Source organism: Adiantum capillus-veneris, chromosome 13 (genome assembly GCF_014529385.1).
Source record: "Adiantum capillus-veneris isolate H3 chromosome 13, ASM1452938v2, whole genome shotgun sequence".
NCBI classification, from domain to species: Eukaryota; Viridiplantae; Streptophyta; class Polypodiopsida; order Polypodiales; family Pteridaceae; genus Adiantum; species Adiantum capillus-veneris.
Genome location: NC_140943.1, coordinates 85,045,371 through 85,189,549, shown reverse-complemented (window position 1 = coordinate 85,189,549; position 144,179 = coordinate 85,045,371). Strand labels below are relative to the sequence as shown.

Below are 144,179 nucleotides of genomic sequence, written 5' to 3'. Positions count from 1 at the left end.
AATATCCACCTACTTTAGGTTCCGGGCCCTCGGCGGGGACCCAAGGTAGTACAAACCAAGACCCGCCGAACATAGCGGCTAGTGACTCTTCCTCTGACTACGATGTCATGGAGGGTTTCCCAATGCCTAATCTCGATAGCTCAAGCCAAGACATGCATGCCATGGGCCCGCGGTCCGGGCCGAGCGTGCTTAGCCGCCTGAAGGAAACCTTTAATAGAGCCACTCGCTCCGAACATGGAGCTAATGATGTAAATGAGGGGGGTGGGAAAGTAAATTCTCCATTCGTGACCAACGTAGACCGTATACCGTTAGAGAATGTGCACGTGAATACTTCATTCACTGCACCTCCTGACTCTTCAATGTTCTTTCCCTCCGAAGTCATATTACCCGATGGTAGAAGCCTTGCCAAAGTGCAAGAGGTTGAGCGATATATCCTTGCAACGAGGGAAAAGGAAGTCAATAGCTTACGTAAGGCGGATCAACGAAGAGAGTTAAAATCGAAAGGGCCTATGTCAATATCCTTGCTAAGAGAGCAATCAAGTGCTCCTGACTTAGCAACTGCTAAAGGGCAACCTCTAGAAAGCAACATTGCATCTAGCTCAAAGGACACCCCTAGCACCTCAATCCTAGATGGAGTGTTCTTAAATGAGAACTGGGAGTACGAACTACAAACGGAAACTCTGACCGACCTATACACAGGTCACACATATCACGTGGGTTGGTTAGATGTCCTACAATCCACAATGGGCGCTACTAGTGTGGAGGATCAACAACAAAGAGTTTGTGAGGTCATCCATAGGGTGATTGAGTTAGAGAGAGAGAACAAGGGGATCAACATGCCGTCAACGGGTCTCATGAGATTCTTGGATACAGGAAAGGCTAAACAAATGACCTTATCGCAAATGGAGACTCCCTCGCTAAGTCCGATGGATCCTCCATATGTTGTTTCTCCAGGGGTCTCAGTGCAATCAGCCCACAAGTGATAGCTTCACCTTTCCAAGTCTAGCTCATCTTTCCCTTGATGACACCACGGCTACATGTCTACCCCAATGATGGGCATGCTGAGAAACACTCCATGGACCTCATTTGTTAGTAAAGCACCGCTACATGGTAGCTCAATGCCTGCAAAAGTACCTACAAGTGTGTACCAATCGTATACACCCATGGGTCCTCGTACTCATGTAGTCCCTACCCCTCCCATTGTTTCAACTACCTATGCTCCACAACCACAACACCCAAGTTCTTATCTCCATGGGACTATAACGGCTAGTATTAGCATGTCACATCCGACGTCTGCTATGCCTAGGGCCACACATATGAACTATGGACCACCACATGGCACAACATCGTACCCAACGTGGAACCCAAGGGCTTCCTATGCGCCAAGCCCGATGCCAATCCCTACTCCACATGTAGTCTCTAGAGCACCTCCACCCACGATGCCTGCTCATTTAGGTGACTTGGCAACATTTGCTCAAGCTATCGATCGATCTATCGTTGAGAATATGCGTAACACGCCTGATAGAGAACCTAGAAGTAAGGCAGTACAAATAGCCAAGCTCACACAAAAATTTAGTGGAGACGGGGATGTGAGAAAGCATATCGAAGTGTTTGAACAAATATGCGATTCTCTAGGAGAACACAATGACCTGCATAAGAGCAATGCTTTAAGCCTAACCTTAAGTGGAAAGGCTGGAGATTGGTATAGAACCCTAAGGGTGGAAGAAAAAACTATTTACCCTACTCTTAGGAGACTATTCTTAAAAGAATACATACGAGAGGGAGTGCTTTGGGGTGTAGCCTCTCAGCTCAGCTCCAGAAAGCCCAACGAGAGGAAGGAGAGTCGGTGAGAGACTTTATAAGTCGCTTGAAGCATTTGAATTCTCGTTGTAATCCAAATGAGCGCTTCAACAATAACCAATTGCTTGATAGATTCATTAGGGGATTACGACATGAGGATATCTACAATGGCCTAGTCATTAGAGGTATCACCACTTGGGAAGCAGTTACCACCAATGCGATCCAATTGGAGGATAATTTAATGATTCAAGGAGAAAGAGTGTCTGTTGAGTCTAAATCTATTAGCTCACAAGCATCAGGGCATCAGCCAATGACCTTAAAGCCTATTGCTAAGGAGCCAAAGATATCTGAGATGACTTAGCAGATCTCACCAAGGCTATTCAAGAGAGTTTTAGAGACAATCGTGCTCCGCAAAACAATCATATGTATCCAAGAAGGGAGCAACAATGGTGCTCAGTATGCTATGGACCGCATAGTATCAGTGAATGTCCTACTTTTAGAGTAAAATTCAATGGGAATTGCAATGCCTGTGGGAGGTATGGTCATCAAGCTAAGGATTGCATAGTATTTAAGCGCGCGATGGCCAAGAGACCAACCTTAGCATGGACAGACACACCTCGAGTGCCTGCATTGATGCCGGCCCCAACTCTTGAACAACAACAATCCCTAGGGCCCAAAATGTTATTCAAACAACACCATTACCACCTCCGGTGCCAGGACCGCAACCACCACATCCGAGAATCACTTCTGTGAATCAAGTGGGTTGTGAGTCATCTATTTCTTGTTTGGAAGGCTGTGAGGAAGATATTGATCCTAATATTGCCTATGGGATGGATGTGCTTGAAGAAAGTCCACAATACTACATGGAGGACTATTGGGGACAAGTCAAACCTATATATCAAGTAGTTGCTGTTGCGACAAGAGGCCAAAATATCAATTACACTCCTAAGAGACCACCTCTTCAATGCTATGAGTGTGCAGGCCCACATCGTGTAGCCGAGTGTCCTATTAGGCTACAAAAGAACGCCACACTAATGCAAACCAATCAAGCGAGCACGTCTACAATGCCGATACTTATGTGTAATTGATGTGGCATAGATCATTTGATTGCCCAATGTCCAAATAATCCAAATGCACAGAAGATCATGCCATTAAACTTGATTGAAGTTACCGAGGAGCCATCACAAAGTACACCTGTGGTACCAATAAACGTACTCACACGATTGATGCTCCAAAAACAAAATTATATTCTTGAGGAAAGAGACACGGCATCAATTGCCCGATCTCAGAAAAAGAAGAAAACACGAAGAAAGAGATCGCAAAAACCAGCGAAGTCAGACCCCAGTTCAAAGACCAACATAGGGACTGGTGACGACCCCGTATATATGAATGACGCTGAAGAGGATTCTGATTCAGGTGAAACCATGGAAACCAAAACGACCACTAACATAGAAACCAACAAGGAAGATCTTCATGAGCCACAATTGCCAAGATCCAAAAAGAAGATAAGAACTTACCCAAACCCTACAGAGGATATTGAGCGAGTCAAGCAATTAAGGATTTTGGTAGAAGATACCCAAAGGGATCTAGAACCAGGACCTAGGAAGATCCAGATTACAGACACCGTGTTCCCTATGCAACAACATTTTCACCAAGACCATAGACCCTTAGCCATACCTAGTGTCATCCAAGAAGAAAGTGACTTAAAGTCATGGGAAAGTGGGCGTACTCACTTCTTGATGGAAATAATGTTTACAGAGGGACTACTTGATCCTATTGAAGAAATGGAGATCCCATCTTCCCCACGTCAAGGGACTCGAGGCCAAAAGGTGCCGTTAAACATTGCCAAATTGATGGATTTCATGTCTTCAGAAGTTAGAACCACCATCATGTCCAAACTATATAAAGACCCTGAGCTAGTCTCAGCTCTTCGAGCCTTCCTCAATGGAGAACTAAAGTTTGGGCTACCACAATTTGCACAGATGGATGGAGCTGGGGAGATGCCAATAGAGGAGGAACACTTAGATCCACAACCCAACCTAGATGAGAACCTTGTTTTAGAAATACATGTTAACAAGTTGGGACAATACTTTGAGGGTGATGAATCCAATGCAACCATACCAATCACTACTAAGGGATTAACTGTAAAGGGAATCCTTGATGGTGGCGCTGGGGTTAGCATTGTGACTAAAAATTGTTGGGAAGCTATGGGAAGACCTCACCTTGCAACCACAACCATAGTAGTGAAGATGTCCAATGGGTCTATTGTTAAACCTATTGGGATGCTAGAAGACCTCAAGATCAAGGTCTTTGGACATAAAATAAGAGCTACCTTCATTGTTATGGATTTCTCCAAACACACCTTGGCATCAGAGATGATCTTAGGACGTCCTTTCATGAGGTAAGCAAAAATGGTACATGACTGGTCTAAAGACCATGTCTACTTGCAGTTCCAAGATTCTATCATTCGAGTGGATCTTGTGACGGGTCGAGCACATCCTCTAGGAAACAGGTTTATAATTGATCACAGATTTGACACCACAATTCACTCGGCCCCATTGCAGTATTGTTACACGTGTAAAGCGGACACTGGTGTTGGGGAAGATTCTCCTTATATGGATGTACTACCTGGGATGACTGAGTCGGACAATGTGGATTGGGTCCACCTAGCAGCAACCATAGACACTTGGGGAAATAGGGGGAAGACTTGGGTAACACCTAAGGGGGATGAAATACCACCACTCGTACCCTTAAATATGCTAGAAGCAATGCATATAGCTTCTGACAAGACTCATCCTCATATAAGAAAGAAAACATACAAGTGGGTCCCTAAAGCTTCTTTAGCGACCATGGCTAGTACTAAAAAACAAAAGCCTTGTAAGAAACGTACCACTAGCTCCAAGAAAAGTAAGAAAGCGTGGCGGTGGATTCCTAAACGACTATTTGAAGCCCAAGGCTACTATAAAGGAAATGATCAAATATGGGTGCCAAAACTTAGATTGTGTTCTCACCTGTCACCTGACCCATGTGAGCTCAATCCTGTAGCTCCAAAACAAATCAAGGATCGCGGAAAGAAAAAAATCACAGAATGCTACACACCCACTCCAGAGCTAATTTGGGTACCGAAGAAAGAACGATTTGTTCCACCTAGCTCAGGAAGGGGGGAGTCCCATAAAGCTTCTAGCTCCTCATGTAATGCATCCATAGAGGTAAAAGCTTCTCCACAGCCTCCACCTACAATAGTGGACCTCCATAAAGCTATAAAGAAATCCACACCTCCCAGTGTTCAAGAATCACCTGATGAACCACTTCAAGTTCGATCCTGGGAGAGTACCTTACCACCCTTGCAACTCGATGAGGCACCTAAGGTAATGGAAAACTACTGGCAAAAATCCCCACCTATTACCAATTGGAACAATTGGTTTCAAAGGGTGCCGAGCACATTTCAAAAGGTATGATCTACCCAAGGAAGGGGGGAGTGTTTGTTGACATCCATCATTCACTTGCTTCCCTCACAACCTTTCTCCCTGACCTCTCAATCTCCCAATCTTAGGGAATGTATATATAAAGCCTTATACTCACAAAAAACAAAAAAAATAAAGAGCAAGAGAAATTAGCAAACGAGTATGCATAAAAAAAGTCAAAACATTGACTCAGACCTACACATTCGCATCTGGTACACTGAAACAGAAACCTATGTGTTGAGCCAGCAGACGATCACACCCACATTTTTGCTCACACTCATCATTTTTGTAACCATTGATTGTAATAAATATCTTTCCGACATTGATTTTGATTGGAGCTATTCATTAAGTAACGGGACTCAATTGAGTTTCCAGCTTGTAATTCCGAAGTAATTTCACTTGCTGATGTAATTAGTTAGAGATGTTCTCACCTCCAAGGCTGAGGTATATAAGCCAAAGTTTTGTAACCTAAGGGTAGAGTTTTATTTAATCAAAGTGAGTTTTTGGAGCGTCGTGACTGTGTCTGAGAGAGAGAGAGAGAGAGAGAGAGAGAGAGAGTCTCATCTACTTGCTACGCGTGCTATGGAGCCGCCATTGGAGAAGCGACACCGCCATTGTGTTAGCAACGGCGAGAGCTACGCACAGATACCAAGAGTGCGCGCTATCGGCTTCTATGTGTGGTAAATTCCTACGAGCTTCGGTGTGAGTTTTCTTCCAACTCGTGTGTCGGAATGGAGTGTGCAGCATATCTATAGAACCACAACAAGTAGAGCTACACATTGGTACCATCGGGGTCAAGTTTCGATCACCTGTATTTTTTGGCCTGTCTTCATACGCGTTTGCCGCACGGAGTGGTCATAGGTTGATTTTGCAGTTCAAGTCTTTAGGGTGTTGTTCTTACCTAGTGTATAGACTTCCCCTTGAGTTTGAGATCGATTCAATGATTCTAGATCCTGTTTCGTATAGCATTCGTTCGTAGTAAGGATTTCAATCACTTGCGTATTTTAGAACTTAGATTTGATTTCCTTGGTAGTGATTGTCATTAGAAGGTCGAGTAGGTGATTTGACACCCACCTAGTTGTTTCCATGCGCCTGCGGGTCAAGCTCCGTCCTCGTCTGACAAATTCTGTTGTTGGTTGAGTTCTCGCTATTTAGCTTCCGCTAGCGGCGTAACCGCCTTAACATTTGGCGCCGCTGCCGAGGACGAGAGCCCTAAGTAGGTGACCTTAGACTAATCCTACGAGGTGAGTCGTATAAACTACTTTGTATACTTTAGTTAGAAAAGATCTAGGAGTGGTGGACTCCAAAGATCTCGAGAGATACTAGGAAGTGGGGTATTCCTGGGTCTTCCGTGTTGACAGTATTTTTAGATTAGCTTAGATTTGTTTGTTGTTTTGTTGGTGTTGAGTAGTTGTTGATAGAAGAAGAATTTGCTAGTCCGTGAGTGGCAGTGGATCTCTTTAAAATCACAATTACCAAACCCATTTTATGATTAGGAATAGCTTAGGTAGGACTTCATTTGATCCTGATCTAGAGCTAGCAATCGTTGGAGTATTTGCTTGATATGGTTGATTGCATGTTAGATCACTAAACCGTCGAGTTAGTAGTAAAACTTGCAATAAACAAAATTCAGAGAAATTTTCTGTGTATCTGGGAGTTGCTGAGCACTAGAGGAAGCTTTAGGAAGGATTCTGTGCCAAAAAACTGGAAATCTGCAACTTTAGACATCATACGCGTATGATGTCTAAAGGACCAAACAGAGACCAAAACAGAAATTTTGACTTTACCAGAGTGTTCAAAAGGGGGGTTATACCCTAATTTCAACTTAAAACAAGAGCATTAACACTCAAAGAAACCCAAAAAGACAAGTCGGAGCCCAAGAAACGCAAAGAACAGAAAATTTTGGATTCAGATCTTGTTTTTATATTCAAACCTGACAAAAACACTTGAAACTCAATTATAAACATTGGAGAAGGCTTAAAACCAAGAATAGTCAAAACCTGGGACAAAAGACATCATACGCGTATAATGTCTTTTAGCACATCCACTGCTTATTTTTTATATCTGACCTGACAAGATTGTTACAAACACTGTAGGAAGCAAAAATATCAAGTCTTGACCCAAATTGATGAAAAAGACATCATACGCGTATGATGTCTTTTACCTAATTTTGGACATATTTTGATACTTTGCCAACACAGATCCATTGTAATAGCTGTCTAGAGGTTATATTTCAAGTTTCATCCCATTTGGATCATAATTGACCCAAAACAAGTCAAAAGCGGAAAATTGCCAAGAAAAGCCTAAATTAGCCATAACTTGCTCAAACAGAGTTCAAACTGAATTTTATGAGTGGAAAGAGCATAAGGGGGCTACTGAGAGTGAGCATAACCAAAATAGTCTAAATCTGTGAAAAAGGACATCATACGCGTATAATGTCTTTTTCAGCATAACTGCAACAAAATTCTCACTTGATGAAACAGAAGTTGTCCAACTGACAAGATTAAACAATTGACCAAGTATCAATCAGTTTGGATCAATTCTGACCACAAAAACTTGGGAAAACAAATTGCCGAGACGGAGAAGTTAAAGTCCTTTAGGGGAATTGATGAATTTGAGATCGGGCAGGAATCTCCAGAATAACCAACCAAAACAAGGGGAACAAGCAAGTGTCATATCAACCGAGGGAAGTGTAAACCAAAGTTGAGTGCAACCATTAGAGCCGATCTTTGAAGGAAGTGTTTCTGATACTTCTTCGGAGAGATCTTACGAGATTTTCACCGAACACTTGGAACACTTGAACCTGAACAACAGAGAAAATATGGCAGCAGGATCATCAAACCCTTCCGCCACAATGAAGCTATTGTTCATAAAATACCAGTACGACAATGAGCAAGGTGCCAAGATCTACAAAGATGGAATGGACCGCTATTGTGTAAAGATAGAGGAGAGACCTAGTGAGTTCAAGGACTTAGTGCCTGTGAGCTATAGCGGAGATAGATATCTAGATGACGAGGGTACCATGTACTTGGTAGTCCTAAACCCTAACATTGTGGACAAGTGGGGATTGATGGGCACCAAAGCCAAAGTAGATGAAGAACTCGAGGAGAAAGCACCAATAATGAACTTCCCTGATGCGAGGTTAAGAAGAGAGAATGAAACTACAAGGATCAACACTGATAACATCTATGTGGGGCTATACAAATATAATAATGGGGAGCAAGATCTCTATTATAGATGTGAAGAACCCTACACCGGAGAGTTGACAGACCAAAAAAGACTTTATGTCTTTACCTACACAGAGGGATCGGAAGTGAAAATTGCCGCTTACGACAAGTATGGGAGGCAATACTCAACAATGGGCAAGAAAGAATTAGAAGGATATACATACTTTGGGGGACCACTACATCAGTATTATGTTACTTCTAGCTCACAAAGACCAGCAACAACAAATGGAGTGCAAAACCCAATGACGACAGGAGGACAAAGAACTCAAGCTGCTGACTCTTTCAGTCAACCTCAGTACTCGAAGCCCGGACCAATGGGATCATTACATTCCAGAGAGTCAATGATACGAATCGAGGTAGTGCAGTTCCAATCCCGAAATATACCACTCCAGGTCCAAGGTTCGAAGCGGAACCATCACATTTACCTCCTAGTAGTAGATTCAGGGCAGGGGAACCGACAAGGATAACCCATGAAGTCCATGATGCTAGAGAAAGCTTTAGCCGGGACACAAGAGCAATGAGATTGGTAGCAGACCATAGACATATGAGACCATCTCAAGTAGCAAAGTGTATGCCAAAGAAGTATGGTGGTTCAGGAGATCCGTATGCCCATGTGTCACTCTTTAAGCAAGTCTTAAGAGCTGAGCAGATAACAGATTTCCATACACAATACGAGGGATTTGGTCTTACTCTAGAAGGTACGGCATTGACATGGTTTCAACCACTGAACATAGGGGGATTCCAAGACATTGACCATTTGCTAAGAGAGTTTGTTGAGGAATTCTCAAAACGAGGGATTAAGCACAATACGGTCTCACAAATATATGCTTTTAAACAGAGAGAACACGAAAAAGTGAAGGAAGCTTCACTTCGCTTCAAACAATACATTGAGAGATGTCCAGTACGTGAACGACCACAAGATGACAGACTATCTGTTCTTTTTATTGAGGGACTGAGAAACGACACTCTCAAGAAGGACTTGCACTTGAAAGCTTGTACAAGCTTCGAGCAAGTAACAAGAGAGGCATTGTACTTAGTGGATAACTGTACGGTTTATGGAGAGGTGTCAGCAGATACAGATTTTGCATCCAGTAGCTCCTCCTCCGTAGCGAGCGAGACTACCACTAAAAAGAATGTTCAAAGAACAACCATGCCAAATGTAGAGCAAATGATAGAAGATGCCCTAAAAAGGATGGCACCATACCAAAAACCATTGCCAAAAACACTGAAATGGTGTGCTATTGAACAAAAATGGACAAACCATCCAATAGAGGAGTGCTATTACAACAAAGGGTATGTAAGGGAGCGTCAGTATGCACCTCCTGCTCAATTAGCACCACCTCAAGGACATCCAGTACCTCGATACCCAACGGGAAATGTACCAGGACCTATGGGGATAGAAAGGCCGCAACCGGTATTGGGACAACAACCACCTTTACCAGGAGCAAGACCAGTGGGCATTAGATATGCACCAACCTTAGAGAATCAGGAAGAAAAAGCCTTAGTGCCTGTTCAAGCCTATTATGAAGAATCTGGTGCACACATGTCTCCAACTGTGTATTACCCACCAGAAGAACCCAAACAACCAGAACCATGGGGAGATTAGGAATGTTGGAATACCAACAGTTACAAGTGCTTCTGATGAAGAGAGATACAATTTGGACGCAAGAACATTGATGTTCATAGCTCATGGAGGGTTAATAGGACAAAGACCATCCTATCCACAAAGGACGAATCAAATGGGACCAAGACCAGCACTAGGACCCTGTTACAAGTGTGGAGGTGACCATGCGATGAATGTTTGTCCACATACGGAAATCATTAGAATTAACGCTTATTGCACTGAGTGTGGGGTTACTCACTTCATTGAGGATTGTTCAAAGAATCCAAACAAAGTGCAAAAGACGACATTGAATATGCTAGAAACTATTCCTACCAGCAGTGGGTCTGAAAATGAAACTCTGATACCAACGCAAGTTGTTACTAGAGCTCAAGCTAAGAAAACCACTAGAGAACCTGAGAATGGAAAGTTAGCAACTGAAGTGGTTAGTCAAGGACCGCGGAGTCAGAGAAACACATGGAAAGCTAGAAAAGCACGCATGAAGTTGAGAAAAGAACGTGAAGACGCTATTCTAGCTGAGGAACTAAAGCAAACAAAAGAAAGATTAGAAAAACTTGAGAGAAAACGGGAAACGAGAGATGAGCCCGGAAAGAACGAAACAAAAGAGTATCAAAGAAACAACGAGCTTAAGCTCAGGGGGATCAGTGCTAGTCGACAAAGTACACGAACCATTGGACGCACTGATGAGAGCTTACGAAGCTAGGTTAAAGAACAACCAAACACAAGAACAGAGGTGGATGACATACCCAAACGCGGAATTGGAAAAGCAGAGACTTGAAATGTGCCAGAGAATGATCGAGACTGCACAAGCCTTATTAGAACCACCAAGAGAAACAATGAATTGTGGAACGGAAAACCCAATTCAGCAAGAGACTATCGTTTCACGGGTAGCTGAAAAGACTCCCAGTGCACAAAAGCCTGAAAATACACACAAGGATGACCGCATAGTATGAACACAACCGATCAGGAGATAGAGAGTTTTCATCCAGTCATACAGAGGTCTTACGGAAGAGATGAGGATTACAATGAATTTTGGAAACAAGTGAGAGAGGCAAACTTTGCAAACGAGCTAAGTTGCCAAGCTAATCAGACAAATTGGGAAAAGGACATCAGGAATCCTCCCATAGTGGAATTTGAGGCAGGATCTCAAGTGGACTTGGATCTGCAATCTTACTGGGAAGATGGGGGCTCTGTTAGAACAATGGAGAGCAAACCTCACTCACTGAATACCTTACCTTCATACTTAGGAGAGTATGAAGCAAAATCCGAGACTAGAGCACTTCCCTCACGAAGAATCTCATCAGAAAAAGTCATGGACTCGCAAGGATTGATAGAGATCTTGTCAACACCAGTGACATGCACTATCACTCTAGCTGAGCTTTTGAGGCTAAGACCACATATGTGGACCACTGTAGGAAAATGCTTGGAGAAATTTGGGATAAAAGACCCAACATCGAGACTGCAAGAGGGTATACAAGAGCTGAGTAAACCACAAAAGAACGCTAAGCCTGTACCCTTAAACAAGGTCGGAGAGTATTGCGAAGGTGAAGAGGGGAATACAACCTTACCAGTTGAATTCCAAGGAGTAAACACGATGGCAATACTAGACAGCGGAGCTGGGGTAGCCATTGCTACAAAAGAAATCTGGAAAAAATGGGGGAAACCAGCAATAAGGAAGACTAGGTTGAAACTCCAATTAGCAGATGGACACATGGAGAAACCTATGGGGTTATTAGAGAAAGTCGTAGTGACTTCTTGCGGCATTGAATACGAACATACTTTTGCTATTGTCGATTTTGGCAAGGAGAATAACTATGATATCATATTGGGAAGACCATTCATGAGACAGTTGAAAATGGTCCAAGATTGGGGCTACGATCACATATACCTGAGAAATATGGAAACCACTACACGTGTGAACCTGAGAGACCATAGCTACAAAGATGTGAACCGAACACCGGTAGAGGAGTTTGATTCAGCTACTTTGGCGGGATCCGAATTTCCAGCTTGGTTAGGTAAGCCCAAGGAGTTATGGATGTGTGGAGCCTCGAAATGTGGAAGTCTGAGGCGAGAAGAATATGTTTTAGAAAGGGCCATCGAAGACGAAACTTATATAGGAGAACCCTTTCCAGCAGACACACTTGAACCATTAGAATGGACACACATTCTAGCAACCCTAGATGTTTGTGCAATTCCGGATGGTCCCACAACGAAATTTTGCGACAAGTACGGGTACGACGTGGTTCCGTACTTCATGTTGAGAACTGTACTCAAAAAAGAAACTGAAAAGAACGATACACTGGAAAAGGAAGATGAAGAGGAAGTGTTTCACGACATTCCCGATCATCCTGAGTGGGAAAATGAAGCAGACAACGAGTCAACGGACAATTCAAGCGGAAACGAAGAAACTATAACGGATGTCCGATTTTATGATTTTCCGAACCAAACTAAACAACGCCAGAAACGCTATAGAGCAAAGAGAAAAACAAAGGGGGTTAGAACCAATCCGATGCCTAGAATAAGGGGAAAAAATCAATTCCTAATGCTAGTAAAGGCGGAAGATTGTGTTAAGGACAAGATTTCTGGAAGAATGAGAGGCAATGATCAAAAGAGCTTACGAAAAGACAAAAGAGGCTCAAGAAATCAAGTTCAAAGGAATGGAACGAAAACAGAAACAGAAAAATCAGAAAAGAACAAGCGCAACAGAGAACACACGGAGTCCAAGTTAGAACGTAGAAACAAGTACAGAGAGCTCAAGAAAACTCTGAAAGAAGTTTGGACGACAGAATTTGAGAGTGGAGAGGACGAAAACGCCAAAATCAAGGAAAACATGGATGTTCCCTCTCACTATAGGAAATTCACAATAGAGGATAGGAAGGTGGTATTAACCCAACCTATTCGAGAGAGAAGGGAGAACGAATCTTATGACGGACCGGAGGATGCAAAAAAAGTTGATTTAGCAGCTCCAGGTGAGACACCTAGACCGGTGTACATAGCCACAGATTTGTCTCCAGGCGAGGAAGAGAGACTTTTGAGTCTTCTCAGAGAGTATAGGGATGTGTTTGCATGGTCTTATAAGGACTTAAAGGGAGTTGACCCATCGATATGCCAACACACAATCCCACTGAAACAAGACGCAAAGCCTAGCAGACAGAGACCATACACATATAATGATACATTTGCTAAGCGAATCAAAGAAGAGATAGATAAGCTAATGGAAGCTGAATTCATATACGAGATTGAACACACCGATTGGGTATCTCCGATTGTGGTAGTACCCAAGAAGAACGGAAAACTCCGAGTGTGTGTCAACTTAAAGAAAGTGAATGCTGCAACAATCAGGGACAATTATCCCCTGCCGATAACTGATCATGTTCTAGAGCGTGTATCAGGGAAAACAGCATACTCTTTTCTTGATGGTTTTTCAGGATATAACCAGCTAGCCATAGCACTGGAAGATCAACATAAAACAGCTTTTGCAACGGAGTGGGGAATTTATGCTTATCGGGTTATGCCTTTTGGTCTAACCAATGCTCCCGCAACCTTCCAGAGGCTGATGACGCATGCTTTCAAAGAATACTTAAGGTTGTTTCTAGAAATATACATGGATGACTTATGTGTACATTCTCTTCTGAGAGATGAGCATCTAGAACACCTAAGAAAAGTATTTGAGAAATGTAGGACATATCGCATTTGTCTCAATCCTGAGAAATGTGTGTTTATGGTCCGACAGGGCAGAATTCTGGGACATATTGTCTCACAAAACGGAATATCCACGGATTTAGAGAAGATAAAAGTTATAGTGGATATGCCTAGACCAACCAATGCGAAACAAGTACAGAGCTTTATGGGACATTGCGGATATTATAGACGATTCATTTACATGTACGCTATAATAGGCCAACCACTTTACAGGCTAATAGTGAACTTTGAATGGACAGAGGAGTGTGAGGAATCGTTCAAGAAATTGAAAGAGGCACTCATTACTGCTCCAGTCTTGAAATCACCAGATTGGGAGAAGATATTCCATGTGCATATAGATGCTTCGGCATATGCAATAGGATGCATTCTGGCTCAGCCAGAAGAAGGAAACATGGATTTTCCTATCTGTTACGCCAGTCGACAGCTCAACAATGCAGAGAAGAATTACACCACAACAGAGCGAGAAGGATTAGGAATGATATATGCTGTGAAGAAATTTCGGCATTATCTTCTAGCCAACAAGTTTGTGTTTTTTACGGATCACCAAGCCTTGCTCTACCTAGTGAATAAACCATGCAATACCGGGAGAATAGTGAGATGGTTCATTATCTTACTGGAATTCGACTTCACGGTAGTAGTAAAGAAAGGAAAAACACATCTTAGAGCTGATCATCTTTCGCGATTGACGAATGGAGAAGACCCTATAGGAGTAGATGACGACATGCCAGACGCGTACTTGTTCAACATAGAAATGATACCGAAGTGGTCTCAAAATGTCGTTAACCTATTAACCTATGGAGGAGAGTTCGATAGAAGAGAATACAACCAGAAACATATTGCTATTCAGCAATCCAAGAATCTTCAATTGGTTGCAGGAAGGTTGTATCAATTGGGAAATGATCATGTTTTACGACTATGCATCAATCCTGAGGAATATAATATATATCTGCGCGAAGCACATGTTCAGGAATGTGCATTTCATTGTTCAAGAAGGAACACATATAGGAATTTGTTACAATTGGGAGTCTATTGGCCAGGAATGAAAGAAAGCGTACATGAATATGTCACTGTATGTATTGTATGTTCATCAAAACCGCCAGCAGAGTATTCGACATTATATCAGATAATGATCGCTCCAGAATGGAGTCAGTATATTGTTGAATATCTCACAAATAGAACTTTCCCAGAAGGAACGTCAAAAGCTCGTCAGAAATCTGTAGAGACAGAAGCTAGAGATTACGCTTTAATAGGAGATCAACTCTATAAGAGAGGTAAAGACAACCAGCTTAGGATTTGCGCATCAGAGTCTGAGTATGTGATAATACTAGAGCAAGCTCATGGAGGAGTAGGTGGAGGCCATTTCTCAGGTGATAAGACAGAAAAACTTGTCTTAGCCGCAGGAATATGGTGGCCAACATTACATATGGACGCTGAGGAATACGTTAAACGGTGTGATGACTGTCAGCGGACCAAAGTACCACTTAAAAGAGATGATATGCCGCTTAGACCAATGATGGGGGCAAGAGCTTTTGCAAAATGGGGGATTGATTATGTCGGACCCATTTCACCTCCTGCATATAAGACTCATGCACAATACATCATTGTGGCTACAGACTATCTAACAAAGTGGGTCGAAGCAAAGGCAACTCAAAAAGCAGATGCCAGGACCACGGCACAATTTCTATATGAATACGTCTTTGTACGATATGGATTGCCAATAGAAATTGTGAGTGATCGAGGCACACATTTTATAAATGAAGTGATAGAGATCCTTCTAGATGAATTCATGGTAATCCATAGGAAATCAGCCCCGTATCATCCACAAGCAAACGGACAAGCTGAAGCAACAAACAAAACCATATGCACGGTCCTCACGAAGATTGTATCTGAGTCGAGAACTGACTGGGACCAGAAGTTGCATTCAACATTATGGGCATATAGGGTAGCATATAAAACATCAATAGGAACGACCCCATATAACATGGTTTTTGGGCTAAATGCTATCTTACCAATAGAATTCTTGATTTCAACCTTAAGGGTGGCTAAGGATCTAGAGTGGACAGGGCACGAGCTTTCTGATAGAATAGATGACCTGGAAAAGCTAGACGAGCTTCGCCTAAAAGCAGTAGCTTTATCTACGCTCAAAAAAGGCGACAAAAGGAATTTTTTGATAAGCATGTGCGGACTAAAGAGTTTAAGGTTGGGGACTATGTCCTAGTTTACACTCTGAAACAGCATGCTAAGAAGCTTAAAAAGCGAGGGATGGGACCTCTGGTGATTAAAGATCTATCACCAAGTGGAGCCGTCAAGCTTGCTACATTAGACGGAGAAGAAATGCCCAATTGGATTAGTGGATGCAGAGTGAAAAAGTATCTTTTGCCGCTAACCCAAGACATGCTTCTCAAAATACATCAAGAAAAGCTGCGTGTCCAGAAAAAGAAAAAGATTGTGGAGGAAGCGCAAGCCGAGGCGAAGGAAAGAATGGAGAAAAGAAGACTACTGCGTCAGAAACAGCGCAATGAAGGAGCAATACGAATAAACGCAGTCAGTATAACAGAAATGGATAATGACAAAGAAGAACCCATCATTGAATGCAAAGTAGGAACCAACCAAATCAAAGCCAGAGAACTATTGGATTCAGGAGCTCAAGCTAACCTACTTTCACTCAGTTTGTATAGACAATTGACAAATGACACTAAACTACAAACTGCCAAGCAAGAGTTAAAGAGTAACTCTGAGAATTCAATCAAAACTGTCGGATGCACAGTTTTACATATACAGATTAACCATTATGTGTATCCTCATATGTTTTACGTGGTTGAAGACCAAGCTACACAACATCCATTATTGCTAGGACAACCATGGCAGAAGCAATACAATGCAATGATTGACTGGAGTTCTAAATCAGTGCTTATCAAATACGAAGGTGAAAGTCAATCAGTTAAGTTCACCAAAGGAGAAGAGCCAACTCCAAAGGACAAATCCAAAGACAAAGGCAAACAACAACCAGAGAAAAAGAAGAAGCAATGGCAACCAAAAGTTTCTATACAACTGGATTGCTCTTCGACGAGGAACTCTCAACAGTGGATAAGGAAGACAAGCAATAATATAACAGCTCAACCTTGCGAAAAAACGGAGTCAAAGTTGGTATGGAGACCAAAAAAGGTTGTGCCAGAGAACACAAAGGTGGAAAACAGAGTCTTCAATACCAAACAACAGAGTGATTCCATACAATCAAGGACAGTGAAACAGATCTGGATTCCAAAGAAGTTCATGACGGCACAAAGCTATAGCAAGCAAATTTGGATCCCAAAGAATTGTAAACAGGAACTCCCTTCAGTACAATCCACGGAAACTCCTAGGTATTTCAAGTCGAGGAAATCAACACAAAGAACAAAGCAGGTTTGGGTCGCAAAGAGTTTGGGCAAGCACAAGCGAAGCGGAAGCAGATTTGGATTCTGAAAAAGAACAACAAGGTAAAGAAGAATCCATCTACTGATTCTACTACCGAAGTGCCAAAACCAACCCAAAACCCGACCACCAATCCTTCAATCAAACAAAGAGCAGCTTTATTGGAAAGACTGTTGTATCATCGCTCTACAATTGCATTGGGAACTTATGACCAAAACAACTACAATGCTTCGCCCACAGACACTTCATAGTAGTCCGGGAGGACTCAGACTAGGAGGGGGGGAGGTATACAGGTATACAGGAGCTACAAAGCAGCTACAAACGACAAAAACAAAGAAAAACAAAAATTATATTACAAGGGCAGTGTCTTACATGATTTTGCAATTTTTATGTTTGATTGCGGATATTGATAATATTTATGCCCTTACATACCTTGTTTTGCAACAAGAAGATATCAAATGATGAATTTGGGTCTCTAGACGTGTAAATATCACTAAATAAGAGTGTTTTTGGAGCTAAAAAGTGGAAAAAAGTGGTAATCCAAGTCCAGAAATCACAAATAAGTGTATATTCATATACACAGGGTTACCAGCTATTTATTGTGTATGTTTGGAATTTTTTGGCTTCAATTTGCTATTTTTCTTTATTTTTTATGATTTTCTTAATAAAAGTAAAAGAAGAAAAAAAGCAGGTGAAACGAGATCAGAAAAAAGAAAAGAATAGATGGTGATGATCCTAATGACAAGGGCAACCCATGGTAAAAATTGAGTACAATTCGGGAAAAGTTGCAGGAAGCCCGAAATGACAGAATTTTGGCAAAGTGGACAGATTTCTCAGAAACATGTCAAACGGAGTCCAAATTGAGAAATTTCAAATCCTAAAGTGCATTTCACGACAAGATAGGAGCACATGTCAAATTTGGTAACAAGTGATCCAGGAAGTCAGAAGTTAAGTATTTTTCACTTCACTTTCAAGCTCATTTCCACTATTACCTTCTTGGAGAGAGCAAAGAGCACACAGGAGCATCCAACCTTCTACAGCCTTCTACGACTGCTACGAGAGCTCAGAGGACACCAGACATGAGAGGTAGACTCGTTGCCATAAGCTTTTGATGCTTATCATTAACTTTTGTCGCGAAAACTGACCAAAACCAAGAAACAAGAGCAGACGGGGAATGCGATAGAATGCTAGGTAGTGGCACAACCGCCTAACCAAACCTTGCAAGAACTTATAGGTGGGTTACCCTAGTATAGAAGATGGGTTTCTAACACTCAAAGCTCGAGAAAGAACGACTGGAAAAACCCTAGGTCAATAGAGCCTGCAAGAGGCAAACAGGAAAAAGTTGTCGAAACGACACAAAACTTCTCAGGAAGCTTAACAACATCGAGGGCAATGCAACCATGGAGTGTCTCCCGGTTTGGACCACCAAAAGTGGGTCAAAACAACCGATTCGACGACAGACACACAAAGCGTCATTTTGGCATAACGGCTGAAATTGACGACCGAATGAAATGAAACTTCACAAGCAGCTTCAAATATACATGGATGACTTATGTTTGCAAGCAAAACCCAAAAGAAAGCTGATTCACTTACCGATGGTGAAAAAGACGCTTTCGGGCAACCAAATGGAGAAAGATGGAGAACGGGGAGCCAAAGTCAAGTCCAACCAAATAGATGGCTTCACAACATATCCAATGAGCTGGAAATGCAACTCTCGAGAAGAAAAGTTGAAGAAATTCAACCCCACGGCAAAGAGACGACTTCGGAGACTGAAATGCCTATAAGGGGGCTTTTTAGCTAAACTGATGACTTTTTAAGTTGAAAACTAGTTAGCAGGGCTTAGGGCACTAGCACAAAGCATTCTTTGCACAAAAAGACCAACATTTCAAGAAAAGACATCATACGCGTATGATGTCTCACAGCATGAATTTCACATCCATTTCAACATTTGAGTGCATAGACTCATTCCACATGTTAATCACATCCTATGAACCAAGTATCATGAGAATTGGAGTTAGAAACCCAAGGAAAACCAAAAAGACGCAAAGTAGGCCATAAATTTGATTTTTGGTCCTAATTTTGTCAAAATAACTCCAAACTCATTGAAACTTTGTAGGATTGTTGATTAACACATCTACAAGCTATCTGGAACCAAAAAGCACCATTTTGACACAAAAGACATCATACACGTATGATGTCTATTTGCACTTACAGAGCCAAAACTGCTCATTTGTCATCATACATCCATTATATATATCTAATACATGCTACATATGAAATTTGGAACCATTTGGTCAAGTGGATCACCCCATTAGCCCAATTGAGGGAAAATCCTTCACCTAAAGCCTATTTTTGGCCCAAATCCAACATACTCAAGTCCAAACCAAGATTTGAGTAGATATAGTCCTTCACTAGTACATGGGGAGTCCACAGAACCAATCCCATGAAAAATTGATGAAAAAGACATCATACGCGTATGATGTCTCCAGAGCCATTTTTAGCCCAAAATCTATCCAAACTTCATAAATCCACTGAATAAGCATATCTAAAGCCAAATCCAAGCTTATAGAGAAATTTGGTCCAAAAATACACTAAAAGACATCATACGCGTATGATGTCTCACTATGTGATTTTGGCACCTCAAGGCTTCAACCACCAAACAGAAGTGATCTACATGCCATTTGAAAGTGAACCACCAAGTTTTATCCAATTTGGATCATAAAATCCAAATCCCTCTTAAAATTTTGCCAAGAGCCGGAACTGGACTAAACTGGCCAAAACTTGACCAAATGGGATCCAAACTCAAATCCAAGCATATGATACTCATGTATACACTATCAGCTACAAGCACAACCAATATGAAGTCATTTTGACACAAAAGACATCATACGCGTATGATGTCTCCAGCATGATTTTGAGCCCATTTTGCATATTTTTTCACCTACCTTGCATCCTTAGGCCCTGAATAGCTCATGTTTCAATTTTCAAGTCATTTGGATAGTTAAAAGTTTCATTTCGGCTTTCAGTACTAAAAAGACGCTAACTTCTGAAATTGGAGTTACAGGATCCATGGATTCCGCCAAGTTATCGGCAACGAAGAGAAAAAGACCGACAATCAAAGATGCTCTTGCAGAAGCGGAACCCTTTGACATTCCAGCAGAAACCCTCAAGCCAACCAAAACTTGGGTGGAGGAAGCAGTATTGGAGAAAGAGGGAATAAAGATCTACCAGGGGACTTTCAGAGATCCTCAAGGGCAAGCGGTGGATGTACCGATGATCCCACAGGAATTGGTAGACTATAGCAGGTCAGAAGACATCAGCAGGTACCTGGAAAGGGCAGACTTGCACAGTTTCTTCACCTCGAGACCATCAGGTGTGGATACAAGAAGAGTGTACGAGTTGGCAACATCCATTCAGAAGGATGGGAAAGCCACATTGACAGCCATGCATGGAGAGAAAGTAGAAGTACAGATCACTCCACAGCTCATTGCAGACGCATTGAAGCTGCACAACAAAGGGAGCTCTGTCAGGGAAAGAAGGGAGGCCATAGAGGTCTATGGATCCAAGAAACAGAATGCAACCTATGGAGATATGGCGGACCAAAGAGCGGCAACCCTTTGCCGACTGTACAACCAGTTTCTCCATGTTTGCAGTAAAAGACCGCAAAAGTATACGACACCGCCCCATGCCATTGCGACCACCATCACATGGGCATTAAAGAGCAATATGCCAAAAGAGGTGAATTACGCTCAAAACATCCACGAGCAAGTAATTGCCATGCACAACGAGAAGCCAAAGTACATAGGAGGAGCGAAAATTCTGACAAGAATAGCTTATGAAGCTATTGGAGCTAGAGATCAGTGGCCAAAGGTTCCCTCCCAGAATGAGTGGCTTAGAGAAGCCGACGAGGAAGAAGAAAAGCCCGAAGTATCCAAGAGGGCGTCCACAAGAGCACGCCGGAAACTAGAAATAGTTTCAGAACCTGAAGAGGAGGTGGACGAGCCGCTTATGAAGAAAGTAAAGAAGAAGGTTGCTCCCAAGCAAACCAAAAGTCAGAAAGTGGCAAGAATGGAAAGACTAGTGGAGCAGTTTAGAGCAGAAAGAGCTCTAAGGGGTGACTTTGAAGAAAAGTGGGTGCCAGACCCCACCAAAGTCGGAACTAGCTCAGCCAGGCCACATGTTGATCAATACGATCAATATATTAAAGCTTATGAGGAGTCAGAGGCTATACTGGAGCAGCAACCTGTCGAGCCATACACTGAAGAGGAGGTACAGCTTTTAAAAGCTGAGCTGAAAAAGGACGACAAGGGGAAAGGGAAAGTAGATGAGTCTATTAAATCTCAGGAGAAAGATGGGCAAGCCGACAAGGGGAAAGCCAAGGAAGCTGAGGACAAATACCCCTCTATGACTGATGTACCAAGCCCGAGGAAGACGAAAAATATTGTGGAAGAGACCACAATAGAGATGGACACAGATGATTTGGAGAGGCCGAAGGCCGAGACCAAAGAAAAGGAGATAGATCCAGTTCAGCAAAAGAGAAGTGATTATGAGGATCTGGTAGCGATAGGATACACTGAAGCAGAGGCCCTTGAGGCAGTTTATGGGATCACCCTACAAAAACAAGATGATCGGAGAGGGACAGAGGAAAAAACAAAGAGTACAAAAGAAAGTGAAGAGAAACTGGACGAACAGAACATACTAGAAGAGCCGAAGCCAGTGGAGGTGGTGGCAGAAAGAGCTTTAGAGTTGACAGATGAAGATGAAAAAGACATGCACATGGTGCATGAACTGCTAGGCAAGATCAAAGAAAGATCCAGGGCAAAGGAAGTAGAGATTGAGATAGCCAAACAAAGGGAAGCAGAGTTGTAGAGGAAATTAGAGAATGCTATGACTGAATCTGAAAGTCATAAAGCATCACTCTATGACGCGGAAAACGAGAGAGACGGCTTGATACTCCAGCTAGCCGAGGCTTCAAGAGAGGTAACAAGTGCACAGGGAGCAAAGGAGCGGAGAGAAGATGAGTTGGAGGCAGCCAAGGATGAGCTCATTGAGCTAAGGGAAAGAGTCGAGCTCCAAGAAAGAACAATCACTCGACTTAGGAATACCCCTAGAGCTAGCAGAGCAGGAACCGAACAAGAAGGAACTCTCGTACCAGCTTTAGAAGACCAGATCCGAAGCTTACAAAGAGAGCTGAGATTAGAGCAAGTGCAAAGGTTGCACATTGCGGAGGGATCATTGGCCGCAGAGGAGAGGCTCACATTAGAAAATCAAACACTAAGGACAGAGAATGAGGCCCTCCGCAAACAGCTCCAAGATCTACAAGAGCAACAAAGAAGAGAGACAGAGACACCACACGAAGAATCAGGTGGAGCAGTCATAGAGCTACCAGAAACTGGAGAGGCAACCACAATCGAAGATCCAGCCCCAGCTCAAGAGGTGGCCTCGACTTCAAGAATCTCTGAAGAAGAAGAACAAAGGCTCCATGACCAAATAGAAAAGTCAGCAGAGGAGAGTGCCTAGGCGGAAATGGAATGGGAGAGGAGACTCCTAATCTCCATTAGACTTCAGGGACTTGACACAAAAGTGCTCCATGAGCAGTGGATGCAACCCAGCCTGCCTTTCCCTTTGATGAAATTTGAAGTGCTAAAGACGAAAAAGAGAATAGAGGAGGAGCAGTATGTCGCTCTTTACGAAGGCGACATCACAAAGGAGGAACAGTCAAAGAAGATAGTAGATTCACAACCTAGATGCAGGAAAGGTTGGCTGAACAAATACCCAGCCTACCTCATCTACTTGGTGGAGGCACCAAAGGAGATTAGGGAGAATGCAACCTTCTGCCCGGTGCCAAGAGTCAGAAACTGGAAAGAGCATGGCAAGATTGCAGAAAAGAAGCCAAATTGGCTTAATTATCCTAGGATGCCAAGACCAAAGGCAGGGGAGAGAATAGGTAAAGCCTACATGGCGAAAACCCTAACGGGCACCATCAAGCTCTTTACTGGCTCTCCTGACCTTTCGTGTCAGATGCTCAAGAAAATCTGCAGGACTCTCTTAGCTTGCATTGAAGTGTTCGCGCCAGATAAAGCCACGACCTCGAGTCTACTATCGACGGCCGACACAGTGACTGATATGATATATGATCTTTCATTGCAGCCTTCTCCAAAAGTGTTGCACCGCTTATACCAAAGGATTATGTTTTTGCCTAGCTTCCACATGCAAACATTCGAAGAAGCTTTCTACACCGGCTTTTTCACCCACAAAAGCAAAATATTCGGCCCAACCTTGACCATCGGCAACCTACGATACGAATCACATTTGCAGATGCTCAAGACGACAGGACTTTATTGACCAAGCATAAAAGTCATGTCAGGGACGACATGAACGCGGAGGGGGGGAGTGTTGAGCCAGCAGAGGATCACACCCACATTTTTGCTCACACTCATCATTTTTGTAACCATTGATTGTAATAAATGTCTTTCCGACATTGATTTTGATTGGAGCCATTCATTAAGTAACGGGACTCAATTGAGTTTCCAACTTGTAATTCCGAAGTAATTTCACTTGCTGATGTAATTAGTTAGAGATGTTCTCACCTCCAAGGCTGAGGTATATAAGCCAAAGTTTTGTAACCTAAGGGTAGAGTTTTATTTAATCAAAGTGAGTTTTTGGAGCGCCGTGACTGTGTCTGAGAGAGAGAGAGAGAGAGAGAGAGAGAGAGAGAGAGAGAGAGAGAGAGTCTTATCTACTTGCTACGCGAGCTACGGAGCCGCCATTGGAGAAGCGACACCGCCATTGTGTTAGCAACGGCGAGAGCTACGCACAGATACCAAGAGTGCGCGCTATCGGCTTCTATGTGTGGTAAGTTCCTACGAGCTTCGGTGTGAGTTTTCTTCCAACTCGTGTGTCGGAATGGAGTGTGCAGCATATCTATAGAACCACAAGGAGTAGAGCTACACATTGGTACCATCGGGGTCAAGTTTCGATCACTTGTATTTTTTGGCATGTCTTCATACGCGTTTGCCGCACGGAGTGGTTATAGGTTGATTTTGCAGTTCAAGTCTTTAGGGTGTTGTTCTTACCTAGTGTATAGACTTCCCCTTGAGTTTGAGATCGATTCAATGATTCTGATCCTGTTTCGTATAGCATTCGTTCGTAGTAAGGATTTCAGTCACTTGCATATTTTAGAACTTATATTTGATTTCCTTAGTAGTGATTGTCATTAGAAGGTCGAGTAGGTGATTTGACACCCACCTAGTTGTTTCCATGCGCCTGCGGGTCAAGCTCCGTCCTCGTCTGACAAATTCTGTTGTTGGTTGAGTTCTCGCTATTTAGCTTCCGCTAGCGGCGTAACCGCCTTAACACTATGCCATAAAACACCTTTGATCCTCATCACTCGAGTGATGGTGGGTAGGTAGGAATAGTACAATAGGAGTGTTTTTGTTTTAGAGTTGAGTGATTAGCAAAGTTCCTTTTTCCCACTGATGTGCCTCCTAGAGGTATTCTTGTGTTTCCTAGTGTGTACAGGAACGTGTTGTTCTTGTTAGGATTTGGACCTTCATGGAATCTTTCTCTCGTTCACACTTCAACTCAAGCGCGATCATCAACACAAACAAGTGTTCCTTGTCCATTAGCATTGCCCCTTATCTTTTTGCATCCATGTTTGTTGCTTTAATGGTGATTGGTAGCATAATATTCAACAGATTTGTTTAGTATCAAACATTAAATTCAATGTAATTTTTTGTCATAATCACTTGTCTAGGTTTAAAAATCAAGCAGTCCGACTAAGCTAGTTTGACCAAGCTAGGTGTTAGAGATCTTCTCTTAATACCATGGGGAATGCCTTCCTAATTATCAATGGTTACTTAGGTTCTTAATCCGATTTAGGCAGCATTGTGTGAAATGTACTAGGGCTTTCTAGTGGGCTTAGTCCCTATTGACCTTTAGCTTAAGTATTATAAAGGGGTTTTACTAGTGTGATGAGCCTGGGGAGGGTAACAGTGTTATATGACCCCCCAAAAGTTACAAAATTAAAATGTTAAAAACGAACAAACAAAAAATCAAAGTGCCACAATGTAAAATCTTAAGCTAGAAAAGAAATCTCAGCTTAATTTGGTACTTCACTCACATGTATCGCCTATGGTACTAGAGCCCTAGAGGTTCCCAGTGTGGGCGCTTTTCCTTGAAAAGCAAAAAACCCAAGGCATATAAAATAAGCACACACATCAAAATTGAAACAATGTGAAAAGACTTTGGGGGGTCAAAGAAAAGGTAATCATTCAGGCGATGATTTCATGAGAAATTCCTTTTATCGTAGCTTAACTATAAGGTCTTCTAGGTATAGTCTCTAGTCAGCCCTCGAACATGAAATACTTGGCTCTCGCGATTAAACAACTTAATTAACCAGAGAAAATTGAGAAGCTTACCCGTGGTATTAATAGTCGATCTTTAGTGGCTTTCGACCGTTAAATTAGCGACCCCGGACTTGTTTAAATTTTTACCTTTACAGTTGTTTATGCATTTGATTGCAATTTAATGTTTATTGCTGACAAATGGTTTATAATTATGCTACCAATCAATTTGTCTGCCTAAAACTGCATATGCTTTTTAATTGCTTATGAGAATGCAATTACTGTGCCAATGTCGTTTGATTTTGCAGTGAGGACTGAAGGAGGCTAAGGACATTCATCTCAGATGCTCCTCCACCTCGACGAACGAGCTTCAACTCAATAGCTTCCGAGGACGGAATCTACATCAAGAAGGGGGGCATGTTAACCCTCACGGCTCACGGACACCATATCACCTACGACGGACGTTGTATTATTTATTTGGTAGAGTCAGGTACCGGGCTTGTCGGTCCAATAGGAAAAGGGTAAGAGTGATCACCGATGAGAGGCGCACTCTAACTAGAACATTCAAGGGGTTAGTTGGCTAAGCATGGGCGCCCAAGTGTGAATGGGGCGAGCTCATATAAAAGTCAACTAAACCTAAAATTCACTCATTCTCTCATTTGTGCAATAGAAGAGTGCTCTTGCTCATCTCCATCTTCTTCTTCATCATCTCCTTGTGTGTGTGTGTGTGTGTGTGTGTGTGTGTGTGTGTGCATGAGAGAGAGAGAGAGAGAGTGTGTGCGATCGAGCATTGCGACGACGACACGGCGGTGGCGAGGCGGTTGAGCGCGGTGAAGCGGCAGCTCTTTCTTCTTCGCGGTGAGGAATCCTCCACGAAAGCAAGCGTAGAGCGGTGAGTGACACACCATCGCCTTCTTTGAGCTTACTAGTTTAGGCTTGTTGTGTGCTTGGAGCCATTTGTGGCTCGCACACGGTGTATCGGCAAGTTCCTTGCATTGACACGTGCGACATACGCGCACATGTTTCCATATAACCAAAAGAATAGACAATGGACGAGCACCTAGCCAAATCGGCCACAGGCCATTGGCCTAAAACCTAACAATTTTAGTATCCTGGAAGCATATCAAACTTCTAGAAACTAAAAGTTTATATTTCTTACCTAGGTTCATCCTTTGACTGATGACTGTGGTATTTCATACCCCAGGTTTTCCCTTTAACAATTTGTTCAGTGGTAATTTGATACTGAGGTTTTACCTTTGACTGTTAGTCTATGTGGTATTTGATACCTGAGGTTCACCCTTTGATCCACCAATGCATCGTTTAGAGCAATACTTGACCGAGGTTTTGCCTTTTGAACAGTGTAAAAGGTGATTGATTTCACTATTTCCATGCTCTTCTTGACTTTGTTAAAGAGCCCACTAACAAAAATCTCTTTCAGTTTCCTAGATATTTGGATATGTGAATTGCACTTACCTTTTTTATCTCCTCTCTTTAGGATATAATGATGAGCAGTGGAAAGTCTCCTCTAAGTACTCTACTTGATCCAACATATATTGTGTGGATATCTACCTTGTTTCTACACAAATTTTGAAGATTCTTAGAAACTAAGGGCAGTTGCTTCCCTATTGGGGAGGACTATTATCACTATTACTACTTTTGGATATTTTATCAATGTTACTTATGTTTAATTTTCAAAAACCATTCAAAAGAAGCAATGTAAATAGAACTCTCCTTTACCTACTATTCTTAGAGTTTAAGTGAAAAGCAACCATTTCTTTTTGTGTGCCTGCATGAAGAGAGAAAGAGAATCCAAAATTTCGTCTTTGCGAGTACGACACTTTTTTAATAGGAATCGGTTTCTTGAATCTTCACGAGGAAGACAAAGTGCTTCAAGAGCATCCCGAGTAGGCCAACTGGTGTTTTATCCCCCTTTTGAAGCCAACGGAGCCATCAGAATCAATATCAGAGCAAAGCTACACAAGATACACTTTTGTCCTCTTTTATGCTAATTTTCTCTCTTAATCATGGCCCTCTCTTGATTGTGTAGCTCATGCTCTTTTATCTTTCGTATATTTTTACTATTGTAATTCATGATCTATGAGATGAATAAAGAGGCAAAAGGCAAATACTTAGATGGTTGGTACCCAATATGGTGTTTTGTGTTTTGATTCTTGCTTATGTTAACCTCTTTATATGTTGTGATTATTCAATCAATTGTTTTGCTGAATTTATCATGATTTAATGAATCAAAGTTGCGTTGAAAGTGTTGGAAAGATATCATAAAGCCAACACATAAGCATGTTGGTAGCATTGATCGTTGTAATGCTAGACTTGTGGAAAAAGGCTTTGCTCAAGAGAAGGCCTTGGTTTTGACATGATTTTTGTCTCCACTTGTTGTATGACTACCATTCACAAAATCTATGCACTGTGAGCTCATAATGGTTGGAATGTACATCAATTGGTTTACAAAGGGAGTATGTTTTTGAATGGCGATTTGCAAGATCAAATGCTTGTAGCACAACCTCATGGGTTTGCCAAAAAAGGCCATGAAAACAAGGTGTGCAAGCTACCAAGGGCTTTGTTTGGTTTAAAGAAATCTCCACATGCTTGGTATGAAAAGATACATGCTTATTTGGCTACACATGGCTTTTGTAATAATTCAACTAAGAGCACTTTGTATCTCGAGCATGTGGATAACGTATATTTTTATCGTTGGTGCTCTAGGTCGTTAACATGTTACTCATTGGACTAAATGAGGGACATATCGCTAATTTCAAGGCAAATTTGAATGCTATAGAGAGAGAGAGAGAGAGAGAGAGAGAGAGAGAGAGAGAGAGAGAGAGAGAGAGAGAGAGAGAGAGAGAGAGGTGTTTGGACCTTAAATACCTTAGAAGGATTCTATAGATGGATGAAAATGAGGATCTTTTATTGATATTTATAAGGTTATACTTTTATTTTTTGATTTAATTTACATGTCACAAACCTCGTCCAATTGAATTCTGCCTTGAAGGTTATGGCAGCATTATTAATGTGAATAAAACCTTGAAATAAATTGTGCTCAATAATATTTTTCATTGTTCTAGCATATATAGCTATATATCCTTAAGAATTGAACATCTCTTATTGTGTTACCCCCATCCCACCCTTTCTTTCACCATCCACTATGTGGCCTTTTTCCATAATGACCAACTAGCCACCCAAAGGATGTAAGAGGGTCATTGGCATAGAGAAATGCGCACTAGGAAATGTAGACTAGATCCAAAATATGACCATAAATTGATTGGGAGGAGAGAGAGAGAGAGAGAGAGAGAGAGAGAGAGAGAGAGAGAGAGAGTCATAAACTCAAAAAAGTGGTAGAAACCAAACACATCTCATTGAATTACAAGCTTTACTAGGTTTTCATATTATAGATGTTACTATTTGGCATAGTTGTCAAACGTTGTTATGGGCCCTTTGCTAGGTATTGATAGGGCTCATAGTCCAATGTGATGCTTTCATATGCGAGTACAATATCACCCCTTGCGCTTAGCTAAAAGTATTACATAAATTTTTCAAGCATTGTTGTAGAACCCTTGATAAATCTTAGTAGTGCTTATAAGCATGTGCAATTCTTTGATGAGGAGGGAGGGTGTATGCTTAGCTAGAAATTGTTTCATATACATAGCAAGCGGAGATGTTCTTGCCTAGGCATGTTGCTCACTAGGTGAAAGGTGAATAAAGCCAAAGCTAATATGAGAAGGAGAGAGAGTGCTAGGTGATTAAATACAAAGTTGCCCCACCTCATACGAGAGAGAGAGAGAGAGAGTAATCAAAGCAACTGTAAACACACACCTACCTCGTCTCCTCCCTACAAAAGTGCCGCTTGGAAAGGTCTCATTTGCAGTGAGGGCAATATGAATGGGCCCTAAGTACCACAAAGAGATTTCCTTAGCCTTGCTCCTACTCCTTTCCACATATGAATCCATTTAAACTGCAAACCCATAATTCATTTAAACTGCAAACCCATATGAATCCATTTAAACTGCAAACCCATAATTCTCGTGTGGTGAGGGAGTCACACTCAACCACTAAAGCATAAGAGAGTAAGCTACAGATACATAGAAAGCATGGCAAGAAGCTAGGGAAAACGGACAGAGTTTCTCCTATAATTTTGAGTAAAACCTTAAAAAATATCACCAAAATCGCATAGACCATAAGCAAACACTCAGTGTCTTAGTAGCAAATACATATATGGTATACATAAAGTAGCAAATCCACAAAATCTATTTCAAATCTGATGAACGAGCGGCTCTATGGACAACTCTACTTGTCCAAAATCCGTGTAAACATGTGAATACCTACGAGCTATAACTAGCTCACTTTGTATCCACATATGCATACATAGCAAAATGGCACAAAATAGTGTCAAAAACCTCAATGGAAATCCTCACGGTCTCAACACACACAAAACCACATCCAAATGTGTATTAATCCAAAAGACACATCCCAAATCAACACTTGCATATACAAATGCAAGGTAAATCATCTCTCAAATAGCACCACAATGTGACATACACATTGAGAGATGCATACTACATAATGCTTTGTAGTGAGGAAGTACAAATATCAAAGCTGCTATGTGTAGAAATTGATGCAGGTTGTTGCAAAAAATTTAGCATTCAAAATTTTAGAATTTTGATATCACCACCGTGTTTGGAACTTTGAGAAACCTCGCGGTAGACTCTTAGATCATATAGATTCAAGTTCAAGTGTGAGAGGTACACCAAAAACAACATTTTTTGACGCAAAAGTGCAAAACAAACGTGGTGACTGCTGCACCTATTGTAATTCTAATTCTAATTTTAAAAAATCAAAATTTCCATTGCGTCTAGAACATGTCAAAATCCCAACCTAGATTCTGGATTGTATCTATCTGACTCCTATGTCGGAAGATATGCAAAATACAATGTTTCGGGGCCAAAAAACAATAAAAACGACCTGTAGAAATTCTTGGCCTTGCTTTTGCTTTGCTCTCCATGATGCAATGTCAAGGTTTCCGTTTTTCCACTCCCCCTATACTATGATACCGGTTGAAGAGCACATCTGGGGAAGCTCTACAGATTGATGGGTGCGTGTGCGGTGAATGTAGAGGGATAGACTGTGTGTGGTTGGAGTACTCACTACTGAATGAGTGAGACCCCTTATTATTTTATGTAGAAAGAATAAGGTTAGTGGTCAATGAAGTTAGTGGGTAGCCGAACATCAGACACCCGGCCTTGTAAGAGACTAGGGATGAGCACATGCAAATCTCCACCTAGCCATGCCATATATAGGGCCTTGGCCTACTAAATATAGCCCCCTGAGGTAGGACCAGACAGACCAAGGGCAAGGATGCACATCTGGTATAGGCCTTACATTAGTCCCCCCTTGGAGAAATGTTTTTGTCCTCGAAAACAAAAGTCGTGATATATTCGTAAGAACACTAATGTTTTCCACAATGGGCCCCTCCTGGGTCCAACTCTCCATTTGGAAAATATACGATTCAGTAGGAGGTTCAATGAAACAAAAAAGAACATCTTAATTTTCTACATTGTTGTCTCTTTACAACTATTTGTGTGACCACCTCATCTCTAGCATAGCATGTATACTCTATTTATAACTCACTTGAATATTTTTAATACCACAACTAAGAGGTGTCTAAATGAATGACCCGGTTTCAGACTACCTGAAGGTGTTGGAACATGTAACAAGACATCTTCTCCATTTTCCATGAAAGTGAGAGGCTTACATAAGTATCATTCTAGATTAAGTCCTTGATTTGTTGTTATGTCTCATCACTAGGTAACCCTACCATAACTTGATCGAGGTTGAAAACCTAAACTAAACATGAAGGGAATAAACCTAGGCATGACATGCTTTGCATCATGGTAAGCAAATTCCAAACTAGAGAGATACCCTTTTCAATTGGATTGCTTTTTGCGAATGTATGGTCTTAACATATCCTCTAGCACGAGATTAAGACTTGTGAACTGCCTATTTGTCTTTGAATGATTGGCAATACCAATATTGAGTTGTTTCTCCCCAATCGCATACAGACAGTCCTCTGAAAATGACTGGTAAACGTGGGTCGCAAAGACTGCCAAGATTTCTGAGTAATCTATATAATCAATACAATTGTAAACAACTGACTTGATGAATTGGAGAGATTGAAGAGTGAACTGAGTAAACTTTACAAAGTTTAGTCAACTTATCTACAAGCACCCATACCAAGCCATGACCCCTTATAGTGATTGGTAGATCCACAATAAATCTCATAGAGATATTGCACTTGTGGTGCAAAAAGCTTCATAAGCTATCATGTTCATGAATTTTCATGCCATTCCAAACATACCTTTGATAAACACTAGGGCCCATAACACCTAGTGTGCATGCACTTAGCATTCGAACCTACATTCTCATGAATAGAGTTGCTAATGCTTATGGATGTTATGCTCATAGCACACATAGAAGAGGAGGATAAATAGCCTCACGAAAAGAACTAAATACTCCCCACTTCAATTACTTGAAAGCTTTGCTAACACATTTGAACCATAATAGAATGTGAAAAGTAATCACATCTAGGTACCAATAATGAAATAATTTCATTAACAGTACATAGCCTTGCTATAATAAAACATTTTCATTGAAAGTACATAGCCTTGCTATATGCAGAAACAACCATCCTTTAATGTGTCTTAATAGTACTTGTAACCGTGAGAAGTCTTACTTGTATTCGACAATTTTGACAATTTCTGGACACTGAAATTGTTCTTGATACGATGTGCTCAAAATGGTCAAATAAATGGATTTGACCAACATTGATGGTACTTTGTTGCGACACGTAATTAAGGAAAGAGCGCAAATTTGCCACATGTGGAATATTTCTCATATAATGATTCCAAGAATTAGGACATCCATCAAGTACGAGATGTACTTGTGTGTGGAGGTAACTATGCGACATGAGTGAGAGGGACCCTCACGAACCTTGCTTCATAGTGGCTAAACCAAAGTCCATGAGTTCCTAGACCATGTTGCACACCTTGTGATTAACAACATGTGCCAAGCGAAACCCTACCATGTAGGTCTATAACAACAGGGTGCAAAAATATATCTAGTACACTATTGTTCCAAATTCTTTGCTCCTACATGACCTTTGTCGTATATATGAAGAGCAAAATGGATGAAAGCATTCTAGCATATGCATCCCACTTGGAAAACTCAAGCAAAGCATACTTAGAAATGAAGCTAAACCAAGTCATATGCTTACTAGGAAGTGGAAAATATATTACACTTACCTAAAGGTAAATCAGTACACAAGGTGATAACCAATGGTATGCCTTGACTACACCTACCCTTGGTACTTCCTTCCATTAGGCCAAGTTTTGGGACACTATTGGTGTGCCCTCATATGACATAGGTTGAAGAGGGGCCTCATACTGCCTATGCTTAATTGATAGATGCTCATAGACTCATATAGCATGGGAAGAAAAGATGTTTCGACCTAATCATGTTGCCCACTAGGTGGAAAAGTGAATGCAAGCTTTTTAATAAGGTTATGACTCTGACAAGTTAATGCTCATACGAGAGAGAGAGAGAGAGAGAGAGAGAGAGAGAGAGAGAGAGAGAGAGAGAGAGAGAGAGAGAGAGACATCCAAGCAAGTAAAAATATAGAGTTGCCCTTCCTCATCCCCTACAATAGTTATGCATGGAAAGGAGCACGTAGTATGAATGAGCCCTAAGGCATGGTTCGGGCTGCCCATCCTTAGCCTAGAGTTTGTGATTTGGACCAATGAATGGGCAATGCCCTCAGTGCAACATTCCCATTGCATCTTTTTTGAGTGCCCAACATCCGAGTTGGCACGCTACTCAGGTCCTACTTTGCACTCAATTGTTTTGGGATGGTAAGGCCACCCATGAGTTGAACACTCAAGTCCGACTAATCAATGAGGAAAGGTGTCTGACAATATGTCATAAAATTTAATATCTAATATCTAACCAACCCAAATGATTTTCTCATATTAAATTGATCACTTAATGTGGGAGAATAAACGGGAACAAGTGTTAAGATATAGACATGTGCTTATAGATCTATCTCAACACGGGGCCAATGGTAAAGGGGCCCAAATGAGAGATGGTCTATCAAAGAGCAAGGCTAAAAAATGGATCATAAGACCTTAGGGTTAGCTTCATTGAAGACCTCCAATAATGTGTGTAAAAGGCCTTTGACCTTAGGTAAGCTAGGGCTGAGCTTGAGGCGCGGGAACCCGACCCAGCTCGAGGTGCTTGTCCTGCTTGTCATGCTTGATGACTAAGGTGCTTGAGGTGCTTAATTATTGAGATGCTTGAGGTGCTTGACATGCTTGAGATGCTAGGGTTGCACTTGAGGTGAGAACCCAGCCCAAGCTTAAAGTGCTTATGAGCCAAGCTTGTGGTGGGAACTGGGCCTATGCATGAGGGGCTTGAGGTGTCAAAAAGTCAAAGATTCAATCCCTACAAGGAGGGGGCGAGCCCTACATGAGGGGGAATGAGAGAGAACACCCACACACTCACACAAGGCATGCATGCTACAAAGAAAGCAAAAGGGACACTTGTCAAGTTCCTCCTCATGTTGCCCTCATGGTGTGCCTGAAGCCTATTGGTTGGCCACCCAAGGGGTCCAATAATAATTTAGGAGATTTAATTAATTTATTTAGCATTTATCTAGCCCTCTCTCTCAAAGGGGAAAGGGGGACACTTGTCTCAAGGCTACCCTTGCTACTTGTGATGCCTCCTGCTTATGATTGGCTAGGCTTGGAGGGGTCCAATGAGCTTCAAACATGAGCTACAAGGGGGGGTCGACCCAAGCAAGCTAGGGGGTTTCTTAGGGGGTATACTCACCCACACAAACTCACAAAAACACTCTCATTGTGTGCTATGCAAAGTGCAAGAGCTCCCTCTCCTTCTCCAAGCACGTAGAGGATGAGAGCCTACACCAACACTCTTGGATATGGAGTGCAAATCCAACCAAGAGCCATGCTTCAATGCTTAAGCTTGCCATCTCCTTCTTCTTCATTACTATGCTATTATGTATGCTAGCAACAAGAGCTATGATAAGTGAGGAACTAATTCTTTCTCCTACGAAATGTTTCTTCTTCCTCTTCCCTACCCTCATTCCCTGCTAGCTCTCTCCACCTTCGAAGGTGTTTGAGGTCTTGGGACTCAGGCTTGGGATAGTTAAAGCTTTCTTCAAGTTTATGTTATGTTTGTGATGCATGAAGCTTTCCATATTCATTGCATCACCTAGGTCACAAGGAACACAAAGATTGTATTGTAACCAAGTCTCTCTTAATGGGAGAAATCATAATACAAATGCCTATTGGAGGGGGGACCGGCTCCACATAAATCCGGTCCTCAACTGTTGTCATGTTCTCTAAATTCTCTCTCTTGCAAAAGTATTGTTCATGCCAAGTTAACTAATTGCTATGATTATGTTGCTATCTTCAATTATGTTCACCCACTATGCTCACAAAGTCATTTCTCAAAAGTACTCTCATTAATTTCCGCTACTCTCAAATTAAATAGGCCAATTTCATTACACAATATGCAGCAAAAAGTGCAGCCGCCTGATGCAGGCAAACCATGCACAATGTAAAATCGTAACCGTCAACAGCTGCTCGGCTGTGTTTTTACTTGGTGAGCCAAAGGAGATCTTATGGTTACTTGAACGTGGAACTGTCCACTTGGCATGATTTGAGCCATTGCCCACCTCTCGAATCGCACGGCCAGGAGCCCCATTGGAAACAAGTTAAAAAACAAGAACAACGCTTTTATTAGGCTACTTGTCAACCTTCGAAAAAGAAACGACCCTCGGCTGGAGCGCGATGAAAGAAGAGGAGACAAACAACGTGAGTCGGGGCAAGAGCAACAGTGCGCCTTCCCCACGTAGAGATCATAGTAGCTTTGTGTGCAACAAGACCCAGTGGTCAGCTGAACAATATGTCCATCTTCAACTACCTTACTAAGCTCGTTTCTACAGGTACAACTAGTTATGGCCAGCATTATGCCGCTCCAAGTATAGCTCATGCAGATTCAACAACCCTGTGCCCTCGACCATCCTTCAATGTTCATGGAAATGATATGCAGTAGGTCCCATGCCTAATTCTCAAGATTCACACCAATTCTTTTCCGTGCTCTTTGCCCTTGCAGCAACAAGCCAGGCAAAACTGGAAAGGAGTATCGGAGACCTTTTAAACCCTAGTTATATTTCGCACATCATCGAGATGGAGGGTACTTTGAATGCTTGCCGACGTGATGAGCACTCTCAAAGATCATATATTTCGTACGATCAACCCCTATCAGAGGTCTGTTCTAGTGCTACTAAAATATAAGATATCAGATTTCAATCGATTGTCAGTTGGCCTAATCTAGAGTTGAATCACCAGAACTCATTGCCTTCAGAGGCATGTTCATTACATTTTTCTGCTGATGCTATCAGACGCACTGTTGGCCATGCAGATGGTAGAGGGCGAAGAAATGGAAAGAGTAAACGTCGAAGTGGACATGAGGGCAGAAAAGCTTAGCAGGATCGATCACACCGAAGCTTATGATGGTTATCCTCAAGTAATTAAGCTAGCAGCTTCAATGCTAGCTGCTTGCGCTTTTAGAATAGAGTGTGAGGGGATCAGTGGCACACAACTCAATGTCAAGGGAAAGGCATTGGGGAATATTGCCACTAGTGCAAGTCATGGTTTGATGGGCCATTGGCTTCAGTCGCACTCCTTGTCCAGCTCTGTTGATAGCCTATCTAAAAATTTGATGAGGCAAGAATTTGGGAACGATGTGCAGACAAACAGAAACACCTCACATGACCAATTCAACGCAGAATATGGTGGCCGCGGGAGTTGGTTAGTATCTAGCTCCGAGGAGATGCAGCAGCATTGCAGCGGAAGTCAAATAGCTACTCAATCATGCAGGTGCCTGCGCTGCCGACCAGGATCAAAAGAATAGTCAAAGAGTAGAATCAGAAGCTAATTCTTTTTTCCACACAAAGAGATTTGATGATGGAGAAGCCTATGAACACGGATTGCGGAGTAATGATATTTATGGAGACATGCATACCAATATATCAACACCTATTAGCGTCCAACATCAGTTCATTACTGGCCATTCAACAATTGGGTGGGATAGCAGAAACTTTACATACAATATGGCCAATATTGCGGTCTGTAAAGAGCTTCTCTTGCTAAACCGCATGCAAGCGACAGCCAATGCGGGTGCAGTTGAGATTAGCAACAACAATATACTAGTTACAACGTTGCTCTTCAATAGCTGCATATGAAGCAGGGAATGCTGGTGGTGTGGATTTGAATGCCCAACAATTATTGCTTCGAAGATCCCTGCCTGCTTCGGCTGATCAGAGGACATAGAACATAAAGTCACATCTGTTTGTTTTGTGTATAGTAGGGAGGATATATATTCACAACATTGCACGTTCCAATTGCACAAGTGTGACTCCAGTTCAACAACATTTCAAGGTCCGTTATCTGTATCCAATTTTCCATGCGCATGTGTTTGCTTGGCGCAACACATAAATGCTACGGGGCAGGGCATGACTTTCGTTTCTTATAATTTTTTGGAGAGACCACAGTGCCATCTCTCCACCATACTTTTGTATGGCACCTCCGTATGACGTGCATTGTATACTTTGCACTTTCCGCTTGTGACATTTCATTACAAGATGATATGTTTAACTTTTCACATTGCTTTTTTGTAGCTTGACTCAAATATCGGCCTGTAGATTGGACAATCGAAAAGCATCAGTACAACATTGCAGGTCATCATTTACTGCTGCAATTCATTCATGCTCTATCTATTTGCTCGTTTTATAACTTTTTGCCTTACTTCCTTTGGATATGTCTTGTTGTATTCTATAGATGTTATATAGCAAGGCCCACCAAGCAAGACTAGTTTTTTGTGTGTGGAAAAGGTGGGTGGAGCCAGTCTGAACGACCCTGGTCCCTAAGTAACACAAAGAGCTTTGCTACTTGCACCATGTGCCCAAAATTATTGTGTGTGAGAGAGCGTCTGTTGTGTCCACAGCGGTTGAAAATTTTTAAGCATAAAAACATGCTCTGGTTGAAATGGTACGTTCGTTTTACACCTGTCGTCGCCAATCCATATCGACTCACTGCAGCAAGCTGCTGCATCACCCTCCTTCTGAAGCTAAGAACAGCACCGGCTGTACACTCTCTGACACCATCCCCGCCCCTTTTTACTTTCTTTTGCTGAATGCACGTCGATTTGTCCCTCTTCTTCGGGCCACTGCTTGTTTCTGTTGCTTTTCGAAACCCTCGTTTTCCTGCGATTCGCTCCCATTCATCAGTATTCTACTTGGTAGACCGAAGTAGGCAGATCTCCTTAGTTGCAAGGCCGATCAGAGGCTAATTTCTCATTTGAGGTGTGTTTATTTCCCGCTCTCTGTGAAAAGAAAGAGCGTGTGTGTGTGTGAGTGTGTGTGTGTGTGTGTGTGTGTGAGAGAGAGAGAGAGAGAGAGAGAGAGAGAGAGAGAGAGAGAGAGGAAAATTCAAGAACATGCCTCTCTCTCTTCCAGATGTTACATGTTTTTCCTTTTATGTGCTTAGCATTTAATTGATAAGGATTGAATTTGCGAGTGCAACATGCAATCCGAGGATCCTCATGAAGAAGGGAGTTCAGATGGGCAAGAACAAAGCCCTAGTGCAGCTAATGCTCTTGCCGTGGAAGGAGTGCCTGCGTGGTGGGATCATCAACAGCCAGCATTCCACACGGGGTGCTCTACCCCTGGAGCTACTATGTACTATGAACACCCAAGTGCTGCTACTGCCGGAATTAGACCCTTAGCATTTTCTCATCCTCCTGCTTTGTACCAGGGCCAACCTGTGCCCTCGAGTGTGGTGGAAGGTTAGTTCGCCTTTGCATCCTGTTAATCTTATTTTCTATGTGCATAATTGTGTAAATGGGTGGAAGTTTTACAAGAGACAGTTGCGTTTCAAGTTTCTTCACATGAAGTGGTTGCTAACAGACGGCTTGGGGATTCTAAATTCTGGTGTTGAACAAGGTCACTTTATGCCTAAAGTGTTTTCCTCTCAACAGTCATATTTTCTGGTAGAAATCATATTACATGATCATGACATTGAGTATATTTTGGGCTTGCTGAACATGTGTAGCTGCTTGTTGTGGTTCTCAAAGCATTACTACTTTAAGACGAGGGTTTTACTATGGTTTTGGGAGTTTTATATACGTCTCTCGTTAGCTTGAAGAGCTTTTTAAGGCATTCTTTCGAGGTTAAGGAAAAAAGTCGATTTCAATAGAGTTCTTAGAGTTTGTGAGAAGGATATTGATGCTTTTGTGTAGCCAAGGAACAATATTTGCATCGTGAGGAGGACAAACGGCCTGTTGATTCTGTTTTTTGTGGTCTTTCTTTGTGCTATTCGTGGGAGTTGGTAAGAAAGATTGTTAGCGAAGGTTAGAAAGATATTGTCGAATGCAATTTTCCTGTCAACCAATTTCAGAAAGAGCCTTCAGGTTCAGTTTATGGTAATTACGTATGCACTCAATTTCCTCACAAGGAGGCGACAAGTGTTTTCCTTTTTTGGCTCCTCATTTTTTGAATTTGTCCTCCATTGGCTGGGATGGTAGCTTTCTCGAAAGTTTCCCACAGTTGGCCTCTGGCACACTAGATTGCCTATTTTGTGCTCGTCGTTAAGGTCTCCTTGGGTAGTTTTTGGTCACCTCCTAGCCATAGAGCCAATACGGGCTCACCCTTGAGCCTGCAGCTAACGGGCTAGCCTCTACCACAAGGGTTAGTCACTAAGAAGCTAGAGCAATATCAACGTTTGTAAACACAAACCAGCTGATTGCCCTATGGTAGCTATAAAATACAAAGTCCAAAATAGCCCGCCTTCATCTGTACTATTTCAAGCAACCCCCCAAAGATTGGCCATTTTTGTCCTAAGCTGTGACACTGTGACGTACAAAGGTTAGTCTACATGGCAAATTCAAACAATGTTGATACACATGTTGCGAAAGGAAATGCTACTTACGACATTGATGTTTGGATGTTGTTGAGGATGGCTTGATGATACCCAAATAAGCAAGAATGCAATGGACAGATCGGCGATAGGTAGTTGTTGGTTTGCTTCAAAAGGTTGCTATTGAGGGTCGATTGTTGATGGGAGATGAGTAAGGAGAGAGTACAATTGTGAGAGGTTGGAAGGAGAGTGCGGTTACAAAGTGTAGGTCCCTCTTTTTTGAGGTTGTGGGCTACCTACCTCTTTAGCCGGTAGCGAGAATGGCAAGCTTCTTATATGTGGCCTACATTGATGCGGGGCAGATGTTGGCCGATTTGGATACACTTATTGCCTATCAATCAGTGTGACATGAAATGTTTTGTGGTTTTGTTCCTTTCCAGGTTTCGAGCTTTTGAAACGTTCGTTTCAAGGCAAGAAAAAAGTTAAACGGGTTTCGTAATAATATGTATATAACTATTTATTCATATGCATACATATATACATATATGTATATGTGTATGTGTAATCACTTTCGGCGAGTGATAATATGGAAAGGCAAACAGAGTGGCAATCTACACACTTTAATACTTCAAACGCTTATTATTTGAGAGAGAAGACAACATGGCGTGGCGGAGTTCCGAGCCAAGACGCGTTTGCCCTAAAGACTGGCGTCCCTTTATTATTGACTCGCGAAGGTACAACTCCGGTTGGGTCCAAATTTTTCGGCTCTGCATCGAGATGCCTGAAAGAGTGGTCCTAGGTACTCTTATAAAGAGTACAAGGGATGCCCAAAAGCATAAGTTCAAAAAGCATCTTATCCCAAAAGAATCTGCTCCCTAAAAGCTTGTGTTAAAAGTTGCGAATTTCAGCCAGCAGTATAAGCGAAAATTCCGTACAGCAATGCCACGTCATCCTGTTAGTGCAAACCTCGAAAAATCCGTATAGTGTGCCACATCAGCAGCAGCACAAAAAGCGGAAAATTTGTACTATTGTGTCGCGTCAGCAACCAGCACGAATTGCGGGATTGCCGTATGACCGCCACGTCATCAGCTCGTCACATACCCCTCTCTTAAAGAAGAGTAATCATCCTGAATAACACCTGCAAAATAGCTTATCTATTCTCTTTTCTGCAAAACATAGTCAAGTTAGGTCACGACTTGAAGGTCACTCGGATGTCTTAGTGCCACGCAGATGATCACGAATACAAATATCATAGAGAGAATTGTTCATGACAAAGAGATTAGCATGGACCACCTTTCTAGGGAGAGTGAATCTATGACCGGCCAAACGAACTCATGGATCAAATGTGTATGACCTCGACGCAAAAACCCTAACCCTAGAACCTGTCACATACTGCCTTCAAAAATCAAAGCAGTCGCCCTCGATTGCAGGTTACAAATGCTCATACCTTTAACATTTATGCTCCTTAAAGTCTCACAATTGATCATTCTATCATAAATTCTTGTGTCATGATGACGGTGCTAGCTGCAGACACCTCGGGTGCGTCTGAAAATCTGTCTTAGATCGGTATCTTGCTTGGATGTTGATCAGAGACCCAAGATCGGTCATTGGATCCTGCTTGGATGTTGATCAGAGACCCAAGATCTTAGCCAATGTCTATAAAAGAACACTAGATGTTACTTTAATGTTATTCACATCCAAGATCTTAATCTTAATCTTTATTAACCATAAATCCACACAACAAAATTCCTAGTTCATTCTAATCTACATTCGTAGTTCTTTAGTTTAATGTGCCGTCGCTCTTTGAGTAGCTTGATTTCAGAAGTTCAACACCAATTCCTTGTTCTTGTGCGTCAATTGGATAGTTCGTTCTTTGGCATCAAATCGGGCATCTAAGTTTCTGATGAGGTGGAAGCATCGACACGAGTCGAGGGCTACTTGAGAATCAATAAGATCATTGAAGAGTCGTTTCCAAGCTTTTATAACAGTTCGTATTGCTGGGAACAGCAATTGGAAATAATAAAGGGGGAAGTGTTACTTTCCCAAACGTAAAGATGGGCGCCCGAGCTACGTTCAGCCAAGTAAGATCATTGAAGAGTCGTTTCCTCGGGTTTATAACCGACAATATTGTTGGGAACAACAATTTGAGGGGGAAGTGTTACTTCCCCAAACATAAAGATGGGCGCTTAAGCTATGTCAGCCAAGTGTGAACATGGCCCTATGGTTAAGGCGGTTAACGAGTCCTATAAATAGGACCCTAGACTCATTTGTGAGCTATCTGGATTGATCACCACACATGGACTCTAGGCCCTTGGCAGCTCTACTCGCACACTCATCTGGTGTGGACTTGGTGGTATCTTGTTGTGTGCGCAAGTGAGATGAAAAAATAGCATTGGCGCATGTGTATCTCTGGCATTCACCTGTTTGTAGAGGTAGATAGCTTAGATCGTTCATCCATCTCTGGCATCCTACAGATAGTTAAAAGGCCATAGCGCAGATCACATTGATAAGCCTCGAGGTTGCATCGTTGTTTTGACACACGATGACACTACGGACGTTTGGCTTTTGCTGCATCTCTCTTGAAAAGTTTGCAAGAATGCACAAATATTGCTCTTGAAAAACCTTCTCTATTCAATGAGAACACTCGATCTGCTGGAAGATGCCTTTTTTAACCGATTTATTATAGGGACACGGAATTAAACTTCCTTGTTACTTCTTTCCAAGGAAGATAAAATATTTTCTATTGATAAAGAAATGAAAAATGAGCTTTTTTATAATGTGCACATTATGGCCAGCTTGAAGCCTAGTGTTGTAAGTATTGAAAAGGTGGGCACATAAAGACCCAAATTCAATTCTTAGAGGCATAATTTAAAAAAACTCGTTCAATGGGTTTTTTAAAAACCTTGAAGCCTATATCAATGGCATATACTTAAAATTGACAGCTTGATCAAAGCCAGCTTTTATAGCGGTCTTTTAGTGACCTCTTTTCAATTTTGTAACGTTCATATTATGGCCAATATGAAGCCTAGTGTTGTAAGTGTTGAAAAGTTGGGTGCATAAAGACCCAAATTCAATTCTTAGAGGCATAATAATAAGAAAAAACTCGTTCAATGGGTTTCTCAAAAACCTTGAGGTCTTCATCAATGGCATATATATATATTTTTGGCAAGAACAAGATCCTTCCATTAGTTAAGAAAATTGCCCAATGCGCTACAATCTACCCCTGCTAGAGAGGGCTACATCAACATGTGGGGCTCCCCAAGAAAAGACAAGATATGTACAATGATGGCTAAATCAGGAGATGGGAAATCACATTGGTGGATGACATTTCCACCTATGCATGCCATGAACCATGGTGAAGAACGGCCTTGGTCGCCAAAGTCGCAAGAAAGCCGCGCGGCGCTTCCGCATGCGGTCGGTCTAGTCTGTCATACTTATTTATTATGTTTATGAACTGAACTTGAAAAGATAGAGAGGGTGGAGATTGTGTGTTTGATTGATTGAATGAATGACACTGGGTACAATAGGCTCCTTATATAGGAGACGAAGAGTCACAAATAAAAAGACATGTCTCATGGTGAAGAGACACGACTCTAGATGTAAAGACACATCCTTTGGACGAATAGCTGCAATCATTGAGCGAAGGGTGTGACTAGCTGTCGAAGGAGTGTGGCTTTTAGCGAAGAGGCATGTCTTTAGGGCGAAGAGTCGTGACCATCCAAGTGTAGGGGTTCTCCTTGGCATGTCACTTCGCGTATCTGCAACCTGGATTGGATGTAATAATGTAACATAGTCACAATCATTTCATTATCTCCTATTTAAAATGAGAGCCTCAGTTGAAGAAATGACTTTGATGTTGATAGAACCTTGGAAAAGAATTGAAATCTCCGAAATCTCCACTCTGTTATTTGGAACCTTTGTCTTGAACTTTTGCTTCTTGCGAGACCTTTTTGCTTTGATTGCCCATTTCATTGCATCATTAAAAGACTTTTTAAAGGAATGTGGCTAATCAGTTTGATTGCAACAAGAGAGTGATCTTTGTAGTGCGCAAAGAGAGTGCAAGTGTTAGCATTGCAGGTTCTTGTACGGCAGAGAAGGTTTGAGCGTGAGAGAGAACGCAGAGAGATAGCGTGTACTTTCTTACGATAGTACACTAAGAATGACAAATGTATTTTTATATGTTAGGGTACATTAAGGGTGTGTTCACACAGTATAAGTTTATACAAGGGAGAATAGTGCGCAGAGAGAGTGTGTAGGTTCTTGTAGGCAGAGAAGGTTCGAGCGTGAGAGAGAACGCGAAGAGATAGCGTGTACTTTTTTATGGTAGTACACAAAGAATAACAAATGTATTTTTATGTGTTAGGGCACACGAAGGGTGTGTTCACACCAATATAAGTTTATACAAGGGAGAAAACTGCCTTTACACCCAACAACCTCCCACTTAAAGGCCCGAAGTGGTACCTTTAAGCTAACCAACTCCCGCCAATCGTATGCAATGCTCATGCTGAGCCTTTGCTCTCTCTCTCTCTCTCTCTCTCTTGCTTAATAAAATAAATCAAAAGGCTTTCTCTCTCTCCCATCCTTTGCGTAGGAAAACAGCAAAAAGCAATGCCAAAATCTGCCAGCTTTGGGTGGAATAAAGCATCGCCCAAAAGCTGCCAGCGTTGCCACGTCACCTCCGTAATCTGCGCCGCGATTCGCGGGCTGCCACGTTAGCAGGCGTACTGAATTTGCCACGTCATCAGTCAGCCAGTTCGGTCCGCAGCCAGCAAGAGGAAGTATGTTCTGTGTGTTGTGGGACGCCATGTCACGAGTTTGTGACATACCCCCCTCTTGAAAGTATTGTAATCGCCCTCGATTACGCCTGCAAAACAGACAGAAGCCATAAACTGTCTTAGTAGACACTGACTGTTAGTACCTATGCACTAGGAACACACATCTAGCACATGTACCAATCGACAGTCACATCACACGACATCACAGGACATCACATGACATTCAACATTCATTCGGATCTTAGACCATGATTTATCGGCAATGTAGCTAGCAATCGCATCTAGATCCAGTCGGGACCTCATAGATGCCCGATTGATTAACCCCTATTGCAACCATGTCTATTCGAGATCATTTAGACCAAAATGCTGCAGTCATTTCGTCTATCAGTTCCTGCACTTAAAAACAAGTCAAGAACAAATCAGTTTCGTATTCAGGAATTCCATTTCATAAAGTCATACAGCAGAATACTGTCAGCTCTCAATATCCTTGAAGCTCAGAGAGATATCAATGACTCTAGTATTCTAAAAATCAAGGCATTTGTTGACATCCCATTGCACCAGATCTGTGGCCAAGCTGAATTCTGGGTTCCATTTGGAATAGACTATGCTAAACCAAAAGCTTCAAGGCAAAGGTTCACAATCTGAGGAGTATCCGCTAGGTCCTCCTTCTCCATCCACTTTGCATCCAATGCAGGATAGCTCTTGAATTTAACCAAGAATTGCCTTCGTACTTTACCCTTATTCTTTGTGTCCTTATGTGCTAAAATCTGTTCAGGAACAAGGATCTCGTCGTTTTCTTCCACTTCTGGTCGCTCATCGGGCTCCCCATCTTTAGGCACATCACCTTTGAAAGGTTTCAAGAGACTCACATGAAATGCATTGTGAATCCTCCAAGTGTCAGGTAGTTTCAGTGTCACATGAGGGGCACCCCGTGCCAATAGAAAAGAACAGACTGAACAAACTTTTAGCACTTCAATAACAACTGAATTGAAAGAGAGAGATAGACGACACGTGACATGGAGTGGCGGAATTCCACGCCAGAGAGTATTGACCCCAAACCTTGGTGCCCCTTTCGGTATTTCTTTATATTGCATCAACACAGTACAAGCCGGTACTCCAGACTTTACACTTTTGCAGGAAGCATGCTAGAGAATGAGCCCTAACCTCATATTTAAAGGCCCTAGGCTCCAAAAGCAGTTTACAATAAAAAGCCTTTAAAACTCAAAAGCTTTTGGTCCAAAAGCAATGCTCAAAAGCTGCCAGCGTAAATCACGGAAATCCGTACAGCCTGCCACGTTGTCAGCCAGTGCAAAACGCGGAAATCCGTACAGCATGCCACGTCATCATGCCATCACAATTTTCAAAAATCTGCCACGTCATCATTTTTTGCGTGTGTGCGGGTCCTGCTTTATTTTAATCCTTTATGTCACTTAGGGCCCCATCGGATGGAGTCTCCATAAGTTAGGTGGACTTCTTCTTAGGGTTTAGGCCCCTCGGCCGTCATCTGTAAGTTGGCTCCATTCTTTAGGCTTTGACACGTCAACAATTTGTTACATCTCCCCTTCTTGAAAGAGTGATCGTCCGCGATTACAGCATATCCGCAAAACAACTCAAGTTAGCTCAAAAATTTCCGAGGGACAATCAGTTTGCTCTTTTTATCAAGGAGTTAGCTTCTCCTTTCTGCCCTTTTGATCAAGGAGTTAGCTTCTGCTTTCGGCTGTTTTGATCAAGGAATTAGTTTCTCCTTTCTGCTCTTTTGATCAAGGAGCTAGCTTCTCCTTTCGGCTGTTTTGATCAAGGAGTTAGCTTCTCCTTTCTGCTCTTTGATGAAGGAGTTAGCTTCTCTTTTCGGCTATTTTGATCAAGGAGTTAGCTTCTCCTTTCTGCCAGATCGGAACTCTTGATATTCCGGCGTAGTAGAAATAGCCATCACACCCAAGACCGTACTGATCTTCCATGGGTGTCTTGATGCACTGAAAAATTACATACCCAGGCAATCTCATCCAATTAGGAATATTCAATAATTGGCACATCACAATGCAACACAAATGTTTACATATGCATGTTACAAGACACAACAAACAGCGCCGCTGAGCACTCCCTTGAGACAAACGGTCTACGGTATGAAGCTACTCAACAACTACCTTCCCCCCGCAAATAACCTAAAAAGGTCCGGGCCATGAGCTCAGAAGATTGTACAACCAAACGCTTCCCAGACCGCAGTCTGCGTCGCTTGGAGGTTCAAGCATACAACCATACGCTCCCCAGGCATCGGTTTTCTAGCATACAACGAAATGCTCCCCAGGCATCGGCCTGCGTCGTTTCGAGGTTCAAACAATACCAAAACAGTATTTCTCACTTCTTCCCTCGGGAGTAAAATCACCAAGCATTGAAACCAGTATCAAACCCAGAGTCAAACAATTCAAATCGGCACCAAAACAGGTCCAAAACAGATACCATCCATTTGAAACAAATTTCAAACAAGATCACCAAACAAGTTCTCAAACAGAAGTCAAACTTAAAAAGCAATCTTGACATCAGTCGAGCTCGAAAAGTCGACTGACTTTCCATCCTGGAACCTGCACCAAACATTAGGGTTAGGTTCATTTCATAAGGTCGTAGCCGAGCACAACATGGTCCATTAGCTCTTCGACAGACATGTTGGGTGCAACGGAATGAATGTTTGCGCTTTGCTCAAGATGAGTGCTCCAAACTGTGCTCAAGGTTCCTTTTGTTCTTATGGAAGGTAGAGCCTTCCGTTCTTAATGAGAGAATGTTATGATCACAAACAAAGTGAATGGACACTGTGCGTGAAGGTGCATGAGACTGAGAGAGAGAGAGAAGAGATACGACTGTAGAGACGACGTAAAACCCTCCTCTGAAGGCCCCACTCTCATCGGCGAGAGTGGTCTACTTATAATTGCACAATCTGGTACAAATGGTATGCATGAGACTGATGCAAGTCTAGGCTATGTCGACGGTGATGACGAAGTCGACCTAAGGGCTGAAATCTGCAATCTTTCTACTGCTGTCCACAAACGCTATGGGCTGAAATCTGCGACTAGCCCAAAAGCGTTGATTTGGGGGCTGTTTTTTGTGGGTCTTTGACGCTGAAAATCTGCTGGTCTAGGGCTGAAAACAGAGGTTCCTAAAACCTGAAACTGATGGTCTTTCCGGCTCAAGTCTGCTACTTCTTTATGGGCTGAATCTGCTACTCTTCTATCGCTAGGCTGATGGTAACCAAAAGCGCTAGCTTGCTGTCTTGTCAAAATGCTAGGGGCTGGGCTTTGCTGGCAAGGTTGCTGATGCAAAACGCTAGGCACTGGGGGGTATGGCGATGATGTGCTGGTGCAAAAACGCCAGGCAATGCTGATGAAGAAACGCTAGGATGGGGGGGATCTGCTGCTTGGAGGGAATCCACCAAGGCTTGGTCTTGCTGATAAGTTGCCTGCTGAGCTTGGCTCCTGTTGCCTCTTCTGCCAATTAGTGCTAGTCTAGGTTTGCTTATATACAAACTTACTCAATTTTCCCTACCTACTTTCCAACAAAAGTCACTTAAAAATAATAATGGAAAAATGTCAAAAATAGGGAAAATATGCTAAATGCATTGGAAAATTCCCCTGAAGGATGCTGATGGATTCTAATGGGAATGCTTATGATCATGCTGTGTGGAACCAGAGGATATGCATCTACACTAAGTGACTGGTCATGCACGGCCTACGAATAGACTCACAAAAGTGCCAGATCACTTCTAATCTAGACTGACTGGACTGGCTGAACCCTTGTGGTGCTGTAGCTTGTCCACGGACACATAGGGTTGGATGTGTCACGTGACCGAACTGTATGGCGTCGAGGGAGATCGCCAATAGCATTCGGAATCTTGGAAGGGACTCTTCGCCGGCCCACTCTGATGTGTGGGTCGTGCGGTACTTGAACTTCATAAAGGTCTGCAATGCTTGCTTCTTTCTTTGGGCCTCGCCGAAAGCAACAGTCTTTTGTCGCTCCTTCAATGCTTCAACTTTGTCGAGTGTCATGCTTCTTTTGTAACAAACTGTTGCGTGTCAGCCTAAAGAATGGAGCCAACTTACAGATGACGTGGTTGCCCGAGAGCAAAAACCCTAACCCTAATTTTTGCCAAAAACCCTAATTTTGGGAACCCTAACCCTAAAACCTGCAAACCCTAATTCTAGAAACCCTAAGAAGAATAAGTAACAGAAGAAGAAGTCCTACCAACTTATGGGGACCCCGTCTGATGGGGCCCCAAGTGACATAAAGGCATTAAAAATAAAGCAGAACATGCTCAAAAGACTTTGCACATCAAAAAATGATGATGTGGCACTTGTACGGACATTCCGGAATTCGCGGCGGATTTTTAGGGAAATCTCGAAATTTTAGGGAAGTGAATTTTTTGGGTCATCTTTTCATATTTTGATGCTTTTAGGCTTTGGGCCTTTAAATATGAGCCTTGGGGGCCCTTTCTGGCACTTTTTAGCGCGCAGATTGCAGAGCAGGTGCTCCCTGGCGGTTGTACTTTGCGAATCAGTAGTAATATAAAGAAATACCGAGAGGGGCGCCAAGGTTTGGGGCCAATACTCTCTGGGGTAGAATTCCGCCACTCTGTGTGGCATGTCGTCTCTCTCTCTCTCTCTCTCTCTCTCTCAGTTCAGTTGTTATTGAAGTGCTAAAAGTCTATTCAGTCTGTTCTTTTCTATTGGTACGTGGTGCCCACCTTGTGACAGTGGTATCAGAGCATCAGGCGTGTGCTTTTTTGAAAGCATACCGGTCCTACAAAAGAGCAGATAGAGCGATTGATGGAGCTTTATTTGAGGTATCTTCGCCCTCCAACCCGGACTTATTACTAATTAGCCACTCTCACCCTTACTTCATCGCGCATCGGGCGCGCTCCCGTCTTCACCGCTCATGTCTTACAGGGCATAAGCCATTAAGATCACTTGCAAAAGAAGGATCCCAGATTTGTTTCGAGTCACTGTTTTTCTCAAAAGCAGTGCCATGCAGATGTTGATGTCTATAGCTACCAAGCAGCATACTCCAAGTACTTGGCAAGCTTTCAAGAAAAAAAAATAAAAAATTTGCCCGAAGTTATATGGTTTTTGACATCTTCCTTCGGAGTGCAACTTCTGGCAGAGTGGGTTATCGTGAAATGCTTGCCATGGAAACCCTAGCAGATTATATCTTGAAATTTCTCGACATCTCTCAGTAGACGTCTCTTCTCGAGTTGATAACCTTGGAGGTTCGGTGTGATTGCTATCTCTTGGGACTACCATCGTCGCCAAAGAAACACTGTTTGTCCAAGAGCTGATGGACCATCTTATGCTTGGCTATGACCTTATGGAATGAACCTAACCCAAATTTATGGTGCAGGTTTCAAGATGGAAAGTCAGTCGACTTTTCGAGCTCGACTGATGTCGAGATTGCTTTTTAAGTTTAAATCTGTTTGATCTTGTTTGGTGATCCTGTTTGGAATTTGTTTGAAATGGATGGTATCTGTTTTGAACCTCTTTTGGTGCCGATTTGAATTGTTTGACTCTGGTTTGATACTGGTTTCAATGATTGGTGATTTTACTCCCGGGTGGAGAAGTGAGAAATATTGTTTTGGTATTGTTTGAACCTCGGAACGACGCAGGCCGATGCCTGGGGAGCGTTTGGTTGTATGTTTGAAAACCTCTGAACGACGCAGGCCGATGCATGGGGAGCGTTTGGTTGTATGCTTGTAAAATAATTGTTGTTGCGACTCCCGGCCCGGACCTGGATGGTTATGCGGGAGGAGTATTAAGAAGTCTGAGCAGTGGTTACTCTCAGCACCTCCAAGCGACGCAGGCTGCGGTCTGGGGGGCGTTTGGTTGTAAAAGGCCTCTATATCTCCCGGCTCGGGCCTTTTTAGGTTATGCCGGAGGAGTGATGAGGGAGTCGTTGAATATCTCCCGGCCCGGACCTTGTTAGGTTATGTAGGAGGAGTGTTCATCAGCGGCTTTATGTTTCTATGTCTTGTAACATACATATGTAAGCATTTGTGTTGCATTGTGATGTGCCAACCACTGAATATTCCTAATTGGATGAGATTGCCTGGGTATGTAATTTTAGTGCATCAAGACACCCGTGGAAGATCAGTACGGTCTGTGTGTGATGGCTAATTTTACTACGCCGGAATATCAAGAGTTTCGATCTAGACGAAAGGAGAAGCTAACTCCTTGATCAAAATAGCCGAAAGGAGAAGCTAACTGCTTGATCAAAACAGCCGAAAGGAGAAGCTAACTCCTTGATCAAAAGAGAAGAAAGGAGAAGCTAACTCCTTAATAAAAAGAGCAAACTGATTGTCCCTCGGAAATTTTTGAGCTAACTTGAGTTGTTTTACAGATATGCTGTAATCGCGGACGATTACTCTCTTTCAAGAAGGGGAGATGTAACAAACTGCTGACGTGTCAAAGCCTAAAGAATGGAGCCAACTTACAGATGACGTGGTTGCCCGAGAGGAGAAACCCTAACCCTAATTTTTGCCAGAAACCCTAATTGTGGGAACCCTAACCCTAAAACCTGTAAACCCTAATTCTGAAAACCCTAACCCTAAAACCTGCAAACCCTAATTCTAGAAACCCTAAGAAGAACAAGTAACAGAAGAAGAAGTCCTACCAACTTATGGGGACTCCGTCCAATGGGGCCCCAAGTGACATAAAGGCATAAAAAATAAAGCAGAACACACTCAAAAGACTTTGCACATCAAAATATGATGATGTGGCACCTATACGGACGTTCCGGAACTCGCGGCGGATTTTTAGGGAAATCCTAAAATTTTAGAAAAGTGATTTTTTGGGGTCAGCTTTTCATATTTGATGCTTTCAGGCTTTGGGCCTTTAAATATGAGCCTTGGGGGCCCTCTCTGACACTTTTTAGCAGGCAGATTGCAGAGCAGGTGCTCCCCGGCCGTTGTACTTTGAAATCAACAGTAATATAAAGAAATATCGAAAGGGACACCAAGGTTTGGGGCCAATACTCTCTGGGGTGGAATTCCGCTACTCCATGTCGCGTGTCGTCTCTCTCTCTCTCTCTCTCTCTCTCTCTCTCTCTCTCAGTTCAGTTGTTATTGAAGTGCTAAAAGTTTGTTCAAACTGTTCTTTTCTATTGGCACGTGGTGCCCGCCTTGTGACATCTTTCTTCTTCAAGAATCTCCATGGCTGAAAATTCTTGAAACCATTTCCAACACAAAACCATGAACATACCTATTCCACGTAAAGTGAGTGGAAAAAATCTCGTCTTCCTGAAAGACTGTGCATGCAATGTAGATGAACAAAGAGACGGAGTGCCAAACCGTTCACCACACACACGCAAACAATGAGATCGAATCTTTCTCTTCTGATCCAAAGCAATCAACTGTGGCAATTCACAACGAAAATGCCCATGCTTGGTGCTCATACTTTCATGTGCTCGTTCTACGAATGTGTCGTGCCAAGAAAGAGACATGGAATGTGACTTCCTTGAATGCATACTTTTGAGCTTTTCATGAAAAATCCGCATAGATTCATGCTCATTCATGAGTGAAACGTGCTCAACGTACAATATGTCATGCCTAGGAAAAGGAATCACATAAAGACGCTGACTAAAATACAGGAAACGATCACGAATGAAACACTCGAACAATGCGTGTGTATCAATCATGCGAACACATATACTTCCTGTGAGGGTTCTTTGGAGCTAGGCTCGAGAGCCAAGATCGGTTCTTCTTGAGGGGGTTCTTTGGACCTAGGCTCGAGAGCCAAGATCGATCCTTCGTGATTAAGCGAATCTGCAACGAGGTTAGCTTCGCTAAGAAAATCATCCACTAACAGATCATCCTTCTTGTGAACAATCACATCCTTTTCATGCAAATCATCATGCTCATCATTATCATTCAAATCATCATGCAAATCATTGGCATTTAAATCATCATGCTTCTCATAATCATGCAAATCTTGTGTGTCATGCTTGGGAGAAGAAGAGGCTGAGAGAGTCTCCTTTCCCCAAATCTCTTGCATCTGTGCCTGAACTTGAGAATAGAGTCGCAAGAACTCTTTGTTTTGTCGGCCGCTCTGTTCTTGTATTGCTTTGGCTTCCTTCCTTGGTGCTTCTCTTTCTGCTCTTCTTTTTGCGTGTCTGCGTTCCATTTCTGCCATTCTTTCTGTATTTCTGCTTTTCTTTATGCATTTCTTGCTTCGCGTTCTAACTTCCTTTCCGTAAACATCTGGTTCAAAGCCTCCATAGGAGTTAGTGCAATCCTTGGCGTAGATGGGGAAGGGGGAGGGTTCGAAAAACCTCATGGTGGGGAAAATTCTTCTTCGCCTCTCTCATGCTCATCAGCTCCAAGCGAAGTATCCATTCTGCTTCGAGTGATGACCATCCACTGAAGTCTTGGGTTCTTTTGGGTTCTTGTGGTCTTGGGTTCTTAAGTTCACGAGGAACTTGGGTTCTTGCGGGTCTTAGTTCTTGGGTTCTTGAGGTTCTTGAGGTTTTCTTTCGCTTGCAAACCGCGTTTGAGAAGGATCTTCTCTTCACCCGAGTTCTACTCCTTTATGTGGGTGCACTCCTTGGCGGCCTTGCGCTCACACCAAGGTTGCTTTTTCCCACCTCATGTCGATTGGCCGGCCGCTAAATGCACGGTCCGCTCTCAATGAGTGAAAAGAGACACAAGGGGAGGCTGGACAAGTCCTTTCCTGGGATTCCTGTCACTCTTCAAAAACACGATTAGGAATCGACACGCCCAAGCGAACTTGGGTTCGTGCGACCGCAACAAGCAAAAAAATTCTTGTGATTCTTGTGGTTCTTTCCTTGAGTGATACAGAACACTGCCAAAGCTCTGATACCAATGTAAGGTGCAGCGGAATGAATGTTTGCGCTTTGCTTAAGATGAGTGCTCCGAATTGTGCTCAAGGTTCCTTTTGTTCTTATGGAAGGTAGAGCCTTCCGTTCTTAATGAGAGAATGTTATGATCACAAACAAAGTGAATGGACATTGTGCGTGAAGGTGCATGAGACTGAGAGAGTGTCACAAAGTGATGACGTGGCGGACATCAGAAACTCTAATTTCTGCCAGAAACCATCTTCGGATGACCAAGAAAGACACAAGCAATGCTTATTGTGAAAGATTCTGGAGCTCTTTTCTACCTGCCTCTTCATTCAAGAAGATCTCCTTCAGAGAACAGATTGAGCGGTTTACCTTGGGTCTACCTACAGAGATCCGAGATCACTGCTTAGAACAAAAGTCAGCTTCTATTCAGGAGTTGATGAGTCATGCGAAGCGGGGCTTTGCAATTCACTCTGGCAGTCTGACCTACCCCACAGATGAGGTCACGACACAACGAACCAGACAGACTTCTGGGAATGGAAGTAGAAAGAGAGAGAGCAACCCAGAGCGAAAGGATGCACGACCCAAGCTTACTCCTGAAGAGAGAGCTCGCTTCATCAGGGAGGGGAAGTGCTTTTGATGCGGGGAACATGGACATATCTCCGCGAAGTGCCCTAAAAAGGCACAGAAAGAACAGAATGATAAAGACGACGACAGGCTTGAGAGTTCGAGAGCAGCTGAGGAATGTGGCAGAAAAGGCAGATAGTAAAGCAGAACTGGTACACATGGCGTGGGACTTGCACCGAATCAAATGAATGAAAGTACAAACTTTGTCGCTTTTTGGGGCAAAGTGAAGGATCAAGAAGCTCTTTTGAAGGGGCCAAGGTCAACTTCTTTTCACTTGGAATTGGCGGCTCGATTTGGAATTACGCCCGACAGACTGACACCACAGGCGGAGGTAGTTTGATTGGCACCCGGATGGGATGTTGCCATTACACCGAGCATTGGCAAACTTCGTTTGCAATGACAGGGGTGTTCAGGGCACGCGAGTGATGTTCTACTCAGGATCCCTTGGTACCACAAGAACTACGCCGTGGTTGACTATCGGGCCGAGAAAGCGACTTTGATAAATGAAGGGCTTAGAGATTGTACTTGATGAACTTTAGTTTCTTACTCATTCTTTTGGGAAAGAACTGAATGATGGATAAAGGTTGAATATGTTTTGACCTGATCAAAAGAACGCCAAGATTTTTCTCTACACTCATGCCGATTGCTTTTCAGAGGGCCTGAAGATCAAACCATTGATCTGATACCTAGAAGCACGCCACCGAATCGGCCACCTTACCGTGTGAGCCGAGTTCAGAATGAAAAGATTATAAACCCATTGAAAGACCTCTTGGAAAAGGGTCTTGTCCAGTCTAGTACTTCATCGTATTGCTCTCCAGTGTTGTTGGTTTTGAAGAAAGACGGATCTTGGAGAATGTGCATCGATTATAGCACTCTCAACGAAATCACCATCAAGAACAAATTTTCGATTCCAAGGATCGATGATATACTCGACAGGTTACAGGGATCCTTGTGCTTCGGCAGGATTGACTTGAAGAGTGGATATCATCAGATCAGGATAGCGCCAAGAGATGTCTACAAGACAGCTTTTCGGACGACTTTTGGGTTATTTGAGTTTTTGGTGATGCCTTTTGTCTTAACCAATGCTCCTGCGACATTTAACCGGATGATGGACATGATTTTTCGAGAGTACAAGCTATTTGTTGGCACTTTCTTTGACGACATCATTGTTTTCTCTAAGAATGAAGCAGAACACAGAGATCATCTGCTTCAAGTCTTTCAGGCATTACGAGATCACATGTTAGTGATTAATGCAAAGAAAAGTGAATTTTTCCTACCACAGATACACTTTTTGGGACACATTGTGTCAGCAGCAGCAGGAGTGCAAATGGACCCGGCCAAGATAGAGACTATCCGTGGTTGGCCCGATTTGAGGAATGTCCATGAAGTTAGAAGCTGCTTGGGACTGTGTTCGTACTACAGGCGATTCATACGAAAGTTTGCAGAGGTTGCTTCCCCTTTGCATACCTTGACACAGAAAGGAGTACCTTTTTCGTGGGGACCCACAGAGGTGATTGCGTTTCGGACATTGAAAGAGAAATTGACTACGGGACCTATTTTGACTTTGCCGGACTTGCAGAAGTCATTTGAAGTATATTGTGATGCTTGTGGTCGTAGTCTGGGTACGGTCTTGATGCAAGAAGGCCATGCTATAGCTTACGAGAGCCGTTTGTTCTCTAGGCCGGAGATGACAACACAGATTTATGAGAAAGAGCTATTGGCGGTTATCCATGCTCTTACTCAGTGGCGGCATTACCTACTTGGAGCGGATTTTAGTGTCTTTACAGACCATCAGAGTTTGCGCTACTTCTTGTCACAGAAGCAGCTTTCGGAAAAGTAGATGCGGTGGGCGAACATCTTGTCACAATTCCACTTCCAGATTATCCATGTGCAGAGACAGAAGAATGTGGTGACAGATGCTTTGTCTCGGAAACCGTTGGTTCTGGCTATTTCCGCGATACATCATAGTAGCTTCACGGATATGGTCGATCAATATGCCATAGATACAGATTTTGCAGATATTTTCACACGGATACGGGATGGGGAGAGAGTAGCTGGATATTCCCTTCGGGAAGGCTACTTGATGAAAAAGACTATGTTGTGCGTTACACAGCCGTTGAGGGATAAGGTTGTGACTGAATGCCACTGTCCACCTTTTACGGGTCACCGCGGCATTGCTACCACCATGAAAGGGGTAGAGAGATACTTCTTTTGGCCGTGACTCAAAAAGGACGTGGAAGAGTTGTGCGCAGTATGCCAAAAGGTCAAGTTTGACAGGCATAAGACAAAGGGATTGTTACACCCTTTTACCCATACCCACCCGCCCTTGGGAAAGTATTGAAATGGATTTCATTTTTGATCTCCCGATTACACAGAATGATCACGATGATTTTCCGAATACATGGCACGTCTGAGACGATTGTCTCCGACAGAGACCCCAGATTTATGAGTTTGTTTTGGAAGGCAATTTGAAGAACATTGGCACGCGGTTGCAATTCTCGTCATCGTTCCACTTGCAGACTGACGGGCAATCTGAGATTGCGAATTCAGTGGTTTTAGATTTATTGAAGTCTTGTATCTCGGATTAGAAGACTCAATGAGAAAAGAACTTACCTTTGGTGGAATTTGCCTACAATAACACGATACACTCTTCGACGGGGAAGACGTCATGTGAGATTGTTGAAAGTGCTGCGAAGGTTCCATCCTTCCTGAGCCCGAAAGATTAGATATTTGAAGCGGATGAATATTCGCGAGATTTGGATACGGCTTTTGCCAAGGTTCGCGAGACTTTACAGGAGTCTCAAGAACGACAGAAAAAGGCAACGGATCGCCATTGTCGCGACTTGAAATTGAAGGAGGATGATTGGGTGCTCTTACTTTTGAGAAGGCACGCCTACGAAAGAAAAAGGGAAAGGAGAGGCTTTTTCCAAAGCTTAGTATGCGATACTACGGACCTTTCCAGATCACTGACAAGATAAATGATGTCTCCTTTCGATTGAAACTGCTAGATACTTGGAGGATTCATCATGCATTGCATGTGAGTCTCTTGAAGCCTGTTAAGGGTGATGTGCCTGCTGATGGGGAGCCTGATGAGCAACCCGAAGTGGAAGAAAACGAGGAGATCCTTGTTCCTGAACAGATTTTGGTACATAACGATACGAAGAAAGGTAAAGTCCGAAGGCGGTTCTTGGTTTAGTTCAAGAACTTTCCTGCATTTGATGCGCAGTGGATGGAGGAGGAGGACCTAGCAGATACTCCTCGGATTGTGAAACTTTACCTCGATGTTTTGGTTTAGCATAGTCTACTCCAAACGGAACCTAGAAACTCAGCTTGGCCGAAGATCTGGTGGAGTGGGATGCACAAGAGGGGAGTTACTCCGCTCCTTTGTCAACAGATGCCTCGATTTTGATACTAAAGTCACTGATGTCTCTTTGAGCTTCAGGGATACTGAGAGGTGACAATATTCTGCTGGATGACTTTATGAAATGGAATTCCTGATAATGATACTGATTTGTTCTTGACTTCTTGTGAGTGCAGGAACTGATAGACGAAATGACTGCAGCATTTTGGTCTGATTGATCTCGAATAGACATGGTTGCAATAGGGGTTAGTCAATCGAACATCGTTGAGGTCCCGATTGGACCTAGATGTGATTGCTAGCTACATTGCCGATAAATCATGGTCTAAGATCCAAATGAATGTTGAATGTCATGTGATGTCCTGTGATGTGACTGTCGATTTTGTACATGTGCTAGATGTGTGTTTCTAGTACGAAGGTACTAACAGTCAGTGTCTGCTAAGACGGTTTATGGCTTTTGTCGGTTTTGCAGGCGTAATTGCGGTCGATTACAATGCTTTCAAGAGGGGGGTATGTCACAAAGTGATGACGTGGTGGACAGCAGGAACCCTAATTTCTGCCAGAAACCCTAAAATTCCTGCAAACCCTAATTTTTGCCAAAAACCCTAATTTCCGAAATCACGGAGGCTATTATAAAAATTTATTTATTTATTTTTTGAAAATGATGAGCGACGCAAATTTTGCTTTTTCTCTACAATATGAGAAAGAGAGAGAGAATGCTCTTGCTTTCAAGTTTTGACTCTCTGTGAGAGAGAGAGCAATTGCTTTTGATTTGAAGCTTTTGGGGCTCTGCTTTTGGGCATTCCTTGTAACCTTTAAATAAGTGGTGAGGGTCTCACTTCTCAGAGTATCTGGACGCAGAGTCTGAGAGTGAAACCCTAACCGCTCTCTTGTACTCAAATTTGATGATTGATTAATACAAAAAGAAATACTGAAAGGGGCGCCAGTCTTTGGGGCCAATATCTCTAGGCACGGAACTCCGCCGAGCCAGTGCAAATCTATTGTGATCTGTGAATTGTTTGAAGTGGTTATTTGGTGCTGTCGTGACTGATTCTTGACCAAGTCTGTTACAGAGAGAGAGAGAGAGAGAGAGAGAGAGAGAAGAGAGATACGACTTCAGAGACGTTGTAAAACCCTCCTCCGAAGGTTCCACTCTCGTCGGCGAGAGTGGTCTACTTATGATTGCACAATCTGGTACAAATGGTATGCACGAGACTGATGCAAGTCTAGGCTATGTCGACGATGACGATGGTGATGACGAAGTCGATGAAATCTGCAATCTTTCTACTGCTGTCCAAAAACGCTATGGGCTGAAATCTGGGACTAGTCCAAAACCGCTGATTTGGGGGCTGTTTTCTGTGGGTCTTTGACGCTGAAAATCTGCTGGTTTAGGGCTGAAAACAGAGGTTCCTAAAGGCTGAAACTGATGGTCTTTCCGGCTTGAGTCTGCTACTTCTTTATGGGTTGAATCTGCTTCTCTTCTATTGCTGAAAATCGCTGCATTGTTGCATAATGCTGGGATCCAAAAACGCTAGGGAAAGCTTCTGTCAAAACGCTAGGCTGATGGTAGCCAAAAGCGCTAGCTTGCTGTCTTGTCAAAACGCTAGGGGCTAGGCTTTGTTGGCAAGGTTGCTGATGCAAAACGCTAGGCACTGGGGGGTATGGCGATGATGTGCTGGTGCAAAAACGCCAGGCAATGCTGATGAAGAAACGCTAGGATGGGGGGGATCTGCTGCTTGGAGGGAATCCACCAAGGCTTGGTCTTGCTGAGAAGTTGCCTGCTGAGCTTGGCTCCCGTTGCCTCTTCTGCCAATTAGTGCTAGTCTAGGTTTGCTTATATACAAACTTACTCAATTTGCCCTACCTACTTTCGAACAAAAGTCACTTAAAAATAATAAGTGAAAAATGTCAAAAATAGGGAAAATATGCTAAATGCACTGGAAAATTCCCTTGAAGGATTCTGATGGATTCTAATGGGAATGCTTATGATCATGCTGTGTGGAACCAAAGGATATGCATCTACACTAAGTGACTGGTCATGCACGGTCTACGAATAGACTCACAAAAGTGCCAGATCACTTCTAATCTAGACTGACTGGACTGGCTGAACCCTTGTCGTGCTGTAGCTTGTTCACGGACACATAGGGTTGGATGTGTCACGTGACAAGACAATGTTTCTTTGGCGGCGATGGTAGTCCCAAGATAGCAATCGCACCGAACTTCCAAGGTAAATTTCAAGATATAATCTGCTAGGGTTTCCATGGAAAGCATTTCAGAATACCCTACTCTGCCAGAAGTTGCACTCCGAAGGAAGATGTTAGAAACCATATAACTTCGGGCAAAAATTTTCTTGAAAGCTTGCCAAGTCCTTGGAGTATGCTGCTTGGTAGCTGTAGATATCAACATCTGCATGGCATTGCTTCTGAGAAAAACGGTGACTTGAAACAAATCTGGATCCTTCTCTTGCAAGTGATCTTAATTGGCTTATGCCCTGTATGAGCGGTGAAGACGGGAGTGTAAGGTGCAGCGGAAGTGAATGTTGAACTTTGCTCAAGATGAGTGCTTCGAACTGTGCTCAAGGTTCCTTTTACTTACAAAAGGGAGAGCCTTCCGTTCCTTTAGTGAGAGAGTGCAATGGACACAAACAAAGTGGATGAACACTGTGAATGAAGGTGCATGAGAGTGAGAGATAGAGAGAGAAGAGAATACGACACCAGGAAGCTGTCAAACCCTCCTCCGAAGGCCCCACTCTCTATGGCGCGAGCGGTCTACTATTGATTGCACAAATCTCTACAATGCTTGGACTTGCCGACGATGAGGAGGACGACGACGAGATGGACTGAAATCTGAAAATGCTAATGGCTGAAATCTGCAAATCTTTATCTGCTGAATTCTAATGCTATGTCGATGACGACGATGATGACGACGTGCTGAAAACGCAGATGCTGAAATCTGAGTTTTCCGGGCTGAAACTAGGAACTTTGCGGGATCTGACCGTACGGCGAAGGTTTGTTGCGGGAAGGTGAGATCTGCGAGGTTCGGGGGTTCTACTGCAGAGTCTGACTGCTGAAAACTGAAAACACTGATGCTTCTTAGGTCTTGTCGCGATGAATTTGCAAAACGCTGAGATTGCTGCCTGATCCAAAAACGCTAGGGGCTGAATTGTCTTCTGTTGCAAAAACGTTAGGGGTTCTGCTGTCTTGCTGTTGTTGGGGCTGATCTGCTGAACGCCAGGTTGCTTGTCTTGATCCAAAAACGCTGGCTGATCTGGTCCAAAAACGCTAGGTTTATGATGTGGAGCAAAAACGCTAGGCCTCTTGGGTTTTGTTGAGAAGTTACTGTTGAGCGAGTGCTCCTGCTGTCTCTTCTGCCAGAAAGTGCTAGCGCTAGGTTTCTATTTATACAAACTTAGCAAAATTGCCCTACCTCCTTTCCAACAAGAGTCACTTAAAAATAATAAGTGAAAAATGTCAAAAATAGGTCTATGCACTGTAAAAATGCTCCTGATGGAAATCTGATGGTCATGTTGTGTGCAACCAGAGGATATGCATGTACCCTAAGTGTCCGGACATGCACGGTCTACGAACAGACTCACAAAAGTGCCAGAACACTTGCTAATCTAGACTGACTGGACTGACGGAACCCTTGTTATGAAGTAGCTTGTCCACGGACACATTGGGTTGGATGTGTCACGTGACCAGGAGCGCGTCCGATGCGCGATGAAGTAAGGGTTGGAGGGTGAAGATACCTCAAATAAAAATTTCAATAGCTCCGTCTCCTCTTTTGTAGGACCGATATGTTGTCAAAAAAGCACATGCCTGATGCTCTGATACCACTGTCACATGACGGGCACCACGTGCCAATAGAAAAGAACAGATTGAACAGTTTTTTAGCACTTCAATAACAACTGAACTGAAAGAGAGAGAGACGACACGCGACACGGAGTGGCGAACTTCCACCCCAGAGAGTATTGGCCCCAAACCTTGGTCCCTCTTTCGGTATTTCTTTATATTGCATGAACATAGTACAAGCCGATACTCCAGACTTTGCACCTTCTGTAGGAAGCATGCCAGAGAATGAGCCCTAACCTCATATTTAAAGGCCCTAGGTCCCAAAAGCAGTTTACAGTAAAAAGCCTTTAAAACTCAAAAGCTTTTGGTCCAAAAGCAATGCTCAAAAGCTGCCAACGTAAATCACGGAAATCCGTACAGCTTGCCACGTCATCAGCTAGCACAAAATTGGGAAATCCGTACAGCATGCCACGTCATCATGCCAACGCAATTTTCGGAAATCTGCCATGTCATCAGTTTTTGCGTGTGTGCGGGTCTTGCTTTATTTTAATCCTTTATGTCACTTGGGGCCCCATCAGACGGAGTCTCCATAAGTAGGCTGGACTCCTTCTGATACTTGTTCTTCTTAGGGTTTAGGCCCTTTGGCCGGCATCAGTAAGTTGGCTCCATTCTTTAGGCTTTGACACGTCAGCAATTTGTTACATTCAGTCGGAAGGAGACATCATTGATCTTTTGAGAGATCTAGAAAGGTTCGTAGTATCGCATACTAAGCTTTGGAAAAAGCCTCTCCTTTCCCTTTTTCTTTCTCAGGCGTGCCTTCTCAAAACGTAAGAGCACCCAATCATCCTCCTTCAATTTCAAATCGTGACGATGGCGATCTGCTGCCTTTTTCTGTCGTTCTTGAGATTTCTGCAAAGCCTCGCGGACCTTGGCAAATGCCGTGTCTAAGTCACGCGTATACTCATCAACTTCAAAAATCTTATCTTTCGTGCTTAGGAAGGGTGGAACCTTCGCAGCACCTTCAACAATCTCAAATGACGCCTTCCCCGTCGAAGAGTGTATCGTGTTATTGTAGGCAAATTCCACCAAAGATGGATACTTTTCCCATTGAGTCTTCTAATCTGAGATATAAGACTTCAATAAATTTGAAACCACTGAATTGGCAATCTCAGATTGCCCGTCAGTCTGTGGGTGGAAAGATGACGAGATCTGCAACCGCGTGCCAATGTACTCCCAAATTGCCTTCCAAAGCAAACTTGTAAATCTGGGGTCCCTCGTCTCAAGGCATGCCATGTAATCTGAAAATCTGGGCCACAAACAGTCTCGCTAAGTGATCCGGCTTGACTGTTTTCTTCACTGGAATGAATGAGCCTGCTTGCTAAATCTGTCAATAATAGTCTAGATACCATCGTGACCACTATGTGTTCTCGGGAGATCAAAAATGAAATCCATTGCAATACTTTCCCAGGGGCGGGTGGGTATGGGCAAAGGCTGTAACAATCCCTGTGCTTTATGCCTGTCAAACTTGACCTTTTAGCATACCAAGCAACTGCGCACAAACTCGTCCACATCCTTCTTGAGTCTCGGCCAAAAGAAGTATCTCTCTACCCCTTTCATGATGGTAGCAATGCCGCGGTAACCCGTAAAAGGCGGATAGTGGCATTCAGTCATAACCTTCTCCCTCAACGGCTGTGTAACGCACAACATGGTTTTCCTCATCAAGTAGCCATCCCGAATGGAATATCCCGCTACTGCCTCCCCATCCCGTATCCGTGTGAAAATGCCTGCAAAATCTGGATCTGTGGCATACTGGTGGACCATATCCTCGAAGCTCCTATGATGTATCGGGGAAATAGCTAGAACCAATGGCTTCCGAGACAAAGCATCTGCCACCAAATTCTTCTGTCCCTGAACATGGACTATCTGGAAGTAAAGCCGTGACAAGATGTTCGCCCACCGCATCTGCTTTTCCGATAGCTGCTTTTGTGACAAGAAGTAGCGTAAACTGTGAATGTCTGTAAAGATAGTAAAATCCGCTCCGAGTACGTAGTGTCGTCACTGAGTAAGAGCATGGATAACTGTCAAAAGCTCTTTCTTATAAATCTGTGCCGTCAATTCCGGCCTTGAGAACAATCGGCTCTCGTAAGGCATGGCCTTCTTGCATTAAGACCGCACCCAGACTACGACCACAAGTATCACAATATACTTCAAATGACTTCTGCAAGTCCGGCAAAGTCAAAACTGGTTCCGTAGTCAATTTCTCTTTCAAAGTCTGAAAGGCAGTCACCTCTGTGGGTCCCCACGAGAAAGGGACTCCTTTCTGTGTCAAGACATGCAAAGGGGAAGCAACCTCTGCAAACTTTCTAATGAACCGGCTGTAGTACGAACACAATCCCAAGAAGCTTCGAACTTCATGGACATTCTTCAAATTGGGCCAATCACGGATAGTCTCTATCTTGGCCAGATCCATTTGCACTCCTACTCTGCTGACACAATGTGTCCCAAAAAGTGCATCTTTGGTAGGAAAAATTCACTTTTCTTTGCATTAATCACTAACTTGCGATCTCGTAATGCCTGAAAGACCTGAAGCAGATCTCTATGTTTTGCCTCATTCTTGGAGAAAACAATGATATCGTCAAAGAAAGTGCCAACAAATAGCATGTACTCTCAAAAAATCCTGTCCATCATCCGGTTAAATGTCGGAGGAGCATTGGTTAAGCCAAAAGGCATCACCAAAAACTCAAATAACCCAAAAGTCGTCCGAAAGGCTGTCTTGTAGACATCTCCCGGCGCGATTGTGATCTGATGATATCCACTCTTCAAATCAATCTTGCTAAAACACGAGGATCCCTGCAATCTGTTGAGTATATCATCGATCCTAGGAATTGGAAATGTGTTCTTGATGGTGATTGTGTTGACAGCTCTATAATCATCTTTCTTCAAAATCAGCAATACTGGAGAGCAATACGGTGAAGTACTAGGCTGGACAAGACCCTTTTCCAAGAGGTCTTTCACTTGGTTCATAATCTCTTCATTTTGTGCTCGGCTCACCCGGTAAGGTGGCCGGTTCTGTGGCGTGCTTCCACGTATCAGATCAATGGTATGATCTTCAGGACGAGCAGGTGGTAACTCGCCTGGCAGGCCCTCTGAGAAGCAATCGGCATGAGAGTGGAGAAAATCTTGGCGTTCTTTATCAAGTTCAGACATATTTGTCCTATCCTCATCACTCAACTCTTTCATAAAGATCGAGTAAACAAACAAACTGGATTTCATTAACTTTGAAATGGCCGAAGTTGATACAATAGGGACAAACTCACCCTTAAGTTTAATGTCAATTACAATGGTTCTGTCCTTCTCTGTAGTCAATGTTGCTTTCCTTACCCGATAGTCGACCACGGCATTGTTCTTGTGGTACCAGGGAATTCCCAAGAGAACATCACAACCTTCCAAAGGCATTATGTAAAAGTCCTCATGCCCCAAATACCCTCACAATGCAACTGAAGTTTGCCAATGAGAGGTGTAATGGCTACGTCCCTGCCGGGTGCCGCTAGAACCGCCTCCGCAAGTGGTCCCATCCGATCGGGAGTGATCTCGAGCCGCGTCGCCAATTCCAGTGAAATGAAGTTGCCCTTGGCTCCTCCATCAAGGAAGATCAGGGCTTCTTGATCTTTTACTTGGCCTCAAGCTCAACAAAGTTCTGTACTCTCGTCCACCTTGCTGGGATCGGTACCCATACAATCTGGAACCAGTCCTGTTTTCATCTTGCCTTTTCTTCCACGTTCCTCAGCTGCTCTCGAACTATCCGGCCTTTCGTCGTCCTTGTCGTTTTGTTCTTTCTGTGCCTTTTTAGGGCACTTCGCGGAGATATGTCCAGTTTCCCCGCATCCAAAGCACTTTCCTTCCCTGATGAAGCGAGCCCGCTCCTGAGGAGTAAGCTTGGGTCGTGCATCCTTCTTTTCTGGGTTGCTCTTCCTCTTTCTACTTTCATTTGTCGAAGTCTGTTCGGCTCTTTGTGTCATGATCTCATTGGTGGGGTAGGTCAAACTGTAGAGTGAATGGCAAAACCCCGTTTCATATGACTCATCAACTCTTGAATAAATAGAAGCTGACTTTTGTTCCAAGCAGTGATCTTGGATCTCTGTAGGTAGACCCAAGGTAAACCGCTCAATTTGTTCCTTGAACGAGATCTTCTTAAATGAAGAGGCGGGTAGAAAAGAGCTCCAGAATCTCTCGCAATAAGCGTCCACTGTATCCTTCTTGGTCATCCGAAGATGGTTCCAAGCAGTTCGTATATCACGTTCATACTCTCTAGTCAGCCAAGAAGAAATAAAAAGCCTCTTGAATTTCAGCCATTTAATTGGCGCAGTCTTGCTTAATAGAAGCGTGGACCACCAAGTTCGAGCATTCTCCTTAAAGTAAGAGGCAGCTCTCCGAATCTTAGAGTGCTTTGAGTAACGTCCTCCCGCGAAAGCGATGTCAAACTGCTGTACAAAAGACAAAGCCTTCGAAGCATCTCTATATCCCGAAAACGTGTCAAATTTAATTGATTGTCCACCTTCCTTAAACTCTTGGACTTTCTTGCTTTTGTCTTCCAGAAAGTCATACTGGTTGGCTTTATAAAAATTCTTCTTCTTGCATAAAAGTTGCTGTCGTCAGAGTCTGAACTGTGAGTCCTCTGTAGAACTGTCACTCACGGGGCGAGATTTAGACTTCTTTGCCTTTTTCTTGCCTTTTCCGAAGCGTTGCTTTTTGCTTCGCTTTTTGCCTTTCGGTCTTCTTCGCTCGAGTCAGATAAGCTAGAAGAACTGTCAGAAGAGGAAGAAGAAGAAGAACTGGGTACTCCTTCAAATCAAACACGCTTCTTCTGTTTCTTTGCCTTTTCAAATGTCGACTGACAACCCAAATAGCCCGGGAAGTTAGTGTCTTTCTTCTGCTTTTTGCCGTGCTTTTTAGCTTTGTTTTGCGCGTCAAAAAGCTGAGCAATTCGTGCGTCAACCACCTCTTCTAATTCCTTCTCTGTATACTTCTTGGGAGCAAGAGGTTTTTTGAGCGGGTTTTGGGGGTGGTGTTGCGGTTTTCTGCCACTGCGTGTGCACCTCCTCCAAAGAGGTCTTGCTCATATATTTTGCCATTTTTGGGTCCTTGGCAAAATTAAGCATCATCTTTGTTGCGTCGCCGATCAATCGTTGACGCTCCATCTCTCGACGCTCCGCCTAAGTAGGCTGAGGGCCATACTCCTTGCCGGAATCTTCGTTGTGATCCCTTCCCGCATCTCCGGATGCAGAGGAGTCGATTGATCTTTGCTCGAAGCCATAGGTGCCTCGGAAAAAGAAATTTGGGATCGGATTTCCCGTAGAAGAGAAATCGGCCATGCTCTGATACCACTAACAGACTTGGACACTCCAAGTCAAGAATCTACCGTGAGAGCACCAAATAACCATTTCAAAACAGTTCACAGTTTACAATTGATTCGACACTGGCCCGGCGGAGTTCCGTGCCTAGAGATATTGGCCCCAAAGACTGGCGCCTCTTTCGGTATTTCTTTTTGTATTAATCTGAGTTCCAAGTACAAGAGTGCGGGCAGACGCTCACACTCAGACTCTGCGTCCAGATGCTTTGAGTTGTGAGAGGCCAACCCGCATATTTAAAGAGTACAAGGGATGCCAAAAGCAAAGCCCCAAAAGCTGAAAATCAAAAGCCCAAAGGCTTGCTGCTTTCCACAAGCTCTCTTTTGAGCCAATAGAAAAATAAAGCAAGATCTCTCTCTCTCTCTCTCTCTCTCTCTCTCTCTCTTAATAAAATAAAGCAAAAGGCTTTCTCTCTCTCTCTCTCTCTCTCTCTCTCTCTCTCTCTCTCTCTCTCTCTCTCTCTCTCTCTCTCCCATCCTTTGCGTAGGAAAACAACAAAAAGCAATGCCAAAATCTGTCAGGTTTGCGTGAAATAAAGCATCGCCCAAAAGCTGCCAGCGTTGCCACGTCACCTCCGTAATCCGCGCCACGATTCGCGGGTTGCCACGTCAGCAAGCGTATAGAATTTTCCACGTCATCAGTCAGCCAGTACAGTCCGTAGCCAGCAAGAGGAAGTATGTTCTGTGTGTTGTGGGACGCCACGTCACCAGTTTGTGACAGGTACATACCTAACATCATGCAAAATCATCTCTTGACCATTTTCAAGTGCCATGTGTATAGTGACAACTCTCTCAATCTCACGTGCATGGTTGTTGCCCAAGTAAACTTTACCCAGACTATCTGTAGTGTATGAAGCAAAGGACGCCAAAGATGGAGTGACATGAAATGAGGCACCACTATCTACCATGAGTGTGACAAACCATCCTGTGCTGAAAGTAATGCATCAATTACCTTTGTTTTTGTGATATACATGTCACTTGCCATTGTAACACTACCATCATAAAGGCATGAGCCAATAACAAGTGCATCATCCGTGTCAACAATTTCTTCAATGACAACACTCGAAGCAACATTTGCCTTGGCAACTTCCTTGGAAGAAGATTTAGATCCTTCTTCTTTTTACCCTGCTGTTTCTTTCTTTCAAGTTCCTGCTTGTAGTACTTGGGTCCTGCAATCGGGCTTTTTATGCTCTTTGCGTCCACATTGATAGCATGGAACATCTTGGGACTTACCCGTGCTCTTATTCTTGTTCTTGCCTCTATTGTTTGCATTATTCTTCTTTCAGACTTGCCTCTTAACATTATATGCTGACCCATTGCTTTCACCGCTGGTTTTTCTTCTAATCTCTTCATTGAGAATAGAACCTCGTACACCATCAAATGTCAAAGCAGCATTGTTGCTCAAAGAGACAACTAAAGCTTTCCAGCTATCATGCAAAGTCATCAATAAGAAAATAGCCTTTAGCTTATCACCAAACGGCTGCAAACCAGTCTTGCAACTGACTCAAGATACCTGTGAAAGTACTCAAGTATTCAGATGCATGCTTAGACTCATCCATCTCCATGTTACAAGCTTACGCATAAGATGCACTTGATTTACAGGAGTTGCATTCTCATACGTATCTGTCAATTTCTTCCAGATAGCATAAGCAATGTCAAGACGCTTAATGTCCCTAAGCACCTCATTAGACACAACCATCTTGATGTAAGCAATAGCTTTCTTGTTGAGCCTAGCCCAATCATCATCTGACAAAGTTGCAGGTTTCGCTTCCAAAAGTGCATCATCACAGTCTTTTAGGAATAAGATTCCCTGAATTATATTTTTCCACAAGTCAAAGCTAGAGCTGTCAAACCTCTTGATTTTACGAAGAGACTTTGACTCACCACTCATAGACGCATTAGAGGCCATTTCGGTGCGAAAAGGACCAAAAACTCACTGCTGTAATTTTATGACAGCAGGCTGAAAATTGAGATTTAGCCTCTTACAGGCTCAAATACTCAGTGTAGAAGAGCAAGAGGTGGTAACATTGCGTTACCGACACTTTATAACAAGTGTACAACAATAAAGAAGGATAAATTTCGGCAATAAAAGCTGAAATTTCAGCACACAAGTAGGGTATACATTCCTTGCAAGAATACTCCCACTTCAGCAATAGAACCAAAGTGCATATGCATCAACCTCAAATTTGCAAATGAATTAAAAACTGCTGCAAAATGTATTTTCAGCAATACATAAACTCAATGGCGAGTATTGGGCATGTAAATACATAAATGTCACACATAAACTTCTTGGTGCATATAAACCTGCATTTTCTTGTAATTTCTTGAAAAACTCAAATTCTCTGCTCAAACTGTCTACAATTGTAATACATTCACCAATGTCTGCAAATTATTGAAATTTCAGCAAAAGAAACAAATTTTGACGGTCTAATGTCTGAATTTTCTGCAAATTGGGCAAAACTCTCAATTTTTCTCAACCTGTAAGTGTAATTTTAGCATGTAAAGCTTCAAAATGCTGTAATAACTGTGAATTTCCCCTTTCTTCTGTAATTGATTTTGCGTGCTAATCCCTGCTGTGTCGCGAAAGCGAGACTCTCACAGTCTCAAACTTCATAAAGAAGCTATGGGCTGAAGTGAGAGGAGAGAGAAAGGGCTCTGGGTTGAAATCGAAGAGAGAGAGAGAGAGAGAGAGAGAGAGAGAGAGAGAGAGAGAGAGAGAGAGAGAGAGAGAGAGAGAGAGAGAGAGAGCAAACGTTGTGGGTTGAGGTCGAAGAGAGAGAGAGGGCAAGCACCTGCCACGTATAGGTGGAGGCTTGAACTAGGCTCTCGAGTTGCAAACGAGAGAGAGAGAGAGAGAGAGAGAGAGAGAGAGAGAGAGAGAGAGAGAGAGAGAGAGAGAGAGAGAGAGAGAGAGAGAGAAAACGATGTGCAGGTTTTTGTGTGTGTTGTTCGGCACATTTTTCAATGTTACATTTTATTATTGTGAGGGTACAAATATAGGGGTCACTTAAAGTGACCCTAGAGGTGGTTCACACCCAAAGAATAAGCGTGTATAAAATATACAATAGAGATGGCGAGAGGGCCTTTAGACCCAACAAAAGGAGCGGAGTAACTCCCCTCTTGTGTAGTCCTCACCGCACCAGATTCAACCTGCCTAGAATAGTTGGTGCAAGAGCAAAAGCTTGAGGGTAACGCTCTAAAATCTGAGGAGTATCTGATAGGTCCTGCTCCTCCATCCATTTTGCATCCTAGTTCTTGAACTTGACTAAATACCGGCGTGTCAGCTTACCTTTCACTTTCCTTTTCTTGCGAGTCAGAACCTGTTTTGGAATGAAATTCTTCTCTTTCTCTTCCACTTTATGCTGCTCCTCTCGCTCCCTGTCCGCTGACACTTCACCTGTGAAAAGTCTCAATATACTCACATGAAATGCATTGTGAATCTTACAAGTATCTGGTAACTTTAGTATGAAAAATACATCATTAATCTTCTCTTGAATCTGGAAAGGGCCGTCGTATCGAATACTCAGCTTTGGAAAAAGGTGTTTCTTACCCTTCAGTTTTCGTAGGCGTGCCTTCTCAAAGCGTAAAAGCACACCCAGTCATCCTCTTTTAGGTGCAAGTCACGTCGATGCTTGTCTGTTGCCTCCTTATGCCGTGCTTGAGACTTCTCGAGAGCCTCGCGCAGCTTAGCAAAAGCAGTGTCCAGGTTCTGAGTGTACTAATTTGCTTCAAAAATCTTATCTTTGGTGCTTAGAATAGGTGGGACCTTCTTAAAACCCTCTATAATCTCAAATGGCGCCTTCCCCGTAGACGTATGAACCATGTTGTTGTAGGCAAACTCCACCAATGGCTCCCATTGAGTCTTCTGATCAAAGATAAATGACTTCAACAAGTCCAAAACCATTGAATTTGCTATCTCTGATTGCCCATCAGTATGTGGGTGGAACGAGGACGAGAACTATAGGTGTGTACTACTATTCTCCCAAATTGTCCTTCAAAACAAACTTGTAAAGCTGGGATCTCTATCTGAAACTATAGACCTAGGCATACCATGTAGTCGAAAATCTGTGAGACAAACAATTTAGCCAGATGATCGGGTTTAATTGTCTTCTTTACCGGAATGAAGTGAGCCTATTTGCTGAATCTGTCGATGACTGTCCAAAATGCCATTGTGCCCATTGTGAGTCTTGGAAAGGTAAAAAATGAAATCGATTGCTATACTCTTCCACAATCGGCTAGGTATAGGTAAAGGTTGTAGAATACGTGGTGCCTTATGCGTGTCCAACTTGACCTTTTAGCATACTAAACAACCGCGAACAAACTCGTCCATATCCTTTCTGAGCCTCGGCGAGTAGAAATACTGCTCCACACCTTTCCAAGTGGTGTCTATGCCGCGATTGCTCGAAAAAGGTGGACAATGGCACTCTGTCAAAACCTTGTTCCTCAATGCTTGTGTAACACACAACATTGTCCTTCGCATCAAGTAGCCTTCCTTGAGAGAATAGCTTGCAACTGTCTCCCCGCTCTGCAACCTGTCACAAGACGGGCACCACGTGCCAATAGAAAAGAACAGACTGAACAGACTTTAAGCACTTCAATAACAACTGAGCTAAAAGAGAGAGACGACACGCGACACGGAGTGGCGGAATTCCACCCCAGAGAGTATTGGCCCCAAACCTTGGCGCCCCTTTCGGTATTTCTTTATATTGCATCAACACTGTACAAGTTGATACTCCAGACTCTGCACCTTCTCCAAGGAGCATGCCAGAGAATGAGCCCTAACCTCATATTTAAAGGCGCTAGGCTCCAAAAGCAGTTTACAGTGAAAAGCCTTCAAACTCAAAAGCATCTGGTCCAAAAGCAGGCCCAAAAGCCGCCAGCGTAATTTACAGAAATTCGTACAGCCTGCCACGTCATCAGCCAGCGCAAAACGCGAAAATCCGTACAGCCTGCCACGTCATCAGCCAGCGTAATTTTCGAAAATCTATCATGTCATCAGCACCTATGCAATTTCTTGTGTGTGTGTGTGTGTGTGTGGGTCTTGCTTTATTTCCTTTGTCACTTGGGGCCCCATCGGACAGGGTTCCCATAAGTTGGTAGGACTTCTTCTTTTGTTACTTGTTCTTCTTAGGGTTTAGTCCCCTCGGCCGACATCTCTGCAAGTTGACTCCCTTCTTCAGGGCTTTCACATGTCAGCAGTTTGTGACATCTCCCCTTCTTGAAAGAAAGTAATCATCCGCGATTACAGCATATCTGCAAAACAACTCAAGTTAGCTCAAAAATTTCCGAGGGTCATTCCGAGGGACATTCCAAGGGACAATCAATTTGCTCTTTTTTTTGTTAAGGAGTTGGCTTCTCCTTTCGGTTCTTTTGATCAAGGAGTTGGCTTCTCTTTTCGTCCAGATCGGAACTCTTGATATTCCGGCCTAGTAAAATTAGCCATCACACCCAGACCGCACTGATCTTCCATAGGTGTTTTGATGCACTAAAATTACATACCCAGGCAATCTCATCCGATCAGGAACATTCAACAGATGGCACATCACAATGCAACACAAATGCTTACATATGCATGTTACAAGACACAACAAACAACGCCGCTGAGCACTCCCTCGAGACAAACTGTCTGCGGTATGAAGCTACTCAACGACTACCTCGTCACTCCGCCCGCAAATAACCTAAAAAGGTCTGGGCCATGAGCTCAGAGGACCCTACAACCAAACGCTCCCCAGACCGCAGTCTGCGTTGCTTGGAGGTTCAAGCATACAACCAAATGCTCCCCAGGCATCTCCTGCGTCGTTCGGAGGTTTTCTAGCATACAACGAAACGCTCCCCAAACATCGGCATGCATCGTTCGGAGGTTTTCAAACATACAACGAAATGCTCCCCAGGCATCGGCCTACGTCGTTCCGAGGTTCAAACAATACCAAAACAGTATTTCTCACTTCTCCATCCGCGAGAGTAGAATCACCAATCATTGAAACCAGTATTTACAACCAGAGTCAAACAATTCAAATCGGCACCAAGACGGGTTTAAAGCAGATAGCATCCATTTCAAACAAATTCAAACAATGTTCAAAAGTATCTAACTAGAAAAAAACTAGAGAGGTCATTCAAGGCTTTGTTCGAACAACTGAATTTTGAGGACCACTAGCTTGCCCTTCTGTATCACGGTGATGGTTCGGTTCTGAACCTCGAGAATTGCATCATTCTTGTCGTGCCAAGGCATGCCCAAGAGACCGTCACAATTGCCCAACTTCATAATGTGGAAATCGGCTTTTCCATGATAATCTTGTATAGTCATCAGTTATGCATCCACATGCATTAGAAGCAATCAGCATTAGAAGTACAAAGAAGTATCCAAGATAGAAGTTCGGCAGTTGTGCCTCGCCTTTAACAGGGGGGGATCTCATGTGCGCACTTTACTTGTGCTACGTGGACATGCTTCTGCTACAGTCTAGCATGAGTCTTAGCTTAGGACCTATCCTGGCACTTTGTGAGCTTCGAGCAGGACGTGCATGTCCAGGCCGGTCATAGTTGCATACCCTCTCTTGCACAGTACCGCATTTTAGCACTTGGGCATTCACCGCGTGTGAACCACCTCTTAGAGTGCATTTGATTAATAAGTGACTTTTCATTTACACTTGTTGGAATGTAGGCGGGGAAAATGGCTAAAGGACCTATAAAAGAAATCCTTTGGGCACCAGTAGAAGGCAGAGGAGCAGTGAAGGAGCCTCTCAAGAACCAAGCCGTACCAAGTGCCACATGAACCAACAATTCCGCATCAGCGTTTTCAGCCCAGCATGATCAGCGTTTTCAGCTAGCATGATCGCATCATATTTCAACTTAGCCTCGTCATGGTTGTAGTTCCTAGCCTTCGACATCGCTAGCAGTTTTGGCATTCAACCATAGCGTCGTCGTCATTGTCCAGAGTGTGTGTTCAAGTTGTTTTGAAGTGCTAAAAGTCTGTTCCAATCTGTTCGTTTAATCGGCACGTGGTGCCCTTCCATTACACATGAACTATCACTAGTAACTCTCATTCATAGTAGTAGCAGCTACGTTGAGCTTGATCAAGCTCCTTGCTTTCAAATGCAAAGCGCCCCCCCCCCCCCCCCCCCCCCCCCCCCCCCCCCCCCCCCAACCCTCCCCCCCGCCCTTCCGACATTTGTTACCTTTTTGTAAGTATGAATGGCTCATTGGGGTCCTCGACACTCAAATCTAGCGCCGAAGCAATTGAGTTTGAAGGAATGAAGAAGTGAGGAGACAAACACAATGTGAGTGGGAGAGAATGACCCAAGGACGATAGCTCAATTACGTTAAGGGTTTGCTCATATTACCGAATAACTAAGGGCTCAATTATGTTAAGGGCTTGCTCATATTACTGGATAACAAGCTCCACCCCCCTGTTCAAGAAACCGGCCCATAGGGCGGTAGACTTTGGCTTTCACTGACACTTTACTTTAGATTGTAGGACACAGAGAAACTTTGCAACTAAAAACCTGTAATGGGAATTGACACTTCAAACACACACGGCTTGTAAGCTAGAGTGCTACCAAGTTGATGCCGACACCTGTTGGCCTTAAAGAGTGGCGCCCCTTTCGGTATTTCTTTATTGTATTCAAAGAGGGAATAAAACCTGCGATTTCCTATGAGCTGTTTTGCATAAGCTGGGCTGAGAATGACCTTGTCTGGCCCGATTTTGGCAGCATAACTGTACTAGGGTGCTTCATAGACAGTATCCCCACGCAATAAGTGACTCTCCCGGCGCATACGGACACTCTACAAAACCTGGCGAGAATCTGCAGCTCGCTGAATTTTCTATTTTCTGCCCTGAAAATGCGCCAGATCACCCGCACATCGGGCCCCTCGCGTCCGCGGACCTCTTGGGGGTGTTAGGGACCATTTAGGGCCGAAACCCTAAACCTGCAAAAATACACAGCAAGCCGTAGTTCCCTGTTTTGGGCTCCGTTTCACGAGCCGGTCGCATCCGTAGCAATCCTCGAGCTCCTGCACCTGTAGGGCTACTTGCCCTTTGAATCGGACGAGATTTCTCTCGTGAAATCTCTCCGAATTCACATTTACATGCGGGGGATTAGCAACTAGCAAATCCAGTACGGGTGCAAGAGGCTCTTGCCTCGGCAATCGTGCATGAACCAGCACAACTGTACTTACAGATGAAAAGCCCTCGAGCGGGGCATCACGTTTCTGTATTCATAAGGGAAGAGAGGTGCGCGAGAGGAGAATCATCGTGCTACATAGTGCAATGGAGAAGGCAAGCTTTCCATTAAAGCTCCATCACTCGCACCAACTACTCACACACCAACTACGCACACACACACACACACTGTAAGCCCGAGAGAGAGAGAGAGAGAGAGAGAGAGAGAGAGAGAGAGAGAGAGAGAGAGAGAGAGAGAGAGAGAGAGAGAGAGAGAGAGAGAGAGAGAGAGTTTGCGTCAATTCTTGGTTGAGGTGGCAGAGTTTGACCCTCTGGAGACTCTGGTGTTGCTAAGTGTCCACTATGCCTCTTTGAGTTAATTTTCCTAGTGTCCACCGACTTAAAAGTGTAGCGAGGGGACCTAAATGACTTTGAACTGAGCCTAGACACCCTTTTACTGCTCGGATTTCAGTGCTGATCGGCCCGACCGACTCGTGGCGGCAAGGCTTTCTCGTTTGCGGGTGAAACTTTAGGCCATCGGTTGTTTCACACTGGTCACACAATGTCGGCCATTTGTGACTTCAAAAAGAGGGTCCCAAAAATTAACTAAAAATCATCAGAAAGAAACCAACAACTAAGGTTAGCAGTTGCCACGTCCTCGTGAGAGTAATTAGCAGTTGCCACGTCCTCCTGACATACCCCCCTCTTGAAATCGCAAACGTCCTCGATTGCATGCCATATATACATGCTATTGATGATCTTGTGTTGTTAGCATGCTTTTATCATCGCATGTACCCGCAAGAATGGTCATAACACATAGATACAAATGACTTAATGAGACCTTTATACGTTTGTCATTTCCATCTATGATAGAAGTGAGCATAATACCTTTAACACTTGAAGAGCGATGCACACTTCTATTGCACTGAATCCATATGTACATTTGATGTGCTAGCTCCATCATTACCACTCCTTTGCACACATTGGGTTGGGGCAAACGTAGGCTGTAACCCAAAGGCCTCAAGGTAAAGCGGCAATACATTTTGTGACTCAACAGTTCATGCTCTTCCATCCACTTTACATCCATAGGTAGATAGTTCTTGAACTTCACCAAATAATGTCTTGCAACCTGTCCCTTAACTTTTCTTTCTTTATGTGCCAAAATTTGCTCAGGTACCAAGAAGATCTCATCAAGTTCATCGACTTTTGGCTGATCTTCCTGTGGCATATCTTTTGGCACATCACCAAAGGGTCGTAGAAGACTCACGTGAAACACATTATGAATCTTCCAAGTGTCATGCAATTTCAGCCTATAAGAAACATCGTTGATCTTATCAAGCACTTGAAAAGGTCCATAGTAACGGATGCTGAGCTTCGGAAACAACTTTTCCTTGCCCTTCATCTTCTTTAACCTTGCCTTTTCAAACCGTAAAAGTACCCAATCACCGGGTGAAAACAATAATTCACGACGGTGACGACCAACATGCCTTTTTCTGCTTTGCTTGAGTCTTCTCCAAGGCAAGCTCAATCTTCTTATACATTTCATGCGTGTTCTCAACATGTGGATCGGCCTCAAAGATCTTGTCCTTTGCATGCAAAATGGAGGAACCTTTTTGTCACCTTCAACAACCTCAAAAGGTACCTTGCCCGTGGACGTTTGCCTGTGGACGTTTGCATGTGGATGAATGCACCGTATTGTTGTACGCATACTCAAGCATATGCAAATACTGTTCCCACTTGCCCTTATTATTTGACACATAACATTTCAACAGATCCAAGATAGTAGAATTAGCCTCTTTTGATTGTCCATCAGTTTGTGGATGAAATGAAAATGAAAACTTGAGCGTAGTGCCCATGTTCTCAAATAATCCTCTCTAAAACAAACTCGTCATGCGAGGATCACGATCACTGACAATTGATTGTGACATACCATGGTACTTAAACACATTGTACATGAACAACCGTGCCATATGGTTAGATTTTATCTTCTTCCTGACATGAATAAAATGGGCATGCTTGCTAAACCTGATCATTCCTTGTCGGCGTTCTTGAAAGATCAAAGATAAAATCCATGGCAATGCTTTCTTATGGCTTATCGGAATAGGCAGTGGCTTAATAACCCTGCTGCCTTTTGCCTGTCAAACTTGACCTTTTGGCAAATCACGCATGCTCGCACAAAGGCATCCACATCTCTCCTCAAAGTAGGCCAATAAAATAATGTCTCTACCGCTTTCATTGTCGCATCAATTCCACGATGCCCTGCATACGGTGGGACATGACTTTCTACCATGACCTTATATCGCAATGGCCTAGTGACACAAAGTCTGCCATCATCATGACAATCTGGAAGTGGAACTGTGACAAGATGTTCACCCACCGCATCTGCTTTTCTGAAAGCTGCTTTTGTGACACGAAGTAGCGCAAACTCTAATGGTCTGTAAAGACAGTAAAATCCGCTCCGAGTAGGTAATGCCGCCACTGAGTAAGAGCATGGATAACCGCCAAAAGCTCTTTCTCATAAATCTGTGCTGTCATCTCCGGCCTAGAGAACAAACGGCTCTCGTAAGCTATGACATGGCCTTCTTGCATCAAGACCACACCCAGACTACGACCACAAGCATCACAATATACTTCGAATGACTTTTGCAATTCCGACAAAGTCAAAATAGGTCTTGTAGTCAATTTCTCTTTCAACGTCTGAAAGGCAGTCACCTCTGTGGGTCCCCACGAAAAAGGTACTCCTTTCTGTGTCAAGGTATACAAAGGGGAAGCAACCTCTGCAAACTTTCGTATGAACCGCCTGTAGTACGAACACAGTCCCAAGAAGCTTCTAACTTCATGGACATTCCTCAAATCGGGCCAATCACGGATAGTCTCTATCTTGGCCGGGTTCATTTGCACTCCTGCTGTTGACACAATGTGTCCCAAAAAATGTATCTCTGGTAGGAAAAATTCACTTTTCTTAGCATTAATCACTAATGTGTGATCTCGTAATGCCTGAAAGACTTGAAGCAAATGATCTCTGTGTTTTGCCTCATTCTTGGAGAAAACAATGGCGTCGTCAAAGAAAGTGCCAACAAATTGCCTCTACTCTCGAAAAATCCTATCCATCATCCGGTTAAATGTTGCAGGAGCATTGGTTAAGCCAAAAGGCATCACCAAAAACTCAAATAACCCAAAAGTCGTCCGAAAAGCTGTCTTGTAGACATCTCCTGGCGCTATCCTGATCTGATGATATCCAGTCTTCAAGTCAATCCTGCTAAAGCACGAGGATCCCTGTAACCTGTCGAGTATATCATCGATCCTAGGAATTGGAAATCTGTTCTTGATGGTGATTTCGTTGAGAGTGCTATAATCGATGCACATTCTCCAAGATCCGTCTTTCTTCAAAACCAACAACACTGGAGAGCAATACGGTGAAGTGCTAGGCTGGACAAGACCCTTTTCCAAGAGGTCTTTCACTGAGTTCATAATCTTTTCATTCTGTACTCGGCTCACACGATAAGGTGGCCGATTCGATGGCGTGCTTCCAGATATCAGATCAATGGTATGATCTTCAGGCCCTCTCAAAAGCAATCGACATGAGCGTGGAGAAAAAAATCTTGGTGTTCTTTTCTTCAGGTCAAAACATATTCAAGTTTTATCCATCGTTCAGTTCTCCCAAAAGTAAGAAAACTGAAGTTCATCAAGTAGAATCTCTAAGCCCTTCATTTATCAAAGTCGCTTTCTCGGCCCGGTAGTCAACCACGGCATAGTTCTTGTGGTACCAAGGGATCCCGAGTAGAACGTCACTCGCGTGCCCTGAACACCCCTGTCATTGCAAACGAAGTTTGCCAATGCTCGGTGTAATGGCAACATCCCATCCGGGTGCCAGTCGAACTACCTCCGCCTGTGGCGTCAGTCTGTGGGGCGTAGTTCCAAATTGAGCCGCCAATTCCAAGTGAAAAGAAGTTGGCCTTGGCTCCTTCAAAAGAGCTTCCTGATCCTTCACTTTGCCCCGAAAGCAGCAAAGTTTGTACTTTCATTCATTAGATTCGGTGCAGGTCCCACGCGATGTGGTACCAGTTCTGCTTTTCTATCTGCCTTTTCTGCCACATTCCTCAGCTGCTCTCGAACTCTCAGACCTGTCGTCGTCTTTATCATTCTGTTCTTTCTGTGCCTTATCAGGGCACTTTGCGGAAATATGTCCATGTTCCCCGCATCCAAAGCACTTCCCCTCTCTGATGAAGCGAGCTCTCTCCTCAGGAGTAAGCTTGGGTCGTGCATCCTTTTTTTTTTTCTCTGGGTTGCTCTTTTTCATTCTACTTTCATTCCCAGAAGTCTGTTCGGCTCGTTGTGTCATGGCCTCATCTGTGGGGTAGGTTAGACTGCCAGAGTGAATGGCAAAGCCCCGCTTCGCATGACTCATCAACTCCTGAACAAAAGCTGACTTCTGTTCCAAGCAGTGATTTCGGATCTCTGTAGGTAGACCCAAGGTAAACCGCTCAATCTGTTCTCAGAACGAGATCTTCTTGAATGAAGAGGCGGGTAGAAAAGAGCTCCAGAATCTTTCACAATAAGAATTCACTGTATCGCTCTTGGTCATCCGGAGATGGTTCCAAGCAGCTCGTATATCTCGCTCAAACTCTTGAGTCAACCAAGAAGAAATAAAAATCCTCTTGAATTTCAGCCATGTAACTGGCACAGTCTTGCTTAATAGAAGCGTGGACCACCAAGTATGAGCATTCCCCTTAAAGTAAGAGGCAGCTCTCCGAATCTTGGAGTGCTCTGAATAGCGTCCTCCCGCGAAAGCGATTTCGAACTGTTGTATAAAAGACAAAGCGTTCGAAGCATCTGAGTATCCTGAAAAGTATCAAACTTGATCGAGTGGACACCTTCCTTAAACTCTCGGACTTTCTTGCTTTTATCTTCGAGAAAGTCATATTGGTTGGCTTTGTAAAAATTCTTCTTGTTCGCATAAAACTTTCCGTCATCGGAATCTGAGCTGTCTGTAGACGAGTCCTCAGTAGAACTGTCAGTCTTTGGGCGAGATGTAGCCTTCTTTGCCTTTTTCTTGCCCTTTCCGAAGCTTTGTGTCTTGCTTCGCTTTTTGCTTTTTCTGACTTCTTCGCTCTAATCCGAGGAGCTAGAAGAACTGTCAGAAGAAGAAGAAGAAAAACTGGGTACTCCTTCAAATCGAACACGCTTCTTCCGTTTCTTTGCCTTGTCAAATGTCAACCGACGACCCAAATATCCCGGGAAGTCAGTGCCTTTCTTCTGCTTTTTGCCGTGCTTTTTGTCGTTCTTTTGCACGTCGAAAAGCTGAGCAATCCGTGCATCAACCACGTTCTCCAGTTCCTGCTCCGTATATTTTCTTGGAGGCAGAAGGTTTCTTGAGAGCGGGTTTCGGGAGTGGTGTTGTGGTTCTCTGCCACTCCATCTGTACCTCTTCCAAAGAGGTCTGGTTCATATATTTTGCCATCTTCGGATCCTTGGCAAAATTGAGCATCATCTTTGTTGCATCGCCAATCAATTGACGACGCTCCATCTCTCTTTGCTCCGCTTGAGTAGGCCGAGGCAGGCCATACTCTCTGTTTGAATCGTCGTTGTGATCCCAGCCCGCATCTCCAGATGCAGAGGGAGTCGACTGATCATTGCCTGAAGCCATAGGTGCCGCGGAAAAAATTCGGAGATCGGATTTCCCGTAGAAGAGAAATCGGCCGTGCTCTGATACCACTGTAATAGACTTGGACACTCCAAGTCAAGAATCAACCGCGACAGCACCAAGTAACCACTTCAAAACAATTCACAGATCACAATAGATTTGCACTGGCCCGGCGGAGTTCCGTGCCTAGAGATATTGGCCCCAAAGACTGGCGCCCCTTTCGGTATTTCTTTTTATATTAATCAATCATCAAAGTACAAAAGAGCGGTTAGGGTTTCACTCTCGGACTCTACGTCCAGATGCCCTGAGAAGTGAGGCCCTCACCACTAATTTAAAGGTTACAAGGGATGCCCAAAAGCAGAGCCCCGAAAGCTTGAAATCAAAAGCAATTGCTCTCTCTCTCTCTCTCACAGAGAGTCAAAACATGAAAGCAAAAGCATTCTCTCTCTCTCTCTCTCTCTCTCTCTCTCTCTCTCATTTAAGTAGAGAAAAAGAAATTTGCAACGCTCATCATTTTCCAAAAAAAAAGTTTTTTTTTTATAAAAATTTCAGCCTCCGCGATTTTCAAAAATTAGGGTTTCTGGCAGAAATTAGGGTTTCTGCTGTCTGCCACGTCATCACTTTGTGACACCCCATCTCTTCAGCTCTAATGCCCGGCTTCATAGCTAACTCTGGTGAGATAAAGTTCGCTTTGTGACGTGGATCAAAGAAAATAAGTGCCGTTTGATCACTGACTTTAACATGTCTAGCACTAAACCTGTAGTGGGCTTGGGCTTCTTTTCTTTCTTGTCCTCTTTATCATATGAGTCAGCTGGTCTTTTCCTTTGTGGACAATATGTAGCAAAGTGACCAGGCTGCTCGCATATAAAGCATATATTCTTAGCCATCAAGACCTTCTTTTCCTCGAGTGACTTACGTACAAAAGGCTTCCTTTTTTGTTTCTTTGCCTGTGCTCCAGAAGTCTTGGTTGAGTCCTTGTCCTTGTTGACCGTTTTCACAAAGGTCTGCTTTGTTGAATTTTTCTTTTGCTGCCTCACTTTAATGTTGCCAGGAAACCCACTGTCCTCTCCCTTCAACAAGGCAAGACCAGTGTTGGCAACTTCCATAAGCTGAGTGAGGGTAGCCACTCCGTTCTTTGTACAGTAATCTCGAACCCTTTAGGCAACCCTCAACCCTCAACCATACTTCTCAATCTGCTCTGTTAGTGGCACAAACCTGTAGGAGGTTACTGAGAGCAACGCTTTACAAAACCTCAGAGTGTGTTTCTGTAGGCTCTTGCAAATAGCCGCAGTGAGTGGGTGCCAATCCGTCATGACATCGGCTTCAAATTCATTTGTTAGCCACGCAGATGCAAACATTTACTTAAAGTATACCCATGTAACGGTGCCTGTCCTTGCATCAACAATGTCGTCCTCTATGTAAGCGCATTGTCTCTCAAGAAAGTGGCAGCTTTCTTGACCTTAGAGGCCTCTGTAAAATTCCCCCCTGCATAAAGATTTGAAAATTCTAGAAGTAGCTGAGAACTTGGCCTCCAAGCTGTGGGTTACAGTGTGTCATTCGGTGTTCGGAGCAGCAAGTTATGCCTCGTGGAAAGTTGTCCAACAAGTCCTCCTGCTTGGGGGAGAAGCTGGAATCAATTGGGGCATGGGGAAGTTGGGAAGCTTGGGGAGGAAGCTGCCATGTGGCATAGAAGTTATTCCATATGAGAGGGACAAGGGAAAAATGGGGGGTATATAGGGCAAAGAGGGACCTCCTATTGCTTGAAGCAATTGGAGAGAAGCTTGGCTTGATGAGCTTCATGGGCTCGTGGACTCTAGGGGAGAGTTGGGTGTCTTTTTCCAGCCTGCTCACATTGCCTATCCAGGCGCTTGTCCTCCTTTTTGGTCCTTTGGACAAAGACCCCCTCCCATGTGCACAAGGTCACCGACTGGGCTCCAAACTTTACCAAAAGAGGCAAAAAATGAGCCAATTAAAAAGAGACCCCTAAAGGCCATGTCGGCTGAGGAGAGAGAAGAGGAAAACTTGATTTAAAGTGGATACAAAGCCCATTTTTAATAGCTGCAACACCTACACAACTTCCAGAGAGGTCATTTTTGAGCAAGAAAGAGTACACCCCCGGTTTCGAGCGGCCATAACTCTTCCATCCTTCATTTGTTTTTTTGCCTATGGATACTCTACGAACATCTCCCCTAGACGAACTTCGTCATGATGTCCTCGGTTTCTCCTAATGTCGAGCGTGTTTCATGCTTGAAGGGTTTTTCATAGATCTCTACAAGTGGTTATCACAGGTGTTTTCGGCGGTGTAATAGTTCTTCCTTCCGACGGTGTGATTTGTGCAAGGCTATAGAGGCACTCGTTTTTCTTGCCGTTTGCACGCTAACATCATTTTGGAGTCCCCGGCGAGGAGCAAGTGCTCCTATGCTCCAATTCCTATGCCCCTTTCCTTCAATTGGGCCGACTTCCAAGACAAGCTTAAGGCGCGATTCATGCCATCTCAATTACTAGTCCGGTTGAAAGAAGATTGGCGTAACCTCAAGCAAAATGGTATGCCAGTTATGTCTTTTTCTAACCGTGTTTTGCAACTCGGCACCCAATTACGCAAATCGGATGCGAAACCTAAAGAGGCCTTTCTTTTCGGGTGGGACGAGTATATCAAGTTCGATGTCAAAGTCCTCGACCCAATAGATCTCAACAAGGCGGTAGCGATTGCTCTCGCACAGGAGATAAAGCACAAAAAAGGTAAAGCCCAAGGAAAATCAGTCTTCCCATAGTATCTCTTAGAATTCTTAGAACCTGCAGAATAGTAAGAATGGGAAGAACAACGGTAATTTTCCTAATCAATATTCCTCTATTTCTCAAGCACAAAATTCTAACAATGAACCTAAGGGAAAGGAAAAACTAAAAGTCAAGAAAACCCACCCTAAGTTGACGCCTGATGAAAAATCTGCTCAAGGAATTTTAGGAGGTTGGGTAACTCTTGAAGAACGAGCCGAATATGCACGAGACAAAGATGTTTTGAATGTCACACTAAAGATCATATGAAAAGAGATTTTCCTAAGAAAGCATCCAACGAATCTAAAGAACCCATAGAACCCACATCCTGTTTTAATGCCATAAATGAGAACATTAGTGTGTCCGAAGTTTCTAATGATCATCTAGCTGACGAGTCTCTCATGAAGTGTTATGGTCATGTGAATGATCAACGCATTGTGATCTTGTTTGATTCTCGTACTATGTATGATGTGATTGGTGACTCTCTTGTAGAAAGAGCTCGCTTGAAGGTTAGGCAGACAACTCCTCTCGAGGTGTCAGGCGTCGCTCCCGATATGGACTCTCTCATTACACGAGTGCCGTGATTTCATTGTTCAACAAGCTTCCTTCGTAGAAGATTTGTTGTGTCTCCTCTCTCAAAACATGATATGGTTTTGGGCATTTGATGGTTTTGTGAACATAGTCCTCTCATTGATTGGACAGACAATACGCTCACTCTAAATGCAAAAACTGACTCAGCCATGGTCATTCGTGGTGAGGAGGGTCTTCATTCTTTACCTCTTATTTCTCATGTGCATGCGAGGTTTGAAAAGAAACCTGAGAAGGAGACTCTCTCAGTCCTTTCTTCTTCGAAGCATGCCACACATTTTTTGCATGATAGAGATGTGATTGTTTGCAAGGATGATGGTTTGAATGATGATGTTTCTAGTGAAGGTAACCTCATTGTTGGAATTAGGGTTGCAGAGAAACACACAGCTTGGAGAAGACGAAGGAAGCTCAAGGCACACAATAGAGAGTGTGTTACTTAGTGTGCAATGGAAAGATAGATAGCCCTAGAGTGATGGGCGTATATACAATGCACGGGGGAAAAAACCTCCTAAAGAGGGAAAAAATGCCCCGGCGGTCCTAGTGTGTTCACACACATCACTACCACATGTATATGGTAACAAATCCCCCCTGGAGTGATGCGGTGAACGAGAGCTGGCACATGAGTAAAGGGAAGTGCCATGCCCTGAGGACAGGATCAGTCCACAAAGGGGAGTAAGCCCAAAGCTTTGCGGAAAGCTTCAAGCTTCTCACGAGACAATGCCTTTGTGAAAAGATCTGCAAGGTTGTCCTGTGTTGGCACATAAGCCAAGCTGATCTCTCCTGCTGAGAGCCTCTCCCTGACATAGTGGTAATGCACCTCAATGTGCTTTGTGCGAGCATGAAAAACTGGGTTCCTCGCAACTGCCAATGCGCTCTGACTGTCAGTGTAGATAGTGTTGGCAGTGTCCTGTCCAACACCCAAGTCAGCCATAAGGCGTCTGAGCCATACACACTCAACCGTAGCTGTGAAGACTGCCCTGTACTCAGCCTCACAACTCGAAGTGGCCACAGTAGGTTGCTTCTTGCTCAACCATGATATACATGAACTGCCAAGCATGAAACAAAAACCACTTGTGGACACTCGCGTGTCAAAACAACCAGCCCAATCTGAGTCCGAAAAAGCATGTAAGTCTGGCGGCAATGATCCCCCCTTGGGATAAAACAAGCCAAGATGTAAAGTGCCACTAAGGTAGCGGAAAATCCTCTTGACAGCCTGCCAATGCTTAGACCCTGGGCTATGCATAAATCTGCTGACCTGCGAGACTGCAAACTGAATATCTGGCCTCGTGCTGCATACATAAATGAGGCAGCCAACAGCAGTTTGGTAAAGAGTGACATCAGCAGGATCGCCAGCATCATGTAGACTCAACTTCAAACCTGTTTCCATGGGAGTGGCAATAGGTTTGCAATCCTCAAGTCCAAACTTACATAGCAATGTCTCTATGTAACTTTTCTGACACAAGGCAATACCACCATCACACTGCTTAAACTGTATACCCAAGTAATGATGCAACAGCCCCAAATCTTTCATCTTGAAAGTAGCATTCAAATCAGCCTTAAATTCAGCAATATGTCTCTCATTTGGTCCAGTGATCAGCAAATCATCAACATAAAGAACCACAATGAGAAATACATCATCCTCACGCTTTACATACAATGTGCTTTCTGTTGGACTGTTACAAAAGCCTCGTTTAACCAAATGAGTGTCAGCTTTCTCATACCAAGCACGAGGAGATTGCTTCAACCCATACAAAGCCTTCTTACATTTGCACACTTTGTCCTCTTGTCCTTTTATGACAAAACCGCGAGGCTGCGTTACATAAACTTCCTCAAATATGTCACCATTCAAGAAAGCAGTAACAATGTCTGATTGATGTACATCCCAACCAAAATGAGCTGCCAATGCACATAGAAAACGCACAGTAGTCATACGACAAGTGGGAGCAAAAGTCTCTTCATAATCTATGCCTTTTTGTTGTGCATAACCCTTTGCAACAAGTCGAGCCTTATGGCGATCGATCTCACCATCCGGCTTGCGTTTCAACTTGTAAACCCACTTCGTACCAATGGCTTTTTTGCCAGGAGGCAAATCACATAAAGTCCATGTGTCATTCTCTATAAGTGCATCATATTCTGATTTCATGGCAGCAATCCAATTTTCTGAATTCTGTGCTTCATCAAAAGACAGAGGCTCCTCAACATCATGTAAACTAGACACAGCCAAAGCATAACAATCTGATGCATAAGATGCATGGCGAGAGCCTGAACGAGTACGACTAGATAAAGGTGCATCCAATTTACTGTCACGCAAAGTGTGCACCAGCCATTTTGGCATACCTCTAGCCTGCTCATTTTCAGCCCTTTCCTCATCAAGTACATCATGTACATCTGCATCAGTAATAGGCTGTTCTAAAACATTTTCAGAAACCCCCATAGGCTGTACATTTGCCTCATTGGAACTTACATTCGTATTTCCACCACTGAAAAGAGGCAACAAAGTGTCATAAATGTCCTGTGAGCTTACATTACTGTCTCTAGTACATGACAGCAAGGGTTGAACAGAATCTTCCACAAACACTACATCCCGTGAAACCAGAATACGTTTTGTTTGCGGATGATACAACCTGTAACCTTTGCTTTCAGCACTATAACCAACAAAAATACATTTGACAGCCTTATCATCCAATTTTCTGCGCTGCACTTGTGGCACCAAAGCATATGCCAAACAGCCAAAAACACGCATGTGCTCAATAGAAGGTTTTCTATCATGCCATGCTTCATATGGAGTAATAGACTGCAAAGCTTTCGTAGGACACCTGTTAAGTACATAAGTGGCACACATGATGGCCTCAAGCCAAAAAGAATGCGGCAAAGCTTGACTTTTGACCATACATCGTGCCATTTCCGTTAGTGACCTGTTTTTCCTCTCAGCAACACCATTTTGCTGAGGTGTATAAGGCACTGTACATTGGTGTTTTATCCCACGACTAGCCAGAAATGCATTAAATTCATGAGACATATACTCCCCCCCTCGATCGGAACGGAGGGTGCCCATAGTACATTTTGAGACATTTTCAGCCATAGCCAAAAATTGTTTGAAGCACATAAAAACTTCGGACTTTGCTTTAAGCGGAAATACCCATGCATGCCTGGAGTAATCATCAATGAAAGTCACGAAGTACAGGTAATTGCCCAAGGACGGAGTTTGCATGGGCCCACAAACATCACTATGCACAAGCTGCAACCTGCATGTGGCCCTAACTGAACCATCCTTTGGAAACTTAGAACGCTGCATTTTACCCAGAATACAGCCTTCACAAACATGTTTGATAGGTGCTTCAAGAGGCGGCAAAGAAGCAACCATATCAGATTTCTGCAAACGCAGCAAACTGACAAAATTCAGATGACCAAAACGTGCATGCCAATGTTTTGCATCTGAAATAGCCCTTGAATCTGCAACAGCATTTGCAAAATTTTGTCCACACTTGTCATACAAAGTGAGCTTATACAGCCCACGGCACAAAAGCCCAGATGCAACAATTTCATCACCAAAACTGAGATCATGAACTGTACATCTGTCATCCACAAATTTGACTACAAGTCCAAGTCTAGCAAGTGCGGATACAGACAATAGATTCTTCTTGATCCCAGGTACATAAAGTGCATCAACAAGTGTGAAGGAACTGCCATTAGCAGTAGTGAGCACAATCTTTCCAACTCCCTGAACTGGATAAGAGGCGTTGTTGGCACAAGTGACTGAATTCCCATGAGGGACATACTCGAGAGAGGTAAACAATTCACGATGTGAGGTAATGTGCTTTGTAGCACCACTGTCGAAATACCACACATGTGAATCTGCAGCAACTGACAAGCATGCATCATGGACAGCAGGATTGTAAGTGCACTCTGCGCTAAAAGCCCATTCTGCATCAACATCAGCATCACAATCTCCTTTCACAGAAGACTCAACAATGGCTGCATTTGTAGTGGAACCAGCATTTGCAGTGGAACCACCCTCTTTCTTCTTAGCCTCTTTGGCCTTCAACTTAGGACACGACTTGATCAAGTGATCATTGGCTTTACAATAATGGCAACGCATCTTCTTTTTGCCCTTATCACCAGAATTGCCAGACGAAGTGCTGCCAGCAGAAGCATTAGGAACAGAAATTTTGCCACTCGCAGCAGAACCATAAGGAGTGGCTGTATTACTGTTACCACCCTTTCTTTGAGAAGCAATAAAAGCCTGTTCAACTGCACGCTGCCTAGTCCTGTTTTTTCTAGAAAGTGACTCTTGCAACAGCAATGTGCATAATGCATCAAACTTGACAACTTCAGGATTTCCTTGGGTCATCAGTCTCCAAGTACTAGCAAAAGTCTGGTAGGAATCTGGTAAGGCATCAAGAACAGTCTGCACAAGGGAACTGTCAGAAATGACTTCACCTGCAGAAATGAGTTGCTCATTGATATCCTTGACACTAGCAAGGAAAGTGTCCATATCATCCTCCTCATGCATAATCTTCGACTCTAGCTCTTTACGCAGCAAAGCAATTTTAGCCTCATTGCGGCTTGCATAAAGACCTGCTAGAATATCCCAAGCCTGTTTTGCAGATTTTGCTGAACGGATGTGAGGAATAATGGTGCGCTTCACAGACAACGCAATCAATGCATGAGCCTGCGCATCCTTAACATCCCAACGAGCTTGTTCTGCTGTAGGCAAAACAACTCTAACAGCTGCAATCCTTGCAGCAAGACCTGCAACATCCTCAATATTGCCTACATCTTCAGAACCAGGACGTACATCAATGCCCTGCACAATGTTCCAGACACCTTTTGACACAAGAACGTGTTGCATCATATAAGCCCACATAGGGTAGTTGTCCCCATCCAACCTATCCTCAGCAGCAAACATCTTGAACACATCTGTGTTGTTGTTGTCAGCCATGGTAAATGCTGCACCTGATGTGAAAACTAAACTGCCCGAAAATAGGAGAAATGGAGCGGGAACAACTTGTGCTATATAGCACAAACCGTAGAAGACTATAAGGCACCTGTTATGCAGAAAACGGCACTGACAGAAAATCTGCACAAAATGACGAAATAACCTGTGCAGTACTGCCCGTAGTGGAAACGGAGGCCGAAATGAGCCCAAATCAAAATTCTGAGCAGACGCGAACGCTTGCCAAAGCTCACTGAAATCGGAGAAAGTGAGCAGGCGTGTGCTGGAGCAGCTGGCGACTAAGCCCGGGAAGACGTGACCTGCTCTGATACCAATTGTTGGAATTAGGGTTGCAGAGAAACACACACAGCTTGGAGAAGACGAAGGAAGCTCAAGGCACACAATAGAGAGTGTGTTACTTAGTGTGCAATGGAAAGATAGATAGCCCTAGAGTGATGGGCGTATATACAATGCACGGGGGAAAAAACCTCCTAAAGAGGGAAAAAATGCCCCGGCGGTCCTAGTGTGTTCACACACATCACTACCACATGTATATGGTAACACTCATTGCAAATATGATCAGTCACGCAAGACCGATCTTGGCTCTCGAGTCGACGTCCAAAGAACCCACTCAAGAAGTATTGTGTGTTCGCATGATTAGTCGGCACGCAGTGTTCGAGTTTCTCAATCGTGACGGTTTCTTGTATTTTCGTCACCGTCTTTATGTGTTCCCTTTTTACAGGCATGTGTATTGTACGATGCACATGATTCACTCACGGATGAGCACGGATGTATGCGGATCACTCTCAAAAGGAAAAAAAATTGCATTCAAGGAATTCAGATTGTTTCTCGATTGCCCGTTTTGTCAATGGATTATACATGTTTCTTCTTTGGCATGACACAGTCTCAGAAAGAGCACGAGCAAGATTACCCATCAAGCATCGGCATTTCCGTTGTGATTTGCCACAATTGATAGGTTTAGGTTGAAAAGTCAAGTTTCTATCCCACTTTTTGCGTGTGTTTGGTGAATGGTTTGGCACTTCGTCACTTTGTTCGTCTGCATTGCATGCTCCGTCATCTAGGGAGAATAGTATTTATCTAGTCACTCTCAATAGAATGGTTATGTTCATCATTTTGTGTTGGAAATGGTTTCAGTAATTTTCCCGTAACCCTATGTGCATGTGGACAAGCTATCCCAGTTCTAGGGTTCAGGTTGGCCTAGGAAGTGTTCTAGCATCCTTGTGAGCCTGTGCGCAGGCCGTGCATGTCCAAGCACTTAGAATAGTTGCATACCCTTTGATTGCACACAACATGATCATTAGCACGGCATTGAATACTCATCATGAGCATTTTCTAGAGCTTAGAAGCCTTTTTGCCAAAGTACACATTTTTCACTTATTTAGTAATAAGTGACTTTTGTTGGAAAAGTAAGTAGGGCAATTTGCTAAAGAACTATAAAAGAAAACCATTGGGCACTCAGTAGAAGCAGAAGAAGCAGGGACACAAGGAGGCAGACACCTAGCAGTCAGGCAACACCTCAACAGGAGCCCTAGCTTTTTCTCAAGAAGAAAAAGATCAGCGCTTTCAGCCATTACCACCATTGTTTTCAGTTATCAGCCTTAGCCTCGCGAGAACCCGCTCCCACCCGGTTGCAGATTCTCGCCAGATTCCCCATCTAGCACCGGACGAGCTTAGCGTTTTCAAAATTCCGCAGATCAGCGAGCGTTTTCAGAATTCAGCTAGATCAGCCAGCGTTTTTGCATTTCAGCCCTAACCCGGCGAAGCGGTTGCAGATTCAGGCCGTAGTCCCGCCATAGCAGCAAATCCTCAGCAGAGCATCTATCGTTTTCATTTTTCAGCCTTGATGCGGTCGTCATCGACACCATCGTTGTCGTCAACATCGTCATCGGCATCGCAGTCCCTATCTTGACGACGACACCTTCGTCATCGTCATGGCAGATCCCTATCTTGACGATGAAGGTACGAAGCAGTTGCAGATTCAGGCCGCAGTCTTGCAACAACAACAAATCCCCAGCAGAGCATCTACCGTTTTCATTTTTCAGCCTTGATCCGGTCGTCATCGACATCATCGTCATCGCAGTCTCTATCTTGACGACGACACCTTCGTCATCGTCATCGCAGATCCCTATCTTAACGACGATACCTTCGTCGCCATCGTCGCAGATCCTGGACTTGATGACGATACCATCGTCGTCGTCGTCATAGTCTCCATCGTCGTTGTCGACATTGTCATCATCAAGCTCACAACATCTAGACCATTGTACCAGATTTGTGCAAATTAAAGTATAGACCTCTCGCCATAGAGAGGGGGGCCCTTGGAGGAGGATTTGAGAACTGTCTGGTGTTGTCTTTCTCTCTCTCTCTCTCTCTCATTCTCAACACTCATTCACAGTAGCATTCACTTTGTTTGTGATCATTGTCGAAGCACTCATCCTCAACATTCACTTCCGCTACACCTTATAGTGGTATCAGAGCTCTTTGGTAGTGTTCTGTAGCACTCGAGGAAAGAACCACATAAACTATTTTACTTGTTGCGGTCGCATGTAACCCAATTCCACTTGGGCGTGACGATTCCTAATCGTGTTTTTAAAGAGTGACATGTAACCCAAGAAAGAAGGCTTGTTATGACTTTGTGTTGGAAATGGTTTCAAGAATTTTCCTCCGAGGAGATTCCTGAAGAAGGTGGATCCTTGACCATAGCCAAAGTTGGAGCATTGAAGCCGCAACAGATCATTTTGTGTCGCTTTTGGTGCGGCCCAAAGAAGCAAGCATTGCAGACCTTCATGAAGTTCAAGTATCACAAGACCCACACTGCTGAGTGGGCCGGCGAAGCGTTCTTCGTAGGATTCCAGTAGTTGTTGGCGCACTTCTTCGACTCCATATAGCTCAGTAATGATGAGCGCGAAGCGGTGTGTGAGGGTGAAAGAGCACGCGGAAATGTGTAGGGTGTGCACCTTGGAGAGGGGTGAGTGTAGGCAAGAAGAAGGGCGCTAGCAGAACGAAGAGGGAGAGAGAGGGCACGCTACTCGTTAGTTGAGGGGAATAATGAAGTGAGTAAAAAAGGCTCACTTGTTCCCTTTATTAAAAGTATAGGACCAATTTAATGTTAGTGGCCAAGTTCAATGTGAACTTGGCCAAAGGTTAATAACCTTTATAACTATACACAAAGGGGGCCATTTGGGCCTTTAACCCAACAACCTCCCACTTAAAGGCATAAATGGCGCCTTTAAGCTATGTGACTCCCACCATCTCTATGCATAGATGGTGTTGTGCTTTGGATAAGCACTTAGTGAGAGCATCTGCTGGATTTTGTGATGTATGGACCTTAACCAATGTAATAAGGCCATCCTCAAGCACTTTGCGTATGAAGTGATACCGCACATCAATATGCTTTGTGCATGCATGAAACATGGCGTTCTTTGCCAAACATATGGCACTCTGGTTATCACAACCAAGCAGAGGTGCCTTGGCAGGCAAACCAAACTCACTGCATAGGCGTGCTAACCAAATAGCTTCTTTAGAAGCCTCAATGGCTGAAATATATTCAGCATCTGTAGTAGACAATGCAACGATCTTTTGCAATCTAGAACACCATGAAACAGCACCTCCGGCAAGAGGTAATACATAGCCACTTGTGGATTTCCGTGTATCCACATCACCAGCCATGTCAGAGTCAAAATCCCTTCAACTCCATTGGTCCTTTACCATAGCACAGGCATTTGTTTTTAGTCCCTTTCAAGTACATCATAATGGACTTCACTGCATCCCAATGCAACCTGCCTGGATTAGCCATAAATCGGCTCACAACTCCCATTGCATGGGCTATGTCAGGCCTAGTAGCAACCATAGCATACATAAGTGAACCACAAGCTGAAGCATAAGGCACACTTTGCATGTCATTGGCTTCTTCCTTTGACTTAGGACAATCATCCTTGGAGATTTTGACATATGGCTGTAATGGCACACCAAGAGGCTTTGCTTCAGCCATGTTAAATCTGTCCAACACCTTTTCAATGTACTTTTCTTACGACAAATACAATAGGCGCTTGTCTCTTTGCCTTGTAACACGCACTCCAAGTATATGTTCAACTGTCCCAAGGTCTTTCATTGAAATTGCAGATTTCAGCTGCCCTTTAAGAGCATCAACAATGCTTCTTTTCTTTGCACCTATCAACATATCATCAACATAGAGCACAAGAATGATAGGGCTGCCATCCTCATCACGTTTGGTATACAAACAATGTCTGCATGGCTTCTTTTGTAACCATGTTTAAGCATGAAGCGATCAAACTTCTTGTACCACTGTCTACGTGATTGTTTCAGCCCATACAAGCTTCTATTGAGCATACATACCATATGTTCCTTGCTAGGAATAACAAAACCCTCGGGTTGCTTCATGTAAAGCTCTTCTTCCACATCACCATGCAAGAAAGCGGTATGTACATCCATTTGGTCCATTTTCAAACCAAGAGCAGACATTATGGCAAACAATACACGCAAAGTGGTCATGTTCACAACAGGAGAGAACACTTTTTGAAAGTCTATGCCCTTGGTTTGAACATATCCCTTTGCCACAAGTCTTGCCTTATACTTGGGTTTTGCATCAACAGTCTTGATTTTATACACCCATTTGTTAGGAATAGCCTTCCTTCCTTTGGGCAATTCAACCAAATCCCAAGTATGATTAGCATGCAAAGCTTTAATCTCTTCCTGCATAGCAAGCTCCTACTTGTCGCTGTGCTCACATGTCTTTGCCTCTTTATACGTAAGAGGCTCTCCCTCATCCGTCAACATAATGTAATGCAAAGAGGGGTCATATCTACTCACAGGCCGCCGTCTTTGACGAGTAGACCGCCTCACCCAATGATCCACATTATCCGGGAATGGGTTTACATCAGGTGGCATGAGAAAATCATCAACAATGGGCTGCTGTATATCATTTTCAACACCATTTTCAGCATTGTTTCTTGGCTGCAAATGCCCTTCAGGAGCGTCAATTTGCTGTCCAACATCATCTGGCTCAAACACCACTGGATCATCTACATTTTCAGCCATATGTGGTGCATCCTGAGGGTCAAAAATAGGCCTAACAGGTGGCTGGTCATGCTAAAATTTGACCCTTTTATGGTCATGCTTTGAAGCACAATTGTTTTGAAGCAGCCTTGCCTCATTAAAAACAACATTCCGGCTGCGTACAACCCTTTTGAGCTGAGGTAACCAAATCCTGTAACCCATTTTCGCCTTCTTCACCATATCCCATGAAGAGGCCTTTAATGGACTTGGCATCTAGTTTACTCCTCAACTCAGGTCTAACATGCACAAAAGCCTCGCAACTAAAAATGCGTAAGTGATCATATGAAGCAGGCTTGCCAGACCAAACCTCTTCAGGGATGTCAGCTTTCAAAAACATGTGAGGGGATCGATTGCATATATGGACTGCAGTTTTCAAAGCTTCTCCCCAAAATCCATGAGAGATATTAGCTGTGGACAGCATGCATCTCACCCTCTCACAAAGTGTCCTATTGAATCTTTCAGCCACACCATAGAAGAGGGGTTGTATGGCACAGTAAGCTTTCTCTTAATGCCCAAATTTTCACAAAATTTATTAAATTCAGCACTTGTGAACTTCCCCCATTGTCTGTACGCAAGCATTTTAGCTTTCTACCTGTTTGGGTGGTCACAAATGCATGAAATTTCTTAAACGCAGCAAAGGTTCATCCTTAGATTTAAGCAAATAAACCCAAATCTTCCTAGAATGATCATCAACAAAGGAGACAAAACAAAACAAAACAAAACAAAGGAGACAAAATAGCATGCACCTCCCATAGACTTAGTAGACATGCTACATACATTAGAATGTACAAGATCAAGCACACAAGATTTACGAGAGACAGCAGAGTAATAAGAACGCTTTACTTGCTTGCCATATTGACATTCATTACAAAAGTCAAGCTATGTGCCTTCAGCATCAAGCTTGTTCAAAGTACAAAGTTTAGAAAGGCCCTTTTGGCTCATATGGCCAAGCCTCTTTTGCCACAACTCCATGTGAGTTAATTTCATCCAATGCAATAAACTTGCCCAACACTGCCTTTCCATGCATGCAGTAAAGTGTCCCTTTCTTTGTGCCCTTTACAATCAGCCTTGAGCCTTTAGTCATTTTCCATGATCCTCTCTCAAACAAGATGCTGTAACCATGCATATCCATCTGACCAACAGAAAGCAGACTCTTCTTGATTCCGGGCAAGCTCATTTGTGCCATCTATGGAGAGATGCACAGTGCCAATACCCTCAATGGAACATGTATGATTGTTTCCAAGGTATACATGACCACGCTTGCCTGCATCAAAAGTAGAGAAACACTCCTTGATAGGAGTCACATGAAATGAAGCACCGGAATCAACAATCCAAGTTTGGGATAATGTATCATTGACAGTCAACAAAGCATCAATAAGATCACTCTTGGTGATCTGCATGTCCTGTGAATGAACATTAAGAGAGGCATCAAAGTCATAAGCATCATCATCTGACAAAGTGGCACACAAGATGTCCTCTACATCTGACAGCTCCTCAATCACAACACTAGAAGCTACATTCGCCTTCTCTTTGTCCTTTGAGCTATCCTGTGCATCTGCCGTGACTTCCTTCTTCTCTTTCTTTTTGTCTCCGCCATTCTTTTTCCGTTCTAACTCGGCTTTGTAGTACCTGCAATTGGGTTTCTTGTGACCTTTTGTCACACTGATAGCAAGTCACATCACCCTTGCCTTTGCTGGCATTTCCCCTTTCCTTACTCCTTTGTGCATATACATTCTTCTTTTCTGTCCTACCTCTAACCACGTTGGCAGAGCTGCCTCCCTCTCCACTTGCTTTCCTCCTGATTTCCTCATTCAAGATAGAACCCCTAACACCATCAAAGGTCAAATTGGGGTTATTGGATAATGAAACCACCAATGTTTCCCATGACTTAGGTAAGGTCATAAGCAAGAAGATAGCTTTCAGCTTATCATCAAAAGGAGGCAAGCTTGAGTCCTGTAACTGCGACAAAGTACCTGCGAACAACGACAAGTGCTCTGCAGCGCTCTTGGACTCATCTAGTTGCATGCCAAGAAGTTTTCGCATCAAATGCACTTGGTTGACAGACGTTGTATTCTAATACATTCCCTTTAACTCCTCCCACACATCAAAAGCACTTGTGAGACCTTTCACATCAATGCCTGTCTCATCGGTCATGGCCATTTTAATGTATGTAACAGCCTTCCTGTTGAGGCTAACCCATGCTTCATCTGTCATATTCTGTGGCTTTACTTGTTCAAGTGCCCCTTCACAATCCTTAAGAAATAGGATTCCCTGGATCCTGTGTTTCCAAAGGTCGAAACCTGTTCCATCGAATCTCCTAATCTCGAAGAGATTCTTCACATCCGAAGAAGATGAGGCCATAGTTGCACGAATAAGAGGGATAATACACTGAATTTTTGGGCAAAATGCACAAAAACCTGAGTATAGTCTCATAGAGGTGTGTACTACAGCTCCAAATGGTCACAGGAGCAATTTGGGGCAAAATAGGTCGATTTGGGCACAATAAACAATTTCTGAAATTTATGCGCAAGAAATTTCAGCGAGCAAATTTGTGCTCGAAAACAACAAATTTAGTTGTTTTTAACCTCACAGAACATACATAAGGCTAATGCACAGCCTTTAGAAGCATGTAAGAGCAAAAGTCCCAATTTGTAGCATCAAATTGCATGAAATTGAGCCACAAATGGTCATACATAGCCAAAATTTGTCGAACGTGCGTAGATTGCATCAATTTGCACTTTCCCCAATGTAGTTGCATCATAAAAACACTTACAAAAACCTGTGTAAATCTGAAATTTTGCTTGAAAACACTTGTTTTGGGACCTGTTTTTCGGCAATTTCAATGTTTTCGGGTAGCGGGGACCTAGCAAAGATGTTCCCACACCTTAATTCATCATTTGCAGAACCTGTAATTTGCTGTCATAACCTGTCATTTGCTAATTTTGACCTAATTTCAGCCTATTTTAGGTCAATTTGACTTGTCGGGAGCTCTCTGGTGTCTGGGGACGAGTCCTTTGGCGATGAAATTGGAAAATCTCGTGTGAAAGTCGACCTCCTTGGTTGAAAATCAGCGTTTGCAGGTTTGGGAGCAAACCCTAATCTGATACCAGTCGATGAGCGCGAAGCAGTGTGTGCAAGTGAAAGAGCACGCGGAAATGTGCAAGGTGTGCACCTTGGAGAGGGGCGAGTGCAGCCAAGAAGAAGTGCGCTAGCAGAACGAAGAGGGAGAGAGAGGGCACGCTACTCATTAGTTGAGGGGAATAATGAAGTGAGTAAAAAAGGCTCACTTGTTCCCTTTATTAAAAGTATAGGACCAATTTAATGCTAGTGGCCACGTTCAATGTGAACTTGGCCAAAGGTTAATAACCTTTATAACTATACACAAAGGGGGCCATTTGGGCCTTTAACCCAACAAGTACCAGTACCTCACCATATCAAGCTTTCAAATACAAGCTACTCATTTTAGCAGCAAAGTGTGGTTGCACAGGTTGTAGGGATTCCATTTTTTATGATTACTAGCCTCGAGAAGTTGGTTGAGAGGTTAAGGTTTCCCTTCTACAAATGTGTTTACAGTGCGTCTCTAACATGTGCTAGAGGCCAACGTTTGCTTTTTGTTCTGGTCCTCCACCTTGACATAGCCGAACCACCATCCTTGCCCAAGTGTGACATCCTCCTTAATTGATCGTCAATTCTCATACATAGCAACTCGAGCTTAATTTCCTTTAAAGATTCTCCACCACATGCTATTCTAACAGCCCACGTTCGTAGGACATTTGCATGGATGTCATTCTTCGTAAGCCCCAACATCGGATGTGGTGGTGGTACACCTTGTGAGAAGCGACGTAAGTAGCCATGTTGATAGCTGCCACCTTAGCCATGGCCAAAGGGCTAGTGATTCAAAGACTATTAAAAGGATGGGATGTCACGTGCACATCTAACCCTTTGTGCATGTGGACAAGATATCCCAGTTCTAGGGTTCAGGTTAGCCTAGGAAATGTTCTAGCATCGTTGTGAGCTTGTGCGCAGGCCGTGCATGTCCAGGCACTTAGAATAATTGCATACCCTTTGATTGCACACAACATGATCATTAGCACAACATTCAATACTCATCGTGAGGATTTTCTAGAGCTTAGAAGCCTTTTTGCCAAAGTACACATTTTTGACTTGTTTAGTAATAAGTGACTTTTGTTGGAAAAGTAAGTAGGGCAATTTGCTAAAGAACTGTAAAAGAAAACCATTGGGCACTCAGTGGAAGCTGAAGAAGCAGGGACACAAGGAGGCAGACCAAAGTTACTTGGAACGGGAATGGGGAACGAGAAGGGGGGGCTCCGGAACGTATAGGCGGGGACCGGAACGGGAATGGCGGAATCAGTCCACAAAAAAACGTTGAAATTAGCCTCAAAACAAGCTATAAGTTAGGAAACAACTATAAGCCAAGCTTCTAACACCTAGTTGGACAATTAGAATAATGTTCAAGTATGTTTCAAGTTTAAACATGTCGCTTGTGCACGTTAGTAGTTGCGGACGTAAATTCAATTTATCGGGGTTGTAGACACCTCACAACATACTAAGCGCATCACAAATAACATTATCTAGGAAGTGCAAAGATTGAAGAGCTCAATAGATAGAAAGACAGAGTAAAAGACCATGACTATAAGTTCAAATGTGCCTTATAAGGCCAGCCAAGGCGCTACAAAAAGGTAAGCATTGAGAACTCAAAGAAAAGATAAGAGTCGAGGCTCAAGAGTCAAGACTAGCCACTAGGGACTCAAGAGCTCAATACATAGATGCCAAAATGCCAAAATGGAAACATGTCAAGGGCCAAGGCTCAAGGACCAGTTGCAGAAGAGCCAGCCTGCCAATCGGTAGTGGTGTCGTGGAGATCATGGATGTCATCCCAATCCTCATCCCCAACAGGCTCGTCTGAATGTAAAACTTATGTAGATCCATCCTCCCCAAGTATCTCCGTCTCTGCCTCCATCTCCCATTGTAGAAAGGGATCTGATACTTTGGATGCCGACTTACAAAGCATACGCAAGTTTGCACTCACAAATACAAGATCATTTGCTTTCTCCACGGCAAGTCCGTTTCTCTTCTTGGATGCAACGTGGCTGTAAACACTCTACAATTGCTCCAAGCAAGAGGAGACAACTGCTTGGCTGAGGATGCGGATACTGAGTCGTTGAACCATCTGAGCCATAGTCTTGTCATCACAAAACTGAGGAGATCTTGGTGCGATCAACTTGGGCATCGTCAAGCCCAAATGATCCTTGCATATCCCTGTACATAGCAAGCTGATCCTTGTTTTTGCGACGTTCTTCTTGATCAGGGTGAAACATGGTCAAGATCTCGTTCCATTGCTTGGTCACCTCCCCATCATGCTCCTATCCTGCACCTTGAAACTCTGGATCCAGCACAAAAGCCGCACCATGGAAAGGGGAAGCATAGGAGTCCCATCTGCTCTGACAAAGTTGGTTAATCTCCTCAAACCTGTCTGCATTTGGCTCAAGTGTTTGGAGGGCCTCCGCCATGCAATCCATGGCCTCATAAACCTTGCCAATGCAAGGTTGCATGCCATCAACTACTCGAAGCAAGCGGAGTACGGGCTGCACCATATGGTCTATAGTCTTCAGTGACTCCAAAAATTGGGGATCCTCTGACTTGCCTGCACATAAGATCCCTACGATTGAACCTGCGTAGGATGAGGAAGTGTACTCCGTACTGATGAGGGTCTACCGCACTGCACTCTTAACATTCGCATAGGCGATGGAACCATTAGGGAGTTGTAGGCAAAGTGGGTCTCACAGTACTTCAAGAGAACCTTGCTCCCTGACCGCTTCAAGCATGCAGCACGAAGGAGATTGTGATTGTTGATGAAGGACACTAGCTTGGGCGCACTTGTAATGAGTGGCTCAATCCAAGGTAGGCGCCCTATATCCTTTAAAAGGTTGTTAAAGACAATGTGCCATACAAAATGACACTTTGATACAGGGATACATGCCCTCCAAAATGGCGCCGGCTGCCCTTTTTGATGCCTTCCCATCCGTGACAAGCTGCAGCACCACCTCTGGGCCAATGATCTCTATGGAAGACGCCCACTCTCATGCAAGCACATCGGCAGATTTCCTTGTTTCTGTGGCGTCATGTGAGTGGGCAAAGTACATCTGTCCCTTGCAATAAGCCACAAGCCCATGAATGGATCTCCTCTTGGTGTCGCTCCATCCATCTGCAATGAGTGTCACTCCATGCTTGGCCCATTGTCGCTTCATGTTTACGGTTGCCATCTCCACAACGGCCTTCTCTCTATCAAGAAGAGTAGTACAGAGGGCCTCTGAAGTCGGTGGCACGTAGCGTGGCTTGTAATCCCCAATCCTTGTGTACATTGCCTTGAAGTAGTCCGACCTATACAATGTACATGTCACAAAGGTCAAAAGTGAAGACAATGTTGAATGGAAAACGGACATACTAGTTATGGTCATAATATGAAAGAGCATTAAGAACTTGGAACTTACCGAGCCTTTGTGAAAGGGATATGGTTGTGATAAAAAAAGCGGGCAACGGCAGCATCCACATCCTCCTTCTTTGTTGGATCCCATGACGCATCTAGAGTTCATTGACGATGGGTGGGAAGAGAGGGAGTAATCGTTTGAAATGATGTTGAGGTGCCGCACTACTACCTCCAACGGAAGCTTGCGAATGAGTGGTAGAAGAAGGAAAAACCAAGTGATTGGGGTCAATGGCTTGCCGCTTGGGTCGATCATTTGCTTTGGCTCTCATGATGGCATCCTTGATCTCAAGCTCCTTCTTCTTGGCCGTCACATTCTTGCAATGCTTCACTTGCTCCCCCACTACGTGAAGGAGGTGTGCTCGAACCTTGCTTGTCCTGGATTTGCGTTGGAAGCCAGAGTAGTTTGCACGTCCATGATCTTGCACCGCCTTCTTTGCCCAAGACTTCGGAGTGCACCTCATCCCCCCATGAAGGCTCATCCTTCTTTCCTCTCTTACCAACCGAGGGACCTTCATGTGATGCGGAAGCTTGTGTCATATTGATGGCGCTTGAGACTTGAGGCTTGAGGCTTGAAACTCGAGAGAGGGATGGAGGGATGGAGCTTGAAAGTTGAGAGAGGATGGAGCTTGAGAGAGGGATGCGATGAAGGAATGGAGCTTGCGAGAGGGATGAAGCTTCAAACTTGAGAGCTTGTGGCTTCAAGCTTGAGAGAGAGGGTGAGAGTGGCTTGAAGCTTCAAGCTTGAGAGAGGGTGTGAGAGTGAGACTTGAGAGTGGCTTCAAGCTTGAGACTCGAGAGTGAGTGAGGGCTATGAAAGTGTGAGGTGAGGGTGAGCTTTTATAGGAAAAAACACCCCCCCCCAAAAGAAAAAAAAAAAAAAAACACACCCCTCTAGTGTGAACCACCCCCAAAGTTCAAATGAAATGGGCGCTGCCCTAAAACTGCCGCCCGTTTTTTAAATTTCAAAATTGCCTTTGTTTTTTGAAGTTCAAATTTGCCGCCCGGCCTATTCCGCCCGGCTGGAACGTTGTTCCGCTGTTACACCTCCGAACCGGAACGCTGTTTCGTTCCCGTCACCGTTTCCCCGATTGAAGAGGCTTGGAACACCATTTCGGTACGTCCACCCTCCGTTTTGCCTGTTCCCTGTTATTGTGAGGCAGACACCCAACAGTCAGCCAACACCTCAGCAGGAGTCCTAGCGTTTTTTCAAGAAGAAGAAGATCAGCGTTTTCAGTCATTAGCACCAGCGTTTTCGGTTTTCAGCCTTAGCCTCGTGAGAAACCGCTCCCACCCGGTTACAGATCCTCGCGAGATTCCCCATCTAGCACCAGACCCGCTTAGCGTTTTCAGAATTCAGCAGATAAGCCAGCGATGTCAGAATTCAGCCAGATTAGCCAACGTTTTTGCATTTCAGCCCTAGCCCGGCGAAGGGGTTGCAAATTCAGGCCGCAGTACTGCCACATCTGCAAATCCCCAGCAGAGCATCTAGCATTTTCAGTTTTCAGCCTTGACACCATGTCATCGACACCATTGTGGTCGTCAACATTGTCATCGTCATCGTCATCGTCATCGCAGTCCCTATCTTGACAACGACACCTTCATCATCGTCATCGTCATCGCAAATCCCTGTCTTGATGATGACACCTTCTCGTTATCGTCGCTGATCTCGGACTTGACAACGATATCATCGTCGACATCGTCATAGTCTCCATCGTCCTCGTCGACATTGTGGTCGCCATTGTCATCATCAAGTTCACAGCATCTAGACCATTGTACCAGATTTGTGCAATCTATAGCATAGAAAAATCTCGCCATAGAGAGGAGGGCCCTTGGAGGAGGGTTTGAGAACCGTCTAGTGTCGTCTCTCTCTCTCTCTCTCTCTCTCTCTCTCTCTCTCTCTTATTCTCAGCACTCTCATTCAGAGTAGCATTCACTTTGTTTGTGATCATTGCACTTGTAAGGTGCAACAGAAGTGAATGTTGAACTTTGCTCTAGATGAGTGCTCCGAATTGTGCTCAAGGGTTCCTTTTACTTACGGAAGGGAGAACCTTCCGTTCCTTTAGTGAGAGAGTGCAAATGGTCACAAACAAAGTGAATGACACTGTGAATGAAGGTCCTGAAACTGTGTGTGTGAGAGAGAGAGAGAGAGAGAGAGAGAGAGAGAGAGAGAGAGAGAGAGAGAGAGAGAGAGAGATTTGATTTGATTTGATTTGATTTGGTATTAACGTCCGCGGGGGGCCAGAAATGACCCATGGGACCTCAAAGTGATACAAAGTCTCCCCTCACGGGGGTGTATGGTGTGGTGTGTGTGTGTGTTATTCTCTTTTTGTGTTCCTATGAGTGTCTTTTTATGCTCAAGTATGCGGGTGAGGTATGTGCCGAGAGCTGTAGGGGAGGCGTCTGTCTTGGATAATAGGTCCGCAAAGGTAGAGCAACCGCTTAGAAGTGGTTGAAAGTTAGCCCGGATGTGAGCGTATTCTGGGCATTCCAATGTCACATGTGCTTCATCTTCGGGAGCTTGCATTGTACATGATGTGCATATCTGTTTAGAAGCATCAATTTTCAGCCAGCCCTCTGTTTCTATTTTGAGCATATGTGACCTTGTGCACATCAAAGAGATGGCTCTTCGTGCCATGTGGGGCATGGGTGTTCGTATGTGGGCCTGAGCTTCCATTGGGTTTGTGCTATAGCCTTCCCAATACTTTGTGTTGACATGCTTGCAATAGTATTCAAATTTCGAGCGGTGTTGCGTTGTCTTCCACTTGGTGTGGAGGCTATTTAGTAATGCAATTTCAAAATTCAGCATGTGTTCTTCCTCCTTGCCCTCCTCAATAAGCATGTCCACATATGCCTCTACATTCCATTTAGCGAACCATTTCTTAATGTCCTGTATGAAGCTCGATGACAGAAATTTGTTTTTTTTTTTTGTCTTTTGCGGCGCACATCCCGTTTCCCATGCAATGCGGGGGATTCGAGTAGTAGGCATCGCTTTGACCTTCATGATATACGTGTACATTTTTTGCAATGCTTTCATTTCTAGTGGTCTCTTGCCTGTCTCCAAGAGTAGCACGGAGTATGGTGTCGTCTTTTTGACCCCCATGTGTCGACATAGAATTTTTTTCTGAATTTTTTCAATTTCATTCCATGTGTGGGCTGAAATGCTTGCTCCCCATATTTCCACTCCGTAGAGAATGGCTTGCACTACGCATGTCTCAAAAATGGTCGCTTTTATCTCCCATCTTTTTATGCTCCTTTGTGTGCACATGTTTTCAAATTGATAGTACTTGGCATGGCCAATGTCAATTCTATTATGTGCGCATTGTCCCCAAGCATAGTTGCACGGGATGTCAATCCCCAAGTACTTGAAACTGTCGACTTTCTCAATTTGTTTCCCTTGATACATGAGGGGGGCGTGGATATCCATCTTACGAGTCTTTACAATCATGAACTTTGTTTTATCTACATTGATTGATAGACCCACATTTTCACAAAAAGCATGTAACGCATTGACCAATTTCTGTAGACCTGTAATGTCATGGGTGAAAAGAGCCACATCGTCTGCATAGATGAGCATGAGAAGTGTAAACATCTCGATGGATGGTTCATCCCCTTCTAGTTGAGGGAGGAAGCTTTCTATTTGATCAATGCACAATCCAAAAAGAGTAGGGTAGAGAGGGCATCCTTGTTTGACCCCCATGTTGCTCGAGAAAGCTTTGGACAGCCCTTCGTGCGTTTTTAGTTGACATAGGACTCTGTCATAGAGACGTGCTACCGCACTCGTGAGATGCATCGGTACTTTTATGCATTCCATCCTTTTCCATATACCCATTCTCGGGACCGTGTCAAAGGCTTTAGTGAAATCTACAAAGCAACAGTATAATGTTTTTCCCTTTAGCCGACTCTCTTCCATTAATACCCTGAGTGAAACAAGGTGATCAATGGTGCTATGTTTTGGTCGAAAACCTGCTTGTTCTTTTGCTCGTTTTCCATTTGTCTCTGCCTATGTGCTTATGCTTTGTTCTAAGATGCTTCCCAAAAGCTTTGCCATGCAAGACACAACCATAATGGTACGGTAGTTGGTAGGCTGATTTACATCCCCTTTTTTGTAAAGTGCTTTGATCCAGTTCTTTTGCCAATCCTCGGGTAGCCCTTGAACAATGGCTTGGTTTAGCAATCTATGTATCCACTCTCTGGCTCTCATACCTGACCATTTAAGCATTTCTGAGTTCAAGTGTAGTATGTCTGGAGCTTTCCCATTTGCAAGTTTCTGTATGCCTTTTTTAACCGTTTCGGGATCAAAGTGGTCTTGGTCATGGAGATCGGTTTGCATGTGTGGCATTTCTTCCGTATTATTATGCACATATAGTTGTTCCACATACATGTACATGTCATCTGAGCTTATGTCCCCCATAATGTCATGTCTCCGTCCTTTTATTTCCAGCCATTCTTTTTTGGGATTTTTCTTGAAGTTGGCTATGGCTTGTGTCTCCGTGCGTAGCTCATAGTTTCTTCTTTTCCGCCTCTTGAGATTTGTGTAGTCTTTTGATAGAGTTTCCCATTCCGTGTTCGTCGTTGACAGTGCCCGCAATTGTTTTTTGACAAACTTGCACTCTTCATCAAACCATGGGTTATGCGGTAGCCCTTTAACACGATTTCCTTGCCGATGCGTTTTTCCCATTGTTTGTTCCACGGCGTCACAGAGAGCTTGTTTGAAAATTGGCCATGTTTGTGCGATGTGTGATGGTATGGGTACATGAGCAAGTGCATTGTCTAGATGTTCTGCATACATTCTTTTCTTGTCCACTTGCATTTTGTATGTCCATGATCGGGCATGGGGCTGTTTTTGTGCTTTTTGAGTGGGAACTTGTAGCCTCACATGGATTGGGGTGTGGTCCGAATTGGGTGACCTCTTCCCAATTGTAAAATGACTTACAATATGGGATGCCTCATATGCAATCAATACATAATCAATAACACTCATGTCTTTATTGGCTGTGTAGCATGTGCATTCTTCCGATTTTTCAAACTTACTTGTTCCATTGACGGCGATTAGTTGTAGGGATGTCATCATACTGAGCAATGCAATACCTTGCGGGTTTGTAATGAGATCTTTCGAACATCTCTCCCATGTGGGATCTAGTATCTCATTATGTTCAAGCATTGGAGGTGTCATGAGATCCACCATTTGCATTTGCGCATGTGCTATGCGAGCATTCATGTCCCCAATAAGCATAATCATCCCTTCTTGTGCATAAGCATGGATATCGGCATACAGATCCTCGAAAGGGTAATTCTTCTCTACATTGAAGGCACCATAGAATGGTGACTCTCTATGGGGGATGTAGCACCCGGCAATGAACATAGGTTTAGGTTTTGTGTCAAACTTGATCCATATGTACTGGTTATGGGCATCTGTCTTGCAAATTGTGATCATTTTTATGAGTTCCTCTCGGTATATCACTGGGACTCCTCCTTGTCCCCTCATTTTTGTACATGGCATCCGTAGGGAGTGTGTGACATATCCTTCAATGTGTGGTATTCTACATGCATCGTGTTCCCATGTTTCCAATAAAAAGAGAATGTCGGCTTGTGGTAGGACTTCCGTTAATCCTTCTCCTTTATGCCACGGGAAGCCTCTGCAATTCCAACTTGTTACGTGTAATTCCGTGAACCCATGGGTCTCGCATTGTCATTTTGTTTCCTCTTTTGCTTCCCCTTTCGTGTCCGCTTGGGTTGTTTTTTTGTTCATGCGAGCTTCGTATGCTTCACGTCTGGTCTTTTGTTGGTTCGGCGTTCTATCTTCACTGATGTATAGTGCGCTATCCTTTAAGTAGATGGGGGCGTTTTCGAGGATAATAGCCCTCTTGCGGGCATCCAGAAGTGTGCATACGATTGCCCGATTTGCTTCTGGTTTCTTCTTGCCTACTCGATGTGCACCATATACCACCACATCGTGCATTCCGAAGTTAGTGGAGATCATTTCCGTGATGTCTGTGTTCAAGGTGATGACCTTCTCGTTGTCGGATTTGGGGATACCCCGTATCACGATGTTCATTTTTCTTTTCTCTTGTTCGGTGTATTCTTTGTCATCCTCATTAGCATACATGTCTCTGTTCATTGAAGAAGTCTGAGGCATTGGTGTGTTTGTCAGTGCATCTTTCCAAGAGCCCACATTTTCAGATACATTCATTTGCGCAATCTTTTCATCGTGAGTGGCTAGCGTGTCTTGCATTGTAGTTGTGTGCTTATCAAGAGCACCCTGGAGCTCCTGCATCTTCTCCTCTTGGTGACGGACTCGTAGGTCTTGCATTTGGAGCTTGTGTTCCAATTCTTGGTTTTTTAGAGCTAGGTCTTTGATTTCATCACTCTGCTTCATGACGGTTGTGTGCATCAAGGAGATGAGTCCCCATATGTCTCGTAATGAGCATGGTGGCGTATTCCCTTCCATGATGTCCGGTTTCGGGGGGGTTGTTTGCTGTATTGGTTTGGGTCCCATGGTGCGTGTAGGTGAGGACCTGACAAAGAGGCCGCTTCTGGAAATTCGCAGGTTCACAGTGTCATTCATGTGGCCATGGTGTGCTGGTAGCCAATGCAAAGAGAGAGAGAGAGAGAGAGAGAGAGAGAGAGAGAGAGAGAGAGAGAGAGAGAGAGAGAGAGAGAGAGAGAGAGAGAGAGAGAGAGAGAGAGAAGCAGCACTAAAGAGGGGGGGGGGCGATAGGCGATAGGCGATAGAGTTATAATGCCGAAAATGCAAGAGTAAAGGGTTCAGGCGATAGAGTTAAGATTTAAAAAAAATGTAAAAAAGGTAAAGGTTTTAGACGAGTGGGGCAGCGCGCTAGAGAGAGGGGGGGCAGGGGGCCTATCGCGATAGAGAGGGGGAGCGGGGGGCAGTGCGCGAGGCAGGGGGTGCGGGTGCGGGTGCGCAAGGGAAGGGGGTGCGAGGCGGCAGAGCGGTGCTGAGGGGGCTGCGTGTAACAGCGCGCAGGCAGCAGCAGAGCGCGCGAGGGGAGCAGGGCGCGCAGGCAGTAGGGAGGAGGTCGGTGCTGCAGGGAGCCGCCATTACACAGAGAGAGAGAGAGAGAGAGAGAGAGAGAGAGAGAGAGAGAGAGAGAGAGAGAGAGAGAGAGAGAGAGAGAGAGAGAGAGAGAGAGATGATGATGATGATGATGATGTATTTACGTCCTCGGGGGGCCAAAATGACCCATGGGACCCAAAATCTCATATATGAGACTCCCCCCTTTCCATGTGAAGGAGGGGACGTGTCATGATTTTGTGGTGATGTTGTTTGTGAGTGTGGTGTGATGTTCTAGCACTTTGGCAAGATAGATGCCTAGTGCTACTGGAGAGGGATGTGTTCTTGAGAGAAGCTCCTCAAATGTAGTACATCCTTGAATAAGTTGGGGAAAGTCGACCCGAATGTGTGCATATGCTGGACATTCAAGGGTTACATGTGCCTCATTTTCCAATGAGTTCAAGTTGCACTGAGTGCATCTCCTCATGTTTGCATCAATATTCAGCCATCCTCCCGTTTCACTTTTGAGCATGTGTGATCTTGTCCGCATCAAGGTGATGGCCCGTCTCGCACGGTAAGACATGGGTGTCGTGATATGTATTTGGGTTTCCCCGGTCTTGTACTCTTCCCAGTATCTCGTGTTTATGTGCTTACAATAGTATTCAAACTTGGACCTGTGCATGGCATTCTTCCATTTGCTGTGGAGGGCCTCAAGTAATTGTAGTTCAAAATTCAGCTCGTGCTCATGCTCGGTACCTGCCTCTACATGCATGTCCACATGTGCTCCCACATTCCATTTAGAGAACCATTTCCTGATGTCCTCAACAAGGGTAGAGGTGAGAAACTTGCTTTTGTGGTTCTTTTGCGGCTTACATCCTACCTCCCATGCTATGTGAGGCAAACAGTTATGAGGCATCAGCTTCACCTTCAAGAGATATCTATGCATTCTTTGCAAGGCAAACATTTCCAATGGTCTTTGTCTAGTCTCCAATAGCATCACTGAGTATGGTGTTGTGGTTTTTACCCCCATATGTCTACATAAGAACTTTTTCTGAATTTTCTCAATGTCATTCCATGTGTTGGCCGGAATACTTTGTCCCCATACCTCTACCCCATACAATAGCGTTTGGACCACACACGCAATTGAAAGCCATGGACTTTATTTCCCACCTTCTAGTGATGCTTTGTTTGCACATGTTTTCAAACTCGTAATACCTTGCTTGTCCTACTTCAATTCTTGTTTTTGCACATTGCCCCCATCTATGATTCGAGAGAAGAATACGCAATGGTCTAGATGCAATGGACTTGCTGATGATGACGGCGACGAGACGGGCTGAAATCTGCAAATCTACTAACTGCTGAATTCTGACACTGTGTCGGCAAGGACATCGATGGCGACGACGCGACGACGATGTGCTAAAAACGCAGATGCGGAAATCTGCGAATAGCGGGCTGAAACTGAAAATGCTGGCTGATCTGATCGTGCGGCGAGGATCTGCTGCGGGCAGGTGAGATCTGTGAGGTTTGGGGCTTTACTTGCGGAGTCTGAGTGCTGAAAACTGAAAAGCCTGATGCTAGGGGCTGGTCTAACGCTGGCAAACTGCAAAACGCTGATGTTGATCTGCAACCAAAAACGCCAGGGTATCTGTAGCAAAAACGCTAGGCTTGAATATGGTATGTGCGAACACCAGGGCTGATCTGCAATCTGCAAAACGCCAAGGCTGATCTGCTACTGCTGAAAACGCTAGGCTGAAATGTGGCCAAAACGCTGGTCTTGATGTGCTGTTGGCTGGAAATGCTAGGTCACCTGTCGGTCTTGCTGAGAAGATGCATTGTAAGTTGGCGAACTTCTGCTACCTCTTTTGCCAGAAGGTGCTAGCGCTAGGTTTCCTTTTATAGAACTTTGCAAATTTGCCCTACCGAGTTTCCCAACAAAGTCACTTATTAATAATAAGTGAAAAATGGAGAAAATAGGAAAAATGGGTTTTGTGCAATGAAAAATGCTCTTGATGGGTACTTACTGGCATGCTGATGAACATCTGTGGAACCAGTGGATATGCAACTACTCTAAGTGCCTCGACATGCACGCCCTGCGCACAGGCTGACAAAGGTGCCAGAACACTTCTTAAGCTGACTTGAACCCTGGACATGAAGTAGCTTGTCCACATGCACATAGGGTTAGATGTGCACGTGACATCCCCTCCGTTTCAAAGTGAGGTATTGGTACCAAACGTCTGGAATCGTGGGAAGGACTTTTCGCTGGCCCACTCTGATGCGTGGGTTCTGCGATACTTGATCTTCATAAAGGTCTGCAATGCTTGCTTCTTTGGGCCGCATCGAAAGCGACACAAAGTCATCTTTGGCTGCTTCAATGCTCCAACTGCGTCTATGGTCGTGCGTCTACCTTCTTCAAGAATCCCCGATGAGGAAAATTTCTGAAATCACTTCCAACACAAAATCATGAACATACCCATTCCATGTAGAGTGATTGGAAAAAGACTATTCTTCCCAAAAGACTGTGCAATGCAGATGAACAAAGTGGCGGAGTGCCAAACCGTTTACCAAACACACGCAAAAAGTGAGATTGAATCTTGACTTTTCGGCTTAAACTTAAACTGTGGCAAATCACTATGAAAATGCCGATGCTTGATGGTCAATCTTTGTTGTGCTCTTTCTAAGACTGTGTCATGCCAAGGAAGAGCCATGGAATGTGAATTTCTTGAATGCAAACTTTTCCTCTTTTTGATACTGATCCGCATACATCCGTGCTCATTTGTGAGTGAATCATATGCATCGTACAATATGGCATGCATGTGGAAAGGGAACACATAAAGACGGTGACAAAAATACAAGAAACCTTCACGAATGAAACACTCGAACAATGCGTGCTGACTAATGATGCGTACACACAATACTTCTTGAGTGGGTTCTTTGGACCTTGACTTGAAAGCCAAGATCGGTTCTGTGTGATTGATCGTATCTGCAATGAGGTTAGCTTCACTGGAAAAACCATCATCTAAACCATCGTCCTTGTGAACAATCACATTCATATCATGCAAAACATGTGTGTTGTGCTTTGGAAAAGGAATTCTTGTTCTTTGTCGGGTTCCATGTCATGTGTCTTTTCTTGTTCTTTGTCATGCAACAAATCATTCTTCTCTAGAATGAGACTATGTGTTTTATCCTTGTCCCAAACATGAGTGAGAGATTAGTGACATAGATGGAATCTTAGTGTCACATTGAAGAACCACGAGAGTTGTTGAGAGAGAGGTCTATGTTATTGATTGTACAAATCTGGTACAATGGTCTAGATGCAACGGACTTGCCGACAATGTTACGACAATGATGACGACGACGAGACGGGCAGCTAGAGGTGATGGGTTACCACCCGAATTCTTTAAGCTGCTTGTGAAAGATAAGGGGCTTAGGTCGGATCCGCGTAAGCCACGATCGGAGATGGGCACGGCTTACTTGCACATGATTGAGGGCATTTACGATACCGGAGACATCCCGGCCGGCGCTAGCGACGCAGTGATTGTGTCAATTCCCAAGAAGGGCGATTTGACCAACACTGATAACTATCGTGGGATCGCGTTAATCTCCGTTGCCATAAAAGTCCTCACTACGGTCGTGATTAGGCGGATCACTAAGTTACTTGAAAAGAGGAATTTCTTCAATCCCGGCCAAGCAGGCTTCCGTACTAATGAGGAATGCATAGGGCAGGTCGCATGTCTGACAGAGATCGTGAAACTCCGTCACAAGGATGGGAAACCAACTTTTGCAGCCTACATTGATTTCAAGAAGGCATAGTACCGCACGAGGTGCTGTTCCTAAAGCTCGCTGCGGCTGGCCTGCAAGGTGGAGCACTTAGATTCTTCCAAGCGCTCTACAGGTCCACCTCTGTTAAAGTCTGACATATGGAACAACTATCGGATTCGATTCTGGTGCAGCGGGGAGTCCGCCAAGGATGCCCGTGATGGCCCTGTCTATTCAATATATACATCAATGATATTTTAGACGCAGACGGGGAAACATGGGGCTTGGAAGTACCTAACCTCCTCAAGAGAATAAAAGGACTCCTTTTTGCTGACGACTTGGTTCTACTTGCTAACTCTCCTGAAAGCCTACAAACGAGCCTTGACAAGGTGAGGAATGGGCAAAGACCAGGGGCATGACTTTTGGAATTGACAAATGCATGGTCACTATGTTCCATGGCGACTTGCAAGATCTCACTATGAGGATCTTTATTTTGGGTGATGAGATGGTTGCGGTGGGTGAAACGTACAAGTACCTTGGCATCGACGTAGACTCGACCTTTTCCATTAAACGCATCGTTAAAGAGCGAGCGGACAAGGGGAGGAAAAGTCTCTTCGCATGTCAGCACCTACTGGTGAATCGAGCCATTCCTATTTGGTCTCGACTGACTGTTTTTAAGGCGTGCGTGTATCCATTGATCTGTTATGGCGCGGAAATTATGGGGGCCCACGATCAGCGTGTCCTTCACTCTCTGCAGCACCTTGTCGCCACCGGGATGCCAATGTTACTCGGAAAGGGAGCAAGGTCAACCTCTGTAGGGACGACAACTCTCCATCACGAGTTTAACATACCACCCGTACCTGCCTTTTGTGGGGGACAACGAGCAAGGGCTTTCGACAAGTACCGCCCGGTTTCATCTACTTGGATATGCTCCTTGGTAAACAAGAAGCCTAAGAACCAACCGTTCAAGAAGTGGACTTGGATGACAAGAACCGAGAATTGGATGAATAAGTATATCCCAACGGCGGCTGACTTTGGCTTAGTTCGCTACCACGCATGGGACAAGTGGGACGAGAGGCATTCGTGCCTGGTGTTGGAGCCCTATAAGGAGGCCGGCTTTGAACAAACACGTGGATACCTGCTGCAGCTCAATAGGAGCACTACAATGAATAGAAAGGAGAGAAAGAAAGATGGCTCTCGCGAGAGTAGGGGGGCTTAAATTGGCTGATAGTTACATGCGCGGACATAGCATTTGCATGCTGTGCTCCCAGTTAGAGGGTCGTTCGCTTTCGCATTTGCTGATGAGTTGTTCGGCGGTAGATGAATCTAGGGGGAGATGGCTAAACCGATTCAACTCCACCTTCAATGCAATCGACCCTTCGTTGGACCCTGAAGAAAGGACCGTTATCCTCCTTGCTGGGGAGGCTCTCGAGAAGCGGATGCCCTTCTGGGTACGCCGTGATCCGCACTCGAGGGACGGAACGGCGGGGCACGTGCCTGTGGCGAAGTTCCTCGGTGAAGTTGTACCCCGGTATTTGGGTGCTCTGCATAGGCGGATGGGGAGATAATGCTCCCCTTCCTATGCTGTTATTTTGAATCCGATCCCTTCCGGGGGAAATGACGTATTTCTCCCCAAGCGAAGCTAGATGAGCTACAAGAACACTCAAGTGCCATGCCCCCCCCCGGGGGGGGTCAACTTCACCTAAAAGGGGTTGGGAGATGCAAAAGGGAGACATCACCAACCTCAGCGGGGGACGCCACCTCTGAGCCGATGCCCTTCCAAGCGGGTATGGCATTTCCTAGGGGAAAACCATCGGGTTTCAAAGGCAGTTTAGTGAGGTGAGCGATAAGTTACCTAGAGGAGGCAACTCCAAAGGGAAGACAGAAGCAAGTCCCGCAGTACTTGGGCCTCTGAACAGAGGTACTTGGTCGCTGTCACGCCCAAATCCAAGTGGCGAGTGGGTCTCTCAAGGGATTAGTCATGACCCTAAGAGTGTAGATAATTCTGAACTCTCGTAGTCCAGATTAAACTAGTGACAACCCGTCTGCCTTCAGTTTCTGGGTGCATAGTCCTGGTCCTTCTTCTTGTATGCTTTTTTGGTGTATGAGGGGAGCGGCCGGGCGTGCCCTACCCGACTCCGACAACAAAACAAAACAAAACGGGCTGAAATCTGAAAACGCTAGGGGCTGAAATCTGCAAATTTACTAATTGCTGAATTCTGACATTGTGTCGGCGATGGAGGCGATGACGCGACGACGATGCGCTGAAAATGCAGATGCTGAAATATGTGAATACCGGGCTGAAACTGAAAATGATGGCTGATGTGACCGTGCGGCGAGGATTTGCTACGGGTAGGTGAGATCTGCAAGGTTTGGGGCTGTACTTGTGGAGTCTAAGTGCTGAAAACTGAAAACGCTGATGCTAGGGGCTGATCTGACGCTGGCAAACTGCAAAACGTTGATATTGATTTGCAACCAAAAACGCCAGGGTATTTGTAGCAAAAACTCTAGGCCTGAATCTGGTTTCTGCTAACGCCAGGGCTGATCTGCAATTTGCAAAACGCCAGGGCTGATCTGGTACTGTTGAAAACGCTAGGCTGAACTGTAGCCAAAACGCTGGTCTTGATGTGTTGTTGGCTGGAAATGCTAGGTCACCTACTGGTCTTGCTGAGAAGGTGCACTGTAAGTTGGTGAACTTCTGCTGCCTCTTCTACCAGAAAGTGCTAGCACTAGGTTTCTTTTATAGAACATAGCAAATTTGCCCTATCGAGTTTCCCAACAAAGTCACTTATTAATAATAAGTGAAAAATGGATAAATTAGGGAAAATGGGTTTTGTGCACTGAAAAATGCTCCTGATGGATATTGATTGGCATGTTGATGAACATGCTGTGTGCAACTAGAGGATACACAACTACTCTAAGTGTCTGGACATGCACGCCCTGGGCACAGGCTCACAAAGGTGCCAGAGCACTTCCTAAGCTGACTTGAACCCTAGACTTGAAGTAGCTTGTCCACATGCACATAGGGTTAGATGTACACGTAACAACACTCTCTATCTAAGAACGGAAGGCTCTGAGCTCTCCCTTTCGTAAGTAAAAGGAACCCTTGAGCAAAGTTCGGAGCACTCATCCTGAGCACTATTAACATTCACTTCCGCTCCACCTTACAATGGGGTTTAGTACCATGCCTTACATACCCCCAAACATTGTTCGTGGCACTGGTGGTTTCCAGGCGCATAACCAACCATACTTTGGAACACAGATCCACCCCCGAAATATGCAGGATGTACCGTGGGTGGTGGAAAAACCTGATGCGTTGCTTGGAAATTGGTTTCGTGTCCATTTAATGCAACATGTGCACTCTGAAAGGTGGCGGGATGAATTGGCAAAACCTGTGGAATTGGCATCCTAACCACATGTTCATGGGCGAAAGGAATCTGTCTTGGAGCCCTCGACTCCGCGACGTGCAAGTGCTCCCTATCTGTTGGGACGCATGAAGTACTTGGGCTTGAGCCTCATCGGGCTCTACTGGCTGCGTGAGTTGCCTTGTCTATTGTGGCACTGGTGGCACTTGCACAAACTCCATAAACCTTGGGTTCTGCACCAGTTGAGAAAATACATTCACAGCGGCAACCAACTCAGTCCTGAACGCATCATCTTCAAGTTGCCCAGTCATAAAGCCCTACACTGGAGGAGTATTCACATCAACAAAAGATACAAATAGGGGTGGCCGTGAACTCTCGCCAACCTCATACACTGTAGGGATTGCTTGCCTGTCTTGCGAAAAGGAACCCTCTTCCATAATGCCTTTCCACCTTTCTCGGCCATAGTGTAATCCCGCATTCCTGTACTCTGTGTCTTCACCAAAAACCAACCGAGGGTCACTTCTTGAGGAAAAAGTGATTGTGTCCCAGCAACGGAACCATGCAACCGATCTATAGGGCGGTAGACTTTGGCTTTTACCTGAAACTTTACTTTAGACTGTAGGACACAAAGAAACTTTGCAACTAAAAACCTGTAACAGGAATTGACACTTCAAACACACACCGCTTGGAAGCTAGAGCGCTACCAAGTTGACGCCGATACCTGTTGGCCCCAAAGACTCGCGCCCCTTTCGGTATGTCTTTATTGTATTCAAAGATGAAATAAAACCTGCGATTTCCTACGAGCTGTCCCATATAATCCGGGTTGAAAATGACTTGTTCTTGCCCGATTTCGGTAGCATAACTGTACTAGTACGCTTCATAAACAGTATCCCCACGCATTAAGTGACTTTCCTAGCGCATACGGACACTTCACAAAACTTGGCGAGAATTTGCAGCACGCTGAATTCTCTGTTTTCTGCCCTGAAAATGTGCCAGATCACCCGCTCATCGGTCCCCTCGCGGCCGCGGGCCTCTTGGGGGTGTTACGGACCGTTTAGGGCCGAAACCCTAAACCTGCAAAAATACACAGCAGGCCGTATTTCCTTTTTGGGCCTCCATTTCCCGAGCCACTCGCATCTGTGGCAAGTCCTCGAGCTCCCGCACCTGTAGGGCTACTTGCCCTTTGAATCGGACGAGATTTCTCGCGCGAAATCCGAATTCACATGTACCTGCGGGGGATTAGCAACTAGCTAATCTAGTACGGTTCTTGTCTCGGCAATCGCGCATGGACCCGCACAACTGTACATATAGATGAAAAGCCCTCGAGCGGGGCATCACGTTTCTGTATTCGTAAGGGAAGAGAGGTGCGCGAGAGGAGAGTCATTGCGCTACATGGTGCAAGGGAGAAGGCAAGATTTGCATTAAAGCTTCATCACCTGCACCAACTACTCGCAGACACATTGTAAGTCACACACACACACACACACACACACACACACACACACACACACATATATATATATATATATATATATATATATATATATATATATATATATATATATATATATATATATATATAGAGAGAGAGAGAGAGAGAGAGAGAGAGAGAGAGAGAGAGAGAGAGAGAGAGAGAGAGAGAGAGAGAGAGAAATGAAATGAAATGAAAATGTTATATTAACGTCTTCAAAAGGCCAAAGTGACCTATGAGACCAGAAAGTTACAATGTGGTGGATCTGATACAAAGTCAGAGTCAGAGTAACAAGATGACAAAAATGAAATGACAAATGTCACAATAAAATACTATGGAATCCTAAACTACTAGGTGTGAACTAAGCAGCTAGCTGGGATAGCTAGATCACAAGAGATCCAGCATCGGTCGTTGGCGGATCTCATCAATCTCCTCCATGGTGAGTAGTCTGACCGGGCGTCGTGCATGTCGAGCCAAAGTAATCCGAATCCTTTGTGTAGCCTCCGCCGATGCTGTGAAGTCCTCCGCAGTCGTGGGCGTCTGGATCTCCCCAACTCAGTCGCTGTTGTTAATTGGACTATTTTCTTATTTTTAATGATTAATTTCTTTTTTAGGATATTTTATTATGTGCACTAAGAACTGTTAAAAGATTGTAGCTACAGGAACGGACAACTTTGATGTGTCATTTGATGGGTGACAGTAAACATCGCGAAGGAGTTTCCGTACGTTCGGTGGAAAGGGCCGGGTTACGAGTGTCCTTGATGCGTCACATGATGGGTGATGGGTGCATCAGTAAGGGGGCATCCCGTAGGCTAAGGAGGAAATCTGAACTGAGTAAGAAAATACGCGTAAGAACGCAAGCACAAGAATAAAGATGGGTTCAATGAAGCTTTTTACGAAAAGCAGGAACAATCGCGGGAAGGCAGACGCTTTCCCGCGAGGAATCTATGTTTGCATTGCATTCGTGCATGTGGTTGCATCTAGGGACGCCTGGGAAGTGTTGTGAAATGCATTGGTTTTAACTTATAAGGTTTTATTGAGTTTTTGGGCAGGTTCAGACCAATTTTAAAATATGCTGGCCGCCCACTTAATAAGTGGGCAGCCACTTAGAAGATAAAGCAACAAAACCAGCCAGCGAATTCTCTCTCCCTATTTCGGGTAGAACAGCGCAAAAAAAAGAAAAAAAAAAAAAGAAAAAAAGAAAAAAAAAAAAGAAAAAAAGAAAAAAGGCCGCGATCTCTACGCGAGCAGCTATTCGTGCCGTGGCCAGGGAGCTATAAAAGCACCACATGCCCTCACTCAAAGGGGGGTACCAACGTCAGCAAGAGAAGACTCTGCCGCAAGAGATCGCGAGACTACGAAGCACGGAAGTCGCTTTTTCCTGCGCAAGAGTGACATGTATCTATTGTGGATTCGCCATACGAATTGTTGTCGCGTGTTTGTGTGGTTTGTTTTGCAGGAATCTCCCGTCTTACGGGAAGGCCCTTAACGGGAAGTACGTCTTCACGCCTAAGTCCCTTACGAGAAAGTACGGCTTCACGCCTAAGTCCCTTACGGGAAAGCACGGCTTCGCGCCTAAGTCCCTTACGGGAAGGAACGGCCTTGTGCCCAAGCCCTTTAGGGGAAAGCACGAACTTCGGGTCTAAGATTACAGAACGGAGGGGTTTCCTCGGGTTCTCGTGCTTGTATAAGAATTCTCCCTGAATAAAAGAATACTCTTTTCGGGGGGGGGGACCAACCCATCTTCTGGTCCCCAATACTGTGTCGATCTTCTCCCTTCTCTCATGTTTTCAAAGAATTATAATTTTCAGATTTTCTAAGTGCTCATGTACGCTCCCGTTTTGTGACAGTCGCTCGGTCGATCAGTGTGCCTCTGGTGTGAGACGACGAGTTGTGCTGTGGTAGTAACTCCTCCGAGCGTCCAGTGGCAGCTCTAAAGAAATCTGTGATCTGTCTCTGAGACTAGCTAGCCTGTCCTCTCATCCGGCTCTCTGTGTGTCTGCGTAGCTCGAGCAAAAACAAACCCAAGCATCTTTGATCCTCGTACTGCATGACTTTGGAGAATGGTCCAAAGCCCTCTCTGAACAAGCAATGGAAGTGGCCTCGTATCTCGTAGTAGACGGGGCAGTGGCATGTGTAGTGCAACTCTGTCTCAGGCTCGATGTCACACAGGGGGCATGTCCTGGCCTCTGCTGGTATTCCGCTGTATCTCCCAGTCTCGATCTGTAGTTGGTGTGAAGATGTGCGTATGCCGTATCTGGCCGATAGCACATCGTATCCCATGAGACAAGTGGGTGTCCATGTATCTGGGCCTCGTCACAAAACCATCAACCGTAAGCTGGAGGAGATGCTCTCTATAGAAAGCCATCTTCGTGCCCAGCTCCTGTGCTGGCTGTATCCATGTCCTCTTGGTGTCTAGCTGAGTCACGTCCTGGCGAATGAGCCTGGTGATCTCGGACTGTGTAAGAGTCAGAGAGGGTGCATCCATTGAGTACTGGAAGGGAGGCAATCTATCTATGTTGAACCCATGTGCCTGAAACCATGATGTCATCTCCCCATACTAGCATGCTGTATCTCCGTGCATGGCTAACTGTCGAGAGGACTCAAGTGCAAGGCGGGCATATCTGTCTCTGGGAAGTTCCCACATGCGGTGTATGAAGGAGACAGATCTGGTGAGCGCCTCAACCACTAGTGGGGGGGCAGCTAGCTCTGCTCGAACAATAGCACGTGGTACTTAGGCCTTGGCTCTAATGAGCCGCGAGATCATAGAGACCAGAGGCTTCTCCATGTCCCCCCATCCATCACTGCGGCCTGTCCTACCGTGATGATCCAATGAAGGTCCCCAAATCTCAGTTCCATAAAGCAATGCAGAAGCCGCCAAAGTGTCAAAGAGCCAAAGCTTCGTCCGAGGCTCCTGAAACTGAACCTGTGAACACATCCTTTCCAATCTACCCAATGCTGCATGGGCTCTGGTCAGTCTAGTCTCTGCTGCCCTCCTCAATGAAAATGCTGGCCCACTAAAAACCACTCCGAGGTAAGTGTACGCATCTGTATACTCCACATTCTCCTGGCCGTATGTGAATGCTGGCGCTGACCTCCTAATCCACTGTTGGGTGGTATTAAATACCATGACCTTGGTTTTACCAAGGTTGACGGACAAACCACTTTCCTGAGCAAACCTATTCAAAGCATCCAAGTGACGTTGCATCCCCTCCGGAGAGTCGGAGATCAACACAATATCATCAGCATATAACAATAATGGAATCCATGTCCCTGCCAGCTGTGCACCTCTATCACCATCTCTCTCAATGTAATCAGAAACCTCATCCACATACATACCAAATAGAGTAGGAGAGAGTGGGCAGCCCTGCTTCACCCCAATAGTGGAGTGAATTGGTGTGGATAGACCCTCTGAGGTGCGTACCTACCCCACTACTGACCTGTATAATGCCATGACCCCCCAAATGAGCTCTGTGGGTACTCCCATCTGCTGTAATCTGCGCATCAATCTAGCTCTAGGCACTGTGTCAAATGCTTTGCGGAAATCCACAAAGCTACAATAGATCCGTCTCCCGCGCGATTTACCGTCCTCAATGATGGCTCTGAGTGTCAAGATATGATCAAGAGTAGAAAAACCCCTCCTGAACCCTGCTTGCCCGGTTGCGCGTATCCCCTCCCTCTCTGCCCATCTACTCAGCTGCTGCTCAAGAATAGATGCGTACAACCGTGCCAATGTGTGTCCAATCATGATAGTGCGATAATTCCCAGGCTCCATAGGGTCTCCCGACTTGAAGATAGGTACAATAGTAGATAGGCTCCAAGTAACAGGCAAGCCCTCACACATGGCACGGTTAAACATCACTGCTAGAAGCTTTGCTAGTAGATCTCTGGCATGCGTGAAATGCTCAGCCACTAAACCATCATGATCGTATGCTCTCCGAGCCCTCATCCTGTCAATGGCCTTCCTCACCATCTCCGTGGTGAAAAAAGCACCTGTGTGTGGGCATGGATCGGGAGGGTCGGGAAGGGGGGGCTGCTCAGGAACTGTGTACAGAGATGATGCGTACTTGCCCCAGTCCTCTGTAGAAGTGATGGCGGGGGGGGGGGGGGGGGGGAGTGCTCCTGAAAGAGCCGCCATGCCTCATGTGAGTCCTGACTCAAGAATAGCTGGTATAGATCCTGCTCTAGCCGGGCCAAAAATGCCCTCTTCTTCCGCCGCACTAGGCGTTGGAAGTCAATCTGTGACTGTCTGTGAGTGATGTCCCCCAAAAGCACCTCCCTCCGAAGTCTAGCTCTAGTGTCCCGGCATTCCTCATCATACCAACTGTTCTGGGGTATGCTCCCCGAACGGCGTCTCTTCTCAGGCTGGGTATGTGGGTATGCCTCTGCTGCTGCATCATGTAGTGTCTGTGTCAATATAGTAGTAAGATCCTCCAGAGGTCGCCCTGGCTCCTCTGTGCATAGGCGTCTGTAGATCCCATCTATGTATACATAGTCTGTCTCTCGTGTGAAGGTGTAGTGAGTAGGGGCTGCTGTCCGTAGCCTGTGTGCTACACTAAACTGAAAAGAGATGGTCATTGACACAAGAGCATGATCCACTGCCACACCAACATGTCTGGGTCCAACCGTGAGATCTTGGATACTAGAGATGAGGGTCGGCTGTGCCATGACATAATCCACTGTGCTGGCTCCATGTCTGTGTGGAAAGCATGTAAAACCCCCTGAAGCGGGAAATCTCTGTAGGCCATTCAAGATGGCCAATCCATGTGCAGTCCCCATGTCTATCAAGTGTCGTCCATACTCAAGTGTGTTCTCCATCTTGTGATAGTCTGGATAGGCCTGTCTCTGCAGCATCCAGCTCTCTCAGCATCTCCTCTGAAGTATCATAAAATACTGTCTGATGATGGGCAGTCCTAGCATTGAAATCCCCTAGAATGATGATGTCACCATCTCTAGAGAACTCCCATATGTCATCATCCAAAATAGAGAAAGGGGACTGTCCTGTGGGTGGTGCATACACTGACGTGCTCGGGGGAAAGTAGCAAATAGCAATGTAAAGATATTTGTCTGTCTCTGCTCTCAGTCTCACCCACATGTACCTAGCTTGCTCATCTTTGCGGGCTATATGTATCAATGGCTGTAACTCCTCCTTGAATAACACTGCCACTCCTCCTGATCCCCGCCCTCTGTGCTCTGATCGTGTCTCCTGTCTATAGGCAGTCTCCCATCTATATCCACTAATGTGAGGCATAGACTGCCCAGGGGCGTGATGTGTCTCAGAGTAGAAGACGATGTCTTTTCCCCTGAAACTATCCTCAAAGGCGCCCACATCAAGTTGCATAGATCCATTACAATTCCACGTGGCAACTCTGAGGGTGGTCCCATGGGTCTCGCACCGTCATGTGGAGCGCCGCTCTACAATCACAACCCGGCCATCTCTGTAGAAGGCCGTCTTTCCCTTCTCCCTTGCCGCTTGAATCTCTGGCATTACCTCTCTCATATGCGCAAGCTGTGTGAGAGTGAGGTCATCTCCAAGGAATATGCCCGTTTTCTTTAGTGTAGGACGCTTCTTCAAGAAGTCCTTCTTTGCCTCCATGGATGGGAAACGGATGATTAAAGCTCTCCCTTTTGAAGTCTCCCCATTGCCTTGTGTCTTCTTCCCCACCCTCCATGCCTTTGTATGAGTAGCCTCGCTACCCATCATGCGGAGGAGTTCTTCAACTTCCCCTTCCACATCATCTCGGTCTTTTAGACCGGTTACTCTTATATGCAAAGCTCTAGTTTTCCTTCGCTGTTCTTCTTCTAGAGTCATGTTGATGATTGTAGGAGTGGGGACAGATGTGGTTTCTTTCCCTTTGCCTTTCTTAGCGACTTCTATCCACTTCTCAGCCTCATCCGCCTTCTTTTGCGTCTTCGTGATCACATCCATCCACGAAGACGTCTTTACCATCTTTTGTTTCTCCTCCTCTTTGATCATCCGTACCTGCTCTTTGATGACCTTGATTTCCTCTACTACCGAAGGCTGGAATTCCCCCTCCTCTAGTCCACTGCTCGCTCTATCAGCAAGTTCTCGCTTTAGAGCTGAGACCTCTTCATTAAGTGCTTTGGAGTCCGCCGTAAGTGCTTGTAGCTCTGCGTGCAGGTCCTCTTTCTCCTTCTTCCAGTGCGCGCCTTCGTTGAGAAACATTTGAAGAAGGTTGGCCTTCTCTTTCCACCATCCCTATATTTGCTTTCCAGTCTTTCATCTCCCTCTCCATTTGTGTAATCCGCTTGTTTGTAAGCACAAAGGTTGCCTTCGGATGGGGCTTACACACCGGCGAAGCAGTCATTACCTCCATCAAAAGTACAATCTGCACTTCTGACTCAAAAAAGGGATATAGTAGGGGATCGGAGCACCGCGGCTCACCCTTGCCAAAAAGGTACAAAATGTGGGCTCAGGCCCCACTCGGGAGACCGGCCGAATCCTCAAAAAAGCTCGACACTCTGGCTCAGCTGAGACCAGGTGGAGTATGCAGTCAACCACAACCCCTTGGGGGTACAATGCATTATCAGCCCGCTGTGGGCACCTGCAATGGAAACCAGTAGTGGAAAGGGGGGCCTTGCACCCGCTGTTTAGCAACAGGCCTGTCCCCTCTGCTTGAATCAAGAGACGCAGCCCAACCGGGTCTGCTCCCAGCGCTGCTGCTGTTCTGGCAATACAATAGCACGCGGCCCCCTTGCAGGGTTAGCTCGCGGCCCTGCTGTTCAGCCTGCTCAAATCCCCCACAGAGGGAAAAGGCCTATCGCCTGCGTACCTGCGACCTGCCTGGTATAGGCGCAGCCTTGCTACCTGTTGCCCCGAACCCGATAGAACTGAGGGCACCGCCCTGTTGCCTGCTGCTTCGGACTGATGTTGAAGAGGGCGCAGCCCCAAGCTATTCGCTGCAGCAGCAGCAGCAGGTGAGCACGCTACAGACCAGCAGCCATCAACGTGAGAGAGAGAGAGAGAGAGAGAGAGAGAGAGAGAGAGAGAGAGAGAGAGAGAGCTAGCTAGCTTACATATCTATATTTTGAAAGTAAGCCATAGCTCCATCAACAGGAATAGTGCCATTAAGATCATTGCTGTAGACATAGCTACATAGTTTTCACAGTAGTAGAAAATTAGGAGGCAGAGAGAGAGAGAGAGAGAGAGAGAGAGAGAGAGAGAGAGAGAGAGAGAGAGAGAGAGAGAGAGAGAGAGAGAGGGAGGCAGCCCCCAAGTCGATTTTGCACCAATTCTTGGATGAGGTGGCAGAGTTTTGACGCTCTGGAGGCTCTAGTGCTGCCAAGTGTCCACTATGCCTCTTTGAGTTAATTTTCCTAGTACCCACCGACTTATAAGTGTAGCGAGGGGGCCTAAATGACTTTGAACTGAGCCTAGACACCCTTTTACTGCTCGGATTCCAGTGCCCGTCGGCCTGACCAACTCGTGGCGACAAGACCTTCTCGTCTGCGGGTGAAACTCTCGGCCATCGTCCGTTTCACACTGGTCACACAATGTCCGGCCGTTTGTGACTTCAAAAAGAGGGTCCCAAAAATTAAATAAAAATCATCGGAAAGAAACCAACAACTAAGGTTAGCAGTTGCCACGTCCTCGTGACAGTTTGCAAGAGGCGGAAGTAATATTTTACGGTTATCTTCAACTTTTCTCACAGCCAGTGAGCAGTAGCCTAGTGGCAGGGCTTCAGCGCTGCAAACCAATCTCTTATGTTCAAGCTGCATGCATCGCGTTTCCGCTGTAAAGCAAGTGGCAAGGCAGCCTACTGAAGGGGGGGGCTTGCCTGTTTCCTGAATGAGTCTCAACCGTTTGGCCCAATGGGAGATCGCCATGGAGGACGCATGCTCCTTCGGAGATCTTTGCTGTCTGCTTGGCGGGTAAATATTGTCTTGAACTCATCCAATTGTTTGGTCTGGTCAAATGTTTTCGGTTGCCTTGATATCTAGGACACAGTGGTTCATGTAATTTTGGGTCTTCATAACTTTCATTTGTTATATGGCAATTGTGATGCATTACGTCTCTGGAGCTTTGACGGAGAGATGCCTCATTTAGATGTGTCTTAGTGCATGTGTGCTCTTTTCTTCTTTTTCTCCAAGGGGGGAGCATGTTTTTGGTACCTGCTTGTACACCCACAATCGGGCACGTATGATGTTACTTGGCTATTTTGTGATGCCTCTTACTGTATGTTTGGCTGGACTTTCTGTTCAATCGACCAAATAGCTAGTGTGACGTAGAAAAGTTGTCTTAGCTTTTAAAAAACTCTCATTTGCAATTTTTCTAACCAACCTGTCATATTTCAAGAAATGATTCATATTTCAAGAAACATTTTCTTACAATCTCAACTGATTGCAAAATCTAATATTTAGGTTCTGGAGAGGGTATGGATGGAAGTCAACAACAGGCAGGATCTGCAGCTGGAGCTGTTTTTCCATCATCAGGGACTGAATATATCATGCCACATACACAACTTGAACTCGGGCAATCCATGGTAGAGGATCTGTTAGTTGATGAAAGTGTGGAGAAAAGTATTGGGTTCTTTTACCATAATTATCTCTGTTCCTCCAGGCTCCTGCTGCATATCCATATACAGATCCTTACTATGGGGGAATGTTTGCAGCCTATGGTGCTCAGGCAATGGCAATGGTTTGCATAACTTTATCTACCATAAACTATAGGCTGTGAGCTTTATCTGAGAAGACAGCTTGCCTGGTATTAATTCAAAGTTGGCTGGCTTTGCCAGATGCATCCTCACATGCTAGGCTTGCATCAAAGTCGTATGCCTCTTCCTATGGAGATTACTGAAGAAGAGCCTGTTTATGTGAATGCGAAGCAGTACAACGGCATCATGAGGCGCAGACAGTCTAGAGCCAAGGCTGAATCTGAGAATAAACTTGTGAAATCTCGAAAGGTACATTTGCTCAACTTTGTACAAGCGCATCGTGGTATGAGATGACTGTTTTTTTGTTTTTTCTTGTTTTGAGAGTTTGATTATAAGATATTGTGAATTAGATTTATATTCTTTGTTGATCGTGAGTTTGAACTTGTCTACTTAAAGTTGCCATTATATGGAAGCTACGGTCAACACATCATGGGCCGTGCCTGCAATTCAGTGAATTCGTACTATGTTTTCTTGTCTTGTGTTGTATTTTCCAGAGTCCCTGGTCTGGTGTCTAGGTTTTTAGTTCTTGATCATCTGAAAGTTGTTGAATATCACTAGACTTAGTAGTCTATTGTGCAAATTCATGCACATAATTCTTTGATAATTTGCTATCGAGTTGGTGTAGAATCGGCTCTTGCAGTTTTTTCTAAAGTCTTCTGAATCTTTTGTGCACCATGAATGCTTTCTCTTTACTGTATTTAAGTGTCCTCTAGAACAAATCAAGAGGAAAGTGAAGGCTCCAAAAGAAAAGTTGGAGGCTCTGTGATAACTATGAGACTCACCGGTCGTTCTTCTTCTTTCACCTAGAATCTCACGTCGTAAAAACCACTTCAATCATTTGTCAGAACACCCTATCGTCTGCAAGGTTTAGCTCCACTCTGTTGAGATTGATTCAATCCTTTATTCTAGCTTTGGCTGATTTTATTTTGTTATAACCAGCCTTACCTACACGAATCAAGACATCTTCATGCAATGAAGAGAGCCAGGGGTTGCGGAGGACGGTTCTTGAATACAAAGGCTAATGATCCAAAGGCCAAGCCAGATAGCTCTACAACCTCAGAAGACTCTTCGTTACAACTGGGCACTGAGCACACTTCAAAGAAAGTGAAGCACTCGGAAGGGTTAAAGAGCTGTGCATCGCAGCCAGCCCAAGGTATTATCAATGTAGCAAAACACATTGGCTCATCATGCTACTTCCTAAGTCTTTTGATTGAGCTAATTTTTCTTGATCGAAGGGTATCAGTGCAAAGGAGCAATGGAGCCATCTTTCCAACTCAACCCAGAGTCGGCTGAAGAGGGTGAGCCTGTGCAAACAGGAGGAATTATTGCCACCACCACTCCACAGCAAAGAGCCATGGCAATGAATTAAAGTTATGGTGTCATACGGCAATGTTGAAGCACCATAGCTTGATGAAGGCAACATCCCTATGGATATGCCATTTAGACATGGCCTCATGTCAGCTATTGAATTCCATAACCAGCACCTTGCAACTGAAGGAGCAAGGTGGACCCTCAAAGAATGGTGTTAAGCATGGTTTTGGTATTCAAAGCAAGCATGAGTGGTATCACAGAAGAGAAGGCAATTCATTCTTGGCTTTGCATGTCAGCTCTTTGAAGATTCAGACAAGTTTGATTGGGATTCCAAGAGGTGCAACTTCAGGTGTGTCTGCTTGAGAAGGTAATGAACATGGACTGAAGGATTGTATATAAATAAATCAATTTTGAGCTGGTCGGTGACAGGCGTTGCGGCTGGATCAATCTCTTTTTTACATTGGTTAGTCTTTCGTAAGTTAATGTTGTGAGGTTGCAGGATGAGCAATTGTTCCTTGCATTGATGGCATCCTTTTGGAAAGCCATCACTGATTGCTTGTCCAAGCATGGATTTATAGTGTGTTCTAATACCAGTGGCACAACCGAAAATTGTCCGATTGAGAAGTGTGGTTTAACTTTTTGAGAACATTGTTAGGTAGTTTTCAATGGTGCAATGCACTAAGATACATATTGTAACGACATAGTTTTTTTTGGACGCGCATGGTATGAATACCAGGTGGATGGAATCTTCCGTATGACATGTATGAAAGTTATCACACAGATATATTAAGAAGGCATATGGAAACGTCCGGGTCAGTAGTTGGTGTATTTTCAAATTTTTTTGAGGTACACCTAGGAGGTAGCTTAGCAGTTTTTTGTTAACCATGCTCTATGTTGCCTATCCTTTGAAAGATCAAGTTTGGCACCTTCTGTGGTTACGCTATAGTTGTGGTGATGAGTCCATCTTGACTGGCCCTTGGTTCTCTTTGTTGGCTGGTTTGTGGCTTACCTGTCTATGGCAGGGTATACAATGTTACAAATTAAGGCTGTTTATCAAATATACCAAGGGTATATGCTGTACCATTCAGATAACTTTAGGCCCAAGAACCATGGACTAGGATGTCATTTTCTAGAAGAAGCTGGTTTTACTATGGCACAAACAAGAGAAAAGATATGGGTAACAGATCACTGAAGGCACAGTTTGTGCTGCTTCTACGAAGCACATAGGTGGTTTGCAAATTTTTACTGTAATTAGCAAGGATGTGCAAGTTTTCTTCAAAATTAAGCTGAAATTCTGATAAGAGGAAAAAAAACTAGGTCAAAATGTAAACATTGCTTCTCGCAGAGACTTTCGTAAACCACATAAAGTGTCTTATGGGCCAAGTATAAGAGACTTCCGTACACCACATGCTTACATAAAGTGTCTTATGGGTCAAGTTTTCTCCGTCAAGGGTAAAGGAGCCAATTGTGAGACGAGTGCCTTTCAAAAGTCGACGACTCCAATTTAGAGATGAACTTGGAGATGTTTTGACTTTTGAAAGGCAAATTGGAGGTGCACCTTTATACCTACTTGGGGGCCTTATGCTCCCCCCCTCAACAAATTGTCCTACCCAGCATCTTGTCAAATAAGTGAAATAAATATCTAACTGATTAAATTAAATAATCGGGTCACATTAGGTCACTTCACTTCTGATGCATAAACTAATACCCTCTTTGCAACTCATGGTGGATATATGTAGGAAGACCAAGTTGATGGAGTTGCCGTAGATGCCCTAGTAGAGGGCCTATGGATTCACTACCACTACCCTCTCACTTGGGAAGAATGCCATCTTCAGCATTGGTTGCCTCATAGTAATTGAAGTATAGACCACCTGCTTTGCAGCTCATGGTGGACATGTACAAAGACCAAGTTGATGTGATGTAGATGCCCTAGTAGAGGCCCCTTCCATTGGATAATTGTGGGTTCACTACACTACATCCAAGATTCCCCAATCGTAACTTGTGAACATATCACGAAATTTTCCAAGACAACTTTTGGAACACATTCGTCCATAACCCGGCCAACAATAATAAATTGTGTGCTCATCCATAGTGTGTGTTTGTTGTGTTGGTTCTCTTGAACTTTGACTAACCGGTACAAACATATTGCTCTTTTGTTTGAGGCCGTGCTCATCCATAGTGTGTGTTTGTTGTGTTGGTTCTCTTGAACTTTGACTAACCGGTACAAACATATTGCTCTTTTGTTTGAGGCCAAGCTGGCAAGGTTGCACCAGTCGAGTAAAAAATTGCACCCTTAACGTTTCAAGATGCTATTTTAAACAGCTAGGAGAAGAAAGCCTCCATCTTCCTTGCATTTGAAATAACTCAATGGACGATTGCAACCGAAGCTTGCACGTGCATCGCGTCTTAAACACAATAAAAAAACGCCAATTTGCATTTCAAAACGCACCATCGTAAGACCCATGTGTTTTTGCCGATGTAGATGACAATGCACACCAATCCGACTGGTATGATTGGTGATGTTGGTAGATCTTGTAGCAAACAAGTCCCTTTGGTATGCTTTGCAAAGAAAGTACCTCATGTAGGATCCTCTTTGCCATGTAGTCAAACTTTGAGACCTTTTCCAGGGGAAAAAGTTGCAGCCACGAAAGTACTCCAAACATGCTATAGAAATGCAATTGAGGAATTAAATAATGGGATTCTATTGGGCCATTAGGTCTCCCCAATCTCTGAAAAGTAGAAAACCTTTCAAAACATCTTAAGTGCATAAGTAAAGGGTGAGTTTAGGAAATGAAAAGATCCATGGTGGAAAGTAAAATGGTTTTTTGTATCCATATAAAGAGGTGGTCGACATCACATTGGTCCATTTGTGTTTTTCTTCTCTTGTATTTTCTCTTTTGCGTTTTCTTCTCTTTAAAGTGTCCTTGCACTATATAGTTGCTTAATGGACGAAGTGTTTTTTTTTCGAAGCCATTAGGAACACTTTATATTAGTATGTCTACACAATTATGAGAAACTAGTATGCAACCGTCGTCTTCATTGACAAAATCATTGGGCTAGTATGTCTGCACGATTACGAGAAAGTAGTATGAACTCACCGTCTTCGTCGACAAAATATCACATGTATATATGTGTATCTCGTGTAAGTGCATAAAGCGATAAGATTGCCCTCAAATTTGAAAGGTGAATGCACTTTCATTTTGAAGGCCTTGGAAGGGTATATAACAATTTTTGCAAATTTCCAAAAATTCTTTTTAAGGGTAGCTTTTTCCTAGCCTTGCTCTAGAAGGGTAAAACCTCCTTCGAAGCGTTTTGCAACCTTCTAGTTTTAGGGTTTACAGAGCTTGTTTGCCATGCCTATGTAAGGCATACTTTGTAATATAGACACTCCAACGAATGACATCTCAGCCCAAACCTTATCAACACCTTTTTGTGGTCTCACAGTTACATAAGTACTTAACAAAATAGCCTAGAGCTTCTTTATGATGACCATGCTGTAAATACCTACCAAGAACTTGCAAGCTTAAAATTTCCCCTCATATGACTTACATGTCAACATTAGTGTCTTGTGAAATGCTAGTCAAAAGATTGTTTAGTGCACTGCATACATAATGACCAATAGTGTGTGTTGTCAAATAATCCATCATTATCGTGAATATCCATATGTATCCTACTGCCTTGCTAGAACCTCAAATTGAACAACATCCTGGACAAAAAACTCAGTAAGAACTTGTGTCATAAACATATTCTACACTTGCAATACATTTCAATCAAAGCGCTACCAAGTACAATGTTTTTCAACTGCTAGTGAATAACAATTTCATGACTAAAAAGCCTAGTTCAGGAAAGGATACTCAGAGAAGAAGCTCATCTCAAGAACTTATGCTTTGAAAAATACGCCACTCTTGGCATACATTTCAATCAAACCATTGCAAGGCACAATGTTTTTTAGCCTGACGATTTTGTTTAGAAGACTTTAATAATTGTAATCGAAGAGAAAACACCCCACAGGTAGGCTCGCCAAAAATTTGTGCTTTTAAAAGGTTCACAATTGGCATACATGTCAATCAAAGCATTGCAAGCTAGGCACAATATTTTTCAATAGGCCATAAACCATAATTAGATGGCGAAACCCTCACATAAGTGCATTCCAACAAACAAAAATCTGGATGGGAGGCTCGTTAAGAATTTTCTTTCTCAAATGTGCATCGCACTGGATATATATGTCATTAAAGAATTACCAAGCACGACTCTTTTCAACGGTCCACGTCAACTAATAATCAGATCGAAAAATCATGCAATAAGTGTGGTCAAAGAGATGTCATCCTAGATAAAAGCTTGCCAAGACCTTGTGCTCTCAAGAGTACGACACATGTAATGCAAAGAGAGATCAATCCATCAACAAAGAGCGAGATAATTTTTTATTCAACCTTGATTTTATAAACAAGCATCCCAATCTGTGTTTTAACCTCATTGAATCAAAACCTCCAAACCAAACAGTATCACTTCGTAAAGATATCTTTGATGCAAGCATCCACTTTCATTCTTGCATTCTCTCTACGCATGCAAATTGTTGGATGCACTTTGAGAGATTGGGGGCTACTTTTTTAGAAAATTGGGCATCAAACTTTATGTTCTCCAAGAACACTAATGTTTTATTTCCCAAGTGGCACCTTCTGAAGGTTTGTCTTTTAACTTGACTAGTACTTGGTGGTGAACATTAGCACAACAACTCTTAGTGATAACAGAACTTGAAAATTTTTTGTCGTTTGATTGATTGATTGAGAGAGAGAGAGAGAGAGAGAGAGAGAGAGAGAGAGAGAGAGAGAGAGAGAGAGGAAGAAGAAGAAGAAGAAGAAGAAGAAGAGACAATTTTAACGTTGCAGGAGCAAATTCAAGATACCTCAATGAGTCTAGAAGTCAAAACTTGATACTCTAGAGCGAGTTGGAATAACCAATCCACCACACTTAGGTGATAGAAAGGTTATTATAGTTCTCTCTCTCTCTCTCTCTCTCTCTCTCTCTCTCTCACACACACACACACACACACACACACACACACACACACACACACACACACACACACACACACACACACACACACACACACACACACACACACACACACACACACACACACACACACACACGAGAATATAGATTTTAACATCGTAGGAACAATCCCAAGAGACCTCAAAGATCTATGGGATAAGTTTTGAACGCAAAACTTCATACTCTAGAGGGAATGGGGATAACCAATCTACCACTCAATGTTGGGGATTATGCATTCGAGAGGCGAGCTGGAAAAGCACGGGGCCTCTGGCTATGAGAGATGTGTGAGAGAGAAAACACTAGACAAAGATAGATCTAACAATCACCATGATGGTAAATAAACCATGAGTAAAGCTTAATCAATAGCAAAATCAGGTTGTTAATGGCACCGTAACTTGAATTAAATGAGGATTAACGAGTTTTAGCTCCTTACAAAAGTCTAAGCAAAGTTATTAGAGCATACGCTATGTGACAGATGATGATGGAGAGAACGATGGAATCCTTGGTCACCACCATCTTTCCATACAGAACTCTCCTCTTCTTTTTCCCAAAAACAACAACTCTCCATAAATGAAAAAAGGGCCCCTTATGGGCGTGTGTCACTTTCCCTATTTCTGTCGATTTTCTATTTTAACCCCACTTTGCATGTGAGACTCCTCTTTTCTATTTTCGGATGCGTTGGAGACCAAGCTTCACGTAAGAACCCATCCATAGTTTTTTAGATGTCTTGCCCCTCTCTCCCACTCACAGGCCTCTCTCTCGTTGAAACTAGTGGTGACACCTGTCATCTAACTAGAAATCTGATGTCAAGGCCACTGTGGCCGTCACCACATGTGCCATGCCGATCTCCTCTATCAAATCTTTATTACCGTAATCTTTGTCCAGCTTGCCTTTATCCTTGTCTATTTGTGAGTTCTTGCTTTTGCCTTTGGCTTCAAACTCTCAAGCCAAACAAAGCGTCGAGTGACATTCATAACAACTGTGGTCGTACCTCGTGGGTATCAAGGTAGCTAACTGAGTATTGGTACTTCCATCCTTGTACAGCTTGTGTTTGCCGTTGTCCTCTAGCAAACTCGTCCATTTGCTTTGACTTCACAATCTCAAGTCAAACAATTTGCCGGTTTCCTTGAGAACTGTGCTAGTGAATTGGCCACTAATTGGATGGTTGACGATTTGCTATCCATAGCCACTTGTTGGTTTTGGTCGATGTCTTTGTGGGCGCTCAAGCAAGGAGGGGCCAAGTTGAAGTTGCAAAACCAGGTAATATGGTACCTTCTCGCACTCCAAAGTGGCCGGACTAACCAAGCCTCAAAAATCTCCAAACTGCTCTGGAAGGCTTTGCTCCCAAGGCGCTCCAATACTCCCTCGTTCAAGCCGCGTAACCTTTCCCTCTCTTCAAACTCTCGAGCCAAACAAAGCGTCCAATCACATTCATAACAATTGTGGTTGTACCTCGTGGGTACCAAGGCAGCTAGCTGAGTACTGATACTGCCATCCTTGTCCAACTGGCCTTTGTGGTTGTTCTCTAGCAAACTCTGCCATTTGCTTTTGACTTCACAAACTTGAGCCAAACAATTTGTCGGGTTCCTTGAGAGCTGTGCCGGTGCATAGGCCGCTGATGAATGGATGGTGGATCCGCTATCCATAGCCAATTGTTGGTTTTGGTTGTTGTTGTCGTGGGCACTCGAGCAAGGGGGGGCCATGATGAAGCTGCAAAATCTGGTAATCTCGTACCTTCTCGCACTCCAAGGGTGGCCGCAACAAATCTCAAGCCGCAAAAATTCCTAGCTGCTTCTGGAGCTCATCCAATCGTTTGCAAATCCCAATCCGCACTGCAAATTCCATGTTCCCTCTTTGGAGTCCAAAACTCCAAGGTCCCATCTCCCAAACCGCAAAAAAATCCTCCAATTGGCCGCTCAAGGCTTGGCAATACGCGTCCACAAAAATCTCAAAGCCTCTTTATGAACCGCTCCAAAATCTCCAAGGAAAACGCTCTCCTCCATTTCCAAGGCCTTCAAGCGCGGAGCTCCACCAAGAAGCTCTAAAGTTGATGATGCGAAAGTGTAGAGACCAAGGGGAGTGAGCATGAGAGAGAGAGAGAGAGAGAGAGAGAGAGAGAGAGAGAGAGAGAGAGAGAGAGAGAGAGAGAGAGAGAGAGAGAGAGAGTCTCTTGAACCAATCAACCTTGGCAATGAATAACTGAATGTGTATACATGGGAGGCAAGGGGTTGCTTACATAGCAACCTCAGTAAATTGTCCTACCCAAGACTTTGACAAATATGTAAAATAAATACCTAAAAGCCAAACTAAATAATGGGATCACATTGGGCAGTTCACTTGAGATGCAAAAACTCTAACACCCTCTTTGCAGCTTTAGTGGACATCATTAGTGAGACCAAGTCGATGAAGATGCTACCATGGACACCCCAGAAGTGGCAATCAATTGGATACACCTCAGGGTTGCTCTCCTCAACTTTATACCTGAAGGTAATTCTATTTTGAGCATTGGTTGCCTTTGTAGAAAGTTTGAAATGTAGACCACACTACGTCCAATGATCCCCATTCGTAAACTCTGAACACATCACATCCAAAATATAGAACTCCAAGATAATCAGCTACTGGAACACATCCTAACCATAATCTGCCCAACAACAATGGATTGGTGCACTCATTCATAGTGTTTTAGACGTCTGATTGATTCCTTTCTATATGATGCAGGTGCATTGATCTCCGACCCATGCGCCCAAATACCAATAACTTGAACTCCAACACAAGTATCCAAATCAATTATAGGGAACATTCATTGCCCCTCTTTGCCACTCTTTGCCACTCACAAGCCTCTCTCTGACTGAAGCTAGTGGTGACACCTATCATTTGACTAGAAATCTGATGTCGAGGCCACCGTGCCACGTGTGCCATGCCGATCTCCTCTGTCAAATATTTATTACCGTATTCTCTGTCCAACTTGCATTTATCCTTGTCTATCTGTGAGTTCTTGCTTTTGCCTTTGGTTAAAGCTCTTGCCAAACAAATTGTCAAGTCACATTCGTAGCAAGTGTGGTCGTACCTCGTTGGGTACCAAGGTAGCTAACTGAGTACTGGTACTGCCATCCTTGTCCAACTGACCTTTGTCCTTGTTCTCTAAAAAACTCTGCCATTTTCTTCTGACTTCACAAACTCAAGCCAAACAATTTTCTAGGTTCCTTGAGAAATGTGTTGGTGCATAGGCCGCCAATTGGATGGTGGAGATGCTATCGATAGCCACTTGTTGTCGTCAATGGTGGAGCCGCTATCCGCACTGCAAACTCTGTTTTCACTCTTTGGAGCCTGAAACTACAAGGTCCATCTCCCAAGCTGCACAAAACTTCCTCCAATTGGCCACTCAAGGCTTGGCACTACCTGTCCACAAAAAGCTCCAAGCCTGTTTCTGAACCGCTCCAAAATCTCCAAGGACAATGCTCTCCTCAAGTCCTCAATTGGCACGAAGCTGCTCCAAGATAATCCACCCCAAAGAGTGGGAGGTCCTTCACCCAATTGCTTTTGGGTTGTAGACAAGGGAAAGCGGGAGAGGAAATTAAGGGGGGGATTTTGGATGCATTTCAAAATGCAAAAGAAGGTAATGGAGGGAGGGGGGTGGGTCAGTGCCGTCGCCAGGCCAAGCTCTACTGCAAACCACATTTCAAAATGCATGCAACAAGCAAGAGGATGATAGGTAGGTAGGGAAGGAAGCGGCTCCACAATCGATGACGTTTCAAAATGCCGCCTAGCGAGGGAAACACGGGAGGGCTTCGAAGCGGGCGACACCAAGGACAGTGTGCCCATCATTTTGAAACGTTGTGGGCAGCACAGGGGGGCATCAACGCCAGGAGTGGAGGTGGTCGCTGAGGGTTGCAAGGAGCTGCATTTTAAAATTCACGAAGAGGAAACTTTCGACGACCAAGAGTTCTCTCCACCAGCTCTTATCTTCTCTTGCGAGCTGTGGGATGCTCCTCCACTTCCAAAGCCTTCAAGCATGGAGCTCCACCAAGAAGCTATGATACCATGTCAAAGTCGAGGCTGCGGAAGCGTAGAGACCAAGGGGAGTGAGCATGAGAGAGAGAGAGAGAGAGAGAGAGAGAGAGAGAGAGAGAGAGAGAGAGAGAGAGAGAGAGAGAGAGAGAGAGAGAGAGAGAGAGAGAGAGAGAGAGAGTCTCTTGAACCAATCAACCTTGGCAATGAATAACTGAATATGTATACATGGAGGCAAGGGGTTGCTTATATAGAAACCTCACTAAATTGCCCTACCCAAGAGTGACAAATAAGTAAAATAAATACCTAAAATCCAAACTAAATAATGGGATCACATTGGGTAGTTCACTTGAGATGCTAAAACTCTAACACCCTCTCTGCAGCTCATAGTGGACATCAATAGGAAGACCAAGTCAATGAAGAAGCTACCATGGAAACCCCAAAAGTGGACTTGCAAAGGAAAGCGAGTGGGGAGCTTGGAGTTTGGAGCGGCTTGAGCGGTGTGGAGCCACTTGGAGCCCAAGAGAGGGATAGTCTAAAGACTTTGCAGCTTGGGGATTTTTTACGGCCTATTGGAGTGCAAGAAGGCATGAGATTATCTCAAAGTCGACGATGCGGATGCGTAGAGACCAAGGGAAGTGAGCACGAGAGAGAGAGAGAGAGAGAGAGAGAGAGAGAGAGAGAGAGAGAGAGAGAGAGAGAGAGAGAGAGAGAGAGTCTCCTAAACCAATCAACCTTGGCAATGAATAACTAAATGTGTTACAATGGAGGTAAGGGGTTGCTTATATAGCAACCTTAATAAATTGCCCTACTGAGACTTTGACAAATAAGTAAACTAAATACCTCAAAGCCAAAAGAAATAATGGGATCACATTGAACATTTCACTTGAGATGCCAAAACTCTAACACCCTCTCTGCAGCTCATAGTGGACATCAATAGGGAGACCAAATCGATGAAAAAGCTACCATGGACACCCAGGTAGAAGGCCTTGGGCTACTGGATACACCTCAATTTTGCTATCCTCAAGTTTGTACCTCAAAATAATGCCATCTTGAGTATCCGTGGCCTTTGTAGAAACTTTGAAATGTAGACCACACTATGTCCAATAATCCCCATTCGTGAACTTCCCTCAACTTTTACCTCAAAAGAATGCCATCTTGTGCATCGTTTGCCTTTGTAGAAACGTTGAAATGTAGGCCACACTACGTCCAATAATCCCCATTCGTGAACTGTAAACACATCATGTCCAAAATATAGAACTCCAAGATTATGAACTATGGAACACATCTTGTCCATGATCCGACCAACAAGAATGAATTGGCTGATTGGTTCCCTGCCAGATGCATGTGCATTGAACTCCAACCTACGATTCCAAACATTGATAACTTGAACTCCAACACAAGGGTCCAAATTAGCTATAGGGAGAACTTCTTGCTCCTCTCTGTCACTCACAAGCCTCTCTCTGGCTGAAGCTAGTGGTGACACTTGTCATTTGATTAGAAATATGACGTCAAGGCCGCTGTGGCCACCGCCACATGTACCATGCCGATCTCATTTGTCAAATCTTTATTACCATAATCTCTGTCTAGGTTGCCTTTATCCTTGTCTATCTATGAGTTCCTTCCTTTTCCTTTGGCTTCAAACTCCAGAGCCAAACAAAGCATTGAGTCACATTCATGAAAATTGTGGTCGTACCTCGTGGGTACCAAGGCAGTTAACTGAGTACTGGTACTACCATCCTTGTCCAGCTTGCCTTTGCCACTGTCTTCTAGCAAACTCTTCCATTTGCTTTTGACTTCACAATCTTGAGCCAAATAATTTATCGGGTTCCTTGAGAACTGTAGTGATGCATAGGCCGCTATAACTGGATGGTGAATCTGCTATCCATAGCCAGTTGTTGGTTTTTGGTGGTTGTCATCGCAGGTGCTCAAGCAAGGGGAGGCAATTTTGAAGTTGCAAGAAATAGAAACTTGTACTCCTCGCACTCCATGCGCCGTCGTACTAATCCCAAGCAATTCTGCTCCATTGGCATTCCCAAAATGCTCCAAAAATTGGGTACAAAACCCTCTCTTAAGTTCCACTCTCCTTGTCCCTTTCCGAGCTGTTCCCACAACTCCACGACTCCCAAGTCGCTCCATAAACTTTCCCTCAAGCCATGTCAAAAACAAAGTTTTTGTTGCCTTTGCAAATCGTCAAAGCTACTCTTGTACCTCCTTCCAAACTACCACCCCAAGTTTCTCTCTTTGGCCATATACTGCCCACCCCTAGGTTCTTAGAGCGCAAAACACACAGCTACCCAAGGGTTTGGGGGGCGTCCAGGGTCAAGGGATGTGGTCGTCCTTGTCACCAGGGCAAAAGACAGCCTTTCATAATTTTTGTTGACAAGAGGGGAGGGCGCCGATGCCAAGCTACTCCAAGGCAGCAGAGTTTCAAGATGCTTCTTGCAGGACGTTCACAGGTGCTGTAGCAAGGTTGGGTGCCATCGCATGGGGCGTCTGAAAATGCAAACTCGAGGGGGCAAGTTTGTTGCCTATAGGGGACGCTGGGGGTATTGTTTTGGAATGCTTCCGCGGGAGTAGGGGGGGACTTCGACGTTGTGGAGCTGCCAAGGGAGCCTCTAAATACACTCACGATGGAGAAGGTCTTTCAGGAAAACGCCAACGTTTTTGCAACCCTTCTTGCTGAAAGCTTCCAGTGCTACCATCACTCCTCACTTTGCTCCTCCTCCAAGGGCTTCAAGTATAGAGCTTCACCAAGAGTTCTAATACCAATGTCAAAGTCGACGATGCGGAAGCATAGAGACCAAGGGGAGTGAGCACGAGAGAGAGAGAGAGAGAGAGAGAGAGAGAGAGAGAGAGAGAGAGAGAGAGAGAGAGAGAGAGAGAGAGAGAGAGAGAGAGAGAGAGAGAGAGAGAGAGAGAGAGAGAGAGAGAGAGAGAGAGAGAGAGTCTCCTGAAACAATCAACCTTGGCAATGAATAACTGAATGTGTATACAATGGAGGCAAGGGGTTACTTATATAGCAACCTCAGTAAATTGCCCTACCCAAGAATTTTACAAATAAGTAAAATAAATACCTAAAAGCCAAACTAAATAATGGGATCACATTGGGCAGTTCACTTGAGATGCCAAAACTCTATCACCCTCTCTGCAACTCATAGTGGACACCAATAGTGAGACCAAGTCAATGAAGAAGCTACCATGGACACCCCAAAAGTGGCCAAGAACTGGGTACACCTGAAAGTAATGCCATCTTGACAATCGGTTGCCTTTGTAGAAACTTTGAACTATAGACCACAATACACCCAATAATCCCCATTCGTGAACTGTGAACACATCACGTCCAAAATATAAAACTCCAAGATAATGAGCTATGGAACACATCCTGTCCATAATCCGACCAACAACAATGAATTGGCACACCCATCCATAATGTTTTAGATGTCTAATTGGCTCCTTGCCAGATGCATGTGCATTGAACTCCGACCTACGGGTCCAAACACCAATAATTGGAACTCCAACACAAGGGTCCAAATTAATTATAGGGAGCATTCATTGCCCCTCTTTGCCTCTCACAAGCCTCTCTCTAACTGAAGCTAGTAGTGACACATCTCATTTGACCAGAAATCTAATGTCGAGGCCACCGTGGCCTCCACCACATGTGCCATGCCGAATTCCTCTGTCAAATATTTATTACCATAATCTCTATTTAAATTTCCTTTATCCTTTTCTTCCAGTGAGTTCCTGCTTTTGTGTTTGGCTTCAAACTCCCAAGCCAAACAAAGCATCGAGTCACATTCATGATAACTGTGGTTGTACCTCGTGGGTACCAAGGCAGCTAACTGAGTAATGGTACTACCATACTCGTCCAATTGACCTTTGTCGTTGTCCTCTAGAAAACTCTGCCATTTGCTTTTTACTTCACAAACTCGATCCAAACAATTTGTCGCGTTCCTTGAGAACTGTGCCAGTGCATAGGCCGCTAATTGGATGGTGGATCCGTTATCCATAGCCACTTGTTAACTTTGGTCGTTGTCGTCACGGGTGCTCGAGCAAGGGGGTGCCATGTTGAAGTTGCAAAAACCTGGTAATCTAGTACCTTCTCGCACTCCAATAGGCCGCAAAAAGTCCCCAAGCCGCAAAGTCTCTAGACTATCCCTCTCTTGGGCTCCAAGTGGCTCCGCACCTCTCAAGCCGCTCCAAACTCGAAGCTCTCCACTCACTTTCCTTTGGAAGGCCACTTTCTTACTCCCAACGGCACCACAAGAAGCCTTCCTGTCCAAAGAGTTTCCCTATCACCTCAACCTATGGCATTTCAAAATGCTAGGTTCTTTGGGAGGGGAGGGAGTGGGCGTTTACCTCCAATGAATGTGGTCTTCAACGTTTTAAAATGCTGGCCAGTACAGAAGGGGGATGAGACGCTGCCTAGCTTGGCTGAGGCAATGTATTAAAACAAAGTAGACCTTGGGGGGGAGGGGGCGATAGTTCTGGAGATGGTTAGGTGTTACCAAGGACTCGTTTTGTGCAACGCTTGCGACAGAGGGGAAGGACGGCGCCGCTGTTGGCTGCATTTCAAAACGCAAGGGCAGATGGGGATGGTAGCAATAAAGAGAGATGGGGAGTGGAACAACAACAATGGGTAGACTTCTGCTCCTCTTCAAGAACGCTCCTCCATGCCAAGACCTTCAATGTCGACACTACTCTGATACCATGTCAAAGTCAACGATGCAGAAGCGTAGAGACCAAGGGGAGTGAGAAAGAGTCTCCTGAACCAATCAACCTCGGCAATGAATAACTGAATGTGTATACAATGGAGGCAAGCAACCACATTCAGTTATTCATTGCCGAGGTTGATTGGTTTAGGAGACTCTCTCTCTCTCTCTCTCTCTCTCTCTCTCTCTCTCTCTCTCTCTCTCTCTCTCTCTCTCTCTCTCACCCCTTGGTCTCTATGCTTCCGCATCGTCGACTTTGACATGGTATCAGAGCTCTTGGTGAAGCTCTATGCTTGAAGCCCTTGGTAGAGGAAAAGACCCACAGTCGTCCCCATCTCTACACCTCACACTCTGCAGAAACATTTTAATACGCAACAATGCAGTAGCGTTGAAGTCCACCCCAATTAGCATCTCAAAATGCAAGGTTTTGCTTGCCGGCATTGGATTCCCTCTCCACCTCTGTGCGCATTCTGAAATACTGTCCAACCGATGGCCAGGAGAGTTGTTGTCCTTGCAAGCGTTTAAAAATTCTTCTAGAAGGAAGTACTCTCCCTTGGCGATGGCCCCAACCCATCCTCCTATGCTAGCGTTTTCAAAACGTTTCCCGCAGTGTTTGTTCCACCCCCCCGCCAGCGAGCATTTTGAAAACGCTCATGCAACTCTGCCCAACCCCTCTACCCTACTGCATTTTGAGACACCCATTCGGCTAGGCCCTTTGACAGTCAATGGTGCCCCCTCCCCTTTTGGTTCGCGTGAGCCTCTTGCATTAAGCCCAACGTTTTGAAACGCTAAGGGCTGTGAGCATTGGAGGGCAGCTCTCAAGCTGAAGAGAGGGAGAGGTTACAAGGCATGAACGAGGGAGTATTGGAGCGCCTTGGGAGCAAAGCCTTGCGGAGTGGTTTGGAGAGAGAGAGAGAGAGTCTCTTGAACCAATCAACCTTAGCAATGAATAATTGAATGTGTATACAATGGAGGCAATGGGTTGCTTATATAGCAACTTCAGTAAATTGCCCTACTAAAGACTTTGACAAATAAGTAAAATAAATACATAAAAGCAAAAATAAATAATGGGATCACATTGGGCAGTTCACTTGAGATGCCAAAACTCTAACACCCTCTCTCATGCCCCTTTCCAGGGACTTGGGCCCGGTACGTCGTAGAGGAGGCCTCTCTAGACTACAATTTGCATGGTGGGGCAAGTCGAAGTGAATGGTCAACGTGATCACGTACAAAATATAAAATTCCAAGATAATGAACTATTGGAACACATCCTTTCCATAATTTGACCAACAAAAATGGATTGATGCACCCATCCATAGTGTTTTAGACGTCTGATTGATTCCCTTCTATATGATGCATGTGCATTGATCTTTGACCTACGTGTCCAAACATCAATAACTTGAACTCCAACACAAGGGTCCAAATTAATTATAGAGAACATTCATTGCCCCTCTTTGCCACTCACAAGCCTCTCTTTGACTGAAGCTAGTGGTGACACATGTCATTTGACTAGAAATCTAATGTCAAGGCCACTTCATGTGTGCCATGCCGATCTCCTATGTCAAGTATTTATTACCGTATTCTCTGTCCAACTTGCTTTTATCCTTGTTTATCTCTGAGTTGCCACTTTTGTCTTTGGCCTAAAACCGTTGAGCCAAACAAAGCATTAAGTCACATTCATAACAACTGCGGTCGTACCTCGTGGGTACCAAGGCAGCTAAGAGAGTATTGGTACTGCCATCCTTGTCCAACTGACTTTTGTCGATGTTCTCTAGCAAACTCTACCATTTTATTTTGACTTCACATAATCGAGCCAAACAATTTGCCGAGTTCCTTGAGAATTGTGTTGGTGCCTATGCCGCCAACTGGATGGTTGATCCACTATCCATAGCAACTTGTTGGTTTTGGTCGTTGTTGTCACGGGCGGTCAAGCAAGGGGGGGATATGTTGAAGTTGCAAAATCTAGTAATCTTGTACCTTCTTGCACTCGAAGGGTGGCCGCAACAAATCCCAAGCCGCAAGAACTCCAAGTTGTCCCTCTCTTAATTTGGTCGCATTCCCGTCTCCCAAGCCGCTTTACATTCCACTTCAGCTCCAATTACCGTCTCGAGTTGCTCCTCTCCGGTGACCACTCACTTTCTTTGCCTGGAGAGCTACCCTCCACTTCTCACATGACACAGCCCATGGCGTTTCAAAAATGCTGGGCCCTTGCTCAAGGTGTCGTCAGCTGGGCTACTGGCCTTGCGTTTCAAAATACTGGCCCTTGCGCCTCTTGACTTGGCAACCAGGGAGAGGAGTTTAGCGCGAGGAGGGAGCATCGTCGGCAGCGTTTAAGAACGCTCGCTGGCTAGGGAGGTAGCAAACACTGTGGCTAGCGTTTCAAAAATGCTATTGACAGGAGGGTTTTGACACCGCTTCTATGCTGCGTTTTAAAACGCAAGGATAGAGGATGATGACAGCAATAGAAGAAGATGGGGAGTGGAACGCCAATGACAGGCTGAAGGAGTACGAGCGGAAGTGCGACGCGAGAGAGAGTGCGAGAAGAAGAGCACGACGATATGGTGAACTCTCTCTACTGTAATGTGTAGAGCATAGTGAGTTCTTATTAGGTTTTTACAAAAGAATATGTGTACATACCTGGCGGCCCGCCCACTTACCTGGGCGACCACATTGGGCTTTATACCCCAACAACCTCCCACTTAAAGTCCAATGTGGTACTTTAAGTGTGAGAGAAGCTACTATACAAGCTAATATACAAGAGATGTAGAGAAGTGATGTACTACCCTACACCTAACTGCTTGCAAAAATGCGCAAAGCTCTCTGAGGGAAGTCCTTTTGTAAGTAGATCAGCAGGATTTTCTGTGGTGTGAACTTTGACAAGCTGAAGTTGCTTATCCTCGATCATTTCCCTGATGAAATGATACTTCACATCCACATGCTTTGTCTTTGAGTGATAAACTGGATTGCGAGCCAATTGTATAGCACTTTGACTATCACAATATAACACAGGCATCTCTTCTTTGATTCCCAAATCTGTTACTAGTCGATTAAGCCAAATTGATTCTTTGCATGCCTCTAATGCTGCAACATATTCAGCCTCTGTAGTAGACCGAGTAACACAATCTTGTAATCTAGAACGCCATGATACTGCTCCACCAGCCAATGTAAAGACATACCTTGACGTAGACCTTCGGTTGTCTAAGTCACCTGCATAATCTGAGTCTGTAAAACCCTTAACACTTAGCTCCTGACTCCCATAGCATATGCGCATACTCTTTGTAGCTTTCAGGTATCTCAATATTCCTTTCACTGCCTCCCAATGTTTCTTGCCTGGGTTTGACATGTATCGACTTACTACTCCCACTGCAAATGCAATGTCTGGGCGAGTAGCAATCATTGCATACATCAAACTACCCATTGCAGACGCATATGGAATCTTATCCATTTCAGCCCGTTCTTCCTCAGACACAGGACAATCTTGTTTGCTAAGTTTCACATATGGTGGCAATGGAACACTCAATGCCTTTCCCTTCTCCATATTGAAACGTTGCAAAACCTTGTCAATATACTCTGTTTGAGATAACCAAATCAACTTCTTTGATCTGTCTCTCTCAATGCGCATACCAAGTATATGACTTGCCTCACCCATGTCTTTCATGTCAACCGATTTTGCCATCTTTGAATTCAAAGCTGAAATTTCTTCCAAGTGCTTGCCAGCAATCAACATGTCATCCACATACAAAATAAGGATCAGCCAACTGCCATCCTTAGCCTTCTTTGTATATAGACACTGATCAAACTCACTACGTTTTTAGCCTTGAGAAAGCATAAACTTGTGGAACTTATGGTACCATGCCCTCGGTGATTGTTTTAAGCCATAAAGACTCTTTAACAACTGGCATACCAAATCTTCCTTGCCTTTCTCAACAAACCCTTATGGCTGCTGCATGTAAATTTCCACATCTAAATCACCATGCAAGAACGCTTTCTTGACATCCATTTGGTGCAACACCAAATCTAATATGGCAACCAATGCAAGAAAGCATCTCAATGTAGTCATCTTGACCACCGGAGAGAAGACTTCATCAAAGTCAATGCCTTGTTCTTGCTTAAAGCCCTTGGAAACAAGCCTTGCTTTGTACTTTGGCTAACTATCATGAGCGGTGATCTTATACCTGTAAACCCATTTACAAGGTAGAACCTTTTTGCCCTGTGGTAATTTAACTAGCTTCCATGTCTGGTTTTTATGCAGAGCTGTCATCTCTGACTGCAGGGCCAATTGCCAATTCCCAGAGTCCTTCATTTGCACTGCTTCCTTGTAACATGAAGGCTCATTGCAATCAGTCAACATGACATAGTTCATAGATGGAACAAACCTATCAGGAGGTCGCGTGATACGTCTAGATCTACGCACAATAGGTGGCTCACGCTCAGCCACAACCTGTGTTCCAATCTATCCTATCCTTGCTCCTCTTGAGCCCTGACATTTTGTCTTACACGTGCAGGTCCATCTTCTTGGAAGACAACTCTTCTAATCTCCTCAACCCTCGCTGGTTTAGAATGATATTTGGATTCATTAAAGTGAACATCATTGCTGCGGACAACCTTTCTGGATTCGGGATCCCAAAGTCTGTACCCCATCTCACCAGAATTACCATAGCCTAGAAAGATGCACTTTCTACTCTTTGGCTCAAGTTTGTTCCTAAATTCCTTTGGAACGTGAGTATATTCCTCACAGCCAAAGACTCTGAGAT

At 44.2% G+C, this 144,179-nt stretch overlaps 1 protein-coding gene across 4 annotated transcripts; it reads left to right on the top strand.

Annotated features, from left to right (window-relative positions):
- Positions 1-37,744: 37,744 nt before the first annotated feature.
- Positions 37,745-126,270, top strand: LOC147444381 (uncharacterized). 4 transcript variants are annotated; one of them, XM_086527019.1, is made up of 9 exons: positions 37,745-38,024; positions 38,209-38,506; positions 124,050-124,171; positions 124,249-124,326; positions 124,424-124,591; positions 125,282-125,495; positions 125,578-125,640; positions 125,759-125,846; positions 125,950-126,270. In XM_086527019.1, the coding sequence occupies exons 2-9, from the start codon at positions 38,245-38,247 to the stop codon at positions 126,014-126,016; spliced, it is 1,062 nt and encodes a 353-aa protein (XP_086383145.1). In that variant the 5' UTR covers positions 37,745-38,024; positions 38,209-38,244; the 3' UTR covers positions 126,017-126,270. The 4 variants fall into 4 exon arrangements, with proteins under 4 accessions (XP_086383145.1, XP_086383142.1, XP_086383143.1 ...); XM_086527016.1 differs by lacking the exon at positions 125,950-126,270 and having other exon boundaries at positions 124,249-124,314; positions 125,578-125,899; XM_086527017.1 differs by lacking the exon at positions 125,950-126,270 and having other exon boundaries at positions 125,586-125,899.
- The last annotated feature ends 17,909 nt before the right edge of the window (positions 126,271-144,179 follow it).

Coding starts and splice junctions, on each gene's coding strand:
- LOC147444381 (XM_086527019.1), top strand. CDS start 38,245: ATGCAATCCGAGGATCCTCATGAAGAAGGGAGTTCAGATGGGCAAGAA. Junction 125,496..125,577: donor TGCATCGCAGCCAGCCCAAG/GTATTATCAATG, acceptor TCTTGATCGAAG/GGTATCAGTGCAAAGGAGCA. Junction 125,641..125,758: donor CCCAGAGTCGGCTGAAGAGG/GTGAGCCTGTGC, acceptor AGCTTGATGAAG/GCAACATCCCTATGGATATG.